General features: G+C 32.7%; 19 protein-coding genes and 1 long non-coding RNA gene across 30 annotated transcripts; 10 read left to right on the forward strand and 10 right to left on the reverse strand.

The window, feature by feature from the left end:
- The first annotated feature begins 4,858 nt into the window (after positions 1-4,858).
- Positions 4,859-7,441, forward strand: LOC101217374 (scarecrow-like protein 34). The gene has a single exon (XM_004145240.3). The coding sequence runs from the start codon at positions 5,128-5,130 to the stop codon at positions 7,222-7,224; it is 2,097 nt and encodes a 698-aa protein (XP_004145288.1). The 5' UTR covers positions 4,859-5,127; the 3' UTR covers positions 7,225-7,441.
- Positions 7,442-9,818: 2,377 nt separating this feature from the next.
- Positions 9,819-12,537, reverse strand: LOC101206098 (uncharacterized protein C24B11.05). Of its 2 annotated transcripts, none has more exons than XM_011659929.2 (9): positions 12,330-12,537; positions 11,900-11,995; positions 11,746-11,811; positions 11,391-11,485; positions 11,253-11,290; positions 11,084-11,171; positions 10,622-10,894; positions 10,216-10,281; positions 9,819-10,137 (listed from the first exon to the last, which is right to left on the reverse strand). In XM_011659929.2, exons 2-9 carry the CDS (start codon positions 11,958-11,960, stop codon positions 9,979-9,981), a joined length of 846 nt encoding a protein of 281 aa, XP_011658231.1. In that variant the 5' UTR covers positions 11,961-11,995; positions 12,330-12,537; the 3' UTR covers positions 9,819-9,978. The 2 variants fall into 2 exon arrangements, with proteins under 2 accessions (XP_011658231.1, XP_011658227.1); XM_011659925.2 differs by having other exon boundaries at positions 12,275-12,536.
- Positions 12,538-13,257: 720 nt separating this feature from the next.
- Positions 13,258-15,671, reverse strand: LOC116401814. Of its 2 annotated transcripts, none has more exons than XR_004214206.1 (2): positions 15,205-15,670; positions 13,258-13,828 (listed from the first exon to the last, which is right to left on the reverse strand). XR_004214206.1 is itself a non-coding variant. In XM_031880411.1 (2 exons), exons 1-2 carry the CDS (start codon positions 15,639-15,641, stop codon positions 13,677-13,679), a joined length of 510 nt encoding a protein of 169 aa, XP_031736271.1. In that variant the 5' UTR covers positions 15,642-15,671; the 3' UTR covers positions 13,258-13,676. The 2 variants fall into 2 exon arrangements, 1 of the variants encoding a protein (XP_031736271.1); XM_031880411.1 differs by having other exon boundaries at positions 15,284-15,671.
- Positions 15,672-17,553: 1,882 nt separating this feature from the next.
- Positions 17,554-20,005, reverse strand: LOC116402191. The gene is made up of 8 exons (XM_031881381.1): positions 19,837-20,005; positions 19,660-19,725; positions 19,436-19,533; positions 19,300-19,337; positions 18,796-18,883; positions 18,386-18,661; positions 18,220-18,285; positions 17,554-17,982 (listed from the first exon to the last, which is right to left on the reverse strand). Exons 1-8 carry the CDS (start codon positions 19,892-19,894, stop codon positions 17,824-17,826), a joined length of 849 nt encoding a protein of 282 aa, XP_031737241.1. The 5' UTR covers positions 19,895-20,005; the 3' UTR covers positions 17,554-17,823.
- Positions 20,006-23,840: 3,835 nt separating this feature from the next.
- On the forward strand, positions 23,841-26,325 carry LOC101222528 (suppressor of disruption of TFIIS). The gene is made up of 9 exons (XM_011659940.2): positions 23,841-23,986; positions 24,175-24,243; positions 24,352-24,417; positions 24,513-24,610; positions 24,707-24,744; positions 25,144-25,231; positions 25,324-25,599; positions 25,700-25,765; positions 26,015-26,325. Exons 2-9 carry the CDS (start codon positions 24,183-24,185, stop codon positions 26,171-26,173), a joined length of 852 nt encoding a protein of 283 aa, XP_011658242.1. The 5' UTR covers positions 23,841-23,986; positions 24,175-24,182; the 3' UTR covers positions 26,174-26,325.
- A 3,568-nt stretch (positions 26,326-29,893) lies between these two features.
- Positions 29,894-31,045, reverse strand: LOC101207628. The gene has a single exon (XM_004153434.3). The coding sequence runs from the start codon at positions 30,474-30,476 to the stop codon at positions 30,156-30,158; it is 321 nt and encodes a 106-aa protein (XP_004153482.1). The 5' UTR covers positions 30,477-31,045; the 3' UTR covers positions 29,894-30,155.
- Positions 31,046-43,450: 12,405 nt separating this feature from the next.
- LOC101216531 (abscisic acid 8'-hydroxylase 2) lies at positions 43,451-50,736 on the forward strand. Of its 2 annotated transcripts, none has more exons than XM_011659950.2 (8): positions 43,451-43,810; positions 43,976-44,294; positions 44,428-44,577; positions 44,744-45,001; positions 45,108-45,200; positions 45,293-45,478; positions 46,353-46,471; positions 50,089-50,736. In XM_011659950.2, the coding sequence occupies exons 1-8, from the start codon at positions 43,638-43,640 to the stop codon at positions 50,105-50,107; spliced, it is 1,317 nt and encodes a 438-aa protein (XP_011658252.1). In that variant the 5' UTR covers positions 43,451-43,637; the 3' UTR covers positions 50,108-50,736. The 2 variants fall into 2 exon arrangements, with proteins under 2 accessions (XP_011658252.1, XP_011658248.1); XM_011659946.2 differs by lacking the exon at positions 50,089-50,736 and adding an exon at positions 49,669-50,073 and having other exon boundaries at positions 43,453-43,810.
- Positions 50,737-51,868: 1,132 nt separating this feature from the next.
- On the reverse strand, positions 51,869-54,185 carry LOC116402478. The gene is made up of 2 exons (XR_004214869.1): positions 52,281-54,185; positions 51,869-52,180 (listed from the first exon to the last, which is right to left on the reverse strand). It is a non-coding gene; the product is annotated as an uncharacterized LOC116402478 (long non-coding RNA).
- A 6,379-nt stretch (positions 54,186-60,564) lies between these two features.
- LOC101205938 lies at positions 60,565-62,113 on the reverse strand. The gene has a single exon (XM_004153098.3). It carries the CDS (start codon positions 61,948-61,950, stop codon positions 60,724-60,726), a length of 1,227 nt encoding a protein of 408 aa, XP_004153146.1. The 5' UTR covers positions 61,951-62,113; the 3' UTR covers positions 60,565-60,723.
- A 4,852-nt stretch (positions 62,114-66,965) lies between these two features.
- Positions 66,966-70,787, forward strand: LOC101205712 (transcription factor PCL1). Of its 5 annotated transcripts, none has more exons than XR_004214159.1 (4): positions 66,966-68,269; positions 68,523-69,361; positions 69,979-70,165; positions 70,344-70,781. XR_004214159.1 is itself a non-coding variant. In XM_011659962.2 (2 exons), exon 1 carries the CDS (start codon positions 67,241-67,243, stop codon positions 68,249-68,251), a length of 1,011 nt encoding a protein of 336 aa, XP_011658264.1. In that variant the 5' UTR covers positions 66,967-67,240; the 3' UTR covers positions 68,252-68,269; positions 70,344-70,787. The 5 variants fall into 5 exon arrangements, 1 of the variants encoding a protein (XP_011658264.1); XR_004214158.1 differs by having other exon boundaries at positions 68,535-69,361; XR_004214160.1 differs by lacking the exon at positions 69,979-70,165 and having other exon boundaries at positions 68,535-69,361.
- Positions 70,788-73,152: 2,365 nt separating this feature from the next.
- Positions 73,153-77,822, reverse strand: LOC101208328 (protein TOC75-3, chloroplastic). The gene is made up of 7 exons (XM_004153102.3): positions 76,531-77,822; positions 75,561-75,782; positions 75,327-75,434; positions 75,034-75,225; positions 74,689-74,937; positions 73,799-74,053; positions 73,153-73,705 (listed from the first exon to the last, which is right to left on the reverse strand). Exons 1-7 carry the CDS (start codon positions 77,692-77,694, stop codon positions 73,466-73,468), a joined length of 2,430 nt encoding a protein of 809 aa, XP_004153150.1. The 5' UTR covers positions 77,695-77,822; the 3' UTR covers positions 73,153-73,465.
- Positions 77,823-80,955: 3,133 nt separating this feature from the next.
- Positions 80,956-83,713, forward strand: LOC101208083 (mucin-20). Its single transcript, XM_031888485.1, has 3 exons — positions 80,956-81,102; positions 81,615-81,875; positions 81,959-83,713. The coding sequence occupies exons 1-3, from the start codon at positions 81,033-81,035 to the stop codon at positions 83,311-83,313; spliced, it is 1,686 nt and encodes a 561-aa protein (XP_031744345.1). The 5' UTR covers positions 80,956-81,032; the 3' UTR covers positions 83,314-83,713.
- A 106-nt stretch (positions 83,714-83,819) lies between these two features.
- Positions 83,820-87,744, reverse strand: LOC101205476 (D-xylose-proton symporter-like 3, chloroplastic). Its single transcript, XM_004153096.3, has 14 exons — positions 87,415-87,744; positions 87,230-87,336; positions 86,651-86,729; positions 86,471-86,530; positions 86,315-86,381; positions 86,121-86,245; positions 85,920-86,021; positions 85,444-85,821; positions 85,268-85,315; positions 85,088-85,150; positions 84,907-84,987; positions 84,700-84,798; positions 84,362-84,499; positions 83,820-84,231 (listed from the first exon to the last, which is right to left on the reverse strand). Exons 1-14 carry the CDS (start codon positions 87,688-87,690, stop codon positions 84,097-84,099), a joined length of 1,758 nt encoding a protein of 585 aa, XP_004153144.1. The 5' UTR covers positions 87,691-87,744; the 3' UTR covers positions 83,820-84,096.
- Positions 87,745-90,363: 2,619 nt separating this feature from the next.
- On the forward strand, positions 90,364-97,178 carry LOC101207842 (serine/arginine repetitive matrix protein 1). 2 transcript variants are annotated; one of them, XM_004145282.3, is made up of 11 exons: positions 90,364-90,736; positions 91,046-91,135; positions 91,309-91,431; positions 91,842-92,009; positions 92,099-92,185; positions 92,323-92,456; positions 93,432-94,565; positions 95,293-95,472; positions 95,633-95,710; positions 96,083-96,166; positions 96,325-97,178. In XM_004145282.3, exons 1-11 carry the CDS (start codon positions 90,716-90,718, stop codon positions 96,941-96,943), a joined length of 2,718 nt encoding a protein of 905 aa, XP_004145330.2. In that variant the 5' UTR covers positions 90,364-90,715; the 3' UTR covers positions 96,944-97,178. The 2 variants fall into 2 exon arrangements, with proteins under 2 accessions (XP_004145330.2, XP_031740321.1); XM_031884461.1 differs by lacking the exons at positions 90,364-90,736; positions 91,046-91,135 and adding an exon at positions 91,642-91,753.
- Positions 97,179-100,746: 3,568 nt separating this feature from the next.
- Positions 100,747-101,322, reverse strand: LOC101207597 (transcriptional regulator TAC1). The gene has a single exon (XM_004145281.1). The coding sequence runs from the start codon at positions 101,320-101,322 to the stop codon at positions 100,747-100,749; it is 576 nt and encodes a 191-aa protein (XP_004145329.1).
- Positions 101,323-103,131: 1,809 nt separating this feature from the next.
- On the forward strand, positions 103,132-112,239 carry LOC101206180 (tropinone reductase homolog At5g06060). The gene is made up of 6 exons (XM_031885281.1): positions 103,132-103,610; positions 103,718-103,925; positions 105,842-106,058; positions 106,155-106,261; positions 106,348-106,377; positions 111,694-112,239. Exons 1-6 carry the CDS (start codon positions 103,327-103,329, stop codon positions 111,844-111,846), a joined length of 999 nt encoding a protein of 332 aa, XP_031741141.1. The 5' UTR covers positions 103,132-103,326; the 3' UTR covers positions 111,847-112,239.
- A 1,464-nt stretch (positions 112,240-113,703) lies between these two features.
- On the forward strand, positions 113,704-116,028 carry LOC116404365 (pentatricopeptide repeat-containing protein At3g46790, chloroplastic; the record flags this gene model as incomplete). The annotated part of the gene is made up of 1 exon (XM_031886637.1): positions 113,704-116,028. A coding segment is annotated over one exon (1,902 nt), but the record flags the coding sequence as incomplete, so codon positions are not given.
- Positions 116,029-119,232: 3,204 nt separating this feature from the next.
- On the forward strand, positions 119,233-123,096 carry LOC116403756 (methylsterol monooxygenase 2-2-like). Its single transcript, XM_031885306.1, is given in 8 exon segments — positions 119,233-119,498; positions 120,035-120,172; positions 120,844-120,989; positions 121,135-121,193; positions 121,196-121,253; positions 121,338-121,549; positions 121,642-121,723; positions 122,715-123,096. Coding segments are annotated over 6 exon segments (537 nt in total). The 5' UTR covers positions 119,233-119,498; positions 120,035-120,172; positions 120,844-120,924; the 3' UTR covers positions 122,776-123,096.
- A 3,695-nt stretch (positions 123,097-126,791) lies between these two features.
- Positions 126,792-128,957, reverse strand: LOC101206871 (probable protein phosphatase 2C 24). Its single transcript, XM_004145278.3, has 4 exons — positions 128,219-128,957; positions 127,684-128,037; positions 127,493-127,598; positions 126,792-127,410 (listed from the first exon to the last, which is right to left on the reverse strand). Exons 1-4 carry the CDS (start codon positions 128,687-128,689, stop codon positions 127,061-127,063), a joined length of 1,281 nt encoding a protein of 426 aa, XP_004145326.1. The 5' UTR covers positions 128,690-128,957; the 3' UTR covers positions 126,792-127,060.
- Positions 128,958-138,756: 9,799 nt separating this feature from the next.
- MTP4 (metal tolerance protein B) lies at positions 138,757-140,873 on the forward strand. 3 transcript variants are annotated; one of them, XM_004145233.3, is made up of 2 exons: positions 138,757-139,256; positions 139,337-140,873. In XM_004145233.3, the coding sequence occupies exon 2, from the start codon at positions 139,379-139,381 to the stop codon at positions 140,537-140,539; it is 1,161 nt and encodes a 386-aa protein (XP_004145281.2). In that variant the 5' UTR covers positions 138,757-139,256; positions 139,337-139,378; the 3' UTR covers positions 140,540-140,873. The 3 variants fall into 3 exon arrangements, with proteins under 3 accessions (XP_004145281.2, XP_011658317.2, NP_001295861.1); XM_011660015.2 differs by having other exon boundaries at positions 138,758-138,995; NM_001308932.1 differs by lacking the exon at positions 138,757-139,256 and having other exon boundaries at positions 139,379-140,539.
- The last annotated feature ends 742 nt before the right edge of the window (positions 140,874-141,615 follow it).

Raw genomic sequence — 141,615 nt, forward strand, 5'->3', positions numbered from 1 at the left:
GGGCTCAAGCCCCCTCTAATGAGCCCCTCAACTTTACTGTCTTTATATAATATATATATAAAAAATCAATTAATGTTTAATATTCGAAAACAATTTAGTGGTAACTATGCTTATCAGTTCTCCTTCCAACCAGAGTTCTAGTATTTATTACATATTAATTAACATACTGTTTGTTAGCTTTATATCTAGGAATATTACTAATTGAAACACTAAATCAATCTAAGCACGTTGCTAACTCTACATATTATTTATTTCTTCGTTTGTGAAATTTTGCTTATTGGTTTCATGTGCTCTCTTTTTTTCTTTGGCCATTTATTATGAGAATATTTCCTTGTTTGGTCGTTACCTTTTTAAACTCAAGGAGGTCTTTTTGCTAGGATTGTAGCATATGTTTTTTAGTTTTTCTTAAGTGGTTACATATTTAAGAGAATTAGTTTGTATTTCAAACGCTCAAGTGTCTGTGTTGCGGTTGTTGTTCTTATGGGTTGTTTGCTAAGATACATTGATTCTTTCATACAACACTGCTTTAGGAGGAGCTTAAAACCAACTCGTTATTAGGGAAGGAAGTTCTCATTAACTCGAGGGAACTTAAATTTCATATGTGAAGGGAGTTCACAAGAAAGATGGAAAATTATATACACCAAGATAGAAGAAGTTCTATTCACTTAGGGACAACTTAAGTGCATGCTCACTAATAACAACTACTTAGGGGGAACCTAAGTATCGAAGATCAGAAGAAGTTTCACATCTAAGGGGAGCTTAGGTGTCTAATGAGTTAGCTCTATGACTATTGTATAATCCTGAGAGTCTCTATAGATAAATACATCTTGTAATTGCTAAACTCATTGATATTAATGTATTATTTTATCTAGACACACTGCCTTCCGAACGTAGGTGTTGTTACCCCAAACTAGGTTACTAATTTATGTGTTCTTCTATTTTGTTATTGTCATTTTATTGTTGTTACTATATTCTTACTATGACATCCTACGTGACATCTTACACTGCACAAGAGAATTGTTATTATACAACATCAAATAAGATGTAGAGACTAAATTTACTCCTTTTTTTCGCACCTTCAAATATTTTTATTTTTCATATAAGTACACTAACAATTCCTTCCTATAATATTCGTGTATCATTTTTACTTGCAACAATAGTTTATTTGGTTAAATCAAGAAGTCATTAACTAAGTTTAAACCAAAATTTTATAGTTTAACTCACTATATAGTGTTAGTTTAACTCACTATATAGTGTTTATATTATCTTAACTCACTACATAGTGTTTGTATTACCCGTGGTGAAATTAAAAGTTCAATTGCTCTACCTTACTTACTATTAAAAAAGACATTAGGTTAAATTTGAATTATTTTAGTAATAAACAAACTATTTGTCAAATTTATTCCAAGTATCAAAACTTTTATGTATACACTACAAGAAATCAGAACAATTACGATGCCGGAAACAACGTCGGTGAAATGTGTATCGTTGTTGATCACCTTTCTGCGACGTAACATTCCGTGTGTCGAGAAAAGTTTAAGTATTGATTTTTAATTTAAACTTTTCCCAACGTCACCCTGTCAAACGTCGGGGAAAGTGGACGAATTAAATTTAATTTTAGACTTTCTGCGACGTCTTGTTCTTGTACGTCTCGAAAAGACGTCGCGAAAAGCCCCTTTTCGCGACGTAACATTGCGTGCGTTGCGAAAAGTTTAAATATTGATTTTTAATTTAAACTTTCTCTGATGTGCAACCTGCCACACGTAGCAGAAAGTGTCCGTATTGAAGTGACAGTGGTCACCTTTCCTCGATGTGTGTACTACGTACATCAGTGAAAGGTACCTTCCTCGACGTTTTTGAAAACGTCGTAGAAAGTCCACACTATTTATTCTCCCTTCAACAAAGAACATAATGCAAAACGAAAATAAACCCAAAATCGATCAAGAGAGAGGGAGAGGAGGAGAGTTTTGCTGACGTCGCTGTCCGTCTTCGCCGCCACACCGTTGGAAGTGTCCTCTTTTCTTCTCTTTTTCTTTTTCATTTCAATTTTTTCGCTTTATCGTACCCTTTCAAACCATAGCAAAGTCAGAATCCAGAGCTAAAATATGTGTTTATGAATCCACACTGAAACACAAAGTAAAAAAAAACCCATGAAGAAACTACAAGAATAATTGAAATATGCAATTGAAACAAAACTTAACAAGCTAGAAGAAGAAGAAGATGATTATGGCAAACAAAGAAAAGAAAACAAAATGTAAAAAGAAAAAAGAAAACAGAACGAAAAAGAAAAGAAAACAAAATGAAAAGAAAACAGAACGTAAATGGTTTCCTCAACGTTACGTCTGTGAAGGATTTTGTGACGTCACGTCGAGGAAACCCTTCCCCGACACGCCGATAATGTGCGTCGGTAAACATTTCCCTGTCGTCGACACGATCTGTATCAGAAAAAGTATCTCCGATGTACATGTTGACGTCGACCGAGACGTTAGGGTAATCTTTCCTGACGTGTTTTGAGGTTTTTGTCGACGTGGAGCTGCATTGGAAAAGATCCAATTTCTCGGAGTGATATACATACATACATGTATATATATTTTACCTATTTTTTTTGATTTTTTTTATATAAAAATATGTAAAAGAATAAATCTTTGACCCCATATATATATATATAAATAAAGAGTGGGATCCACATTAAAACATTAAAAAAAAAGAAGTATATGAAATATCACACCTTCATATGTCTATTTATTTGTTTTGTTTTTATTCTAAAAATCAAACCTTTCCAACCAACGTTCGTATATTTCAATTTGTTTGCATGCAGATGAAAATTAAGATAAAGCTAAGGTATATATCAACTTCATATTTACTTTCTTTTTTTTTAAATTCATGTAGAAATTTTTATTTAAATAAAAGCCACCAAACAAAACAAAAGTAGAAATCAATTAGATATTAAAAATAAAAATAAACGTGATTTAAACGTTTAACAAATAATTAATTCTTGAAATCATGAATAATAATTATTATTATCCAGTAAGAAAAAATTATGTACTATTAGTAAAATAATTAAACCACTAGGTAAGGGTGGTTGTTTTCTAATATAATAAAACAAATTAAAATACTTACTAATATAATAAAATTTTATGAAATAGACTAAATATCTTATTATATTTATAGATATTTTGAATCTTTTTTATCATTTAAAATATTTTTTTTTGAAAGGATTATGAATAATTAAATTTCATATACTTATTGTTGAAGTAACAATTTTCATCCTTATTAGATAGATTTGAATATTTAACTCCTTATCATAAAAAAAATGTTTAAAACAAGGGCACTAAAATAGTATATTAATCCAATTAATAAATGATAGTTTATCTAAGTAAGACTTACATATATAAATTAAATAATATTTGATTAGTCCTATATATATCTAATCCTTTTACTTGTTCACATGTTCTTACTTTGTCCAATTGACCTAAGTATTCAAGTCGTGACACCAAAAAGCCTATGAACCACAAAAGTGATATGTGGTCCAAACTTAGATCACAAAAGTTAATAATGAAATCCAAAAATGTAAGGATTTCTATTTTTCATTATAAATCTTCAAAAGATCCATCAACAAATCTTCGAGAATGTTTTATATTGCCTTTTTTTTCTTGGTGTGATAGTGAAAACTTTATTTTAATCTTGCAAAAAATAAACTAAGGTGATAAATACTGTAGTACTCACAAAAGTTCTCTCAAGGATTAAAATATTCATAGATATGTCGATATATGTATCAAGGATTAAAAAATAAACTTGTTTTCACCATAGCTATTGAACTTTCAATAAAAGAAATTAAAACGAGCATAATTCAATTAACGTACAATATGTATTAAGGATGGAGAGATTTATAGTATATGTTTGGAAGCTTCTATTAAAAGAAAAAGAATAGGTAAAAGAGAAAGAAGGTATGAAACATGGAGACGTGCAACCAATAAGATAATAATTAAACCATTTATTTGAATGCATGTGCATATACTCTCCTTCCAATGAAGAGTCAAACATTGAAAAAGAAACACAAGAAATAAAAAATAAAAAATGATTTTATTTTGGAAATCATATCAACATAGTGAGATGAGCTTTACTCAAAGATCTTATAATATTTGAAAGGATGTTTTGAGAATTAAAAAACAAAATGAACATAAAGGAAAACCATATAAATTAATAAAGAAGTAATAGTTAAGCATTTTGATATATTTATAAACAAGGTTTTAGAATTTTAATTAAGTAAAACATTACTATATCAAATTTACCTCTTTGAGTAAATATTGTTTAGTTTGTAAGTAAAATAAAGGAAGTTTGACTTTCTTGAATCCTAACTTCTTTTTCTTCTTTGTAAAACTAAGAAATGGGGGAATCCAAACAAAAAAAGATTCTTTGCTTTTATGACTTTTCTTCTATATAATTTTCTTTCTTTTTTCAGGTGGTCAACACAACTTGGTCATCAAGAAATTATTATAGACTACCCAACAAATATATATATATATATATATATATATAAAAGTACTATGTAGTTTTATTACTAACCACATACCTAAGATTTAACATTTTACTAGTTGCTTTAACATTTCACTAGTTGCTTTGACACCCAACTATTACATAACCATAAGGTTGATTGTGTTGTGAAGTGCATATAAATGGATAAGCATTGAAGAAGTAGAAAAAGGAAAGAAAGCGTAAGGGTGACAACAATAAAAAGTATGGTATATTGAGAAGGTCACAAAATTGAATATTTGATTAGGTAATTTAGAGATGAAAAATGTGAGAGTTGAATGAATACAAATGGTTTATATTTGTAAAATAAAAGAAGAGTGTGAATTGAAATGATTAAAAAAAAGGAAAAAAAAGGAAAAAAAGAAAAAAAGGAAGAAAAGAAATTTGTATGGCGAAGGGAAGGGATGATGGAAGAGAGGGTTCCTAGAACCATCGTCGCCGTCAGAAATGGCCCGACACTTGCCCTTCTGACTCTTAAATACCCTAAAATATTCCCAATCCGTGTTCATATTTCACCAAAATTTCCACCGATTTCTTTCAAATCTTTTCTGGGTTTTCCATTTCTCATCTTCCTCTTCCAACCCTTTCAATTTTATGGATAATCTCCTCGACGATTTTCCCAATTCTTGGAGTAATAATTATCCCTTCCATCCCTATCTTTCTAATTCTCTGTTTAAAGTCAATCGTGATGCCGTCGATCCCCTTCAGATTCCGGCTAAATCACATCAACACCAACTCCAACACCACCAACTTACTAACAATTCCTCCTCCTCCCCCTCTTCCTCTAGCTCCGAAGGAGATTCTCCCGATAGTCATGACACCTCTAACACCATGCTCAAATACATCACCGAGATGTTGATGGATGAAGCTGAAGATCTCAAAACACAGCCCTGTATGCTTCTTGACTGTTTGGCTCTTCAAGCTGCTGAGAAATCTTTTTATGATGTTCTTGGTCAGAAGTATCCCCCCTCTCCAACCGCTGATTCTTCTAGCTGTGATAGAGCTTTAGGAGGTGAAGATGAATCTGAATCTTTTAATGGTAACTCTAACTCCTCTCTTTTTCACCCTTTTCAAAACTCTGTTTTAAGTCAAGATTCGTTTCTTGGGATGCAATTTCTTGGCCATTTTAGACAAGGAGCTGAGGAAGCTAGTAAGTTTCTTCCTGTTAATGGAAGATTTGGAACCATTGCCTTGGATAATGATTCTTCTAGTTCTACCTCTTTTCCTTCTAGGCCAGTTGATTTTTCTTGGGTTGCTGCTGAGAATGATGGTAGATCCACCCTTGAAAATGGGTTGTTAAGAGAGAAGAAAAACCGTTTGAGGGAAGATAGTGATGAGGAGTTGAGAAGTAGTAAACAATCTGCTAATTTTGTTGATGATAATTCACTGTCTGACTTGTTTGATGAGGTTCTTCTTTGTCGTGGCGAGAGTCGGCAGTCTCCGCCGTCGTGTGGTTCCGATGAATCCTCCGAGAGCGAAGCCAATAAGAAATCGAGAGGGAGAGGGAAAAGGAAAGGGAAGAAAAGTAGTCGTTCTAGGAAGCAAGAGAACAGTGTGGAAGTTGTGGATTTGTGGACATTGTTAACTCAATGTGCTCAAGCTGTTTCAAATTATGATCAAAGAACTGCCAATGAACTGCTCAATCAAATCAGGCAGCATTCTAATCCATCTGGGGATGGTAATCAAAGATTAGCTCATTACTTTGCTAAGGGTCTCGAGACTCGTCTTGCCGCTGGTACGCCTCTATATTTGCCCTTTGCAAGTAATGAAACCTCTGCTGCTGAGATCTTGAAAGCTTATCAGATGTTCATCAAGGCGTGCCCGTTTCGGCGGATGTCATATTTCTATGGCAATAGAACAATTCTGAAGTTAGCCGAGAAAGTAACAACATTGCATATTGTTGATTTTGGGCTTTTGTATGGTCTCCAATGGCCCTGCTTGATTCAAAGGCTTTCGCGTAGACCTGGTGGACCTCCGAAGCTTCGGATAACAGGGATCGAGCTTCCCCAGCCAGGATTCCGCCCTGCTGAACGTGTTGAGCAGACGGGTCGTCGACTTGCACATTACTGCAAGAGATTCAATGTCCCATTTGAACACAAGGTCTTGGCACAAAAATGGGAAACGGTTCGATATGAGGATCTGAATGTTGATAGAGATGAACTGACTATTGTAACTTGTATGTTCCGAATGAAGAACGTACCGGACGAAACAGTAGTCGCAAACAGCCCGAGAGACAGGGTTCTAAAGTTGATCAGGAAAATCAATCCAGATCTCTTCATTCACGAAGTCACCAATGGTTCATTCAACACTCCATTTTTCAACACAAGGTTTAAAGAGGCACTCTTTTACTACTCGTCGTTGTTCGACATGTACGAAGCAACAGTGCCTCGAGACAATCCCCAGAGGTTTCTGTGTGAGAAGGAAATCCTAGGAAGAGACATCATGAATGTGATAGCGTGCGAGGGGCTTGAGAGAGTGGAAAGGCCAGAGACATACAAGCAATGGCAAGTGAGGAACACAAGGGCCGGGTTCAAGCAAGTACCACTAGACCAAGATTTGCTCAAGTGTGTGGAGAAGATAGTGAACACAGAATACCATCAGGACTTCAATATCGATCAAGACGGGTCGTGGATGTTGCAAGGGTGGAAAGGACGGATTATCGACGCATTATCATGTTGGGTTGTTGCCTAAGAAGCCAAGGGGGGGGGGGGGGGGGGGGGGGGGGGGGGGGGGGGGGAGGGGATTCTATAGCTAATAGAAAACTTAGGAAGGTCTTATTATATTTATTATCCATTTTGATAAAATCCTTTTTTGAAGTTTTTTGTTTGCTAGTTATGTATGTAGCTTGATTGTTGGAATTTTGTACATAAAATTTGGAAATTAAATCCTTTTATTTATTGTGTTTTGATTTTATCTGCTTCTTTCTTCCACATATAAATTCATAATTAAATTCTTAATAAACAATTAATTGAGATCTAAAATCTAATTAATCTTATGTTCAATGTAAACATATGGTCAGAGACTCAAAAGGTGAAAAAGTGTCCATTTGATCTATTTTTTTCCCTTCACACTTTTCATTTGAACAAACCTTTTCAGAAAAAGAAATATCTTTTTGAATTCTAAATTTTATTTTGTTTAATCACCATCATCCTGTCCAGCTTTTCATCTATATCTTTTTTTTTCATTACCAAAATATTTATAAAATATAATAAAATATCATAGTTTATATATGATGAACATTTGAACAGAAACCTGGCGATTATATTGAAACAAACTCAAAATTTAAGAAAATCGAAACAAACTCAAAATTTAAGAATAAAATGAAACTCAAAATTTAAGAAAATCGAAACAAACTCGAAATTTAAGAATAAAATGTATAACATTTAGAAATCTAAAGACTACGTGAAAACAAACTCAAAATTTGAAAACTAATTCCAAAACCAAACATGGAGAAATGAGTGTTTATTCTTTTTCCAAATTTAAGTTGGTCACATCACTATATAATTAAATTATTGAAGATTCCACCCAAAGATGAAGACATAATACAAATTACAAATGTTTGGGGAACCTTCCTATTATCAACCATTCCTAAAGGATATCCATCATTTTTACAATCAAATGAAAATTGCAAATTATTTTACCAATTAGAATTTTTACTTGAGTTTTATTTATTTTGTAAAAAAACTTACCCTTATACTTGACATAGTATATTTTTAAATATTTTGTCAGTTAGGTTTATTTTTTCTTTACGTTTTGGTTCATTTCTGGACTACATTTCAAAACTTATTACTAAAATCGAACAAATTTAAGAGTGAAAGTCACCCAAAACATATTTGGATCTAATAATAACGGTGAAGTACCAAAAATCTTTGTTCTTATCCTTTGCCTTCCTTGATTGGAACTTTTACCAAAAATGAGAATTGCTTTTAGGGAATAGAGGTAGAGGAAAAGGAAAGAACCCACGTCTCTCCATACTCTTTTGATTGGGAAATTTTACCCATAAACAACAAAATTTGTTAGCCAAAAGTTTTATAGTTTACTTATTTATCTCTTTTTCAGTTCAATAGGCAGAGTTAGGAATTCAAATAAATGACCCTTTTCTCAAATAGTATATGTTAAGTCAATTGAGCGTACGACATATTGGATTATCTTTTATATGAGATTCAATTTGTTTAGGCATATGTTTATATGGTACGAAAATTTTCTCATTCTACTCATTCATTATTTTAATGTAATAGATTGAGGCTATTTTCCATCCCCACAAACCAACACGTTCGTTTCACCATGTTTCATCATCATTCACATAATTCTTAGTAATTTTTTTACGAGGAGGGTCAATATAAATATAAAATTGTTTTAGGTTAACACTCTTTACCTTAAAATTTCTTTAGTTGAGTAATATAGGTAGTAACCTCAAAATTCTTCTCGTTTGGAAGTGATAACAACTCATTCATGTAACCTTCTTAAACACAGATGTAACACTAATACTCACGTGAAACTTTCATCTAAATACTATCGATCAATTTAATTTTTTTTTTTAAATTGAAATTATTTTGGTAGATGAATTTTTAAGTTGCAATCCCAAAATTTCAAAAGAAGGAATAGGATAGGGATAGGGATTTGATAAGGAGTGGATCCAAAGGCGGACTAAGTGTAGCATACCAAATTATGTAAGTAAAGTTGATATTAAAACCTAAGAAGATGCCATACAACCTTTTAAATTCACAACCCAACTATGCCTCTATTTTTATGTATAACTTTGGAGTTTCAATCTACAAATTCAAATGGTTTCCCAAATATCCATTTTTACCCATTTTTCCTTTTCAAAATTTTAATATATCCAAATTAAGAATGACATTTTTTATAAAAATACAGATCATGTTTAAATTAAAATTTTGGTTTTATCTACCACAATATTTAAATATATATATATATATATATATATATATATAGAATCACATTTTCAACGATAGTTTAAATTAAAATTAAAAATTAAAGTATGCTAAAGCAAGAAATACAACTTTGTTTTTCATCGAGTCATCTATAGTAATAAAGATTCCTTGATTAGTTTACCAAAATCAAAATTTAGGAGAAAAATTTGGGATCCTCTCAACATTAGACAGTGCATTTCCCCATTCAACCAAAAAAGTTTATATAAACATTTTTCATTTTTCAACTACTAACAGCTTAAAACCTTCAAAAATGAAAAATCCTTCATTCTACCTCATGTTGAACTCTTAAAAAGAAAATAAAGAAAGAAAAGAAAGAAAGAAAGAGAGAGTTTATGATCAACAGAAATCTAAAAGGAGACAAATTTTCACTCTTATCATGAGCCAATAATTATTGTTCTATTAACAAGTTCTCATATTTTGCATTCATTGCAGCAATTGCCAACAGTTTTTGCACTGTCCACTTGTAAGTAAGATCATAAATACTAATTAATAATTATGCTCTAACTGAAGTCTCGATAGCTACCTCCTTTCTGGAGTATGTGACGCTCTTGAGCTTCTCCATGTCTTCCCATAGCTCAGGCAATCCTTCCTTGATATTATGGATGCTCTCAAAAGCGTGATCCACCCCCTTGATTCGTTGCGAATTTCCAACCTGAATTCATGATTAGGTTAGAATGTAAGTGAATTCAGCAGCATACTTTAAAGAAATCCCAATGGTATTGCCACTTACAAGCACTGTGTGAAGGCCCACCAACTTCCCCGTTTGTAGATTTCGAACACTATCATCAAAGAACAACTGGAAACAAGAAAATAAGAAGAATGTAGTATTGTGAAATGAAAATGGAGTTAGATAACAGATCAGGCTAAGTATTAAACGATCAATGTTCTTGATGGTCAGATAGCAGGCTTTGCAAGTTAAAAGGCTAAAATTTATTCTTGTTAATGTATTAGGCACTTAAGAAGAATGGCTTTTGGCAGGCCCAGTAAGTTGTTAAGATCTTATATATTAAATGAATAATAAGTTTATTGATTCTAGTTTTAAATATTGGATGTTTTGTTTTCAACACAACAGAATTATAATCATCGAACTCTTGGAAAAGGTCACATAAAGTTACTCTGATCTGTTCTCAACTTACAGTTTTTTTCGGGTTGATATTGGCTATCTCGAAAACTTGCTTATATGCCTCTTCGAATGGTTTGCAGACAACCGGCGTCTTCGGTAGATCAAGATCAGAATTTGGATTGCTCATGTACTGATTGATGTCAAAAATTACAGACCCTTCTTCCTCATCAACCGTTCCCTTATCAGGATTCAAAGTCTCAAAGCATAAAATCCCTTCAAAGCAGTCCTCTAATCCTAGTCTCTTCAGCGCTCTGTTTGCATGGGCCATATCACCATTTGTGAATATCTGAGGTCAGAAATCAGAGAGAAACACAAAAAGAAAGGGTAAAAATCAAAACACTAGTTAAAACTAAAATAGACACCAAATAGTATAACTAAAGTCTGGTAAGGGAGGTTAAAATGTCTCTGTGTTGATTCACTATTGATTTATGTTTTCTGTTTTCTTCATTTGTCAATTCCATAACAAGCTACTTACAAATTTTCGAATTGGTAAGCTGTGAAGTAGGTTTCTCAATAACGGGTCAGGCTTGAGCATATCATATGGCAATCTTCCATGAACAAAACTGCAGAACAGGAAGAAAAAGAATTGTGAATACAACACAAAATTCTCAAACATAGAATAATGTAGATAAAAAGTTAGTTACCTATGGAAATCATCGTAATCGAAGTTATACCCAATAGCCTGCAACCAGGAAAAACGACCAGGACATAGTATCCAATAATTTACTGCAATGGTTGTTTTGAAGAAAGATCATGTAAAAGGCTATGATGTTTTAACTTACTCTAAGACCAGCCATTGTTGTCCCATAAATCTTGTACAAGGAAATGCACAATTCAGGCACGTTCTCTTCCATTCCTAACTTCTCAATCATATATTCTACAAGAGAAGTAACAAAAACTCATCCAATCAATAAAACAACAAAGAAACCTAACTTCTAACTCGTTATCAGTTGGAGATTTGAACATAATCCCATGTCAATTCACATAAGATAACATTTCAAAAAGATAAATCCATGCAAACTCAAGTTCAAAATGGACAATATCATAGAAATACGAAGAGCCTCATTTCTCTAAACACTATCAGCCCCAAATGTTTCTGAATCCAGAGGGGAAAGGGGAAAGGAAATTCCATCTAACCTTGAATGTTCTTGGTGATTTCCTTTGCCAAACCAGAGTTAAAAGGATAAAGAGTGTCATCTAGATCTGAAAGTAAACAAATAATTCTTTGTTATAAAAAACTCTCGAATCCAACTTTGAACTTGAAAAAGATAAGAAGTCCAAAATGTAATACCAAAGAGAAGACATTCATATTTAGCATCAGAAATCTGATTGAACTCATCACCATTCTCCATTTCCAGGTACCCACAAAACTCAAGAACACTTCAATCTGCAATGCCCAAAAACATTGATCAAACAGATCTCAAACTAAACAAAATCCCCCCAAAAATAACCACAAAAAAACAAAAAATGCATTTCATCTATCAACTGATTTAGATTCAACAAACTCAAACCCATGCAAATGAAACAAGAAAATGGTCATAACAAAATGTGGATTGACCCCAAAATCACTGGAAAAAAAAAATTCCAACGAAACAACCAAAACCCATGAAAGTATTCTCCAAATGGTGCTAAAAAATGAACTATCAGAATGGAAACCAATACTCACAAAAAATACAAATAGAACCGCCTAAGGAGAAATCCGCCTGAAGAAGAGAAATTACCAATGAGAATACACAAAAAGTTGTTGAAGAATGAAAAAGAAATGGGAGGATGCAATGCAATATCGTGGACTTATAAGATATAGACACGATCTCAGTTCTTTTCACGCCTTTTCATGAACAGTCATCGAGGGAGTGAGTGAAATCGAAGCCTTTTAAATTACAATAAAAAAAAGTTGGCAATTTCCTTTTTTGGTTGATTGAATTTTAAAATTGAAGAGTTGAGCGTGGAGTTAGAATGGAGATCGCTCCGCCGCAATGAATGCAGTACTCAGCGGTGGTCGGCGCCGCTGGGGGCGGAGAATTTCCTTGGGGAATTATCAAAAATAGGATAATTTGGAAGGATCTAAAGAGTTTTGAGATGAATTTTAAAAAAGATGACTTTTAGGACAAATTAGTTGGAAAAAGTCTATATTACCCTCAAGTTAAAAAATATCCTAAAATCAATTTATGAATCCTCTCTTCTCCTTCTCCTTCTCCCTCCGTTTTTTCACTTTCTAAAAATGTTTCATTTTTCTCTCATCCCTCCCTCTGGTGTTTCATTTTCACGAAATTTCCTTTTTCTTCCTTTTCCATTCTTTAATTCGTTTTCTTGAAATTTCTTTCTCAAGCTCTTCCCATGGTCTCCACCGGCCTTTGAAAACCATTTTCTCCATTTTCTCACTTCCAAAAAGAATATTTCATTTTTCTCTCATCTCTCTCCATTTTCATACATTGTGGGATAAATTGGCCTTCCTAATTCTAAGAGCATGAGAATGTTGCTCTCACCTGCATTGTTGTACATTATATAAAAGTTCTGCACACTTTACAATTTTCCAAGATAATGAAATAAAAATTGCATACCAAAAAACAAAAATGGTATTCATTCCATTATATAAAACTATTTATGTACATAGTTTGGAACATATACAATTCCTTCAAAAGTTGGAACTAAAAGTCAATACATGGGATTGTTGGTCCATAATTGAAATGCCAATTGTTTTCTAAAATATGACATGTTTTCTTGACATAATGTAGCTACATCTAAACCAGAAGCTTCATATTCGAAATACTTAATTGTAAATACACCACAATCACTATTGTTGCGTTGAAGTGGAATGGAGTCGACAATGACAAGTGGCCAAGGTTCCTTATGTGTTGATGATCCGCCTCTCCTAACAAAGAATCCAGTAGCATCGAGCAAATTTGGCACCATCTCTTGAATTGGCTCTAATATGCTTCTCATATCTTCGGCACTCGTCAGCGACGGAAGCGAATCCCATACCTTAACTTGACAACGTACCAAGTCCAAGCATAATAGAATCCAATGATTGCCATGGATATTGAATGGAGAGTAAATGTAATCAACATTCACCCAAGGATCTTGACAGTCTTGTTTTGATCCGACAACATAGTCAACCTGCTTTCTAAATGTGATAAACTACTTACTATAGACTGAAAATGATGAGCAGGGTCAATCTTGTACATGGGACCGTTAGTTGATGTCGAAGCCATACTGAAACCTGCATAAAAAAAAACTAATTAAATATAATTGCATAAGAGACTTACTAAACATGGATGCACTAGCATCTTGGGACTTCTACTCAAAATTTTGGAAGGTGAGAGATAGGTGCTGATAGGTGCGAGATGCTGGAAAACTGCAAGGCAAAGTTGCTAAGTCTAATAAAATTGCTAACCCTAAAGCCTTAACACCTAGTAGAGTAGCTAAACATGCATTCTAAACGGTTTAGGAAGTTAACACTCTTATATTGGGACTTCTACTCAAAATTTTGGAAGGTGAGTCTAATAAAATTGCTAATCCTAAAGCCTTAACACCAAGTAGACTAGCTAAACATGCATTCTAAACGGTTTAGGAAGTTTACACTCTTATATTGGGACTTCTACTCAAAATTTTGGAAGGTGAGAGATAGGTGCTGATAGGTGAGAGATGATGGAAAACTTCAAGGCAAAGTTGCTAAGTCTAATACAATTGCTAACCCTATAGCCTTAACACCTAGTAGACTAGCTAAACATGCATTCTAAACGGTTTAGGAAGTTAACACTCTTATATTGGGACTTCTACTCAAAATTTTGGAAGGTGAGAGATAGGTGTTGATAGGTGAGAGATGATGGAAAACTTCAAGGCAAAGTTGCTAAGTCTAATACAATTGCTAATCCTAAGGCCTTAACACCTAGTAGACTAGCTAAACATGCATTCTAAACGGTTTAGGAAGTTTACACTCTTATATTGGGACTTCTACTCAAAATTTTGGAAGGTGAGAGATAGGTGCTGATAGGTGCGAGATGATGGAAAACTTCAAGGCAAAGTTGCTAAGTCTAATACAATTGCTAACCCTAAAGCCTTAACACCTAGTAGACTAGCTAAACATGCATTCTAAACGGTTTAGGAAGTTAACACTCTTATATTGGGACTTCTACTCAAAATTTTGGAAGGTGAGAGATAGGTGCTGATAGGTGCGAGATGATGGAAAAATTCAAGGCAAAGGAAATGGTCTTTCAACAATGCAGCTTATGATAATGTCTTTAGAATACAATCTTTAGAATGCATGTTTAGCACATATCTATTGTACTGGTAACTTTGCAGAGTTTATATGGGATACCAAATATATGTTCGAATTCAAGTTCTAAACTCCAAGGTATGGTTTTTCTATTATTACAGTACATTGCAAAGGAAATGGTTTTTCTTCCTAAAAACAGAATGGCTCCCACGGTTCTCTATGTCTGTGTGCATATGACATGCATTTCTTCTCTAAAATGTGCCAAAAACAAAAAACTCACATCTCAACAGACAACTTAAACAAACAAGATGGAATACTGTAATAATAAATAAGCTACAACAGACTAACTCTAAAAAAAAAACTGAGATTTTATTACTCACTTGACTTCAAAGATGATGGATACGGCACTGCCAATGTAGAGGAGTGGATAAGAAATGGAGAGGTCCGGTGAAAACAAACCTGAAATCGAAATGGATGGAAGTGGAGAAGCGTCCGCCGGAGATGAAGTCGAAAGTAAAACAGAGACCCGTGCAGAAGAAATGGAGACGTTCCGTGAACAAGTTGAAATCGGAAAATATAGCGGAGAGTCGTGGAGAAGAAATGGATGGAAGTGGAGAAGAAATGGACGGAAGAGAAAAACGTTCACCAGAGGCGGGAGAGAGTTGAAGGGGGTAACTGCAGACGCGGGAGAGTTCAAATGCTCTGGTTTACGTTTTTCTTTTGAACGGCCTTCTGTCTTCGGGTTGAAGAAAAGGAAAAAGAAGAAAAGGAAAAAGAAGAAAAGAGGAAGGAAAATAAAAGAGGGTATTTTCGTCATTTCACCTCCAATTTATCCTAAATCTCAACTTTTTTACAATCAATCCTAAAACTCTATTTCTACCCCATTTTTGGCCTATTTTTGTCAATTCCCCAATTTCCTTCGATAATCAGTAACGTCTACGATGAATTTGAATTCGGGATTTGTAAAGAAATTGATTTAAATACTATTTTGTGTCAAATCCATTTTAGCCAACTCTATATTTATTTTGAAGGTCCAAATTTGATTTCTATTTTTCGTCAAATCTATAAACAATCCCTATCACAAAATTTGGGGTTAACTTAGGGATAAGTTTGGAGGATCTAAAACAAAATATTTCTACTTCTTACATTTCTTGTAATACATTTTAAATTCCTTCTACAAAATAAATGGTTAAATTTTAAAACCTTATAAAACAAGCAAACATACAAGGGTCAAAAACACTCAAACTTGACATACCACTTTTAAGTAAAAATCATGGAGTTGTTTGGAAGGTTGGAACGTAATCAATATTACTAGAAATCTAATGAGTGAGGAATCGAGGATGGAACGAAAATAGAATCGTACAACGCCAAAATATAGTAAAATCTATCGGTAATAATAAATTGTATTACTAATAACACCTATAAGTGATATGATCTATGATTGATAGACTCCTATAAACCAATATGGTTTAGGTCTATTACTCTTAGACTTCAACCAACCAACGATATGATTTATATTATTAATAAACTCACAAAATTGGATCTAAATTTACTATATTTGCAATCCTTTTGCATTGTACTTAATTTGGTAATAATTTAAACTTGATTGTTATATTTACAACTAGCCCTATAATTATGAGTTAAATATTTTGAACCCAATTTTGGAGTATAGTCTTCTTTAATTCATGTTGTTTTAGTGACCTTAGCAAATGTTCTGTGGTAGGTTTGGATTTGGTAAGTTTATATATTTCCAAATAAGTTGTACATTTGGGTGAACCCCAAAATATTTGTAGGAATTACCCATCAAACCATTCCAAAAGGAGAGACTTCAACCTTTCTTAGGTTAAAGAATCCCTGTAGAAAGATGCAAATCAATTTTCTTTGAGATTATAGGTACCTTTTTAAAAAGATTAATATTATCTATTTCTAAGAAGTGATGTGACCAATGTGACCTTATTTGGAGTTTAAATTTTTTCTTCTTTCTTTTTCATTTTGATTGAAAATTGAGTTTGATATTACATGCACCTCTCTAGAAATACAAATATCTATTTTTGAGAGTTGATGTGTGATCTTAGGTGGCCTCATTTGGAGGTTGAGAATTGAGATCCATTATTATAGATACATTTTTATCAGACAATTAATGGACACCTTTTCTAGAAAGATTAATTGAGGTTAGGTGGCCATAATGCGTGGTCATAGTATATGATTTGAAATTTGAGATTTTCTTCATCACTTATTTATCTTTATTATCTTTCGTACAAAAAGTTGAAAATTCGATCAAAATCCTTCTTTGAACGACGACACTAATGATGAGAGCATTTCAATTGGACTTCAACTTGATCGTTTTTCTCATTTAGAAAGAGGTGTCGGTCGCTATTCCTCACCGTGACGAATCTCCTTCATCTTAAAGGGAAATTGAAGTATAAAGGGTTTAACCAAATGAAATATGATAGTGATGATATAAACCAAATTTCATGTTTTGATTTAAGTTATAATACTTTTTAACTAGTTATCTTCAAGCTTTAGGGATTTTTGGAAGATTGAAAATTTTATTGTTAAATAAAGAGTGGTTACTACTCATCTCATAATTATTTGGGATTATGAATGAATCCAACTAGCTAAGCAAAAATATGACAAACTCTTGATATGAGAAGATTTTTTTAATTAGGCAAAGGATGGGAAAAAGTTGTCCACAAAATATGTAATATATATCACTATATATGTACAGGTTGAGCAAAAACTTGAATTGATTTGACAACAATTTTGTGAACTATACCCATAAGTTTTGCTTCACTTGCATTCAAATAAACTAACAATCATATTTTCATACCCCAATATCAAAAGCAAAGAAAGAGAGAGCTTTGCTTTATAATTCACATATTTAAAATATAGTTTGATTACAAATGGGGTGGATGATATAATGCATCCAAACTCCATGATTAATTAGGGGTAATAAAATAGATATGTTAATAATAACGAGGAGTTTAATATATATATATTTAGGCCATGACAGCTGATGTGTCCAATGCAATATTTGAAGAAAGCCTCTGGTTCTTCATCTTCTCATCAACTTCCCATAGTTCTGGCAAAGCTTCTCTAATGTTATGAATGCTTTCCAATGCATAATCAATTCCATTCCCTCTCTTGGATGATCCAACCTGCAGTATACATTTCACATTTCATTTATTAAAACCCATTTCTTCTATTCTTAATCATTCATTTATTTATGCTTTCTTGTTCGATTCTACGAAAACTTGTCTTACTTCACGTTTTTTAAAAGTCTAAAAACAATTGTTATTGATATTGCAAAAATGTCATCTATATATCATCATTTTTGTAATAGCTTTTCATGATGTTTTTCAAGAATAAATCAAGGATATTATATATGAGCTCACCAGAACTGTGCGGAGGCCACTTGATTTTCCCGTCTTTATGTTGCGGATGCTATCGTCAAAGAACAACTGCAAATCCAACAAAATTCAAATTTTATCATTTTATATCATCAAACTTTTTTAAAGTTTTGTAACTTTACGTTGAGAAGATGAGAACAAAATTTCTTACTGTTCTCTTAGGGTCAACATTGGCTATCTTGAGTGCAGACTCAAATGCTTGTGGAGACGGTTTGCAGAGAACTGGAGTGACGGGGAGCGGTGGAGGAGTGTCGTCTATATCACTGTTTGTCGAGGTTTTGGAATCCGATTCAGAGCCATCATCAGAAGAAGTGTCAAAATTAGAGGAGTTAAGACTTTCAAAGCATATGATGCTTTCAAAACAACCCTCCAAACCAAGCCTACTTAGAACTTTGGCAACATGGACTTCATCCGCGTTCGAGAAGATCTATTTCACCAAACCAAAAAGATATTGAAAATTCTTGCTTTGGTAACAAAACTCAATATACGTATTGTAAGTTGAAAGAAAAGTTATTACAACTTTATGAATTGATAAACTAAGAAAGAGATTAAAGTTCTTACAACTTTACGAATTGGCAAACTAAGTAAGAGATTTCTGAGAACAGGATCACGTTTAAGATTGTTGTATGGTAATCTTCCATGAACCAAGCTGAAAAACAAATAAACTGAGATTAATTTGGTGAAAGATTATATCGAGTATGTTTGAAAGTTATTTTGAAATTATACAAAATCGTTTTTGTCATACTCAAACATATTTAAAAGACTCTTTGAAACATATTTAATCACTCAAAATTATTATAAAACGTAGGTTTACACTTTTAAATGCAATTTTTATATTATCAAAATTTGATTTTGAACCATTAGAAACATATTTAAAAGACTCTTTTAAAAATAGTAACAAAAGTTATTTTAACTATTTACATGTTCATGATCACTTCAAAACATCGTTTCAAAATCTCTTACATCTTAAAACACACGTCCCAAAAGTGATTTTAATTAAAATTAACAAAATTGATTTGAACCAATTTGATATAAAAGGAGAAGAGAGAGAGACAGTGGCAATACCTGTGATAGTGATCATTATCAAATTCATAACCAATAGCCTACACATAAAGCCAAAAAGTTTGAAACTTTAACACCAATTTCAAATGGGTTTCATGTAAAATTTGCAAAAAAGAAAGAAAAGGTTCAAAGATTTGACCTTAAGACCAGCCATGGATGTCCCATAGTTCCTATACAGAAACTGATTCATCTCTACAACTCCATCTTTCTCAATCCCAAGTTCTTCAACCATGTACTCTATCATAAACAACAAAGGAAAAACAAGATCAATTCAAAGGCCAAAAACAATAAAAGGAAGAAAACCAAAAGATAAATATATATATATATATATATTGATATAAGATCAATATTATTGAACAATACCTTCAATGTTTTTAGTGCATTGTTTTGACAAACCAGAACTAAGAGGGTAAAGAGTATCATCAACATCTGCCCAAAATCAAAAACATAATCAACAAAACTATGTATATACGAAGTTTCAAATTTTTAGAATCATAACTAATTAGTTGAGTTCTTAAAACCAAAGAAATCAGCAATTACCAAAGAGAAGACACTCATATTTTGGTGATAACTGAGATTGCTGATTTTTGCATTCCATTATAGTTTATGCAAAAGATATGAAGGAAAGCTACAAAGTAAAGAGAGAGAGAGAGAGAGAGAGAGAGAGATAATGAAATAAATGGTTGAGAAAAAAATGAAAATGGATGAAAGAAAAGAGAGGAAATGGTTGAGTATAAATAGGGAAAATTTTGGTAAGAAAAGTCATTTGGAAAGACAAATTCTAAATATAATTTCTTAGTTTGATTATAAATATTCTAGAAAGTGAGGGTCCCAATTCCCACCCACCATTTGTTTTCTACACAACTAATTAAACATCAACATCTTCTTTTGACTCAGCCAATAACATCAGCTGATTCACACTTCCTTTTTATATATCTATATATATATTAAATTAATTATCTATAAAAAAACAACTAAAATTATTATAAATCACAAAATATTGCATGCCATAAATACTAGCTTATTACGATATATTTAGATCATATATTTTACTATATTTATAATCAATTTTGTCCATTTTTCTATATTTGAAAAGAAAAAAAATTATTAAGGGAAAGAACTAAAGTTTCTAATAAGTATTCATTTATCTAGATAAGAAAATGAGTCATCGCTTTAAATAGCAAAATTGTGAAGAATGTTTATAAATATGAAGAATTAATGTCACTAATAATAGACTGTGATTAAAGACTGATAGTAGATAATAGTAGTTTGTCCGTATTTATTATTAGTAGACAATATTATTTTAGTGTATGTTTGTAAATATTTTTATTCATTTTTCTATATTTGAAAATAGCTAGAGAAAATCTGCTGCATCTTAAAAATGGTTTTCATCGTAAGATTTAAATGGTTAATAAGTTAATAATAATAATCAGTTAATTAATTATTGAGTGGGTAGATTTTGAAAAGAGAAAAACAATATATAGAGAATAAAACAAACTAAATCAAACAAAACCAAATGACAATAATGAATAACGTCGAACTCAAAGGGTAAAGAAGCATCGAGTCATCATTAATTACATCCAACATTCAACTATAAAATTTATAAATCGAAAGAATAAAAAATCAACAAGGAGTTAGGACTACACAGTAAACAATCCTATTGCATGTACGAGGGTAATATGAAAAGAAAAGATCAAGACCTCTTCGAAACATGTCAACTCTCGAATTTCATCAACATGGAAGTAAGAGTTTAGTCTCGTTTTTAGACAGGAATATAGTGTATAGGTTGTGATAATGGAAAGGAATAGTATGGGGTTTTTTTTAATTAAACATCAACATTTTAGGACCTTGGATGCCTTTCACCATCAACTCTATAAATACAAAATGATACCATAGGAAAATTCATTATGTATATATATCTTATTATATGATAATGAAATGTGGGAATTTTTTAATACCAAATCCCTAACTTACAACAGAGAAAATATCCTTCAAGACAAAAAGATTAATCCAAGTGTTCAAGCAGGATGTTGGGCACTTAAAATTTTAAAATAATGTGTATTATTTCTTTTAAATTGTGTCATTATAAAGTAGTTTTTTTTAATAATCATATTTGGAGTAGATAGATAATATTTCTCTCATTTATATTTTTAATTCTTTCAATATATATTATAATAGATATGTCTTCTAATCTATTTAAAAATTCAAACTTGGTTGAGTGATTATTAAATTTTCATATAGAAAAAATTTAGTTTAACTTACATTTGCCATGTCAAATATGTAATAAAAAATATTTGATTTTTACTAATATGTGTTAAAATAAAAATAAATTTTAAAAAATAACTTTTAAAAACTTACAATTTGGCTAATAAGAATTTAAATCTTTTGCTTAAAAAATATGCAAATCATCACTAGCAAAAAAATAGAAAACTAAAATTAAAATAGTTACCAAACAACACATTCAATAGTATTAGTTATCTTTACTTAAAGTATACCAAAATATATTTTCAAGAAAATGTAGAGTTTAACAAAAATAGCATATGATGAGTATACAAAAAATCGAAAACAAATTCACCACGATGAAATTTTGTAGGATATACATGACTTTCAAAAACAAGTTTATGCATCATTATCCTCGACTTCAATTCAAACTTTATGATTCTTTGAAGCATGACGACTAAGAAAATTAGTACATATTAGTTATTCAATTCGTATAAAATATTTATTTAAAATTTGATCATATAATTCAATAAACAAATAGTATATATGTAATTCAATAATTGAGTTATTCTAATTTTAACGACGCTCTCGTAGTAGTGCATGCCATATATTTGAATTCCCACTATATATGTTTGTGATATAATATTCTTATAAAAATAAATAAATGTGACATGTCAAGCACTTTAGTCTAATTAAAATGAAATGCCACATCAATAACACTTTATATCTTTATTTTTTTCAAGAACAAATTGTTTAATTACACAATAAAAATATATCTCGCTAAATGTTAATTTACAGTGACGATTTTAGAAAACGTGTCACAAAATAACTACTATATAGGGCATGCTTATTTAAATCATCACTATATTTTTAAAGGGTTAGATGTTCGAATTTCAATCATATTTAATTTTAAATAGATATAAGATTTCAAACATATTGAATATTTTTTAAAAATAATTTTAGTCATATATATGTTATTTGAATAGTAATAAATTTATATTGTTTAAAGGGAGGATAAGTCATATTTTGTTAAAATAATTAGAAGGGTCGGTACAATAATTGAGATGATATGACGTGTCAATATATTAATGGATACTATCTTTATATATAATTGTTTTCATATTAATAAAGAATATATTCATACAATATGGGCAAATTTTGTTTGAATAATATATCGTTTCTACTTTATCAACAAACGTGTTTCTCTATGTTGTTTTATTAAATGAAGTTATTTTATAAAGATACTAAATTGTAGGGGAAAATATTTGTTTTATGAAAATTATTTTAAACGATAAAACTCCTAAGAATATTTATAAATATAGCAAAATATTATCGTCTATTTGTAATAGATGATCACGATAAATTACTATTTGTATCTATCTATATTATACATGTCCTCAAGTCATGATAATTATGTCTTTATAGTGAAATTCGGACTTAGCACGTCTATTTTATTAAGGCTTTCAAATCATATATAATGTTAATTGATGTGGAGCCAAATGAATCAAAGAATGCATTTAACATGTTCTGTTCATCAAATTTGAAAACTCAGTTTTATAGTCATCTTTGGCCGATATCGATGGTGAAGAATCTGGTTTGGGATGTTGACCCAAATTAGTATCTCTTCATTCATCATACGAAAACGGTTAGACTCGACCTCATCGATCCTTGATTGAGGTTGAGGTCGAGTAGAATAGTTAAGCCTTGACCCAAACTCCCTTTTTTCCATGCTTTAACCTTGTCTTAGGGCGTAGTTTACCATCCATAGTTTCAATATTTAATATTTTCTTTATCATCTTTAACTTGGTCGAATAAATATTAGTATTAGCACAAATTTAAAAAAAGAAATAATAATTGTTTAATGAAGTTTGAGGCGCTATCGAACGAATTACAATACTAATGTGTGTCTCTTTTTATTGCTTAATACAATTGCTTACATTTTAAAAATAGCGTGAAATTCACTAGTATTAAATAATATTTACAAAATTAAATTTCTATGGTCGTCGACAAGAGATAACAATATGGTATAGTTATGTAGGACTAGAAATTTGGTTGATATTACATTTATGTTTAGAAGACACATGGCTAAATATTTAAATGTCTGTTGTTTTAATAGCCTAAAATCCTATATCACATGTTTTTGTTGGAGAGGAATTGTTCTTCTTCTTTTTTTTTTTTGTTGATTTGAATCTCATGTGGTCAATTATTACTCTCTCCCAATACATTATTAAATATTAATTGAGGCCACATTTGATTCTTCATATGTATGTATGTATGTATATATATTATCTTTGTTTTCAAGTCAAAAAAGCAAATCTTTGCCCCTTCTTTCAAGCTCTCTTCTGTTTAATTCTTCATTATAATTCAACAATTCTCCTCTTGATCTTCTTCTTCTTTTTTGTGTGTTTATTTTACTTTCTAGAATTTTGACTTAACCAAAAGGAACCATTTGTCTTTTTGAATTTTCTTGGTACGTAGATTCTTGTTTTCATACTTTAAAAATCAAAACATTAGTTCCCTATTTATATCCCACCATTTCCTTTCCTTTAACTTTATCATTTCACAGTTCTCTTATTTTTCCATAACCCTTTCTTTCTCTTCATCTTCTCTCTTCATTCTCTTTTTCTCTCTAATTTGGTAGTGTTTAAATTTAATAAGGCGCAGAAATGGAGTTCAAAAACCAAGAACAGCAACCTCAACCATCAAAATATGAATGTCTTCTTTTTGGTAAAGTTGTCTAGCTAATTTTTCTTGTTTATCTAAGGTTTATTTAATTAGTAAAGTCGTACGTCGTCTTTGATTATAATGTACTGTTAAATTATGAACTTGTGACAGATGTGGATGACACACTTTACCCTCTGAGTTCTGGCTTGTCTAAACAATGCACCATTAACATTGAAGGTATATATATATACATATATTCTTCAATTTTTCAATTAAATTTGGAAATATCTATGACCTTTGAGTGTTCTCATTTAATTTCTTGTTTATAATAGAGTATATGGTTGAAGAACTTGGGATCGAGAAAGATAGAGTTGTAGAGATGAATCAGTTTTTGTATAGAAATTATGGGACATCCATGGCTGGTCTTAAGGTCAAATCTTTGAACTTTAATTTTGTTTTGCAAATTTTACATAAAACCCACTTTAAATTGGTGTTAATGTTTCCAACTTTTTGGCTTATTGTGTAGGCTGTAGGCTATGAGTTTGACAATGATCACTATCACAGGTACAACCACCTTATCTAACATTATTTTGTGTTTTATATTATTTATGATTTTGATTTTAGAGTTTTAGAAAATTACGATCATCCAAATCTAATTTGGTTTGCTTTTAATACAATGTTTCTCTCAAATGATAAAATTGTTCTCTTTTGTCTACCAATGGACGTAGATAGTGAGTAGCACAAGTTTTTATGTCGACTTTCTTATTGTTTTTCTTTTTCTTTGATTTCATAATACACTTTCTTTCCTTGAATTAATTAAAATTACTTTTTGTAAATTTCAAAATCACAAAAATGGTTATATAAATCTTTAAAAGAAATTTTCAAGTTGAAAAAGTGATCTAATTAACTATGTAGTAAAATCACTCACAAACAAAATTAATCTTTTGGTGGTGTGTTTTGTAGCTTTGTTCATGGAAGATTACCCTATAACAATCTAAAGTGTGATATGGTTCTTAGAAATATCCTACTTAGTTTGCCCATTCGCAAAGTGGTAAGAACCTTTTTTTTTATTAATATTTCTGTATTGAGTTTAACACATAGTTGAGCTAGAATTTTCAACGTCTTTTTGATTTGGTGAAATAGATCTTCTCGAACGCGGATGAAGTCCATGTTGCAAAAGTTCTAAGTAGGCTTGGTTTGGAGGGTTGTTTTGAAAGCATCATATGCTTTGAGAGTCTTAACTCCTCTAATTTAGACACTTCTTCTAATGATGGCTCTGAATCGGATTCCAAAACCTCGACGAACAGCGATACAGACGACACTCCTCCACCGCTCTCCATCACTCCAGTTCTCTGCAAACCGTCTCCACAAGCATTTGAGTCTGCACTCAAGATAGCCAACATTGACCCTAAGAAAACAGTAAGAAATTTTGTTCTCATCTTCTCAACGTAAAGTTACAAAACTTTAAAAAAGTTTGATGATATAAAATGATAAAACTTGAATTTTGTTGGATTTGCAGTTGTTCTTTGACGATAGCATCCGCAACATAAAGACGGGAAAATCAAGTGGCCTCCGCACAGTTCTGGTGAGCTCATATATAATATCCTTGATTTATTCTTGAAAAACATCATGAAAAACTATTACAAAAACGATGATATATAGATGACATTTTTGCAATATCAATAACGATTGTCTTTAGACTTTTAAAAAACGTGAAGTAAGACAAGTTTTCGTAGAATCGAACAAGAAAGCATAAATGAATGATTATATAAATGAATGATTAAGAACAGAAGAAATGGGTTTTAATGAATGAAATGTGAAATGTATACTGCAGGTTGGATCATCCAAGAGAGGGAATGGAATTGATTATGCATTGGAAAGCATTCATAACATTAGAGAAGCTTTGCCAGAACTATGGGAAGTTGATGAGAAGATGAAGAACCAGAGGCTTTCTTCAAATATTGCATTGGACACATCAGCTGTCATGGCCTAAATATATATATATATATATATATATTATATATTAAACTCCTCGTTATTATTAACATATCTATTTTATTACCCCTAATTAATCATGGAGTTTGGATGTTATATTATATAATCCACCCCATTTGTAATAAAACTATATTTTAAATATGTGAATTATAAAGAAAAAGTTACGAGTCTACTCATATACTAAAAGTTGTGTTAATTTTGATTCTTTTGAAAGTCTTTACTTCTAAGTTCTAACTAATTAATTCGTAAATTAATTGTGATTTATTATTGAATAGTGGTTTATTTTCTTGATGAATTTCAATAATACAAATGTAATTATATACAAAACAATGCAAAATAAGAAAAGTATAAATACAGTAATATTCTCCAAAACTATAGCTAAAATGTCTTAATTACGATAATACCCTCCCTCAAACTCAATGTGGTTTCTACTCTACCATCTTGAGATGAAGCAAGAAGAATGGAGAGCTTTGGTGAAGATGTCTCAATGGTTGAGATGGATTGGAGATGGAGAGGTTACTTTGAAGGTGATAGCGAACAAAATGACAATCATTCTCAATGTGCTTTGTTAGTTCATGAATTACATCCTTGTATGCAATCTGAATAGCATTGTGGTTATCACAATGAAGAATAGTGGGTGATGTCTGTGGGGCTCCTATATCGGTAAGAAGCCAACGAAGCCATAGTAATTTCAAAGTGGCATCAACCAGAGCACGATATTCAGACTCCGTGCTAGAACGGGAAACACCATATTGTTTCTTGTTGCGCCAGGAGATTAGAGCATTACCTAAATAGAAGCAATAACCAGTGGTGGACTTTCGCTATCAGTGGGATCACCTGCCCAATCAGCATCAAAGAATCCAGAGAGGACTGTGAGGAGAACTGTAGACCATGACCCAAAGTGTCTTTAATATAACGCAGAATATGGAAAACAACAGTAAAGTGAATAGTACAAGGAGGAGCCATGAATTGACTAACAATATGAACTGCAAATACAATATCAGACAGAAGTTGAGCGCGACTAGAGTCTAAAACGTGACAATGTTTGCGTTCAGCTCTTCCATTTTGTTGGGAGGTGTGGGGACAAGAGCGTTGAATCAGAGTGCCCTGGTGGGCTAGGAAGGAGAGAAGGCGAGTCCTTGTATTCCATCGCATTATCAGTACGAAGGATTTTAATTGTGCTAGAGAATTGTGTGTGGACCATATTTGCAAAATCAACATAGATTTGATATAAGGAAGAACGATGTTTAAGAAAGTAAATCCAAGCTTGTTGATTGCCCTACTCCAAATGTTAGAATGAATAAGGCCAAAAGATGTATCACATAATGAAGCAGAATTAGAAAATGACAAAGAAGGTTGTTTCGCAAGTTTGCAATTTAAACAATCAAAATGACTAAATTTTGAGATATTATTCAAAGTGCCAGTAGAAACTAAATTACGAAGTTTATCAGAGGATGCATGACTTAGACGAAGATGCCACTGTTATAAAGTGTTATATGTGACTTGTGTAGAGATAAGTGGAAATCCAGGAGGGTGCTGGAGAGATGTGAGCTCAAATAATCGTCCCACCTTCCATCCCGTACCAATAACTTGTCTTATTTGAGAGTCCTGAACCTGACACCCATGAGAAGAAAATATAATGGTTAGTTCGAGATCGCATATGATAGGCGTTTGACAAATTTATGGTGGGTGTATTAACAGTGCCAATGTGAGAGATTGACATATGATTACCATCAGCAGAATGAATTGGGGGAAGAGATTGAACAGGAATAGGGGAAGATAAAAATGAAATGTCAGAAGTCATATGGTTACAACAAGTCGAATCAAGGAGCCAAGACGTGCCTGGAGTGACAGCAAGAGCAGTAGAGTTGGAAGAGATCACCTATTTTAGTAATTCATGAAAATCATTTAACTGAAAATTATGAGGTGCAGTGATATCCGATGAGGTGGCAACAACAACAATAGGTTGAGAGCTAGTTTTTGAAGAAGACTTGGGTTTATGTGAGTGACCAGAAGGGCGGGGTGGACGAGTGGGACAATTGTCCAAGATGTGACCTCGTTTGAGACAATACATGCACTCAATAGTAGGGCAATCAACAAGCTTATGACCATAAAGCTTACAATATTTGCAGAAAGTGGACTCCTTAGCAGGGCATGGATGTGTGGTTGCAAGAGCAACATCAAAGGGCATAAAGGAGACAATGCCAAGTCGTTTTTCTTCAAATAAATTTTTTTTGGATGGCGACGTCAAGAGATGGCAAAGGGTTGGGATGTAACAGTGCAGCACGAACTGATTCATACTAGACGAAGACCCATAAAGGCTTTGATGAGGCAAATATGATCAGGACTAATTTTTGCCTGATCTAATTGAGTCCAAATTGGTTGAAGAGTGGCAAGATACTCATTCGCATATTATCCTCTCTCTTGGTTTAGACTAACAAGACGAGAATTTAATTGATAATAATGAGCAAACCCAATAGACTGAAACTATGTGGACAGAAAACCTTAAAGTTCTTTTGTCGTATTAAATGTATCGAATTGAGTATGAATTGTTGGAATTGATGTGTTACCCAACCAAGTGATGATTTGATGATTTTTGTTATCCAAGTCCTTAAGTTTTTCAATGTATTTGTCGGCTTTCTTCTGTGGTCTCTTGAACAGTGGCAACATCTTTATCAATAGTGTCCTTAATGTTTTTCACTAGAGAAGTAGGTTTGATTGGTTTGGTGACATTCGTCGATAACAACGTACCATAATTTTCTATGAATAATGATTTGTTTACTTGATGAATTCCAATAATACAAGTGTATTTATATACAAAACAATGCAAAGTAAGGAAAGTATAAATACAATAATATTCTCCAAAATTGTAGCTCAAATGTCTTATTTATGGTAATATTAATCATACCAAACTATAGTCTTTTTTTTAAAAAATAGTTTTAATTTCATACATTTAAAAGTTTACATTAAACACATTTTCTCATAACATCAAAACTTCCTATAAACATGGTTTTATTTTCGAATCTTAATATTAAGAAGATTGTAATTTTCAAACGAAAGTATTTCCCAAAAGAACAAAGTGCACCTATCAAAAAAAAAATTCACTTGACTCAAAGAAAAAAACAATTTTCACTATTTAGCAACTAAGTCATTTTACATCACTTATTATAATTTAAAAAAGAGGGTATTCAAATATTTTAACCAATTTTAAAAATTTAATAATACAATTGAATAAGGATATACAAATAAATGATATTTTGAAATTTGTACAAACGGTAAATAGTTTGGTTTTTTGAAGAAAAAAAACATTTTAAATATAATAAAATAAATTAAACCTAAACACAAATATTTAAAAGATATATCAAGATATATGAAAATAGAATATGGAATTCATCTATATTTTATAAATAGTTTAAAATAATTTATAATTTTTTTTAAAAAAATTCTAAAGTTAATATTTATTAATTTGAACAAACCAATCACTATTTTTTCACAATTATGATGTTTAGGTGCTAAATTTAAATTTGTGTATTACAAAGGAAAAGAAAACCCTAAATCATTCAAAACAAAAAGAAATAAAATCATTAGAAACAAAAGGAGAGATTTGGACTAAAAGAACATATTTTTAACATAGAAATTAGATCCAATCAATCTAATTCTTCTAATAGAACCGATTTGAAGTTTGAACAATTTAAAAGAAAAATCAACAATGGAAATCTGGTAATCAGAAATTTCAGGAAGAGGAGATCGATCTGATTGCACTTAAAAGTTCATCAACTCATCAATGTAATTACAATTTGAATCTAATTGAATCCAAGAAAACAGAGTTCCCCACCCCTTCTTCTCAATGGGGTTCCACAAAAAATTTACATCAATTTCTCAAAAGGATCTCAAGATCCAATTCGAATGAAGAAGGTTAAGAAATCACATCTCTGAATCGAACGAAAATGGGTTGAACCCGGATCGATTCTTTGTCTTCTTTACGAATCTCCATGTTTATGCCAACACACAAGCATCGCCACGCAGCGTCTCATGATGTAGAATCGAGCCTTCTGTTCCTTTGCCAAGCTGCTGTACTTTCTTCCAATGGAATTAGAAGAGCTTTTCTGTGAATAACTTCGAGGGAGATCGTGGGGGTTCTTGGAATTAGAAGATGGGATGCTTTTCTGTGAAGAACATCGCAGCAATGGCGATTTGGAGGTTGACCCGCTTCTCAGGAATGACGATTTCGCATTTGTGGATGAATGATGGTAACTACTTCCTGAACCTTCCTTCTTTGATAGATTCCATTTCTCGTCCATTTATTGTGAACTCAGATGGGGTTGCAGGCAAGGTGTTTGTGAAAATGCCTTTGAGAGTGATAGTTGGTTTAAGATGTGAGAAAGAGAAGTAGAAAGAGTGGGATTCTAGTGGGACATTATATGTATACTTAAATAACATATGATTGAGATTTGATGATGGGGAATGACCGAGAGTTATGATGCTTCATGCTTGTGTGTGGTAGAGACTGATCAGTCATATTCCTCTACTCCCAATAGCCCATTCTGGCCTTTTTATTTGTGGGTGTTAGAGGTTGAGAAATTATTTCGTGAGACCGCCACAATGCGACTGACAGGTATTTATGTCTAACCTGTCTAATGATGATGTATGAGAGAGAACTTACTCCAAATTGAATCTAGGTTGAGATAGTCACATTATAACAGCCTCCTCATGGATGCAGAGTTTGTGCCCATTTGGGGTTAATATGTGATTTTGATGATATGGGTATGTGTCAAAAATGCTGCTCTTTCTACTTCTCTGTTAAATTTAGTGATTTCTAGCCTTTACTACTGTGAAGATCTATCGTTTTCTTTGCATTGGACTCAGTTTTTTGTGTATTGTGCTGAATGCTGCCTCTGTTGTTGCTGCTCTATTATATATATATATATATATATTTATGATCTTCTCTTTTCTATGCGTTAGAGAGCAAACAGAGGGCATCCATTCAATTTGGGGAAGTGGAAGGGAAAATAATGGAAGCAGTGAGAAAGGAGACAATTTGCTAGCTGTTTATGACGTGTAAGGTATGTGTCTCATACTCTCACCTCAACTTCTACAAATAGATCGAATGCTTTTTTTCAAAATAAAAACAACACAAATTCTTTTTTCCTTTAAAATGATGAGTATCTGCAGAATAAGGACTTTAATTTGCTTTTATTTTTCCCCCTCCAGAGGGGGGAAACATGCAATTATTTGCCTATTTTTGTTCTTATTAGAAAAGAAGGGATCTATGACTCAACCTTTTCTTTCCTTCTGTCTTTTTGTTACACTTGCACCATTTTTTTCCCTTCTTCAAGAACTCTTCATAAAAAAAATTCACCCTACAAAGTTCTCTCTGTTTTAGTTTTTTCAAGAACTCATTGTACTTCACTGTAGTCCATATATCCCTAAAATAGCAAGAAGTTCAATAGAATAGACAGAAGAAGAAGAAATGAAACTTCATTCTTAAAGATATCTAGATAAATAGTTAGAAGGAACAATTATCTGGTGAGACCGCACACTGTTGTTGCTGTTAGTTTTTTACTCTGCTGGATGTAGAAAGAAGTATCTAAACTTTATAGACCATAGTTTAGGGACCATAAATCTACACTTTGAAGACATTTGGAGTGGACTATTATAACTTCCACTTTCTTACATTAAAATTATTTAAAAACTCTCCTCCACTATAATAATGTTTACTATTTTGTGTTATCCCTTCGTCCATTTGTAACCTAGATTAAACTATCGTTACATTATGACTATGAGTTGAGTGGGTTTGAAGAAAATGAGAGGATTAGGGGAGATATTATTAATTAGAGTTTGATTGAATGGTCAAGGAAAAGTAGTTGATGAGTCAAAGTAATGATCACATGGTATGTTGTGGTTTTAGAGTTAAAACCCAAAATGCATCTCTCTGTTTTTCTTCTCTTCCTTTCTATCTGGGGGTAGATTATTGTTAATCATTATTAATATGCTGCTTGAAATTTATTACATTATTAATTAATCATGTGGGACTGAGAAAGTGGGTATTTTGGGTGTCCCACATGCAATCATGTGAGGTTAATGTTTTGGAAGGGATAGAAAAAAAAATGAAGGGGTGGGATTTTATTTTCCCTGCTTTTTCTTTTGTACCTTCCTCTATATTTTATCTATTTCTTTATTTTCTAAGTTTGATACTGATTTCAATGCTGCCTTTTCTATTTATTTACTTCTTTTCTTTTCCCTTTCTTTTAATCAAAATCTTGACGAAAATATCAATGCTCTTCATTTTATGGAAATACCAATTATTAAAATATTATAAACTTTATGCTTATTGATATTTATTAAAACTTTGAAAATAAATAAACCTTTTATATATATTTTTTTTTTAATTTGAAAAAGGCTCCGATTTGAAAAGTGTCAAATTTAACCAAAATGTTTATAAAATATACAAAATTTTATTTCATGATCAAAGGAAAAAAAAACTACCGACATTTTAAAAGTTAGCCATTCAATTTTTTAAAAGAAAATCATCCCTACTTAAAATAGAAAAAAAAATTAACAAAAAAAAAAAAGAACATATGGAAATATTGACTTTAATAATGACCCTATATTTGGTTTTACGTATTTAATTGTATTTTTAAGAATTTCTTATAAAATAATCATTTTGATCAGTGTAAGTTCAAAGGTGATTGTTTTAGTTTATAATGGTTACGTTAAATTTGAACATAAAAGTCTCTTAAGAAATTTGATTATAAAAAAATATTTCATTCTGATCAATATTTTAGAAACACAGGGAACAAACTAAACAAAATTTATAAATGCATAGGCTAATTGAACCAAGACTTTGTAGTACCTAAATAGTATGAACTTATTAATTTGAATAAAGCTATCAAAGTTGTTTTTCTTTTCTTAAAAAATTTTGGGGTATTTTTTCTTTTAATAATTAGCATGATTATTTTATAAAGAAAGAAAATAATAAGACAATGTCCGCAGCTTTTGGGGAACCCATGATCAATGTATGAATTTCTTTCAAAAAGACAGATTTGTAAATCAACATTCTTCCCCTTTTTTTTATTTTTTTTATTTCATTTTGAAGGGGGGAAAAATACATCTAAAGAACCACATAAGAAATATTGATATCATAAAAAATAATGTTAATGTTGTAATAGATATCAACTAGAAATTTTAGAGATTGTAAATTTGATTCCATATCATGTAAGAGATATCCAAATCAAATGCAGCCAAAACTCATTTTGCTTAATCTCTAATTTGGATCTTGTAGCATTACAAAGATTATATTCCTTTTTCCTTTTTTTTTTTTAACAAAATTGTATTTTCAATTTTCATACATAAATTGAGTCGATAAAAAAATGGATAGAAATTGATTGTTTTTAAATATATAACGAATTGAACTAGAATTAACATAGAAAAAAGGAAGAGAGAGATATGACTTCTTAATGAAATCATGTTTATGGAAAAACATAGAAAAAAGGAAGAGATATGGAGTGGTAGCATATTCTCTAGTTCTTAGAAGGTTATTGTGATTGTAACAAGTAAGCATCTCACAAGAATATTCCTGTGATACACAACATAACAAATATGTACATTTCTCTTGTTTAATCCCATGAAACCAATACCTCTAAACTTTTGAGGTACCAAACTTTATATCTCTATTATTAACCCATAAAAGTTAGCCATTTTAGTAGACACTTCTCTATTCACACATTTTATCTTCCATAACTATTACTATTATAAAGTAAATGCCAACATTATTTCATTTCCCTAAACCTAATTCATACTTAATTATAATATAAACATTTAAGACAATTATCTTCAAAACCATATCCCTTTCCCACAATCAAATATTGATGTACTTACTTTTAATATTTTGAGAATATTTTAGCCTTTTCACGATGTCTTAAAAGTTTTTATTGAACGATCATTTAATAGTAAAGATTTTATTGAGTCACCATTTAGGTTTAGCATTAAATTTTAATAGTAAAGTTTTTGTTGAGTGGCCATTTAAGTTTAATATTAAATATTTGTTATTAGAACTTTTATTGATAGACTATATGAGTTGTTTTAATTAGACGACAGTCCTATATTGAATAAGCCTGTTTCAAATAGATATTTTTAAAAATTTTAAATAGACAAAAAGTTTTTTTAAAAAATTAAAATTGAATTTGTAAATAAACATTTTACCATTTTCTAATAAGTAAGTGTGTAGTCATTATTTATTTTGTTGTGTTTTTGAAAAGTTTTATCTGAGACTATGATATTATAAGAAAAAATATATGGATTGAACCTTCCTTTGAATATTGATTGATTGTATGGAAAACATGAAAATATATATAGACGTATGGATAGAAATTTAATAATATGATCATAGTCCTATATATATACATGAAATGATATGATTCAGGTGAAGCTTCCGTTAATCAACGAAAGGCTAGGGATGGGAACAACAGAGGAAGAATCGTTCAAGATCGTCAGCAGGTAGTTGAAAATAACCATTATTCTCTGGCACCTCACGCATCTTCTTCACTACCACAACAACCGGCTTCTTCCTAGGCGGTGGTGGCAACGATGCCGGTGGAATCTGAAACTCTGGTCGCTCCGGAGTACGAAAGCCATCCATGGGGTGAAATTAAAGTTTATGAAAAATTGAAAGAGAAAAAGTTGAAGAGATTTTTGTGAGTTTTAGAAGTAACAGGGAACGGCCTATATATGGTGTTGTATGTTTCAATCCACGTGTCGACTTTTGAAGAGGCTTTGATCTACGTGGCGCGTTCTTACAGTCCCACGTGGAATTTTGCGCTGTCAGTTGCGGGAAAAATGTAGACCGCCAAATTTGAAAAGAAATTATATGTCTTGTGGGCTTTTGGATTGGGCCGGGCCTTGTGGGTTAGGGAGAATCTTTTAGACCCATTTGAAAATTTGGATCGATGCTTTCGGTTACCCTATAGCCCAAATAACACAATGTAGTTAAAACCAAGAAAGATTTAGACAAAAGTCATTAGTTGAATAAGTAATTGAATAAGAAATTTGATAAATGTACTAATTTAAAAATTATTTTTTTAAAAAGAAAAGATAATATTTTATGAATAATTATTAATTAATTATTAGGATTATTAATTAGATATTTTATTTATAATATTATTTGAAATATTTTTTTATCCAAAATGATTTGAATTTAATATGAATTCCATCATTTTCAATTGGTAATAAATTTTAAGTGTCTTTTGAATTAACTATAAATCAAAATATATTATAATATAGGTAATTTTGTTCTAATTTGTAATAACTGTATGATATATTCTTTTCAAGATTATAATTTTACTTATTATTTTTTATCGCTGGCAGTTATTATTGTCCATCACTTGAAGCTTTACAAAATTCAATCATAAACACCAAAACTAAAAAATCTACACTAAATCATTTGTTCTTTTACCCGTTTAAAATTAAATAGTTAAACATCAAAACTACATGATTAGATTATTGAGAGTATATCATCTGCTATATTTTAACGATATATCCCTCATTTTAAAACTATATGATTAGATTATTGAGAGTATATCATATCCATATATATTGTATATTTTAAAGATATATCCCTCATTTTAATGGTTTTCTGATGTGATTTAGTAAATATATACTACGTATTATTTATAATTATACTAGTTTTATAATATTATTGCAATATATAATAGTTTGTATATGTGATTTATTATATATATTTTACATATTGTTTACATTTATATTAGTTTTATAAATTAGCTGTAAGATATAATACATTTTAGTTTATGTTTTATAATATATATATCATATATTATTTACCATTATACTAATTTTATAATATTATCGTAATATATAATATTTGTATAGGTGATTTATTATATATATACTACATTTTATTTACATTTATATTAGTTTTATATATTAGCTGTCGAGATATAGTACTTTTAGTTGATGTTTATAAAAGATATAATTCGAAAGGATTTGATTTTTTTTAATATGGAAAGTGAGAAAACTGTTTCATCACTTCCATTTAAATGATCCGATCTTCTCATTATAATTAATATTTCTATATGATTTAAAACAATAAAAAAATAACATATAGGCATATTGGTAATTTATGTCTATTTTTGTCTAATATTATGGCCCACTTTGTACATTTATATAAAATATTAGCAATTTTTATTTTTTTTGTAATATCCTATGGTAAATTAGACTATATGAGAAAGACCCTAAAACCAAACCCAAATATAACCCTAAACCCTATTAGTGATAAGTTAATTGATAGCAATGGTAGCAACTGATTGCTCATTTCTCAGATTAAAATCTATAGCAATGTATAGTCGTTATCAATTTCTATTACCTTTAGCTTCTATCAATAATAGTTTGTAATTTGAGAAAACCAAAAAAATCATTTGTAATGATTGTGAATAGAGTTATCGCTAATAGCAGCTATTGGTAATATATTTATCGTTGTCTTTTAATTTCTTTTAAACTCAATGGTATTTATGAAATATCCAAATACTAACAGTAAGAGTATTTTTTAACACTTTTTAAAACTTTAAGTTTATTTTTGAAACTTTTAAAAATTTAAAGATATTTTTTACACAAATTACACTTTTTTTTTTTAATTTAGACTTATAAATATTTAGACGAACAATAAAACTATTATACGTAGATCATTAAATTTCTTTTATTTTTCTAGTGGTAGATCATTAAATTATTATACGTATAAAGGTCTCTTTTTCACTATAAACATCATGATAACGACGAAGAAGATGAATGGTAAAAATACAAGAATACCCCTTTAAAACTTAAACACTTTACACACCCAACAATTTAAAACTTAAGATAAAGTTGTAATTTTCAACCATATCAACTCTACATAAACTTTAAACAAAAAGGAAAATTTTTATAGAAAGAAATATAAAAACCTCCAATTTACATCCAACATATACTATTTTTACATATGCTTCCATTTCATTCTTTTTTAAAAGTTAATTAAAATAAAAATATACATATATTTTACATTAGCAAATACTTTCTAACATCCATTTGGGTTATTGATTGTTATTATTTAAATCATATTGTTTGACAATTTTCTTCCTAGTTGATAGTACAAACATTATGTTAGTCGACTGCTCTCGTTTTCGTGTAGTTTCTCTTTTTCTATTATTTATTTATTTTTAATCACTTTTCGTGTTTAGTTCTTTGATGAGAATAAGAAATGGATGGGTTGATTTGGTGTGATTACCCGACTATAAAGGAAGACGTGGCATACTCCGATTTGTTGTTTTTTATTATTTAATTTTATTTAGATGCATGTGTCATTTTATAATAAAGAGAGTGTTACACTTAAATTTAATTTCCAATCAACTCGTTGATGAGAATATATGTCACTAAATAAATTTAGGTTGAGTGTATATATAATATCCAAACCCATTTTATTGCCAAATATATATATCAATCTACTATCATTCTTTCACACATATCAATGACACTTTGTGTCACAAGCTATATGCTACACTTTTATTATATACACATCTTTCTATATCATTTGTTTATTAATCTTTACACATGTCCTTTTGGCTTTAAGCTTTAGCCCATTAAAATCTAAGGTTTTATCATATAATATATGCTCTACTTATAACTTTCTCCTTCTTTACATTATTGTTATTATATATAACATATGCCCCAAAAAAGTTCCACAAGAAACTCATTTCCATTTGTATAACTTATATATATACATGTCAAGATCAATTTGGATACTCAAAGCAACCCACTATAAGATAATGAGAGGATGTGTACTTCCATTATGACCCACAAAAATATCTCTTCTTTTAACCTAATCTTTTATTCCATTATTTGTATCAATCTATTCAAATATAGAAATTTTGTAAACTTTTATAAATATAACAAAAGTTTTTAGTGGTGGATGATTGTGATAGACTTGGTTAAATATTTATCAATTTAGTGGTAAATAGATATAAATAGATGTTTATTTGGATCTAGTAGGGTTTATCATTAATAAAAAGTAATTTTTTTATTATATATACTTGTAAACATTTTCAACTGCTTTGTTATTAATAACAAATTTTCTATTTTTCTTTTTAATGTTTACAATATGAGGTTGAGAGAAGTGGGAAATCGAATTTCTAACATCAAACAGTACTTTAGTAAAGTTAAATTAACTTGAAACATGAGTTGAGATTTTTTGTATGGTGCATCTATTAGTCTTAAAAACTAAAAAGTCCCACTTGGTAGAATTTTAATTTTTGGTTTATTAGTTTTTGAAAATTAATTTTTTACCTTTTAACAATTTTTTTGTTTTAATATAGTTCTATTAATGTTTTCAAAAATCAAACTTAAGGGTTTAAAAACTAAGGAAAAAAAAAAGTTGAAAACCATAACAAGAAATTGAGAGAAAAAGAAGTGTGAATGTTTTAAAAACTAAAAATTAAAAGCTAATTATAAACCCACACAACCTCTATTATTATTATTATTATTATTTTATCTACTCTGTAGAATGTCTTTAAAAACCAACTCAAATATTTAAAACTAAAAAGAATAATTTTTTGAAACTTATTTTTGAAAGCTTTTCAAAATCCATTCAATAATTCAAATGATTATTTAGAAGAAAAAAAATAGTACATAGAAGTTCCAACAAACCTAACCCAACACTTAAAAGTTATAAAGATAAAAAGAAAAGAAAACCATATGATTATAAACCCAATTCTAATTTTGAAAAATTAAAAGCCTATAAAACTACACTGATATCAAACATTAAAACAACCTATTTTGTTTTTTGAAAAATGAAAAATGAAAAACCAAAAACTATATTATCCAAAAGCTAATTACCAAATATGTTAGAGTTGTATGTGCATATAACACCTATGTGCCATCTTTAAATAATTCTTATAGTAAGTTCTATGTTTAGGAAATAAAAAAATTTCTAATACTTATCGTACTACAAATAATAAGAATCATATCACGAGCATAAAATAAATTATTATATCATCGTCAAAATAGATATGAACATGAATTGTAGATATTGTGGTTATAATATATTTTTTCAAGGTAAAACCTAAAAATATCTCTCATACCCAACATATCGTAGATAAATAATTAAACAAACATAAGAGAAATGTTAACGAAGAATGGGTAAACCAATTGGATTTTTAAGCCTCACCTCTAAGGTCGAAGCTAACTTCAAGCATATTTTCAATATAGGACTCTCTTAGGCTGTATGACATTGATCTAGTTTCTAGAGTAAAAAAGGAGGAAGGAAATCCTAGGTTTAGTCCCACTATAGATCATGGCAGCTAGTACGTACATATAAATCAAATCGATCTTCTTCTTAGAAAGCTTGTTCTAACCCTTGTACTAAAAACGAGTTTAATTAAGCACTAACATGTATGTGGCAAGTGTGACATTGTTGTGTTAGTCAAACTGCTTTGTAGTGCTTAAAATACAATTTTACTATTCAGATTACATAAATGGTAAGATGAATTTTTCTTTGGTCATATTTTGTCTACCTTACAAATTATATTAGTCCAAACATGTATACTTATTAATAGTACGATATGATTAAATACTTTGATGTTGCATAAATTAGTCGAAATGGTTAATAACTGCATGGACATTTCTTGTTAATTGTTTCTACTATTTCTTTGGAAAATGTTAATAAAGTTTAGTTCAATTGTCATCAAGTACGTATCATAAACTTCAACATCAAAAGATCATAAACCAAAATTATCCACATATTAAACTAGTTTTATTACCCACGATCATATATCATTCACTCATTTTGGGTTTTGTTGAAGAAAATTTATTCTAACAAATAATAATACATGGAAGACAATAAATTGTATAATCACATATTGGAAAATTGATACACATTTTCTAGTTCCATTAATATACACACTATTCAAAGTCACTCAATTCATCTATCTAAACATTAATTGAAGCCAAATTAACATTTTTAGACAATAAAGGTTTGAAAATTTAAATTCAAAAACTAAAAAAAAAGAAGAAGAAAGAATCAATTAAATACACATTTCTTTTCTCTTTTTTTTCTTCTAATTATTGTTACTTTCCACTAGTGAAAAAGGGGACACATAATTAAGTTTGGTGATTGCATGTACTTAATGTTCTTTCTATAAAGTACTTTTGGGATGTGTCAACACTTGAAGCACTTCTTTCTTTTTTTGTATCAAAACTCAATATCATTTTGTCTTTTGCATTTAAATATCATTATCAACCTTACTTCTTTTGGCTATAAACCTTTTATTTTTTCCAAAAGATTTGTATTTTTTTTATTATTAATCTACAAAGACAACAATAATAAGTAACATGATAGCACAAAGAGATGGAAAAAGAAGAAAAAAAAAAGTAATTGACAACATTATGAAGCCTATATCATCAAAAGGCATTTCTAACTAATATTAAATTATTACTTTATTAACATCTTTTGAAAAATATAGACACGTTGGTGAGATGAATTTTTAGATTTGCCAACACATATTAAAAGTTCAAATATATCTAATACATGTATTCAAAAATTTAGAGTTTTGAATTTGTTATTAATTTCATTTTTAAGACTTAGAAACCAAACAAAAATTAAGATTTTTAAATGATAAATGTACCCATTCCTATTTATCAGTTCTTTTCGAATTCTCTTTTAAATTATTTATTCTTTACAAAAGAAAAATCTTTAAACCTTTTGAATTAAATTAAATTTGTTATATATTCATACTCAACCATTTAAAAATGATTCAAACATGTCAAATTATTCATATATTATCAATTTATCTGGATTAGAAGTCTAAAATATCTAAACATAGCCATATTTTTTAGGTTTATATATGTAAATATATATATATATTTGAAAATGTATTATTATTAAGTAGAAATGTTTAGAAGTTGAGATCTTCTCAAATTTACAATAACTATAATTATATTAGGATTTAGGATTATTAGATTCTAATAAATATAGTTTTATTTTATTTATAAAAGAAGTAAAGATGAAATTAGGAGAGTAATATGTTAAGTTCCCAAAGAAGGATGATGTGGAGAAAGACGTTCACGTCATCAAATTCTGTGAGATCAAAATTTGAAACCCAATCATATATGCCCACGTATACACTAAGTAGCACCGACCCATATGTAAAAAGTAGCGTGGAAGAATCTCAACTGTCCACGGTGTCCTATGTGATAATAAAAAGTAATGACGTGCACTTCTTAAATTTGTAACCGCCCGCACCAAATCACAACTCTCTAGAAAGAAAGAAAGCAAAAAACTCGGAAGCTACAGTATTTCGGAACACGTGCGCACGTGTGGTGTACAAGTGTGTTTTGTTCTCTCTTGCCAGCTGTCACCTATTTGGCACCTTTATTTATTCTCTACGTTATCCCATTAATACGTAATAACCTAAATGTTTTCACAAATCAAATCCCACCCGAATCGAAATTGAAGGCATCCAGTTCAATTTGATTTCCGTTAAATTGAAGTTTTTTCTTACGTGGTTTGATTCCATAACATATTGAACTGCAACATCTTAAATCTTATATGTTCACAAATTTTTAAAAGTATTAAAAAAAATTACAAAATTACTATAGTCTCGCTGTAATATAGATGCATCCAGAAATCTAAAGAAAACAACAAGTTAGAAATATCAAAAAATTTTAACAATATCTTCATAGTCAACCTTGTACAAGATGGACTTAGAAAAATTGTTTGATAAGACGAAAACTCAAACATTGTTAGTGTACGTTTTTTATAAATAAATATAAAATGAAACTTACTTTACACAATAGTATGAACAAAAAAAACTTTGAACAATATGTGCGTTTGTATCTTGCAAATTATATCTAGAGATTTTTACACAATATTTTTTATTTACTTTCTGTCAAGTTTGTTCTTATTAAGAAGATATATATTGTGTTGTTTATTTAGGTTGAGGGGCTAGTCCATTTGAAATAAAAGTTTGTGTACTAAAGGTGTCTATGAGATTGTTCATAATTAGTTGACTTCATATACTATAAAGTGGAGAGTGTATTACTAGCAATTGATTAATAGGTGTTTGTTTTGTTGAAAAAGTTTGAAAGGTAGGATTTCGAAAAGAGTAAAAATATTAATTATGTTGAAAGAATTCGAAAAGAGTAATGAACGTTATTATATTAAAAGATCTTAATTATTACTAAGGAGAATTTGAACTTAGAAAGAGTGGAAGAGCCTAATTAATTAAGTTTTTTTTGTTATAATTATTCAACTCTTTGTTTACTGAAGTTTTTTCATCAACCAAATTAGTGTTTTCAAAATAGATAATTTTGTTTTTGTGATACAAGCTATTTTCCTAATTTTGTATGAACATATATCTAAACAATAACCAATTAAATTAAGGGGTTACAATTTCATTATTGCATATATTTAAGGATTTTTTAAAAAAAATTGTAGAAGAATTAAAAGAAAAGTACAAAATGTCTACAAATGTGTGGTGCTACTAATTTCCTTTTTAAAAGAGGTGAATTTCATTTTGCCCTCATAAATTAATTGTCTAGCTATTTTGACTTTTCTCTTTTTGCAAATTATATTACTAATATAGTGATGGAATTATTTGAACTTATCCCAACCTTAATTGGAAAGACTTTAATGTGTGAAGTTCCTCTTTTTTTCATGATGAAAAATAAATGACTTGGAAGTCTCATTCCATATTACACATGAAAGATTTCTTTTAGAGCAAAAAGAAATTTCTTTTATAATTACATTTTCAAAAGATCTTACCCAGCATCATGTTGATGTATGTATAAGGAAATTGTTATTTTATCAAATCAAGAACCAAGAAATATATAGTGTTATTGAAATAAACTTTATATATATATATAAACCTTGTAATTAAATAAACCAAAGAGCAAGTAACTTGTAACTCTTTTTTTGTCCCAAAAGAAAATATTTAAAAAAACCATGTAATGATAAAATTGGATTAAAATTTTCTTATTGAGAATTGGCATATGATAGTAAAAAAAAAAAAAAAGTATTGAATAAAACTATATCACAATTGATATACAACTGTCTTACAATAATAGAGATCATACTAATTCAATTAGATATGAATTCAGAATATTTCTCTCGTATATAAACAGTGGATAATTGTCAGTCACATTATAACATAGATGTTGAATAATTTCTCCAGCATGTAAGGGACTAATTTTGTTTTTCTAAAAAGGGCCTGAGAAATAAATAGTAATAAAGTGTTATTGTGTAATATTGCTGACACTTGTCTTCAAACCAAACACTCTCCCCACTCTCTCTTCTTTCTTTCTTCTTCTTCTTCTTCATCTTCTTCATCTTCCACCTCTATAAAATCCCCATTTTTGCACACCCCTTTTGCTCTTCATAAACTTCCCATTTTCATACAAATAATAATAACAGTAACAATAATAATATAATGCTTCTTCTTCTTGGTTTATTTAGTCTCTTTATCCTCCTCCTTTGTCTCCAATGGAGCCACCCCAAACACAAACTCCTCCCACCCGGCTCCATGGGTTGGCCTTACATCGGCGAAACCTTCAAACTCTACACCCAAAACCCAAACTCCTTCTTTTCCATTAGACAAAAAAGGTATACACAAATAAATAAAACCCTTGTTCAGAGCTAAATTTTACCTTTCTAACTTTACGTGTATTTTATATATATATACTTTTCGAATTACGACTAAGACAGTATGTCTTTCGTTTTTCTGTTTGGAGTTTTGAATTGTTGTTGTTGTTGTTTGTTGTTGCATAGATATGGGGATGTTTTTAAGACACATATATTGGGTTGTCCTTGTGTGATGATTTCAAGTCCAAAGGCTGCAAGAGTAGTGCTTGTGAGTAAAGCTCATTTGTTCAAGCCAACTTATCCACCAAGTAAAGAGAGAATGATCGGTCCTCAAGCTTTGTTTTTTCATCAAGGTCCTTACCATTCTTATCTCAAGAAGTTGATTCAATCTTCCTTTTTGCCATCTGCCATTAAACACTCTATTTCTCAAATTGAGAACATTGTTCTTAACCTTCTCCCCTCTTGGAATAACTCCCAAATCAACACCTTGCAACAAATGAAAAAGGTAACTATAAGTTCATTTCCTTTTTTTTTTTTTTTTATATAGTTTGATTCACTTTCTAAGCATTTAAAAAATCATTTCCTACAACCATGAAATGTGAGTTTAATTTCTATGTATTTGGTTTTTTGGGTTTTAGTTTGCTTTCGATGTGGCGATGATATCAGCTTTCGGAGATCAACAAGATTTGGAAATTGAAAGAATCAAGCATCTGTACCAATGTCTTGAAAAAGGCTACAATTCTATGCCTCTCGATCTTCCCGGAACCCCTTTCCGTAAAGCAATGAAGGTGTCGGCAAAATCTTTATAAAATATATGAGCTCCATATTACTCTCATTCTCAATTAATTTTGAAACAAAACTGAAAATAATGAAAAAACCCGACCGAAAAAGTATGATTTAATTTATATGTGTTTTTATTAAAAGTTGAAATGGGGTTTGATTCGATTGAATTAGGCAAGGAAGGTGTTGAGTGAGACATTGGGGAAAATGATAGAGAAGAGACGGCGGAACAAAGAGCATGGAGGTGGGTTGTTGGCAGTGCTACTCAGCGGTGGTGGTGGGGAGGAAGAAGAGAAAAAGAAGCTAAGTGACTCACAAATAGCGGATAATATAATAGGAGTAATATTTGCAGCACAAGACACAACAGCAAGTGTATTAACATGGATTCTTAAATATTTACATGACAATCACCACCTTCTAGAAGCTGTTAAGGTAAAAAAAAAAAAAAAAAACTTTTTACTTTCTACTTTTTTGGGTAGATAAAATTAAAAAAAAAAAAAGAAGAGAGATAATTAATCAAATACTTAACTAATTTCAGAAGGAGCAAGATGCAATTTATGAAAGGAAACTGTGCGAAGGGAAGCGTGGGCTTTCATGGGATGATACTAGGCGCATGCCTTTCACTAGTCGGGTATATTTGATTATATATGTACACTCTTACCTTTTATTTTTGTGGTATATGATATAGTATTTTGATGTGTGTAATATATAAAAATATATTAGGTGATCTTAGAGACCCTAAGAAGAGCAAGTGTAGTGTCATTCACATTTAGAGAAGCAGTAGAAGAAGTTGAATTTGAAGGATATTTAATCCCAAAAGGATGGAAAGTTCTTCCACTCTTCAGAACCATTCATCACTCTCCTGATTTTTTCCCACATCCCCACAACTTCGATCCTTCAAGATTCGAGGTACCATACACACCGTCCCTTATATCTTTTTTCTTTATTGCATTGATAGTTCTCGAATTTTGAAATATAACTTTATTTGCTTCTTTACCTTTTTGTTTAGGTTTTTCTTTTCTTTTTAAGAATAGATGTGTTTGATTATCCTTTTTAATTCTTTGAGTTTTTAAGAATATATAAGGTGTGTTAATTTTCTAGTAATTTGAGCTTGATTGGAAGTATATTAGACCGAAATAGGATTTAAATCTAATTTTACTGTATATAATAATATTATAACAGTATTAAGTAGTTAAAATAAATGAAGAAATTATAAAAGGTGTATGAAGTGGGTCATCTAAATATAAGGTCATCAATGACTGTATTATCTAAACACATATCCACATGTCCTTTTCGATATGTGTAAGCAAATATATATGTTTATATCATTCATTCACTAGCAGCTCTTACTTCAAATCTTTCTTTTACTGTCATATCACGTGAGGTACTTCCCTTTGTAGGGTATCTCTACAAATTATTCGACCAGCCCATCCTCCCTTTTCTATCCTTTGATGTAACCATACGAATGAAAATCCTTAAAAGTACCTTAAATTTGCATATTATTACGTTATCCTCGATCGAAGACATAGATATATATATATATATATAGTTCAGTTTAGAATTAATCCACTGTCCAGAGTTATTATAAGACTACGTTGTCTATAACTTAAAAGTCTGGTTTGTTATCGAATTAATTAGATCTAAACAGTAGATTATGAAGGAATCAGAGTGTATCTGATAGAGTGGTGTGTGCTTTTGAAATCCAAATTTTCTAAAACATACCTTCCAAAGTGGATGTTTGTGAATTAATATATAACTTTTTGTTTTGTTATGGGGTTAAAAGGAGCCACCTAGACCGAACACGTACATGCCGTTTGGCAATGGAGTGCACTCGTGTCCAGGCAGTGAGATGGCTAAGCTTGAAATGCTTGTTCTTCTCCACCACCTCACCACCACTTACAGGTTCTTTCCTTTCTCTCTGATCTTTTCCCACATCATCTTTTTGTAAGGGTAAAATAACATTTTTCATCCTATCACACTTTTAGGTGCAAAGTTAAAAATTTTAATTTAGTCTTTAAACATCATAATATTATAATTTTTTATCCTTTATGATTTAAGTTTTGTTGCAATTTGGTAAGGATTCAATAATTTCACATTTTTAAACTTGTGATGAAATACAAACTTACCAACATTGATGCCAATGTTCATTAATTAATTTAAACTTAATAGACTAAAGATGGAAAATAAGAATATATTTAGTGAAAAGCTTAGGTTAAAAATGTAAATATTAAAATCTAGGGACCAAAAGTGAAGCATAGAGACTAAGTAGAAACTAGACCTAAAACTTAGGTTAAAAATAAAATAGAGTTTGTGATTATAATTATCTCTGTTAGTATGAATTCTTATATTAAAGAAAATAATATGGTGTTATGTTTGTTATTAGTCTTTTTAAAAAATGAAGGGGTTATGAAATGAGACATGGGTATTTGTTGAGTAGAAGGAGTGAAGAAATGATGTGTTTCCATTGGCTAGTGGTCCTTTCCTTTAGTGTTCCTTAAGCTGTGGAACTGTGGTCCTTTGAAAGGGCAGCTTACCCCTTGAAATACAAGCCAAAGCCAAAGGGCTCCCCCTCTCATTTTTCCCTTCCCTTATCTAAACTTAAATCTGCCCTATCCTCTCACCATAAAACACCTCTTTTGTTCCCCTCCTCCCCTCACAAGAAAATGAAATTTTCAAATAATTAGCAACATCTATCTACAGATAATTAATAATCAAAAGGCTCCTTTTTCTTCCTCCAAAAGGCCACCTTTTAAACGAAGGGTCCCTTTACCACCTCATATGGGTTTGCTACGTTTTGTTTGATCTCTTCCTTGAAGTTAACAAATTATATCAAATCTTAAAAAAGAAAAAAAAGAAAGAAAGAGTTAGTTTTTGATAGTTTGATCATGTACTCCTTCCAATTTGGTTTCTGTGATTTTTAATCAAAACTTAGAGTTCTTGTATAGTTTGATCATACCTTGTAATAATCATAGTTTATATAATTTGACAGTGCATGTTATAAACCATCTCAACGATTGTACAAACTATTTAAAAGAGACACTAAGAGTGTATTTAAATTATATTTATGAAAAAAGAAATGTATTTGAAGAATACATTCTTTTTAAACACGACTGAATTAATTAAAATACTTTTTCCATATTAAATTTCTTGGAGGAAACATATGGTAGGATTTATTTTTTGGTTGCATGCATCAGTACACGTGGCACGCATGCATCAAATCTTAGTATAGGAAAAGCACACACACATAATATTACATTTCCAATAACTTCTTTATTGCTCGTCACCTCCTACTATTACTTTTGCCTTTCCTCAATAACATTATTCAATTACATATTTCATTTTCTTCATATTCATACATGTATATATACATATATAGGCTGTGGATAACCATTTTAAAAATAATAATCATGTATATAATAACATTTAAAAAAATTATAAATATAACAAAACTATCATTTGTATCACTGATAGACTTGTATGATCTATTAATGATAGATCAATATTTACAACATGACTTATCGGTGATAGACTTTTATTATTGATAGAATTTAATAAATTTTGCTATATTTACATTTTTTTAAAAATGTTGCTATATACTTAATTATTTTATATCTACACTATTGAGTTTTTTCTTTGATAAACTATATTTACATTTTATTAAAATTAAAAACGGTTAAAAAATTAATTTTATTAGGTTTCTCTATCCTGTGTAAATATTTTATCTTTTTTATATAATTTTTCTATATTTAGTAATTGAGATATGTGTCTTGAATCCTTGTACCTTAATTATACTTTATTGTTTGGAATATTTTTAAATATAATAAAATAAATTAAAATATTACCGTATATATCAAAATTTTTAGATCTTTATAACTGTTTACGAATATGATCGATAGAAGCATGTTAATGTCTATTAATTATAGACATTAATAAAATCTGAAATTTTGATATTTTTTTGTCTAATTTGTTATTTTGGCAATTTTTGTTTTTTTTTTTTAAAAAACTACTATTTTAGTCAAGTGTGACCATTCAATAGTTGAAGTTAGTTTTTCAACCAAACCATCACTCGATTACTATGGTTGGTTTAGTAAAAGTTTAAACCGATCTCGACCTTTGAGTGAGGAGTAAAAGTTGGTTGGTTGGTCGATCATTCCTTAAATTTCTTTTGAAACCAACAATGGTTCATACAAATTTAGTCCCTAAACTTTGAGGGATATATTTTATAGTCCTTAAAGATGTTTTATATATATTTGTTTTAAAGTTCGAGTATCTCTCGGATATTTTTAAAAGTTTAATTAGCGAACCTATAACTTAATCTATTTTGTTTTATAAACCCGACATATTGGTCTACATAGAAAATGACAATAACCATTAAACTTGAAATAACGTGGATTCTAATTGTCCATGTATTAAGTTGGCTCGAATACTCACCAGAGGGATCGTGAGAGGTTGAGGTTGAGGTTGAGTTACATCCCTAAGATTCCATTTCCCAAAATTCCAATCATTTGGTCTGAAAATATCCTAAACCCTAATCCATTAATTTCATCCTATCTTTCATACTTTTCTCTGTCAAAAGAAGAGATACAAATGTATGAGAATTGGGCTGTGAAGGATTCAGCTCATGGCGACAAAACAAGCCGCTATAGCCAGCTGTAAGGAAACACAATCATAATTCTCTCTCTTATTTCTTCCATCTCCACGTTTGAACATTGTACACCTCATGTTTTTTCCCTTTTCCTGATCCACACCCAGTCCCTCAACACAGTGGTAGCAATTTTGATTCTTTTCATCTGGGTTTTACGTTAATTGATGATTTTGATGTTTCTTTGTATACATATCATACTGTTTGTGGAAATGTCACCAATTGAATTATGGGGTCTCTGTGTAATGCCTGTAAAGCGTTTGTGAAAATGTCACTGTTGTATTTATGATGTGGGCCTTAGAATATCTGACTGAATTATATTGGTGGATTAATTAGTTGTTTGGTTAATTTGAATACCAAATGAATTTTGATGTCTCTGGTAGTTCTTGTTAGGTGTTTGTAAAAATGTGTGAGTGGGATTAGCTAATTCTGGCTTTGTTTTTGTTTGGGGAATCAGATGGAAAGTAGTGGGAGAGGAATCTGAAATACAATACGGTCCATTTCCTGTACCAAAAGGTGGCTTACCTATTAAAGTATATCCAAGGAAGAAGAAGATTACTTCTTTGAATTGATGAACAATATTCAGAATTATCATTAGACAAGCTGAAAGCTGAAAAAAAAAAAAAAAAAAAAAAGAGTACAAGTAGTCCTTTGTTTTTTTTTTTTTTTTTCTCATCTTCAACACCATTTTCCAATTTCTCAATGGCAATTAATATCCTTGTGTATTATTATTAACTTTTTGTGTACTGAGTCTTTTTGTCTCGTTTTGCTATAATTGTCAAAGCAGTTATGTTCATTGAGCCTCAAACTTCAATATGATTTTATTCAATGAGAAAAAACAAAGGAAACCCCTCTTCTAATCTTTGTATGTGAAAAGAAAATTTCGAGGTCTTTGAGGATGAAATGTGAGTGGTCAAGAATCATGGATAAGGTTGGCTTTGCTTTGATTTTGGTTGATGGCTGTCTGTCTGAGCTGAGACCCCCCCACAAGGCAGGCCCTCCTCCCCCTCTTTGAAGTGTGAAAGGCCAAAGGACAAAGCTTGGCCTTGCTGTACGCAGACCCACGAGGAGGTAATAATAATAAGGTTTCAATACAACTTTTGGTTTGGGTACATTTTGCTCTACATATCTTCAAAATGTTCATTTTAATCTCTCTCTTTTCAACTTTCACTCATTTCGATCATCATACTTTAAAAGAAGACTGAAGTTTAATGATAAAAATGGATGAAATTTGATGAACACCAACATTTACAAAGTAAAAATAAGACTAACATAATCCAAAATATAAAAGCCTAAAGTAATATTTAAAGGGTGGTGTTTGGAGACATATAACATCATAGTACGGTGTGCTCCCTAGAATTCCACGTAGAGTGGTGTCAGGGCACCAAAATTGTAGGGCTTGCTTAGATGGTTACCATTCAGATTAAGGCATTTTTGGAACTTACAATCATTATTATTATGAATTGTATTTGAAGAGAGACAATATTTGTCAATCAACTTTGTTTGTTTTTAACATGCTGTTTAATTTTGGCCCTCCAATGGTTTCTTCTATTCTGATAAGGTTATGTTTCTTTTACCTCCATTCATTTTGTACCATTGTTTATTGTTTGTTTTTAGATATATAGGTCACGTTTACCTTAGTGGGAATGCAATAAATCTATGGGAATAAAAGAATATTATTTTTGGGATTGTTTACTTATGTCATGCCATCCTACATGAAGGATCCACCTCCAAATTTATAGTGTAATAATGCAAATCGATTGATAGGTCGAAGGCTCTCAATTCGATTATGTCTAAGAATTACGTCTTATATCTTTATTGTTAATGTATCACGGACAATTTTGATATTTTGATATTTTGACATTTTTATTTTTATCACTATTGATATTAATACCATTTGACTCTAACGATAACAGCAAAATTTTGATATTTTGACATTTTTATTATTTTTACCGTTATTGATATTGATACTATTTGACTCTAACAATAACAGTAAAATTCATAGCGTTAAGTATATGTAATAGAAAACAATCTAATTACGTTTGTAACGTTTGTGATTTTGTGTTCATCTTCATTGATTCGTTAGAGTTTTATAACGATTACAACTAATTTGAATTAAACGATTCTAATTTAGTTTTTTATTAAAATAACAAAACTTAAAAAAATATATTTATAAATATACAACGATATCACAATGTGATAAATTTTAATATACCAAAATATAAATTTTAATATACTAACATACATTATTATTTGTATTTATCTATTTATACGTAATTTATCTATTTATACGTTGAAATCACAATTAAGATATTTTACTATATTTTTTAATATTTAAAATATCTTTAAATATTCGGGTTATATTATCATATTTGAAAATGACCTTATTTGTTTTTTTAGTAGTTACTTGTTAAATGGTATTATTAGTTCGAGGAAGGTGATCTGAACATAGAAAACTCTGGACGAGCCAAAATCTCTCTTAAATGTTGCTTAAAGAAGTCTCCTCAATTAAACAAATAATGATGTAAAATTAAAATATGACAAAAAGAATTGGTGAAGTTTCAAGACAAACGGCACATAAATATGTTATTGAAGAGATTTGTAATTTATGGTTTAAATCTTACGAACATAAAAGATACTATTGAAGAGATTTAAAGTGATGTAAAAGAAAAAGATATATACTAACTTAAAACATTTGAAAGGTCTTATGTTGTTGGTGCAAACTCGAAATCGGTTGATTGATCTATGTCGAGCAGATTACAGAATGTACAATTTGGTGATATGTTAGACAACAGTACAATAATTTAATGTAGGGGTCATAAAGAAATGAAGGCTGAGTTGCAATGGCCCCTACAGAGAAATTATAACCTGAAGGAAAAAAAATTCCATGTGACTTAGTACATCAGTCATTCATTGAAAAAGCTAGCAGAGGCGGCAGCAACAAACTTTTGGATTTACCATAGCCATCCCTGAAATGATTCAACATTTGATGCTTGACAATACTGAATCTAACAATTGTACACAAAGATATGGTCATATCAAATGGAAATGAATAGATAAGGCTTGAACCTTTGTACGCTGAAGATTTGAAATCGCTGCAACAAAATCATTTCGATATCGGAAAGATGGAACCCCCCATATTGACATTTACTTTAGAAAGCATCTAAAGGCCTTTGTTTGGTTATAATTTTTCCTAAATGACAACAATAGGAAGCACAGAAACAAAATCTTTGATTTGATTTAATGCTAGAAACCAAAAGGGAGATCAGAAGGGGAAGATAATGAGATAATTGAGGATATACCACCTAACAATGAACAATAGCCAGAAAAATGTGTAACCAATCATCAATGTCGATATGCTATGAATTTGAACAAGGATTGAAATGACAATCGATGGTGATTTTGCTCGGTTGCAATTTGAACACCGAGTCGAGTACTGAATAGTATGAAATACTCAGCAATGACTTCCACAGTGCAAATATGTGGAGCAAATCAAAGATGGATTGATATTTTCCGTTACTCCCAAAAGGATTGGCCTCCAAAGGCAAAGTGAGGTGGATAAAAGTCAGGGGATTCAACAGCACATCTTTTCTTTACCACTATAGTGTTAGGGCCTACTCCACCAGAGTGCAGAACTTGAAAATCACACATGCTATATGTGCTTTGCAAAGCATTTTCGAAAATGGTAGGACATTGTCTTATGGGGAAAGTACAGAAAGTCATTCATGGAAAAATCAACCTCACCAAAGCAGTAAATCTAAGAGAATATTTTCTGCTTGTAATGGGGGTCGTTTGCAAGCACACTCCACTTATATATGGCGGCACAAACAGCTAGAACTTAAAATAATTTAGCAGCAAAATAGAATTGAATTAGAGTCGTTAAAGGATCCCTAGAACTGTTGATTAAACAACAGGCAAAAGGATGAGCAACTACTTAGCCAAAAATTGAAAGTTCATAACTAGCTGGCTCTTTCTATTCTCCTTAAGTAGACTTATTGAAGGATTCCAAGGCCTATTTGATTAAACAAAAGGCAAAAGTTGAAACTTCAAAACTAATGCCGTTGCCATAGTAAGATAGGATGACAAAATGCAGGATAAAGCAATTCATACCAAGGAGAGATAGTAAAGATGCATTTAGGAGTGCTGACATAAGCACTTAAATAAAAAGTATTCAATCTTTTAAAAAAAGAAAATGTATATTGGTATTTTTTGGGTAAGTGTTTGGGCCAAAAGCATCCCTAACGTGCTTTTTCTCCACTATCAAGTTACTTCCAAATACGACTCGTTTGGGTGGGATCTGGGAAGTGATTGCGACCGTGCGGAAAGCACTCCTATAAACAGCCTCGAAGCGAATCCTTGTAAAAGTATAGGCCAATGAGTTACTATCTATCTGTTAGCCATCATATAAGACTCGCCAATTTCTATTACATAAGCTCCTAAAGAAAATAAGTAGTCAATGTTTAGAATGATTTTCAAAGTGATTAAGAAGTCATTCCAAACAGTCCAGTATTCAAGTTAAGTTCAAACACACGCCTGCATCAAAACATGCGCATAAGGAACACAATGACAAATAAAAATGTAATGCACAGTCCACAGAATATATACTAGATTCTTTAGCAGAGGCAACAAAGAAAAGTCAATAGGAGTAATCAATTTTCCACATAAAAATGGTCAATATGAGATTCCTTAGCCCCCCCTGCATCAGAAGTTTTGCTAAAGCTTAGAGATGCATGTACATGTGTCTGTGCAAGTCGTCATACAACATACAATTATAAATCTAGAATTTAAAATTCATTGTACGAAACATGATGATTCAAAATCTAACATACACTTTGTACGACAGATTTCCAAGGAGAAAAACAATGCAAAGCAATATAGGATATGGAAATTTTAAAATGTTTCCAAATATCAAAATGTGTCCTCTTCTATTCAAATATAGTTATGGTTAAACTGGATGAAAGAGGGATTATTGATACCCACCCTTATATGTTCCTCTGGTATTCTGTTGATTATGGATTTGAAGAACCCTTTCGTAGTTAAACTTTAAAATCTGTAATCACTTTGAACCCTTTACTCTTGAAGTAAAATATATATACACACAGTATCAGCATAACAAGCTTCAATACCTTTGTCAATGGATCAACGAAGTATATTAGGTTAAATTATAAGTTTGAAGTCCTTGAACCATCAATTTTTTATAGGCTCTAGACTGTGTTTATCAAATTCTGTAATATAAAAAAGTCTATAATAGCTCTCCAAATTTGTTTCTGCAGTTTAATGTCAAATACCCTGTTGACACTATTATTCAATGAAAGAATGACACTGTTTCTTAAAATAAATAAATAGAAACAAACTAAAAACAAAAATTAAACTAAACCCAAAAAAAATTTAAACAGAAGTTCATTTATGCTATGGAACTAACTGAAATTCAGCATCCTGTACAAATGGGGAGACTGCAATGTTAGGGAGAAAATTCATCAATAGGCACAAAACAAACAAGCTTGAAGTGTTTCTCCTAACAGAGTAATTGTTTAAACAAAATGATGGTCGACCAAATTCTTGTACTTCGACTCAATTCCCATCTAATGAAACCGGTGCATCCATAATTGTGGTTCAAGAGTAATAGCTGTAGGTACAAGGTTCATCTAGTCAAGCCCAGATTCTAAAAGGTATCGCCTTACTACTAGTAATATTTAATAACAAGGAGGAGCCCTAAGGCTTTCCAACTCCAGCCTATTGCAGACAGTTGGTTCTCCCACACCAACTACTTTTCTATAGACAAAAAGCATACCCTCCCTAAACACTACGCATTATTTATATACTGATCACACTCAATCTAATACACTCACTATGCCCATCCCCCCCCCCCCCCCCCCCCCCCCAAATGCTAACTACTAACTATCAAACTGAGTTTCCCTTCTTGCCCCTGTGCGAGTATTTTAGCAATATTGGAGCCTGGAGGCTTAACAGATTCCAACTAATATTTCTCTCTATCCAAGAGAATGGTTGCCTGGAAGAGAATGAAAAAATAGGAAGAGATCTTTGCCAAGATGCAATGTTTGTCAATGCCAACTGTTGGCCATGCACCTGTGTATAGGTTTTGCATCCATCACCAATAGCCAAGTTTCCTTGGAACAAATTGTTTCTCAAAGGATGGTACAACTTGACGATGATGTTATGGATGGTTTCTTAAATCAAACAAAATGGACATAACACTGGTGGTGGTAAAGTTATAACTTACCTATGAGGTAGTTAATAAACATATTGAAACTCATGACATCTATGTTGTTTTGCATTAGATTAACCGAGGAAATAGGCAAAATGAGTGTCTTGGACAGATTAATGGTATAATACGGCAAGCCACCCCCAGCATTTAACAGTTATGAGCAACCCCACTTAACCGATCTCGTCAGTAGATCAACTCTTCCGATATAGGACTCTCATACAAAGTAGCCGATTACATGCATTACCCCCCACCCACCCCCAACAAATCAATTTAATTGCAAATTGATAAAAACTAAAAAGGTGGGACACAAGAATTAGGGAAGAAAACTGAAAAGTGAGCTGTGGGGGAATGAAAAGGAATATCAAACGTCATGAACGCTTGGTAGCTTGCAAATAGTATATTTGAGCAAAGCTTGATTTTCTTTTTCCCTTTGTTAAGAAAAATGAAAGAATGTACACGGGCATTTATATATTTATATATGGGCTATTTTCAAATATAGCAAAATCAAGAAAAATATTTACAAATTAGCAAAATATCTAAGTCTATCTACATAGACCGCTATAGACCAAGATAGACTATTATCTATGATAAACACCTATAGTAATTTATCTTGGTATATCGTGGTCTATCACATATAGATTGTGATATTTTGCTATATTTGTAAATATTTCAGAAGTTTTTGTCATTTAAAATTATTTTCCTATTTATATATATATATATATATATAGGAAAAACGAAGTTCAAACTCTAACTATAAAAAAGAACCTCAATTGGACCAAACCAAGCTTATAACTACAGAAAGGTCAAGTAACAGACACTGAAAAGGATGCATTAAACCAAGTGTTAAATCACCAACCGACCCAAAACCTATGGGTGAGGTACATTAAATCATCCAAAGCTCTCCTCACTCGTAGGCTTGAAATATGAAGAAGGACCAATGAGTGAAATTCAATATTAAATTAATCGGAAGAAAATAACATTGCAAGGGCTTGAACACATAATCTCCTAAACCATTTACTATGATACCATATCAAATCACGAATTGATCCAAAAATTTAAGTTTAAGGGTGAAGGTAAATTTAATATTATATCATCTAATGTCAAGCAACCCCCCAACCTCCTAAGATCTTTCTGCCTCCCAAAAAAACTTTGCTATTTCTCTCAAGCCAAATCCCTTAGAATACGACAAAGAGAAGACTGCCACAAAAGTCTTCCTTTATTTCAAAATAGGAAACTCAGGAGCATCTCCTAAATCATGGCATCGCAAGACCCAAGCAAAAGATGGACAAACTGAAGCATTTGCACCTTTGGGAATGAGTAAACAAGCACCCCCATAACAAATGGCCAAAATCCTGATATCCTCCTCATGCCTCCTATAGAATGCACCACTACGATCCCAAAACACAGGACTGTCTCTAAATTCGAACTAAAGTTTTAATTTCTTGTTGCAATATCTTAATCTGTCTAGTAACAATTGATAGAATTCCTTGGAAAGACCAATGGGAGTAACAATAAAAGCCATACGGAGCCAGCTCCTGCCACTGCCAGAGCTCAATTGTGTATTTGGATTGTTTGGGCCTGGTACATGGCCTACATGAAAGGACATGAAGTAAGGATCTCAAAAGGGAGTTACTATTGGCATGGGCAAGAATATGTTTCTCCAAGGGAGAAAATACATACAACTAGTCCAATTATGGCTATGAATATGAAAGAGCTTGACTGAAGAGAGTCTATGGTCAAGAGAAGGGGTAAGGCAGTAATGTGACCTGGGATTGAGTAGTTGCTATAGGGGTGAGTGATAGACGTTGTTACTTTCTGATAGACCCCCAATTATACACCAGTATAGTAGAAGGAAGAAGAAACAAGGATAACCGCACGTGCCATTGAGAATAGCTCTAATAGCTTTAATATTGTAGTAGATATTTTCGTAATAAAATAATAGAGTATAAATAGGAGTTTGTTATAGAGAGAAAGTTAGTTAGAATTTTGTGGGTGAACTCGGGCTTTTCCTAGAGAGAAAGGAAAGCAGAGGAGAGTCCATTGTTCACGAATTGAGGCACCTTCAATTCGTTTTACATTGTAATTTCGCTAGTCTTTTGGATTATTTTCTATCGTAACAAGGTTGATCCTACTTGATCGGGATTGATCAAGAGGAGTTTCATCACTTTCATTGAGAAAAAAATGAAAGAATACAAGGGCTGAGGGCATATGAAAAAACAAGCCCAATAAAAAAGAGCCCCACTAAAGGGAGGGGATCCAACTAAGATTAATGTTTCCTAGTGCATAGCTACAAAACAGCTTCGAAACTGAAACCAAAACCGAAGGGACACATGAAATCTGACTAGTGTACCTATCCTTCCCTCTAAAAACTCTATCATTTCTCTCCCCCCAAATACCCACATAATTGCACATACCCCGAAAAGCCATAAAAAGCGACCTTTCTCTCTGAAAGGCAGATGGAGGAGGAACTCCTTGATCATCGCACGCACATCTCTCTGACCAGCAATGCTAACATCTCCACATGGATCTCGCACACTAGCAGCCCCACAAGAGATGGTCCAAGTCTTCCTTCGTCTTCCGACACAAAATGGTTGGGCAAGGTTTTCCTCCTAGCAAGTCTATCAAAAGTGTTTACACGACCAAGTAAAACTTGCCAGCTAAAAATCTAGGAATCTTAAAGAGACGTTTCTTTTAAATGAGATCAAATTTTAGAGCCGGCACGCTTCTACCACGAGAGTAAGTGAATATGACAAGTGTGATTTCCATCACAACATGGCATGCCCTGCATGGGAAAGTGGAGTGGATTCTTGGTACAATTGTCTGAGAGAGTATCCCTTGAATGTGGAAAACCAAAAAGGTAGGCTTAGGAGGAATTAAGAATGAAATCCCTGAAGGAGCACAGCACAGACTTCTTGCACCCTAATGCTTGAAATTAAAAAACGTGTCAACGGAGGATCTAGTGTCTTTTCCATTTTATTTCTTGACTTCAACCATGGGCAAAAAATAAGTTGCAACATCAAGGTGCCCAAGATCTTGACTCGGCTAAAGTAACTACAAAGGAGATGATAGTTGTTTAGAGGAAACAAAATTTTCATTGAAACGATGAAATGAGGTTAATGCTAAAATAATTAGAAGTGTCCAGGAAAAGGGAAGGAAAACCAAAAAACATAAAAGCATAGAAAACAGAAGATCAGACTTGCAAAGGATAAATAAAAGCATTCCAACTGAGACAAAAGTCTTGAATAGAGAATCTGCACAATATTTAGAAAGAGAGCACCATGTGGAAACTTTTAGATGAGCTGAACTAAACTGGTCGAACAAAGAAAGAGATTTATTGTGAAAGATCTTATTCTTTTGGAACCAAAATTTTGATAGAATAAGCTTTTACCATGTTTGACCATATAAGCTTTGACACTAATGCCAAACAAGGGTCAACCAGGAAATGGAGAAAGTTATCCTTGAAAAAATTCGAAAATACCCACTGGATATAAAAATTGTCAACAAATTCTACTAGCATTGCCTTGAGAATGAGCAACCAAAGAATAAATTTTGCAAAGGATCACCACTGTTTGCCAACCAAAGAGGACAAGCTGATGGGAAAAATGCCATTAGAAGGCTTTTTCTTTGAAGGACTTCACAGCAATTTAAAGAGACAATTGATCATCACTCAAATAAGGAGGTTGATGCACATGACACTTAGACTTCCAAATGGCCGACTAAAACTCCTTATTCATAGGAGAGGATGCTAGCAAATACTTTGAGAGAGATTTCACAGTTGAAACTACCTAAAGAAATCCAAAAATGTAGCCACTTTCTTTGGTGTTAAAATTCCCAGCAAACTTCTAAAATTCAACAGCTCTTCATCCTTGAGTAAACAAGGGAACTTAATATTCCAAGAAATAGTATCACTATCCCACTAGTCAGAAGCCAAACCATGAGAAAGAAGGATAATCTGAACAACCAATGAAAGCAGGACTTAATAGAAGAAGCACAAAATGGATTGCTACAGCAATTCTAGGAAGAGAAAAGATAAGTTATCCAGGACAAATAGCTTTCGATCATGGAGCTTAAACAACTGGGTGTTCTGTATCTACATTTTATCCCAAAACAAGACTCATCTAAAATGAAGCCTAAATAAATTACCCTTTCAAGTCACAGAAGTAAAATTTGAATAGAAACTATTGCATTAGTGAGTCAACAAGATGCGAATCTGCAAAAGGACAGTTCATTGAACCAGATATTGTAATATCAGTTCCGAAGGGGGTTGCTGGAGATATCTTCCCAAGGACATATTTGATTTTTGATAACGTAGTCAAGAGGAGTCTACCGGTTCAAAATCAATCGGTTGTAATCACAGAAATGCTTCTCCATCATGCTTTCTATGTGACCACTGAATAGGAGTGCGTTTAGTGATGGTCTAATGGTTCCAATGTTTTTGGTTATCCAAATTTTCTTATTGCTTACTTGAAGGCTTTGGTTTATTTACGAGTTTAAGAATGCAACTTCAGTAATAAGTTCTAGTTGTTGTTCTTTGCTATATTTTCTCTGTTCTTTATTCGTGAACATACATTGCTCTAGTAAGTTCAACTCTGAGGATTAGAAGAACTAAGGAACATGTATAGCTTTTTAGGACTGGGAAGATTACCAAGTACATATATGCAACATATCTAATTGCATGATTACAAATATAGAGATAAATAGTACACTACTTTAGATATCTACAACTGCTAACAAGAAATACTTGCAAATAGGTCAACTGAACATTCATTTCTAGGTTACTAAAAATTGAACACGTTGAACTCTTCTCAACCAACTTCAAGTCAGATGCAGCACGTTCTTTCCCAAATGATATAAAATATTAATGAAGCCATTTTCAGATAAGCACTGCAGGAAGTAACTAATACCTTATATTGATGATAGGTAAACTAAACTAAGATGATACTAGCAGAAATAATCCTTGCACACAAGATTTTCAAAATTTTCAGCAAGAAAATAACTAACTCAACTTGATGAAGTTAGCTTTGAGATCTCAGCATGACAAATGCTGTGATGAAAGCCAATGTTCTTTTTGCAAGGGCATAATCGAACTATACTATTGTAAGTATAATTATTGAGGTAAGGGGAGGGGGAGGAACTAAGAGATGATTTATTCAAATTTGTAAGCCCGGCAGGGTAAACTACGATGAATTTCATTCATACAACGTTCTCTTTTCAAATTTAAATCAAGCTCAGGAGTAAAATTTGAAATTCAACTGTAACTACATAAAAGCCATGATGGCAAGTAAACTAATAAACAAACGGAATAAACTTGTACCTAACTTTGTTTGCATATTCCACATACCCCTCTCCAAAAGTTTCAACCATCAAAGCTTCCTCTGCTTTTGCTTTCTGACCATAATACAGTGAACAAACTGCCACGGTAAAAAGCAAGCTTACAGGCGCACGAAGGGCAGCACAGTAAGTGGCAAGAAGGAGCATTGTGGATGCATATATTGGATGGCGAACCCACCGATATGGTCCAAACTGCACAACAGCAGTAGGCACCACTACCTTCTCCGAGTAGTTTGCAAGATACAATGACGAATTGTAGTGAGTTAGAAGAGTTAACACTATCAAAATCCAAATGCCCACATTATTCCACCCGCCTGGAATTTGATGAAGTTCTGGTCCTTCAAACGCGGCAAACCAATGTCCAGCCATGACACCCACAAAGAACAGTAACCGAGACAAGTTTGGCATGTTAACATCCCACTTGGGGTCATGAGGACGAACAAAGTAATCTCCATATAACCTTTTTCTAATGCTAACATTGAAGAAAAAGAAGTAGTGGTATACAAAGAAGAACACAAGAGGCCATCCTTCAAGGAACCCATTAAAATGAGCAGGCGGGACAAGAGTGAGCCAAGTGAACAAGGAAGTAACAACAGCAAGTTGCTCGAATATGTTGGCTTCACCATTTAGGTGCTTTCTCAAGCAGTATAATCCATAAGCAGCCATTGTAATAGCCGCAACCCAAGGCCAGAACAACCAAGTCCAGCTGAAATACATCCAGAAAAATGGGTTGAAAAACAAATTCAAAGTCCATTTCGTGGCTGCAATTGAAATCGATAACACCCCAGACCACTTAACGACATCAAAAGGGGTTATTCGAGAAAGGGTACCTTGCAATGAATCAAAAGAGACAAATTCAAAGGGTTTAAGAAATGGGTTTTGGGATTCTGAGCTAACTCCATCAGAAGATGAGCATTTAAGCAGGGTTCTCGTCGTTCTTGAGAACAAGGAGGTTGAACGTGAATTAGTAAAACCATTTGGACGAGTTATTAAGGGAGTAAGCCTTAGATGAAAGGGAGAATTAAGAAGCATCAAAGGGGATTTCACCTGTTTGTCGAAATGCTTGAATGGAAGTTTGTGCTTGTCAACCAAAGATAGACCACGAACATTGGTTGAAGGGTGAAGGAAAACCGAAGAAGCAGCCATTGGTGAAGAGGGAAGAAGAAAAAACAGTTGGGTCATGGGAAATTAAGGAACATCATCACTGGCTATGGCGAACAACAAACATGAAGCGAAGGCAAGTGGTCTCCCTCTCAACTGATGGGGATAAAGTGACTTCAGCACTTGGGTTCGAATTCGAAGGAGTCCAACCCAAACCTAAATTCAGTGGAGCATTGTGTTCAACCCACCGTGGATTCTTAATAACAATTTAATCCAAGAGATCGATTATCCTCCTCTACCATATACTAATTTTATTTTCATGGGAAACTAAATGTGATGATTTCATAATCTAACGTTAAACCAATCCAAATAGTGATTCATTCCAATACATATTCTACCGTTTTAACTTTGTTAATGAATTCATAAATTAAGCTCGTTAAATTTTAAACAAATTAGTATCTATTACCTTCATCTACACGTTTAATATATCCAAATTTTCTCTCGAGAGCTCAACCTTTTCTTACCCCAAATCACTAACTCAACCTCTTAACATGATAAATGGACATTTTCAAATATTATAAAATAAATTAAAATATTTACAAATTATAGCAAAATTTTAATTTGATAACTTTCTATTAATATCACTGGTAGAAATATAGTAATGTTTATCAATATCAAATATTGATAGAATTTAAAATTTTGTTATATTTTGTAAATTTTTACACATTTCATATATATATCTTCATTTTTCATGTTCATAATAAATAAATAAATTTTCATCCCTACAAAGAGCCGAGAGAAAATAGATAAATATTATGAATATAGATTGAAATATAAGAGAAACGAGAGGAAATGAAAGATAGAGGTGAAAGGGTGTAGATGGACAATTTCAATGCTAAAGGCTTTTGTTAACATTATTTTTCATGTTAAGGATATTAACATAACTTTTGAAAGTCTATACTAACAATAAGGATATTATTTTTTAATTTAAAAGACATTGATAGGAGTATGAAAGTTTAAATATCCCTTTGAAACAAAGTACAAAAAGACCAAATGTGTGTTTTAACCCATCATTTACTACTTTTTTATATCATATTCATCTTTTGGAAGAATTTCTAACAAAGTATATGCTCAATTACAATTTTAAAAAACATTCTGTAAATATGTAACTTTATTATATCAATTTGGTGAATGCCAAATTTTGAGCATAGAAAAATGCATCTGAGTTTCACGCCAATGGTGATAATATACAAAACAAAAGAAAAGAATGCTATAAGTTAGAAGCCTAAGGTACCATATGATATGTTTATAGGAGATTCAAACTTAATCTTATTAGGATTGAGATACGAGATTTAAGCCTCCTATAGTTAGAAAATGGCTTTTTATAATTCAAAACGAGCTAGATTATATTTTATTATCTCATGTTGTCTTGATTTATAATAAATCATTCTGGAACAAATATCATATTAATCCAATGTAATTAAAAGTCAACTTGGTAGATGAAATATCAATTTGTTTTCCTCTTATTTTTCTTGATTAAATAAGCAAAGATTATACATCCATTTAAATATTTGTTTAGAGTTTGGGGAGTTTAGACCTAAACCCTAAATTTGATTCTAGCCCTAGTTGTATCACATGGGACATTAAAAAACAAAGGTCCAAATGACCTAATAATATCAATAAAAAAAACAAAAAACAGATGTATTATTATTAGATTAAGAAAAGAAGAGTAAATGTTTTGTCAAATGTTATATTTTTTACCATAATTAAGAAAACATATTATAATTTTAAGATGAATTGAAGTTAAAACCAATTTGAGAAATTTGAAAAATGTTCTCTAATATTGTGTTGATATGAGCACATTAAATGGATATATATATATATGGTTCAACCAAGAAGATAATAGGAATTGTGTGCAGATAAGATGTTAGGTTACTCACCTTGATACTTCATGTTAGAATTATGCGTTCGTGAGTAAACTAGACTTAAAAAAAATAATCTCATGTTTGAATTTATCTAATTTTATCGTTCATCACGACGAAGAAGTCATGGTTTAAAAAACTTGTTTCATTTTTTAAATTTAGCTAATAATTAACTCTTTATTTCAGAAAATATGCAGAGTCATAGCAAGAATTTTAGTGGAATGCTTAATTTTAAAAAAAATGATTATAAGATATAGTTTTGACGTGAAAACAAAGATATTAAAAAGTGACAACATTTTCAAAACGATTTTGAGTCAAAGTTCATCGTGTTAACAACCTAAGTCATATAAAACAATATATTGCTACATCAAATTTGAGATTTTATGACACGAATGTATAATAACCAAATTGAAGATGAAGATAGAAAAAAATGTCACAAAATCTATACAAGTCTCTTTTTTTAGAGTAGAATTTATGCATTATTGATGATTTATACTCACTTTAACGATTTTTTAGTCTAACAGTACATACAGTAACGTAGGAAATTTAAATCTTTAACTTATTGGCCGCATATACCTTATCTATTGAAAATTCATTTTTACTCTTCTAATACCATTATTTTTTATAATCACATTCAAAATTTAAAAATAAAAAATAAAACATATCAATCTCTACATACATAATTAAACTATATACTATGTTTAAGGGTAACTTATTATGATTTAACCTAAACTTGGTACACCCATCCATAAAATAGTAGGGTATATACATTATTTTAAAAATTAGAACCATAATATAGTAAAACAAGCTATGGGATGACAATATTTAATTACTTTATTAAAGCAAGGTCCAATATTTTTAAAATGTCACCTAATTTTAAATAACTTATTTGGATAAGACATCTTAAATTATTTAGTGACCCTTTTGAAAGTTCTCTATATCCATGTAATGATGTAAGTTTAAAAATTATATATAACTTTAAAGGGGAAAAAAGTTTTAAAAATTATATACCTACCCAAAATAATTGTATATAACAAGCAAAGTATACGTATGTTAATTTAAAGTATGGACTATGCGTGTGGATTAACATTTTCTGATTGAATTATTTTAATTAATTTGAGTTTTTGTTATGTTATTTATTTGATTAAAACCCTCAATTGTTAATCGAGTATGAACTAAATGGGTAGAAGATTATTTCTAGATCGATTAGAGTTTAATGAAACTCTTACTAAACTTGTCGTGGTTGTGTTGGCCTCAATATTTTTTCATCGCTTGTATTGGGTATGTCTTTGTTTTCAATGCCTCGATCTGGTTTATTTGATTTCTTATCTTGTTGGTGGTCTTCTTTTTTTTTTTTTTGGTGTTGTTGCCTTCTGGGGAATTTCTTTTTATGGAGAAGTTGGCATTTTTGTTGGTCAAGTCACTAGAATTTGTGTGGAATTCAAAAGGTAATATTTTCTCGAGACAATGTTGAAGACTTATTGTAATAGCGATCGTGAAAGCAACAATGACAATATTCTCGTTGTAAGCGTGTAACATCCCGATGGTGAAAAAATGTGAAGTTTGTGCAATAGATTGGATTTTTTTTTTTTAAAAAAAAGGACCATGTTATATAATTTAGTAGGGTTGTCCATCTAAATTTACTTCGTCAAACTAATTTGATTGACGATTTAGGACTATTTTTCAAACATCTAAGTCTAAAACGTAACTTTTTTAAATTTTAGAGACCAAACCACAAATCTGAAAGATAAAATCGTATTGAAAATTTATTTTTTGATTTCACATTTTTTAGTCTAATTTTCATTTAGTTTGTAAGCTTCAAAACGTTGCATTTTAGTCCTAAAATTTATATTTTTATTTCAAATTAGTCATTAGATTTCAAAATGTTACAATTTTACCCTTAGAGCTTTGAGTTTCTTCCCATCTACTTCCTAGGTTTTAAAACTTACTTACCCTTTTTAACCTTCATTTTCTTGACTCAATTTGTTGTTTGACGTTAATATCTATTAATTAATTTAAAATAATTATAAAATAAAATTTTAATATTAACTATAATAGTGATGAAAATAACTAAACATATTTCATTATAAATATTTTTAATTAATTAATCAACAATAACACTAAAAATTGAAAGTGTGCATCGATGGTGAACAAGAAGTTAACCCAATTGACATCTGACTATACTACTAACAAATTGAAGGTGTTCAGTTGGTGTTAGTTTACATTTTTTTTTCAAACATTTCAAATGCTTGTCGATCTAAATTAAGTAATCAACCGAATAATGACTAATATGTACTTATTCATAATCGATACCGATTTGGTGACTACAAAATTTTAACATCTCCTCCCTAAACGTATCAGCTAAATTAAAATCAAACACAACACATAAAATCTAAAAAATCAATATATCTAAATTAGAACTAAATCCAAAATACACAAACGTAAGAAAAATCTAAAAAATTGATTTGCTCAAATAAAAAACTAAATGAAAATGAAAAGGTAGTAAGTAAAAGAAAAAGAGAAAAGAAATAAAATTTCTTCATAAGCGTTAAGTACATTATCTCAAATCTTCCCGTACCGTAAGGCCAAAACTCGTGGCTGCCGTTTGTTCGACCGTCATCAATATTCCGTCCAAATTAACAGCTGTCACCCAATTTCCCTTCTTCCTATTGGTTAGTCCACTAATTCCCATTAAATTACTAAATTTAAAATTTTTTTAAAAAGAGGCTAAAGTTCAAAAGTCGGTGCAAAAAACAATAATAAATCCATGTAATGACTTAACTACCCTTTTTAAATAAAACCCTTTTTGCTTACATGTAGCCTTCCAGCGAATCAGACGCCGTATAAGGATTGTAAAACGAAGGACATTTCCGTGAATTCAATAAATCAAATGGAACTGGCTTTACCACGTCACAACTTCGAAGTCTAATGATGAGAGTGAGGGTATTATTGGTGGATGAGCTAAAGAAGGACACGTGGAGAGAAGATGAAGCGAGTAGTGGGAAAAGTATAGGTAAGAGCGAGTGGGAATTTGAAAGGAGATATTTAGCGGATCAAAAATATCTGGGTAAGTCGTCCACGTTGGCAAAGGGAATAGGCCGATCTGGAAACGGATATTGCACTTTTTATGGCCTTTCCAATAAATAAATAAGAAATATATTTCTTTTAATTATTATTTTCTTGAAATATCTTAAGAAGAAAAAAATAAAAATAAAAGAAAAAAAACGAATTGATTTTGGTTCTTCATTGCTTCCATTTCTTCATCGTTGTTGTTTGTTTCTTCAATTTTCTTTCGCCGGAATTTTCTCGGAGTCCGATCGTAACTGAATCAAATTCGAAGCCCTAAACCCTCGGAGGAATTAGGTTTTTATTGTTTTCGTTTTGATTGAATCTCGTTCTTGAGTTCAAAATTGAAACAGAGGAACGAGCCCTAGGTTTTGGAGTTGAGGATGGGTGAGGAGGTTAAGATGGCGGAATATGAAAGCGGAGGTGGTGTTGGTGGTGAAGATGAAAGCTGTGCTCATGAGGAGAGAGTATTTGAATGGGAAACGGGTTTGCCTGACGCCGACGATCTCACTCCTCTGTCTCAGACGTTGATTCCACCGGAGCTTGCGTCTGCATTCAGTATATCAACCGGACCATGTCGGACACTTATGGATGTTAATCGAGCGTCGCAGAATACGCTATCGAATCTTCGTGGATTTCAAGCACAAGCGTTTTCATCGAATAATTTCAAGTCGTTTAACGATGATCGAACTCAGGATCATGATGCGATGGTGGTTGAAGGAGATGAGGCAACGGAGAGGGATGCAGGGTCGGATTCTAGGAAATTAAGGAAGGTTGATTGTGCAGAAGAGGCTGATTCGGCTCTTCGGACGGATAATTCTATGGATGATCCATCGGCTCGGACTTTGAAGAGACCGAGACTTGTATGGACGCCACAATTACATAAGCGATTTGTGGACGTTGTCGCTCATCTTGGGATTAAGAACGCGGTTCCTAAAACTATTATGCAGTTAATGAACGTGGAGGGATTGACTCGGGAGAATGTTGCGAGTCATCTTCAGAAATATAGGCTTTACTTGAAGAGGATGCAGGGGTCTTCCAACGAGGGGCCATCGTCGCCGGACCGGATTTTTGCCTCCACGCCTGTACCGCCGACCTTGCACGAGTCAACCAACAGTGGGCAAGCAAATGGAAATGGGCATTTGCCAGTTCCGACTCCGATGCCGTATGGACCACCTATGATGCCGATGCCGGTGCTTGGCATGGCAGCGTCTGGTCATGCTCATAGTTATATGGGTATGCCTGTAGCTCATCCGGGAAGCGCACAGGGATACCCTGGCTTTGAAACGCATCCTTTCAATATGATGCATCAGAGAGATTGGTCGGGGAACAAATACAGCTCGATCGTGCCTTACCCTCATCCTCATGTACCTCCTAATACTAATGATAAGTGAATTACGGCTAACTTTCAGGTTGGATGCTTAATCTTGCTGAGTTTTTGCGTATACCTTATTATTGAGTGTTATATTAAGTTTTACTGGAGCGACAGTACAGCTTTGGTATCTGGGAATTTTGACATACTATCGATTTGATAGAATTCATTGTACTTCTGCGGCTTAGTTCGTAAACTATTTGAATTATATTTGTCCTAAATTATTTTTCCTTTGATTTTATTTATTTATTTTGTTTCTAAGACTGGGTTCTGCTTTCGTCTCTAATGAACAGTCTGTGTGTTAGGAATTGGTGGATTTCTCGAACTTAGCAACAAGTTCTGTATCAAACACGGGAAATGGTGAACCCCAGATAAAATTTAGCTTTGGAAAGCAGTATTATTGAGTTTCTTGAAATTTGAAAGCTTTCTTTTTTGTTTAAGTGTGTTTAGTAAGACAAGAATACACGGCTTGTTTGTTATTGGCTTTTGGGACTATTTTAAGACATCAGCTTTCTAATTTTGTTTTTTAAACTATTCCCAATAACTGTAGTTAGATGACTTGTATGAATTAAGAATAAGTTTAATTTGTATTTGTGATTTGGATAATTGCATCGGGCAGTAGTTTTAGGGTTAGTAGTTAAGTGTATGATAACAGTTTTAAAGATTGCTAATAGACTCTTGTTAATGATATACTCTACTTCTCTAAATTTGTTATATTTGTAAATTTTTTTAGTGTTATATAGTACTAATACTTTGAGATTAACAGTCACATTTGTAATTGTTCTTGGAAAGGAATAACATAATTTATTCTAAGAAATGGACATGTAGTGTGAAACTAAATTAAAAGGGAAAAAAACCCTAAAAATAGTTCACCAAAAATATGTAAACTGAAATTTTGTTCTGAATCTCTGATAAAGCAAAAAAGTCCTTTTTATCATAAATAGCTTTCAAACAACACCACGTTACTTTTTTCAGTTGAACCACTGAGTACTTAACTTTACTCTTCAGCTTATCATTCCTCACTACGCTACACTTCTCAGTTAGATCACTTCTTGAAAGTGTAATTAAAGTTGGTTAGATATGCTTGTTTTGATCTTTATTGTGTAGTCTCCACCATAGAACGATCATGCAGGTAAGGAAGTCCACTAATAAGCAATCTAAGATTTCCCTTCAGCATAGTGGGTTTATTACCTGTTTTCTTCTTGCGGAAATTACACTTCCACATGCAAGTTTTGCTCAATGAACTTTTTCTGCCACAATGACCATAATTCAATTTATGGCTTGATATTGTTACCAAAATTGTTAAGAAATTTATTGTTTGTTTTCATGCTTGCTTTCTTCTCATGTAATGGCTACGTGGATATTAATATTTGAACTGTTATTGTTATTTTGTCCTATGCCTATTCATATAATTTTCTCTTCTTTTAGCGCACGGATCCAGTAGAACCGCGGGAGTTGAACGTTTTAGGTCAAATCAGTCCCCTCTTTGGATGTTAAGAAAGTTTAAGATTAAGTTGTATGAATTTCGGTCAGATAATTGTGATAGTATATGTAAAACTAAACAATTTTGATCTAAGAAGATGCACTAAATTATAATCTGTTTGACCTTACACTGCAAAAGTTTTCCTTTTATAATCTGCTATGCTTTTAGACCAACTGCATCAAGTAGTAAGCATGTTATTTTTACGCCATGTTTTTAACCTTGGGAGTTCTATGACAACCTGAGTAAAAGTTACAAACATCATCCAGGTGTGATCTAAGATGCATGACACTGTAGTTACAGGAGGGAAGGGATGGTCTAATCTCATCACATTGAAAAACTTGCCCATCACCTCTGGTGAATTATAGAAGTATCAAAGGGCACACCAAATGATCCTTATCAGTGGAATGGATATGTGTGTTGTTGATTCTCTCCTTCTTAGGATGACGTTGAAAGGTTAATTTTCCTTTGATGAATGCCTGATTGGTTATCTTGAATATAGCCTTGGTACTTGGTTTTTGGTTTCAGTTTGATACGCAAATATCTTTTATAAGTTTTTCTACTTGGTTAAATTGGTCCGAACTTCTCTATTGGTTGACTACCTTAACTTATGATTAGCATGCCCCACTTGCAGATGTCACTCTGGAAGGAATTTGCTTTCGATATGGTCTCTGACATAGAGACAGCAGAGGACAGGACGTCCAGATTGATGATACGCAACATGTACTTAAACATTTCCTATCAATTATATTATTACGTTGTCTATCAGTAAGTCAACAATTGCCAATTATTGAATACCTTTGAGATATTGAAACTGTATCTCCAAGAAGATTGAGATTTTCATTTTCATTCTAGTTTGTGCAACTCATATGCACTTATGTCACAAGCTCTAGTGGATGTACTCTAGTGAAGCCTCTCGGTCTCTTGACTAATAATGACTGCTGTGAAACTTGATGATTATACAAGTTCACGGTCTCTCTCCACTGAAAATCTTTTCTTCATTCTTTCCTCTTCAGAATTTGGATTCAACTTCTCAACAAAGTCACATCATAATAGTAAATATTACTATTCATAGATATAAGTGAGGGCTATCTTACCCATCCCCATGTTTATGTTGATCTTTATTTGATTTACACATGGCTAATAATTGCTTATTTTGGGAAATCCAGCTTCTTGGTTTGTCCTTTGCCTAAACTAGACGTGCTCATGTCTAGAGATGTCACTCAGTTCCATGTGCAAACTAAATATTACAGTGAATTATCCTTCCCTCAGGTGTTCGGTGACTTTCAGCTCCATGGCTCCTTTATAATCAAGGGATGGATCTTCTGTTATCTCAAATTTCTTATCAAATTCAAAAGCTATTTCTTGTCAAGGTGTTTATTGACTAAAACTGTCCAATTTATGGGCATTGTTATCCCCCAAGTTTCCCAGGCCCGAGCAAGATGCCTTAATATTAGTAAGGAAACATAATTTAAAATATCTGACATTAATTAAATTTTCAAAATAGGGGTTCTCTCTATTTTTCTGTTTAGTAAATAGAAATAGAAGATTCAAACGATAGAGATGAAAAAAAAAGCATTTTTCTTTTGCTTTGGATCAAAATATTGCTTGCTTAGTAGAATTAATAGTGAAACTACACGTTAGCGTATCAACAAGTTCCACACTATATTTAAAAGAATGCTTACTCTCGAAATATTTGAAATTTACCCGTGTTGCTACATGAAAGAATTATTTTGTACCATTATCTTTTTTATATATATTTTCTTAAGAAGGGTCTATGTTTTACTTGTGTCTAATAACCCAAGGAAAAGTTATGGTTTAACTATACATTTATTCTCTTAAAAGTTTTTTAACTTTAAAAGATACTAAGATTGTTGAAATTTAAATTTTATGTCTAATGAGTTATTAAACGTTATAAAAAGAATACTTTTTTTAACTTGAAAGTTAAAATTTATACCAATTGGTTTTGGCTAAATTATATAAAAGGACTCTAAACTTTCCACTTTATACCAACAATATAAAGTCCACCAATTTTAATTTTGAAATTCTAAATATGTGACAAAACTCTAAGAAAATTAAATAGAATCAAAGTAACCAATTCAAGTTAATAGCATATTTCACAATAACGCAAACCAACAAAACAAACCTAACATGTTAATTTTAAAAAAATTTAAAGATAGACTATAAGTTAAAAAATAAAGTGAGCTTAAGAAGGAAAAAATAACATCAAACTTGGTTTCATTGTTTTATGAGTATAGATATTAAATATTTGGATTCTAAATTTGTAGGATAATTAATGTAACTAAACCACATAGATGAGTTCAATTTAACAAAAATAGTTTATGGTTATGTTAATTAGCTACTTAGTTAATAAACTAAAAAAATAAAAGAGTAATTTTTAACTAATTAAAAAGTATTAGTTGAAATTTACTAAGTTTATAAATTAATAAAAATTAATAGTATATTAATAGATAATTTATATTAATTTATAAATTAATTAAGCTATATTGTTAGTTTTCAAATACAAAAACCTCACATTTTTTCGGATGGATTTTAAAGTTCGCTTGATAATAATAGTTTCGGTTTTAAAAAAATGAAATTTTGTTAAACAAACTAGAATATTAAATGTCCGATGAAATAAACGGGACCTAAAAGTAGGTAAAATAACACTTCAACAAATTTTCAAATATTTGAGCACTTTGAATTATGCATCAATAGAGGAATAAGGTTGTTGGATTATTCCCTTTATTTTCCTTAAGAATGAGTTGGTAAGGAATAAGGAGGATGGGATGAAAGATATAACAAAAATGATTTAACCTTAACCATTGGATCTATATCTAGGGTAAAAGAATTGACTATTGAGATTAAATGAGGGAGAGAATAACATTTGGGATTGCAATTTCATGTGATCCCAACATTTTCTTCTTTTTCTTCCATCTCTTTTCAACAACCTATCTTTCTTGTTTTAACCGATAACACTTTTCATCCATCAATTCGTTTTAACCGATAACACTTTTCATCCATCAATCAATTTGTGTTTGTTGATTATAAATTTAAAAGTACGAATCTATTACGTTCTCACCGTTAAACATGACCTGAAATGTGTCGTCGTCATTAATTTCATTAGGATCACACTAGGAAACATTAAATGTGCCAAAGACCCTCTTAGTAGAAACCTAAACCTCCTAGAGGGTCTTCAATACGAGACTAAACAGTAAACATACAACTTTACCATTCAAATATTCTATTTGATTAAACAGACAATTATGATTGATTTTATTCACTTTCTGACTGAAATTGCTTTTATTATTTTTAAGATCACCTGAAAACATTTATTTGTTTTAAAATGAAATTTGACATATAGAAGTATACAATATGTTTCACAACTCCAAGTGATTCAGAGTGTCATTACAACAGAAGATGAATAAATAAATAAAGATCAATAAACAAAAGTAATTATTCATAAAGTTGAATTCCTGTTCAAGCAGAGCCATATAGTAATATATATAATCTTCTAGCATGGATGATTTTCTTGCACCCCTTGAACAAGATAAAAGAAAAAAAGAACAATTTTTAAAAGAAAAGGCAAGATATAAAAATGGAACAAAAATAAACAAAGGTTGAAAGACAAAAAATAACTCTTATCTAAATTGATTCTGCATATCATCTTAAGAATACAGCTCCAACATTCTCCAACCACACAACCTAAAGAGCCGCCTATACTAAACCAAAAATGGAATACAAATGTAAACTATCTCAAAACCTTTCTCCAAAACGGAAAAACAAAGCACCTGTGCCTGAGTTATTGTCCACAGCATACTCGGCCCGAACAAGCCCTAACTTCACACCAGCACCATATGACGAACCACGCCCCGTTCGCCTATATACCTCCGTTGGGTTTCCCTTCACATCTTTTGAACTTCCAAGATCGTTCCCATGTTCGGCAAATGCATATACATGTGTGCCTTTAACAGGGATTCGTAGCTCGGCTGCAAGCTGAAGAAAACCAATAGGCTAGAAATTAGAAGGCTGCTTTCTAAATTCATGTGAAGAGTTAAACATTTTCGAGCACGTTTAAGATGGATTTACCTCGAGGATGTTTCGTGCTGCACCCAACTCACCCATATTGTAACCTCTCACAGAATAGGGTCCTCCAAGGGTAAAAGCATCATAACTTGGAAGGTCTCCTACACAGCCACCATAATGGCCATGGAGGACAAGCACGGGAGGAGGTGGTTTGCCGGCACCTTCCTCGACCTCCTTCAGCTGCAAAAACCGCGTCAATGTAAGTTGGTGGCGGTTGAAGAACGGATAATTGCTGCCCACCCCAATGCCTTGGTCTACCTGTAAAATACAAGTGATATTAAAAAATCAACAACAGAGAAACTTTGTCTTGCTCCATTTCAAAAGTCGTAAAAACTTTTCATACTTTGATTGGAAGCACCTGAGCAGACGGCACTAACACCACCCATACACATTTCATTTCAGTTACAAGTTCTAAAATCTTAGTCACAATTTCAACTAAGAGGAAGAAATCGTAGGGAAAAACAAACATATGAAATGAAACAAACATACTCACATTTTAAATGTAAAAACAAGCAATCGAAACAGTAGATATCCACCATGGCACACAAACAGTCAAAAGATAGTTCTGTAGCATGAAGGAGCACAAAACCCTTTTAAATCTGTCTTCTTTCTAACCATGAGTTAGAACTAAAAATAGGTGAACAGTTGATTTATTAAAACAATAAAAGGGTCACAAACAGGTCAAGATGCAAATATAAAGACAGGCTCGCACCTGAAACACATTCCTCTTGCTAACTATAGTGCCACTAACGAATTAGTACTATCCATTATTTAGTGTGAAAAGGAAGGAAAACAGTTGCTTCGATGAAACAATGAAAAGGGTAATCACTACATGGCATCAAATTCATAAAATACAAACAGGTCACAATACAGATACTAAGACAGACTCGCACCTGAAATACATTCCTGTCGCCGACAATAGCACCATTAACAAATTTTGTATTATCCCGCGTTATATTTGCTTGTAAAAATGCCATCCTATCGGTACCAGTCCCACTTAGAGTTGTGGGTGGTCCATCAGCACTAATACCTCCACCAAGTAATGCCCTCTGGCCATTTGGACAGATATTACTACTTTCGTCCCTTGTGATTATCTCTTCCACAACAGCCCCATAAGTAAATTTGCTTTGGCGGGTGAAATTCTATTCAACAAATGGCCACAACATCAGAACACTGTTTCCAAAATATGCTACAAAAGGTGATAAATCTAGAAAATATAATCAGTCACTGATAAGCACCTCAGTAATGTTAGCTTTAACACCAGCTCGATCAACCCATATAGGTGGAACTTCATCTGCCCCTGGTCCGCCAGTGAAGACAGGACTCAGTTTTCGGCTGTTGAAGCAGCTAACTCGAAGAGTTCGGTTGCGTGGGCTATAGATACCATCCAAATATGGATGCACATACTCAAGCTTAAATGAAAGGTCATCCTGAATGAGGAAAATTGTTATTTTATCATTCAAAATTGTTTGGGATAAATAGCCTGAAGCAGTGAAAAAGAAAAACTATACCATGACTCTGATTGGACTACCTGAGGATTGAAGAAGTTACTAGTTGTTATAGTGCCAAGAATAGATCGATTTAATCCTTTGATATTTCGATGTTCAAAAGTAACCGTTCCACCAGGCTGCAGTGAAGCCTAAAAGCACAAAGCCCACAAAAAAGAAATATGGCCAATCATAATTCACATCTAAATGATGTCGTAAAAGTAATGGACATAAGCATAAGATAAAATAAATATACAAGAAACTCAGACATGACATACCAAAGTGGGACGTCCACCACGCCCAGGCACAATGCTCCATTCTGAACTGACTTCAGCAGTTTTCTGGTCCAGTTCTTTAAGTTTAATTTCAACAATAATCCCACCTTCATTCTTTTCGTCAGGTCGTGGATTCACTTCAATATTTGAGAACAAGGCAAGTGAGTTGATGTTCCTCAGAGCTTGCTTTCCTGCTTCTATGTTAAAAACATAGCCTGGGCGAAGCTGTAACACACAATTCAAAATTTTCAAAACATAGCCTGCTTCTATGTTAAGAATGCCTAGCCCCTCTACAAAGTTGCAAACTAATTTGTGCATTCAATGATCCAAGAAAACAATTATAACCAAAAATTCATTTGAGGTCATGTTAGCATTCAAAAGAACATTCTGGCCATAGTATGAATTTTAATTTTCAAGCACCAATAAGTGAATATTTGTTTCTCTTCTTTAAAATCAACACCAGATATACAATTTTGGTTTATAAAACAAAATTAGTTTGGACTTTGGAGCACTGCCATGTCTATTTAATCTCTAAACTTAAAAAAAATAATAATAACATTAAGATATCCATTATGTTTCTAGATTTTGAATTGTGAACTCCATAAGCCCCTCCTTTAAAAACCATTGCCTAAACAATGATGTTGACTCATTTGGAACAATGTGATGAAGAACAGTAGAAAGAAGTAAACATGAACAAAATATATAGAATGACAGTCCAAAAAAGGATTCCATATAAACGCCACATTATTAAAAAAATTCTACTTCCCTTCTATGTTGTGTCAGAGACTCAGACTTAACGTTTCTCCAATGACATGTAGGATAACAGCATTATCGCAGTTGTCTACATAATTGAAACTCTTTTAAGTTTTAAGAATGAAATAGCCACAACCATCAAGCTTCATGATCAGATTTTTAATTTAACTACAACTATTATTACAACCAAACACCAAGTGAAGAATTTAAAGGATTCTACCTGTTTGGGCAGTTCCCTCCTCACCACAGAGAGTTGAGTATTTCCCTCAACAACATTACCAAGTTTATCTTGGAACTGAATCACCAACTGAGTTATGTCCCCTTCCACAACCTCACAAACAACCTCCTTGGTATTCAAATTCCCAAAATTCACCACCTGAGCACAAGCGTACCCTTCATCATGGTACCATTTCTGAACCATATCCCGAATCTGCTGCAAACTCCTCGCACTGACCTTCCCCTGAGTTCTCAACATCAGAAGCACATCCCTATACACTGCCTCTGGCAACATACATGGTCTCGCCCTCTCAATTCTCCTCTTGTAATCCCTCTCTTGGCTCCTATAATACTCCATCTTCTCTTTGTCCGTCATATCAGCGTCCATTTCCATTGGCTTCGTCTGTTGCATAAGACCAACATTGATACATCTAAACCTCTCGGCAGATTGCCAAGTACTTTCAGTGAACAAAATTCTGACACCAATAGTACCATCAGCGTTAGTATTCGAATCCAAATCAACCCTCTCAAACATCCCACAAGTCGCAAGAGTTTCCAGCTCTTTCTGAAGCTGAGCCTTGGTGTATACCCCACCAGGTCTCAACGAAACCATCTCAAAGAACGAGTCCTCAGTACCAACGGTGATTCCTCTCCGACGATCAAAGAATAAAATATCAGAAACCTTATATTTCTTAAACCCACTAAGCTTATTGAGCTGGACAACAATGTTAGCAGGCAAACCATGAGAATCCCACTCCTGATTCTGACGCTCATCAGCCAGTGCAGCAGAGGAAAAGAATTTCCTCCAAAACCCACCACTATCCCCACCACCACCACCACCACCTCCACCACTCCCACCACCAAATCCACCACCCCCACCAAAGTTTCCATCCCCATTTCCAAGAAAAGAACAGAATTTGAGAACAAGGGTAACAGAGGAAGACAGAGCAAGGGCTTTAGCGATGGATTTGAGATGGGGTTTTGAAGAGGTGGATTGAATGGGTTCTGGGGTTTGAGAAGAGGAAGAAAGATGGCATTTGAAGGTGGGAAGATGGGGGTTGATAGAAGCAGCGGTTGGAGGCGGAATCCGGCAAGTGCGACGGGAAACCGGTGAGTTGGGGAAATTAGTGGAAGTGGGGAGATGGGTATGAGCGGCGAGGGCTGGCATTTTTGGGACGGAAGGGCAAAGAGAAAAAGAAAAAGAGGAGATAAGGGAAGAAGAAATGGGGATTTGGGTTTTGCGCTCTCTCTCTCTCTCTCTCTATCCCCCCCCTGTTTACTTCTTTTCTTTGCTTCCTTCACTTCTCTCTATTGGGGTTTTTCGAAAATCGATACTCTTTTTTCTTTTTCCTTTTCTTTATATTTTCCTGATGGCGACTTTTACAATGTTGATTTTTTTATTAATATTGTTATTACTTCCTAATTTCTATATTTGTCCCTTTTTTTTCTTAAGAAAATTATTTTAAACAAATCATAACTTCCCAATAATATTTACAAAATAAATAATATTTACGATAATATTTTCACATATTCATAAATATTTTAGTTTCTTTTAAAACGACATTTTTTATTATTATAATACTAATGATTTTTTAAAAAAAATTAATTTAATGACATTTTAATAATGAAGTCTTTTTGAATTCTCACCTAACAATTAGCTTTGAGGAATTTTTTTAAATGAGATTTTTTTTTTAATTTGAAATTTGTCTTTAATTCTATTTCACTCTCGTCCTAAAAAGAGTATGACAAGTTATGTTTGGTGAACCTTACAACTAAATGAGTGGAAGTTGAGCGTTGATATTTCGTAAAAAAAAAAAAAAGGAGTGTCGTAGTGGTTTGGCTAGGTGGTGTGTAACTCGCCTGGATCTTTGAAATGAGCAAGTTTTAAGGAATACTCTACATAGGTGGTCATACTAGGAGCTCGAGTGATGGTGAGTGGTCTAGCCTTGTTTCTCTCTTCTACTAGTTATCTCCCAATGTTCCTTGATTGTTGAATATGATGTGAGAGAGGTGGTGAATTTGATTTACAACGGCTCTCCAAATTTTAATGAGGTAACAAATGCAGTTGTTGAAAATTGAGATTTTTCAAATCAATATTTTTTTACATTCCACTAATTTTATTATCCCACCCTCTGAAATTTTTCTCTAAGTAGGGTTTATCGAGGAAAGCATCATCTAAGTAGTTCAACAAATATACAAAAGAACATTCGAGCGACCAAATATCAAACATATAGAGCATGAAAAATCACAAATCAGATGAAAGATCTTTATAACTTCTTATTTGAGAAAAAGTCTATTAGAAAAATGAACAGTATATTCTAAAAAACTCCTAAAAAAATATCTTATAAAATTATGTGACAAGATCGTAACAATATATTGGTGCTTTTTGAAATTATTAGACAAGAATTTAAAAGTGACGTATTTATTGATAATGAATGGAAAGTACATTTTCAAATTCTCACTTTATTGAATGGTACAAATGTTTTAGGTTCACAAGGCCTTTTCCAATAGTTTCTTGAACCTTTTCCAATAGTTTCTTCTTCCTTGGTGACTACACCTAAAGTCAAAAGAGAAATTGATTGGAAAAGGAGTGAGCATATATAATTGGAAAGAAACATGTACTTAACAAAAATATAACTATCAATCTTAAATGTGATAGTTTTTTTAACTTTTAAGGATGTGTGAAATAGATTTTCTTTAAGTTTTCTAAATTTTAAAAAACAACTAATCTATTGTATTTATTTGAAATTTATATATAATTTTGAATCATACATTTGAATTTTTGTACATGGTAAATTTATTAGGGGTGTAAGTTCAACCCGAAATAAATGTTGAGTTGGGTTGAAAATTTTAGTATTTTTTGGGTTGAGTTGGATTGGGTATCGAATGTTGAGGTTGAAAATTTCGGTTCAACCAAACCCAACCCAAATTAATAATATATATATGATTTTTATTTAATAAAAGTAAAGTTATGAGTATTTTATTAAACGATCGTTTGAAAGTAAAAACTAAACGATCACGGAGTAAACGATTGTTGGGTTGAGAATGACAAAAAAAAAAACAATACAACTCCACAAACCTAACCTATATTTTACAAGTTGGGTTGAGAAATTCGAGTTATTAGGGTTGCCAACCCAACCAACCTGAAAATAAGGGTTGGGTTGAGAAAGTCTCTAAATCCAACCCGTTGACCCCTAACATTTATGATTAAAAAAAATAGAATTATAAAAAATATGTCTGAACTATGAAGTTTGATTTCAATTACATTCCTCAACTACAAAAAGTTTTGTTTGAATTTTTGAAAATTAAAATTTGTGTGAAGACATCCAATTTTTTAGATTAATATTAGAAGAAGAATGTTTTCTTATGCTCTCAATCAAAAATCAAAGTTTTAAATTTATTTGCATATATAGGTATTGGCTTTGTCATTTTAGGTGCTTGATATGTGTATATACATATGCCATATCCTTTCTTTCATGATGTTCGATCTATATTTTATTTTTCATACCAAGTGACCAAATCAAACCTATGTAACTTTTTCCTAGTAGTGAATATATAGGAGGAGGTGGGGAAGAAAATGGCCATATATATTAAAGATTTAGGTTGAATAAACGTCCATAAGTTACGAAGCATGATATCATCTTTTGAAGAGATAAATTTATTTATGAATTACGTATATGAAACGATCGAAAATGATACATTATTTAAGTGAACGCATAAACCAATAATTTTCAAAATAAATGGTGGAAATGATACTTAAAAAAAAAAACTTACATGTTGTCTTATGTAGTCCAGACAATTACTCTGTAAAATATCGTCATGTAACATTTTTTTTAAGAAAGCTGAACTGTGTTTTTTTCTCTATACACTAAAGAGAGATGCACGAGATTGTGTTGTACCTAATCATCGTTATATATAGATATATATATTTATATATAGAAACACAAACTTAAATGATAAGTACTTTGTTGGCCAATAGCTATAAGAAAAAGTAGTAATAATAAAGAAACACATCATCCTAGAATTTTAATTCAAGTTTAAGCAATATTTCACTTTTTTAGTTTAGCTATATCCAAATAGGATCAAACATTTGACCTTTTGATTGATAGCATATGCCTCAACCAATTACGATACGTTTAGTTACTTGTTTTTATATACATAATAGTATCTTTTATTGCACACGTTTATATTCTTTTTTAAAAGGAGGGAGGGTTTTTTTTTTGAAGACATGGAGTTGATTTGTTTTGTGTGTATTGGTCAATTGCTAAGATGTAGGCTTATGTAAAGGAGAAAGAAAGGGTTTGATAATCACTCATGTTGGATCTTCCTTTTTGAAGAAATTTAGCCCACAAATATATTTAGTATATAACAAAGAAACTACATGTGGTTCTTGTTTAATTTCTCACCTCCCTTCAAATTCCTCTCATCTTCAACTCCATATATACACATGCTCTCATTGAGACATAATTAAATAGAAACAAAAGGAAAAAGACTCACCAAATCATCATGTCTCAATTCCATCACTTGCAAACACATGGTGGCATTGCTAGCCCAACCATGGAACAACTCCTCCGAGGTAGAGAGACTTCTCGTTTTTTCTCCTTCGAAATCATACGAAAGTGTTGTTCTTATATTGGTTGCTTGATCATATTTATGGAAACATCATCTTCTACTACTATTGTCTTGGAATTTTTAGTTGTGTTCTTGAATAAACATCTTTTGTTTGAGATGAAATTCATGTATATACTATTTGTTCAACTTGTAAAATTCCTTTGTTTTTGTTGGTCCACACGAATGGCCTATTAAACTTACTAATAACGTGAAAAATGATCTCGAGTGAGATGATGGCCTCAAACTTTTACCAAATCATCTCATTTAAAATTTAATTCACATATTTTGAAATTTGGCTAAACTTTATGAAAATTCTACAACCAAAACAAAGAATTATTAGTAAAATAGACTATTTCTTTTGCAATTGAAATCTCAAGCAATAGCACACAAGCTGAGAAAGTGTATTCTGTTCTAAACAAATCCATTGAAAAATATAGCTTTGCAGAATTAACATAGTTTAGCCACTTCCATGTGCAGACGGGGATGCTTCAAGATGGCCTCCAACACAAGCATCTCCAGTGCTCGGAAAGGACCATGACCTCGAAGATGATATTGATCACCATCAGAAGAAATCAGTTTTCACCAAGGTAAAGGAAAAAGCAAAGAAACTGAGAAATTCACTCAGCAACAAGAAGAGGCACGGTGAAGATGAGAACATTACACCGTCGTGGGGTTATAACTTGGATGAGGAGGAAGAAGAGGAGGAAGGCGTCGATGCTGAATATCTTGGAGCCCCAAGTAAAACTTCTTTCCATTTACACGCTCTAAATTCCACTTGTTGATTTGAACTTGAACATCATCCTTCTTCTTTTCAATTGTAGTGTATGAATCAGAGCTCGCACCAGAGGACTGCAAAGAGAATGCTAGGCAGCATCCTCGAGCAGATCCTGTGATTGCTGAGAGTCATACTTTAGCAAATACCATAAAACTTGCCTTTGGACATAACGAAAAACCTTCCAACTCTCCAGAGACATTGTCTCAAATGGATGTCGAGTCATCCATTGGTAATAGCAAGACATCGGATGAAACTACAACTGCAAATAGTGCCATGAAGAACATACAAGAAAAGGAGGTTGCTAAGCTTTCAAGTCCAACCAAGACACTAACTGAAACTGTGACTGAGAAGTTGGCACCAGTTTATTCCACTGTTACTGATGCTACTCATGCTATTGCTTCAAAGATCCAGAGCCTCACCATCTCTGCTCCGTCTGACTCATCAACTCCAAAAAAAGCTTCTTCCCCAACAATTCAAAGCTCTGACCCAATAGCTACGCAAGCACCAAGTTTGAATAAAGGAACTGAGCAGGTATGGGATAAAGGAGTTTCAGTAAAGGAGTACTTGATGCACAAGTTTGAGCCAGGTGAAGATGAAAGAGCACTTTCTCAGGTTTTGTCCGACGCACTGAGTCCGAGAGCAAAGCCTGGTGTAGGTGTGGTAGAGAAGGTGAGGGAAGCAGTAAATTCTATGTTGCGAGCTGGGGATGAACCACAGCCAAAGTCTACGCATTTGACTGCAAAATCTTCGTCACAGGTTGAAGTGGCACCACAACCAGTGGCTGCACACTCAGTTGCGAAATCTTCATCAAGGGCTGAGAAGGCACCAGAGCTAGTGGCTGCAAAATCAGTGCGAGCTGAATCGACACTGCAATCATTGGCTGCAAAACCTTCATCCTCAGTGAAGAAGACTCAACGGGCGGTGGCTGCAAAATCTTCATCACATGCCGAGGTGGCACCACAAGCAATTCTGGCAGTACATTTGACTCCAAAATCTTCACCACAGGCCAAGGCAGCACCACAGGCAATACTGGCTACAAATTTGGCTGCAAAACCTTCCCCACGGGCCAAGGCAGCGCCACAGGCAATACTGGCTACACGTTTGACTGCAAAACCTTCCTTACCAGCTGAAGCAACACCACATCCGATGGTTACACACTTAGCTGCAAAACCTTCCTTACCAGCGGAGGCAACACCACAACCAATCGTTACACATTTGGCTGCAAAACCTTCCTTGCCAGCGGAGGCAACACCACAACCAATAGTTACACATTTAGCTGCAAAATCTTCATCAAGCGCGCCGATCTTTACCACCACCCATAGAGGTGAGTTTCTGCAACTTCCTGTTTCTACTTTTACAGCCTGTGACATGCATGTGCACATAATACATAATATAACATAATAAAGAAATACTTCTCTCTAATGCAGTGGCTGAGGAAGAAAACCTCGAAAGAATACTCCAAGCAAATTAATGGATATATGCAGCACATCAGAAGTTCTAGACACAGACACCAAACAATAAAAATTTACAACTATATTTATCTTCATTTGTTTGATTTTGTTCAGTTGTATTGTACCAATAACAATAAAATACTTCTTCAGTATTTTTATTTCAGATTGATGTGAAGAATGCAAGGGATGCTTGTGTTTAAATTTTGATTTTCCTCATACGTTCAGAAATGTACTCTGATGGGTTTGTTTTGAACTTTTAATAAGGAATGTTTGTTTCTATAAATAAGGTAGTAAGGAAGGGCTTTTGTGAATTCATAGTTTCAAACTTCGAACTTTTTTATCGTTTTAAATAAATCTAGCCACGAACTCAACAGTCAAATCCTCAAACAGTTATATATCAGTTTCTTAATTAGTTTCAAATATTTATATGACTCTAGAAAAATTGGCGACATAATAATATACAAAACAAAGATGTGGATATCAACCATAATGGTAAGAACATTTAGAAATACATATTTCAAGAAGGGAGAAAAGCATGTGTACACTTATTCAATTTGAGACAGTTGTTTTGTAGCCACTTTATATTTACATATTCAACAGATCCCAGTCGTGTCAGCGTCTCCAAGCGAGAAATATGTTGCGGTGATTCTGTAAAAGTTAGGCAATTCAACTGCTGCAAACAAATGTTTATTACTGACATCTCATGAAAGGAAAATTGGTCATTGGGTTTATATCACTTCAAGATTTTGGATTCTATATCTTCCAAACTTAGACCTTTGGTCTCGGGAACTTTGAGAACTACAAAAAGAAGTGAAAGCAATGCAATGGCACCAAAAAGAAGGAAAAGGTTTTCTGCTCCAAGCAATTCCTGTAAAGTAGAAAGTTAAGCATTTATCGACCTCAATGACTCAAGAAATAGTGGGGAGAGAATGGTAAGAATAAGCAACTATTTTTAGAAGGGAATAAGTAGTAAGGCAAAAGTTCAACGAAATAACAACCTTTAGAGGTGAAAATGCAAATGTGACAATAGCATTTGAACCAAAGTTAGTAAGAACTGCAAGACTGATTCCTTTCCCTCTTGTTCGAAGTGGAAATATTTCAGACACCATAAGCCAACTGATTGGTCCAAAGGATATCTGTAATGGCATTTCAAAAAAATTTTTCACATCCTTTGACAAGAAGAACTAGCAAAACAAAGAATTAAAGAAATTCTAATTTCATGTTTAAGTTTGTTTATAATTCAGGAAGACTGATTATATATAAAATGTGAATACGTGGAAAGAAAGAGACTAATATATATGTGCCTCATGGCTAAAAAATCAAGAGAAAATTATACCTGGTAACATCCTACATACAAAAGCAGGGCACCTACAGCAACAATGGGGAACCCACCAAGAAATTTGTAGTAGGCCGAAAGAAGAAGCAAGGAAAGTGCCTGCAGTAAAATTAGATGGCAGAATTAGAAACCCAAGCAAGCCATTCTTCAAAGACTACAAGGCTATTGGAAATGCCGCCAAGAAATGGATATGATTAAAATGCTTACAATTCCACTAACACCTCCAATGAGCAAAGGCCTTCTTCCAAGATCATCAACTTTTAGCACAGCTACCCACGTCATTAGCAACTGGAGGAAGAATGATCAGAAACAAATTAAGAATTATGATCAAGAGCAAACATTCTTTCCTAGATTTAGATTGCATGTCATTTCAAATTGTCTCATTCACCTTAAACACCCCAATAACAACTGAGACTCTGGTGGCGTCAGTGGCAGCAGCAAATCCTGCATTCTTTAGTCATAATGATGTATCAAAATTACGGTTTATCAGAGATCAACAAAATTGCCTTCTAGAACTATAATGGAACAAAAGTTTTGTTTGAGTAGAGAGAGATGGGAGTCTCAAAACCTGAAGAATGGGACCTGCATAATATAGAACACTCGGCTGTCCAGTTATCTGTTACAGATGATAGAATAGAATTTGTAGACAGTTTGAGTTATTTGCTCTTCATGTTAAAATGCTATTCTTCAAAAAGAAAGGAAAGGACTAATAGGAAAAAACAAATTTTAGAGACGACTAAACACCTGCTGAAAAAGAACCAAACCTCCACCAATTATGAAAGCTTTCAAACTAGGGCCTTGAAGGACCTCCCAAATACTCCCTTCAGATTCCTGCTCTGAATAGGCAGATTTCAGGGAGAGAAACGTTTCTTCTATTTGCTTCTCAGATACTTTATCACCAGGAGGTCGTCCTCTAAGTTTACTCAAGGCCGCAATGGCTTCCTCTTTAGAATCCTGTGAAGGCGCTTTACCTTGAGCGGCCCTGAGGAGTAACCAACGAGGCGATGGTGGGAGAAGCCACATTCCTAATCCCATCATGAAAGCAACTGGTGCACTAAGTCCATACATATATCGCCATCCTCCAACCGCATTAATCTGAAGACTGCCAAATAAATACCCCATCTGGAGAAATCCAAATTCTTGGAAAGTTAGCTAATTTTCACACTGAATTCTCAAAATGGAAGTAGTGTAAACAACACGGAAAAGTTTATGATCAGTACCAAAATTCCTAGCACTATAAACAGCTCCTTCAGAGATACTAAAGTTCCTCGAATCTTGGATGGACATGTTTCGGCTATATAAAGTGGAGCTCCATGCATGGCCTGTTAAAATGAAAAAGGATCAAGACTAGTTAACTATATATATCAGAATGTTCTCGCAGCCTTAAGGGATTTGTATGGAGAGTAAAGCAAAAAAATTACCAGACCAATGCCAAGGCCATAGAGAAGTCTTCCTGCCAGAAGAAACCCCAGATCAGGGCTATAAGCAGTGGTAAGGCTACCAATTGCATATAGTCCAGCTGCTATAATTAATTCCCTCCTTCGTCCTTAATGACCAAAATAATAAAACCAGTCAAATAAATTTCATAAGAAGCTTCAAACCTGAAAGCACGTACCGAGAAAGTCTGCAATTGGGTACACAAGGAGGGAACCAAGAAGTGCTCCATACAGAGAGCCACTAACCTAAAATCGAGGGAATACACACGAGACAGATAAGTTTTGGAGATATTGACATTACAGTTTCAATTGTAAGTCCTATATAAGAAACTCACCACAAGACCAAGTTGAACGGCAGAGAGGTTAAACCAACTGGTACCACTAAGCTCTGGCGACTAACATTTTGAAAGCAAAAAACAAAACAGTCAAGAGCCATATATGGTATATCTTCTCAGCTAGAGAATACTTTCAGGGTGAAAAATGAAAATGATTGTATCAGAAAGTTATAGATCAACCTGCAATGAGAGAGTAGCTCCAGATGTGGCACCAATGTCATATCCAAACAACAAACCTCCCAAGGCAGGGAACAAGAACCTAGAAATGCAAAAAATCGATGATGCAGTTTGCCAATTCAAAAACCCTCAAAGTAAAGAAATGCTAACTAGCTCCAGACCAATTGATGAATTGACCTCACATGGTTCTTTATTCAATGAAGATCAAACCCCATAAACTCAAAAGAAATAGAATGCCAACTAGCTAAAACTAGACAAACTAGACCCAAATGATGAATCACATGGTTCTTAATTCAATGAAGAGAAAACCCCATAAACCTCAAAAGTAATAAAATATTGGCTAAAACCACACCCAATTGATAAATTTATCTCACATGGTTCTTAATTCAATGAAGTGCAAACCTCAAAAGTCCAAAGTATTAAACTGCTAACAAGCTAAAACCAGACCCAATTGATGAATTGACCTCACATGATTCTTAATTCAAAGAAGAGAAAACCCCATGAACCCATAAATTTAGTGAACGAGTAGCACAAACACACATCGGAAATGAGCACAAAGGAGATGTAAAACAAAAAACGTACGGCAAAATGACAGAAGACCAAGAAAACTCTTCTTCGTTGGCTGCTTCGGAATCAACCGACTTGGTTTCTTCCTCCCCAGATGAATAATCAGCCCGATCACCACCAACCTACAAAGCAAGCAAGAATTAAAGCAACAAATTCCAATCAACAGACCAAATTCGAATGGAGTTCCAAGATTTCTGGACCTTGGGAATGAGTCTGAGCTTAGAAACAGAGGAAGAAGAAATTGGGTTATGGAATGAGGCCTCTAAATTGGCAGTGAATGATGAAACTAGCAATGGGGTAGTGGGAGTAGAGGAGAAGAGAACTTGGGAAGCCTTCAAATGGGCTTTACGCGTGTATGAATGAGAGGGCTTAGGAGTGAAGAGAGGTCGAATGGGCAAAGAAAATGCCATGGAAATGGCAGAGCGATCGCAGAGAAAGAAAGATGAATTTGGACATGGCAAACTGCTGCATGTCATTGGATGTTTTATCTATTGAGTGTTGAGAATCTTGTGGACACCTTTGATTGCTCCTTTCCTTTGACTTATGATGCTTTGTAGTCTAACTTCTTTTCAAATCACTTATTTTCTTTTTTCTTTTTTGTTAACTTCTCTTTAACTTTCTTTAAAAAAGTTATACTAATTTTCCCAAAACTACAGCTACCACCTAATTTCTATTTTTTTGCAAATATATTGTAATAAATGCTAAATTCGAGTTGAGCTAAGCTCATGTTGGCAGCTCACGCCTAATTTGATATGATCTTTTCAAAGTTGTTACATTGAACAAAAGTTATATGAGTGCCAATAGGAAGGAAATGAATTAAGGAAAAAAAAATGAAAACCATATAATTAGAGAAGAATTAAGTGAGATGAATATTAATTATTACTTGAGAAGGATTAAGCCGAAGAATTAGAAGAATTATTATAATCTTGTTTGGACGAAGGATTATGACGAATAAAATTGTATTTTTTTTATTTGTGTAATTTTCTTTTTTGTACGTTAACACTTATAAGGTTTGTATTTTAAATTTGTACATTCAATTCTATATAATGAAAAAATTAAATTTTGTTATTTTATTTTATTTTTCATTTTCAAGATTTAAGAAATTTGTGTAGATGAAAATATTGTGAAGAATATGATGTTGAACGATGGAGAAAAACGATGTGAGTACCGAAGAAAGTAAAAAACGGTCAGATGTGGAGAAATATTTAGAGGCAATGAGTCAAACTTACTTTAGCAATAAATTATATTATTTGAAAATTATGTGATATCTAAAAACACCATTCACAAATATAACAATAATCATATGTGATTATCCACGAGTTTAGTGTAAGTTCATGAAACTCGGACCCTCTCCTCTCAACTTTATATATGTTATGTAATTTATATTATATTAATATTTTTAATTGGCGTAAGGGTCAATTAGTCTTTTAGCTCTCTCTAAACTCGTGTTCAACCATTACTCTTACTAGATAATAAAGTCCCTTACTAACAAAATTTTAGGTTATGTCATTTTATGTGCATATATTCCATGTTTCTTTATTTGAAAATTTAAAGGTAGAATCACATTAAACACGATAACAACTTTGACAAATAGGGTATTTAACTCTATAGACTCTCTTTAATCTAGTAATGCTCGACCCTTGTAATATTTGAATATCGACTAACTATTGTATTGTTTATCCAAAGTGCATGACTAAAATTACCTAAATGAAACCTACAAATATTTTTAGATGTTGTTGACTCTAACCATCAATGTTTAAATTAATAGATGAAAAAAAAAGGGTTAAATTATTAAATGTGACCAAATAAGGTGTTGAATAAAAGAATTAAATTGGCACTTCCAAGCTTTAGAAGTTTTTTTCTAAAACATTTGAAGTTTATTTAAAAATTAATAATTTGGTGATTGTCGTGCCTTGCCTCTACCGAGGGATCAATAGTGAGATTCTTCTTATTCATCTATTTATAGGTTAATTGTCGTTATCATTACAGGTTCTTCAATGGTTGGAGCGGAGCTCAAGGCTTTGTTCTTGGGTCTAATTTCATGGCTGATTATATGGTATCTTGGGCGTTCATTTCACTTAAAGATATTATTATTCCGTTGGTGTTGTTATCTCAAGATGATGCATTTTCTTTGACAATCTGTTGATTCTAAACTCTAGTGATCCTCCAATATTCCTTTAACTTATCAAAAGACTTATGGTACTCACTTTTGTGTATGAGTTTGGTAACTCCTTCTAGATCGAGATGTGAGCTTGTCGTTTGTTTTTTTAGTTATTTGTTTTGGTTTTGTTGGTTTTTTCATGAGTTTAACTGATGTATTTTGGTTTTGTTTTACAGCCTAACCTCAAATTAAACTGCTTTCTTTTTGCAATATAAACCAACTTTAAAGATGTGAAGACGCGTGACAAATATGCAAACCATAATTGTTATCGTTTTTTTTTCCTTTCAACCCTACACTCCCAACTTTTTTGTTTGTTAAGCAATATATAAGCACACACAATTGCTCTATTTATGAATTTACCGATAAGAAGCATTTGGAGAAATGTTAAAAAAAAAAAAACACTCCAATCTTCATCGTTAAAATGAAACCTTCTAAATTCTAATAGCACGTTTGAACTACATATTTAAATGTTTAGTTTTAAAAGTAAGTTGTTTTCGAAAAAAAAGTAAATGTTTGACAATAACTCAAAATAACTATTCACATGTATTTTAATAATTTCTATAAAAAAAACATCTAAAACAAATCATATACAAAATAATTTTCTCTTTGTCATTTAAAATATACTCCAAATTTGAATTTAACTATAATTCATTTGACAATATATATATAACAAACTAATAAAATATTTACGTCTCCAGTAACAAAATAAAAAATCATAAAACTATTTATTTTTTTTTTAAATATTTCAGATTTGCATTTATTTTCATCGTATTTTTCTTTCACGTTTGCGTTCATTTTGGTATTTACCATGGTGGGTGTGGGTTGTATTGTACGGTATTTTTATATTTTTTAAAAGACCCGTAGCATGTGTATATATATATTTTGATACTTTTAGCACAAGAAATTATAATTATGAATGACCAATATAATTAAATAAATGAAAGAGCCCTATTAAAGAAACAAAATGAAAAAGAAAAAAAAAGCTCGATATTGTTATGGAATACAAATAATTTTGCCCTAATTCCACGACGTTGAATGAGGAGGAGGATAAAAGGAGTACAAATTTCTCAATTGATGGCTCTCAATCCGTCGTTTCGAATCGTCTTTGCAGATTAATCGAGAGCTGAGTTCAGTCCAATTCCTTTCGGCTGTGACTCACTTGCAAGCTCTCGCCATAGCTGCCTCTCTCGGCGACTGTTCGGAGCTTATTCTCTTCCATAAAGCCATCTCTTACATTCACCACTTGCAGATGTTCTCCAACTAACCCTAATTCCTTCTCCACTGTCCTTCTCTCAGCCTTTCCAAAGACCCATCTTGGTTCCCACCAAAAACCCTAGAAAATGTCTGGCGGGTTTTTCCGGGTAATGATCGAAATGAACTTATTGCTTAGTTTTCAGCTTGTTTTTTTTGGGTTTTATATAAATCGAAGCTAATCAGCTTGTTTCTGAAGCTAAGCGTTTTAGTTTGGCTGGGGGAGTGTTTGGGATTTGGTTCTGTTTGATGGGATAGGTTCTTTTTTGCAATTTTTACTTTCATTGTCAAGTTGGAGGACTCCCCATCTTGTTTTTGTTTATAATTATGTTGTGTTATAGCTGCAAGAATTGTTCTTTTTCTTGTTAGATCAGAATAATCATTTTTTTGATTATTTTTGTTTCATTATCTTTGACTAGGGTACGTCTGCGGACCAAGACACTCGTTTTTCGAACAAGCAAGCAAAGCTGTTGAAGACACAGAAGTTCCCTGCTGAACTGGACCAATTGGTTTGTCTTTCGTCTTGGAATTGTTATCAAGCGTTGTTTGTTGTTCCATTGTCACAGATGTTTGTTTTATGTTGTTGCAATTGAGCTAGATGTTAATCCGTTTTGCTATGAATGTGTAATTATTTTGAGGGTTGGTTAATCAGTAATTATTAAGCACGAGCGATGTGTCTTAGGTGGATACGACAAAGGTGAAGATGGATGTTATCAGGCCGTGGATTGCTACGAGGGTGACCGAGCTTCTTGGGTTTGAAGATGAAGTTCTTATCAACTTCATATATGGTCTTTTGGATGGCAAGGTAATTGCAAGATTTTTACTGTAGAATTTAAGGCAATTTCGTGCTACCTCAATATTATATTCCACAATTTTCTTCTTCTTCTTCTTCTTCTTCTTCTTATTATTATTATTACTTTTTTGAGTTTACTAATTACTGGATGAGAGAACTAACATCAAATTTTGGGATGGTAATAAATGTCTCATCCATGGAGGTCTTCTTGTATCCTTCCAGATATTGTTATTACAGTTGCATCATGTGATATTTGATCGTTCCCTTTTGAGGCTACTTAATGGTGGCACTGCTCAAGCCATACTACACCAGTGGCATGCATCAGCTGAATTGAGTCTGTCTCAATTTACTAAAATATACATCCAATAGAAGTGGTTTAATATGTAATGTTCAATTTGCATCAATTAACTGCTTTGGTGCAGGAAGTAAATGGGAAGGAAGTTCAAATACAACTCACTGGGTTCATGGAAAAAAATACTGTGAAGTTTATGAAAGAGCTTTGGATACTACTTCTCAGTGCCCAGAAGAATGCCAGTGGTGTACCTCAACAATTTTTGGATGCCAAAGAAGAAGAAATTAGGAAGAAGAAGGTTTGTAGAATTTCAGATTTATTGTACTGCTAGTAACTATCTAGCTTGCTGTTGTCTTTCTATTAACTAGTCTCCTTCGATTATTATAGGCAGAGACAGATTTTCTTGCTAATGAAATTCAGAAAAAGAGAGAGAAGGAAAATCGAGAAATCGAGGAGCAGAGATCGAAGAATATGGTAAATTTTTTATTCATGTTGGAGTTATAATTGATTGAAATTGGTTTTTGGTCATAACTTTTCTCTGTATTTCCTCTGGCATTCAGCTAGCTTCTGCAATTATTTGGGTTCATGTCCTTTACCTCAAACTACTGTAGGACGATGGGGCTGAAAAGGTGTCCAATTCTGTTTTGGAGCATACGTCAAAGAATGTGCGCTCAAGGGCTATGCGAAATTATCCAGAGGACGAGGAAGTGGCTGAAAAGAGAAATGGTGTTAGGGGAAGAAGCAGGTAATGGATTAATAAACTGATTTTCAGCTTTGGTGCAATGGTTTATTTTGTACCTTTTAAGATACGACAAGAAGCTTCTTTTTACCTTTAAAATATGACCAAAAAATGAGACAAAGTTAACATTCTCACTTATCAAGTCTAATGGCATTACTTGAGAAAAAATAGTGTCTTGAGATATTCTCTAGCACAGGGACATGTTTTGTAGCTGTGGGGATTTTTAGATCTGATAATATTGAATTCATGATTGATAAAATTTCTGCCACTTTAAAATCATTGTCACTTTAGTTTGCAAGTGATAGAAAATCTTCCTGTATTATGTCTTCCTGAAAATTCCCAGGAATCTCCAACTAGATTCTTGACTAGAGTCTCTTCTTTGACAATGATATACATGTCTGGTGTTTATAATTTTACTGCCAAGCTTAACCTACAACTACGAGTGACCAAGGAACTTTCTGTAGAGAAGAAACTAGAAATTATATTGTTTCCTACGACCATCAAATTATGGAATGAGTATGAACTAATAATATATTTTAACAGGGTCTCTAGGTCTCATTTAGCTGTTTGATCTCCTACATATTCTGGGTTATTTTCAAATGTATGCATACTGTCCTTTTGGAAGTTATTATCATATTTCGTAGGTCACATTTGACAAATTTGTAAATATGTGGCTCTTGGGTCTTTCGCAAAAGCTCACCTACAAATTCTTTAAGCCAGCTGATTTATAATTCTAGAAGTTTCTCGAAGTATGTTTACTATTTTGATACAATTATAGCGAGCCAATGCAATTGATCAATTTATGTTAGTTAAAAGGGTGTGTCATCTTATTTTCTTGTCACTTCCAAATTTCAGTGATGCATTCGACTATCTGTACAATGACAGAAAAAATGTTTTCTTAAACAGAAATATGTGGTTACTGTGGAGCTTTTTTTAAAATCCCCTTATCTATACTAATGCTTTTTTCATAATTTTTTTTAGTGATAGACACAAGTCAAGGAGTATGTCTAGATCACCTCAACGAAGACGACGCTCTTTTTCACGAGGAAGGTCGTCTAGTAGTCCACGTCGAAGGGACCGTCGTGATTCATTCTCTCCTCGACATAGATCATCACATTTGATGAGAAGATCTGGATCTACTTCACATCGTAAGTCTCGATCTCCAGAAGTACGTCAATTGCGTTCTCCTTCTCAACATAGTTCACCATCTCCTGGTCGTAAATCACCATATCGATCATCTTCGCCTATGCAACGTCTATCATTATCACCTGCACATCGAAGGTCACCGGCACTTGATAAGCATAATAGATCACCATCACCCACGAGGCATCGTAGGTCACTATCACCAATTAGACGTCGTCGTTCACCTTCACCTGTTCGGCGTCGTAGATCACCATCACCTAAATGGCGTCGTAGATCACCATCACCTGAGTGGCGTCGTAGGTCACCTTCACCAGGACGACGTCGTAGGTCACCTTCACCAGGACGACGTCGTAGGTCACCATCACCAGGACGACGTCGTAGGTCACCATCACCAGGACGACATCGTAGGTCACCATCACCTATACGACGCTGGAGGTCACCATCTCCAATACGACGTAGAAGGTCACCATCTCCAATACGACGTCGAAGGTCACCATCCCCACCACGACGTCATAGGTCACCATCTCCATATCGTCGAAAATCACCTTCCTTTGTGCGTCGTCGTAGGTCACCATCTCCATCACATCGTCGTAGATCACCGTCTCCGGCGCATTACCGCAGATCACCATCACCTATTAAAAGCCATAAGTCTCGTTCTCCTGTGCGACGACCTATGTTACCTTCGCCCTCACCCACACGCAAATTGGATAGGTCATCCCCCCTTGATCATCGCAGAACACCCTCACCTCTGGAACGTAGATCTCCATCAACCTCTTTAAGCAAATCTCCTCCATTGCTGCAAAGGTCATCTCCAGGACTTCGCAAGAGATCAAGCCCTTCTCAACATGGTCGTAGATCCACATATGGTCGAAGTTATTCATCAGAGGAGCAGGAAAACCCATCCCCTGTCAAAGTAAAATCTGCCCAACATCGGAGGAGGTCTCTGTCTCAATCTCCCATGGACAGAAGCAGGTAATTCACTTTTCTTGTGTTAAGCTTGCACCCTGTATTGATTTTCTCTACCTACTTGACTGCATATGCGTTTAATGATTGTCGACAATAATGTACACACAATTTGGACTATGTCAGGAATCATACCTTACACAAGCTATGTTAGTAATTTGTTGATCAAAACTGCTAAATGTTTAGAGTACTAGCCATCTGCCGATGATTAAATTTTCAGGCTGTGGCTGAAACATTTTAGTGCTTGAATTTGTGAAGTATTTTAACTTAATATTTTATGTCGAGAGCATTACAATTTTTTTTGTGTTTAATGATTGTCGACAATAGGGTTGGATTGTTTTGTGTTTGGAATTCTTTTGACATTCTTTGGAGCATTTGGAAGATAATTAGGAGAACTTCTAGAGGATTCAGAGACGTTTAGGAGAGAGACTTGGTCCCTTGTCAAGTTTAATATCTCTTTTTGGGCTTTTGTTTCTAAGTCCTTTTTTTTGTGTGTATAATTTGCTTGTTTTGCCTCCTATTTACCTGTCTATTCGTGTAGCCTCTTTTGTAACCTTTTGATTTTTCTCCACATACACTTTCTGGATGGATGATAAGTTTATCTTGTAGTTTTCAGTGTTCTGAGATCGTATGATTGGTTTGTGGGATTAACATGCACAGAATTCTCCTTTATCTTGATGTCCTTTCAGATGATTAAGGTTCATGGTTTTGTTCACATCTTAAAATTGTGATACAGAAATGTTCAGACATCTCCAGCATCCCAACTACCTTCTAGATCTTTAAGATCACCAGAAAGGGATGCTAAGGAAAGGAATAATTCCAATAACAGAGCACGAGCGTCATCATCGTCTTTGGAGAAGTCTCCAGCACCAGCAAATTCTCCACCAGTTACAAGTAGTGCTAATGATGATAGGAGGTGGTTATTTTTTTACTTTATCATAATGCCTAGTGTATTTTTATTTAATGATCTTTCAAGGTCTTTTGGTTTATATGCCCATTTTATCTTTGGGAGATCATCTACATCTTGTCCTTAGTTTTCCAAGGAAGACAACGGAGTAATTTACTTATGATGGCAGGTTAAGTTCTCCACAATCACGGGCAAAGCAGCATCGTCGTGACACAAGGGGAGAGGAAGAAGTGGCCACCTACACTAGGTGAGTTTAATTGTTCGAGCTAATGAATTCACCTACACCATTTCAGTGAATGAACTGGTGTAGATTTCGAGATTTCAACTTTATGGATATATAGATAAAGTATTGATATTGATGGATACTTCTATAAATAAAGAAACTGATAAAATTATTTAAATTAAGAATTGATTTATTTTTATTTCCAAACTAAATTATACTTCCAAATTATTTGTTTTTACTTCGAAACTGAATATCAATGTTGAACACTCCAATTTATATGGATATATCGATGTAATGTTTCAATCCTGGATTTTGATCTATTTAACTATATTGTTACTTGTTGGGAGAAATTGGTTTTCCTGTTCTGGATTTTTTTTTTGATTATATTTTTTGTAGGGAGGGTGGGAATCTTGAATCTAGGTCTTCATTGAGGAAATCACTGAATTCTTCAATTGTTGGCAAAGTCCCTTCACCTGGAAGGTTAGTTTACGGCCTTGTTCCTGATGTTTTGCAATTTAGAAAGAAATATTAGGAACTAAAGACCTCATTCTCTATCTCTTTGGAAAATGTATTCAAATAATTTTATCCTCTATACGTTAAGTTGCATGCCTGTGGCTCTTGTTTTTGTTATTTTTCAGTGATAAGCATCCTCAAAGGGATGTGCCTGGAAGTCCCAATCATAAAAAATCTTCATCAGCACACAAAGAACCTTCACTTGTTGAGGAGCAGCAGCTGTCATATTCAAGAGAAGATATGAAACATGATGAAAAAAGCCACTCACGCCGAAGTAAGGCCAAGGAAGACACTGAACTTCCATCACTCGAAAATAATAATAACCGACGCGATGACTCAGATTCTGATTTGGAGGAAGGCTATAAGCGTAAAGCTGGAAGTAAGGAGAAGAAAAGACACAGAAAATCAGACAGGCGTGACACTTCTTCGGACTCTGAAGACAGCTATGATTCTGAATTGGAGAGGAAGGAGAGCAGGAGGAGGAAGAAGGAGGAGAGGAGGTTGCGGAAGGAGAAGAAGCGCCAAAAACGTGAAGAGCGTAGACGCAAAAAGGAAGAGCGCCGTGCAGGGAAGACAAAAGCTAAGAACCTCAGTGATAACTACTCGGATGATGATGATCAAGCTGCAAAGGAAGAGTCTTATCACAGCGATGATGCAGACGAGGCCGAGCAGAAAAGGCTAGAGATCGAATTGAGGAAGAAGGCACTGGAATCATTCAATGCAAGGAAAGGAACAAGGTCCTGAATTTTTTTGTGCGGTGCATTGTCATATGAATTATTTGGAAGTAACCTTAAATTTCAGATTAGTCTGTACCAAACACATCATCTCATCTCTCCACATAAGAGTTACTTTGTTCATCTGTAGCTTCCCTTAACGCCATGAGGCCGAATTGATAAATGATGAATTTCTTGGATGTTCCTAAACTCGAAACAGAATATTGCCTTCTAGAGTTAATGAGTAAAGTTTCCATCTGCAGATCTCTTGGGTTTCTTGAGCTTCTTTTGGAGTTCTTTTAGAAGGCGGCATTGGATTGATAAGGTAGATGATACCTACATTGTAGGGATCAAGGTCCTTTCATTTTGCTATTGAATGTTTTATGGCATTTGAGTATTTAGCCACTAGAGAAATTTTATTGAATGTTTTACATAATGTTCATCAGTTTTTTTTTTTTTTTTTTTTTTGCACATGACCCTTTGTGAAAAAGACCATTTCCATTACACAATGTTTTTTTTTTCAAACTGTTTATTTATTTATTTTTCATAATTTAGCATTGATTTTGGAAATACTCACAAAATGTAGACAACAAATAGAAATAGATGACAGTACTCTAAGTTTAATATTTTCTAGAAAACAAAGTTAAAAATTAACCTAAACTTGTTAACTATTTTGTTCTTATTTGAAGTTTTTGAAATTCGTGCTTGGTTTTACTTTCCTTGAAATAGATTTGAGTTTCTAGTTAAAATTTTACATCGATACTTTGAGCAATTTTGCCATTTATTGTGCTTTAAATGTTTTAGAAAAACCAAAATAAGCTTTGAAAACTAAAAAGTAATGACTTTGTGTTTAGTTTTGTCTTTTTTTTCCTTTTATTTTTTTGGTCCCATATTTCTCCAATTATCGGTAACATTTCATCAACTATATCAAAATGAATAAAAATATTCACAAATATAATTAAATATTACTATTTATCTATGATAGATTACAAAACTACTATCGCATAAATTGTGTTATTTTACCATTTGAAAACTACGTTTTAGTTTTGTTCACGGTGTTGAAAACCATTTAAAGGTGAAATTAGTATTTATAAAATCAAATAATATTGTTTTAAAATCGTTTTTATTTTTAAAATTTGATCAATAATCCAATTGTTCATTCAAAAAAGATTGTCATAATAAACAAGTTAAAAAAAGGAAAAAAATTTCTTTTTCTAAAAGTTAAAAATTAAAAACAAAAACACTACCAAAGAGAAGTTAAACACATACACGCACATACCAAAATGTGTAAAAATAAATTTAAAGGACATCAGAACAACCGAAAGAAAATTCAAAAACTAAAATAGACTAAAAAAAATAGAGGGATTATCTTCTAAGTTATGTTAAGTAACTATTCGTTTTAAGAGTTCTTTTTAAAATATAAATTTTATTTTCTTAATTAAACACTTAAATTCTTAATCACATAAAATAAAAAAGTGTCACCACGAACTACTTTGATAAAACCTAAATAAGGTTTAGAATGTTGATGTCGATGAAAATATCGATATTTAGTTTTTTAAAAATTTGGATGTTGAAGGATATTTCTAAAAAAAAGTTATATAAAAATGTTTCTAAAATAAATTTAAATTAATAAATGAATATTTTTATTATTTTCAAATAAGCAAACATGTGTATTATATATATATATATATGCATACATGCATCCATGTATGGAATGTATACGTTTATATATAGATATACGAATGCATGTGTGTATGTATGCATATTAGTGGAAATTTATTTTGTGTGTTTCCTAAGTTGTTTTACAATCTAATGAAAATATAAATTCATCTCTTATATTGGTATAAAACTCATAAAAACGTGAAAATATCGATATATCAGTAGAATTTTAATACTTTGAATAAAAGCATGTTAATTAAAATTTACTATTTTTCCTTAAATTCAAAAATATAACTATCCCATAATTCAACGAGTAAAATGAAAATTCTACAACTTTTTTTACACTGATATATTATTGTGGTATAAATTCGAATCAACTAAAAGACCTCGTAGAGTCTATTGACTTGTTTGTGCTTCTCTAATCGTGATGACATATATATATACACATACATATACATATGTACATATATATAAATATATTGTAATAGTCAGTAGCATTCAGATTATAACCTCAAACTTAGAAAAAAAAATAAATGTTAATTATGATTGATCAAATAACCAGGGACAATCATCTCTCAGTTGGGTTTTTTATTTTTTAAAATTTAGAAAATAATATATACTTAGTTTCACATAATTTTTTTTCCAATGATTTCATTTTTAATACTTTTTAGTTGATGAAAAATTACTAAAATCTAAAATAATGTATACTCATTTTCACATATTTATAGCCAATTTCAAAAGTGCTAATATTTTTTTAGTTAATGAAAAACTACTTTAATTTTTTTAGTTAAATTATGCAAAGATAGATGGCAATAACAAAGAAACATATTAATGAAAGTAATTTTTGTAAGCTTTATGTTAAATTTGATAACTATTTTATTGTTTTATTTTTTATTTTTGAAAATTAATAACATCTCTCCATATACATTTTTATTGTTTTGTTATTTACGTTTTAGTAATCTTTTAAAACATCTAACCAAGTTTAAAAAATCGAGTGTCTTTTTTGGAACGGCCTTCTTGTTTTTTAAAATTAAATCTATAAAAACTACTTTAATATATTGATTTGTAAGTTTGTTATCTATCGTTTTCTCAAAACTAAAAACTAAAATTTAAAAAGTAACTTTTACTATGAAAAAATAATAGGTTTTTCTAAAATCGGTTTATATTTTTAAACTTGGACTAAGAAACTCTAGTAGTTATGAAAATTATGATCAATGATGTATTTGAAATAAAAAATCACGAATTTAGAAAAACAAAAAATAAAAAGAATTTTTCTTTTCATAGAACAGAAAAATCATGATCAAGAATGATTAAAACCATGTTCAAAATAAAAAATAAAACCAAATGGTTTGCTAGCCAACTTTAATGAAGACTAAAATGTAACTTTTGAAAACTTTTTTTAAACTTATCTAGAAAGAGATAAATGCAAACATAAAATTTCAAAAATAGAAAAATAAGATCATAATCGGTTCAATCTTAATTATATTTTCGTAAATCAAAATCTAAATGGATGTATATATGATAAGCTAAAGTTTAAAAATTTGAGGGTGAAGTGCAAAGAATAATACAACTCTAACTCCATTATATATTTTGGAAGCTTATATAATATAGTGATAGTGTATCAAAACCCTAGAGGTTTCCACTTCCTAACACAATCCATCTTTCTATCCAAATCCACACCCAAAGCTAAAAACCCTAATTTTTCCTCTAATTTCTTTTTCAGTTTTCATTTTCCCATTTCCCTTTGCCACAAGTCTATAACCAAATAAATTAAACCCTTAATTTGTTTAATAAGTTTATAGATTGATACCAAAATATCTTTTTTCTTTTACATTTAATGATATTTATGAACCAAAATTATATATAAACAGTAAATATATATTGTATCTATTATTTTTACAAGAATAAGTTTCCATTGATAAAACATCACATAAAACACACATACAATATATTTTGGGGACCTTGTTGCTATAAAGGGATCCATATATATCATATATACTAATACATAGAATTACTATAATTTTGATTAAGTTTGGGATCCATATATTAGGATAAAAATGATGTAATAATATATACAATACCCAAAGAATATGTAATTGTTTTTTGGTAATTAAAGATGAATGAGTTAAATTCATTAATGTTCTCAATATATAATGTAACTTTCAATCAAATAATTCAAAAGAAATGTGTAGTCCTACCGGTAGGGAGTGATGATGACGAAGTGGAGTTTTGTGGTTCGGGTCCTAATCTAAGCTCAAGATCGAGCTCGGAAACGGACGAACCATGTCGAGATGGCGATCCTAGCTTTGAATCACAATCAACGTCGATCGGAAGAACTTGACGGATCTCCAAGTTTTGATCCATGTTTGAAGGATTATTTTCGACAAAAAGTGGGAGTTGTTGAAACTCTTCGGAGATTAGGGTTTCCTCTAAACCACCTTTGCTTCGTCCATGCTCTTTTCTAGTAGATGGTGAGATGACGACCCACGGCAACCTTGTTGGAGTACTCATCATCTTCGGAGTGTCTACAACCATCTTGTTTGGTGATGACGACAACGACGATGTCGTTATCGATTGCTTGAGCTTGGCCTTCTCTTTTCTATGTATGTTCATATGGCCTCCTAAAGCTTGTGCATTTGTGAAGCCTCTTTTACAAAAATTGCACTCATAAGACCTAACTGTTGATTGATTTACACCACTTTGTTCTTCTTGATACTCACAGCTTGCATCTTCTTGTTGATCAATTTCCATGGAAAAAACAGAAAGAGAGAAAAAGAGTCAAACTTAGGTTGGAAAAAGATAATATTTATGGCCAATTTCCCTTTGGGAATGAACTATAAATTAGAAAGGGAAAGAAATTGAATGTTTATAATAATTTTAGATTCAACCCAAAGGACAAACAACCATCCAAACTTGGTCATGTGTGTGGTGGAGTAATTTATGATTTCAAATATACAAATTAGAAAAATATAATTTGCTATAAACTTCCATTCCCAGTGTATTACAGCTTATGTATAATTAATATATTTTCATGGTCATGTGTGTGTCACTAATATATTTTCATGGTCATGTGTGTGTCACACCGCCCAAACGTTATAGGATTACACATGTTAATTATCTCACGAGATTAATCGATGTATACATTTTTTCATAATTAGTGGTTGTCATTTCTATTATTTTTCTCATTCTTAGGAGTATATATTATATTTTTACTATGTATACCAGAGGTAGTAATTTTTTTTTGATTTTGTAAAAAAATTGAAGTGGTAATGAGATGACCCAACATTATATTACTTATTTACTTGGTGATCAATTTCATCCATATCAACACCATATTTCAAGTTAGACAACACATTGTTTTCTTATACAAACTCTAAACAACTATATATATATATTTTTAAAAAAAGTGCAAATACGTACTACAATTACTTAAAAACTACCATAGTCCGGCCAAATAAAGCCATATACTTATGAGCTAATAGAGAGAGTATATTTCAAAAACAAAGAGATCTATTGTTCAAATCTTCCAACTACTGTTATACTCGAAAAGAACTCATGGTTATCTACCTTTGTCCTTCCCTAACCTCGTTAGTAAAAAATAACTATCTCTAATAACTTTGGGACATTAATCTTCATATATATATATATATATAAAATGTAATATAAAAACAAATATCTGCCTTTCTCCCTCTTACAAATTGATCTTATTATTATATTGGTCCAAGATGTCTTTTGCATTGGAATTATCCCCCAAAGTGTTTATATGCTATTTTACTTTTTTAAAAAAATGTTTATAAATCAATTTATGCTTTATAGAGAGAGAATTTGATTTTGCCATTTTGCAAAGAAAAGGAAAGCTGGTGGGAATTGAAGGATCCAACTTGGCTAATTAGCATCTAAAATTTGCATTTGATTTGCCACTTGGAGACCCTAAGTGAGCCAAATATTATATGCTTTACATTACAATGAAAATAGTTATAAATAAATACATGTTTTGATTGGTTCCATTTTTAGAGGTTTTGTTTAATAATAATAAAAAGAAACCTAATTATATTACATAATTTATAATTGGATGGATTGATTTAAAAATTAATTTTATTGGTTAAAACTTATTTTGATGTCAAATTTTGAACGATCTAAACATACACAATTTTCACTTTAACGTGGAATCAATCGTAAATTTGTAATTCTAACACGAATACTACGTCTACTACAAGAAAGATGCTTAAGTTAGCAAGAGATCTATGTAAAAAGTAGTAAATTTTAGTATAAGATTGGAGTCGCTATCTTTGAGTGCTAGAGCATGCAAGAGGTCCGATTTGTTTGGCCTTTGGTTAGGGTCGGTGTCAATCCAAGTCGAGATTGATCACTTTATTTTTGCTATATTTTGGGCCTATGTGATCACCTGGGCCGAGGCATATGCATGAGGCATGCCCCATTGGCTTGAACCAAGGCTTAAGTTAGCCTCTCTTTCTAGGTCCTCTTAATTCTAAGTTGCTACTTTCAGTGTAAATCATACTATCAATTTTGACACATTTGGTAGTGTGGTTATTAGATTAGTCTAACACTAAAATTTGATTGTCCACAAACTATTTTCCATTGTGAGTTGCTGTGATTTTATAAACTGAACTTCTTATTTGAGTGTTTTTTTTCCATTGTTAAGAAAAAGCTTGTATAATATTTAGCACAGCAAATCGCATGGTAGCAAAACCTGCAATCTGTTGAGGCCATCCCCCAAAGCGAGAGGGCAGAAGAATGTTATTGGTTCTTGTTTCTCCTTCATCCTTTCCATCATTCTCTTCTTCTACCTTCAACAAATCCCCTTTCTCAACATTCTCTTCATTTCCCATTTTGTGCTCATTCAACTCTTTTTGCCTTTTCCCATCACATTCTACTCACAAGCTCATCAAGCGCCTGAACCCCATTAGAAATCAAACTGAATCAGACTTCAATAGCAAATATGGTCGTACCCCAGTTGACGATCGGTGGTCTCTTCGCGGAAAGACGGCTCTCGTTACCGGTGGCACTCGTGGAATCGGGTAAATCAATATCTGTATCAACAAATAGAGATTTTCATTTTTCTTTGTTGCATTTACTGTTTCTTTCCTCTGTTTTATTGAGAATTTGGAATTGGGTTTTGGTCTAGGCGTGCGATTGTGGAGGAATTAGTCGGTTTTGGGGCGAGAGTGCATACTTGTTCTCGGAATGAAGGTGAGTTGAGACAGTGTTTGAGGCATTGGAAGGATTTGGAATTTGAGGTTTCTGGGTCAGTCTGTGATGTGTCTGTTCGAGCTCAGAGAGAGGAGTTAATGGAGAATGCGGGTAATACTTTTGATGGGAAGCTCAACATTCTTGTAAGGTGCACCCTTTCTTGCGTTTTTCTCTGCTTTAGATTAAGATGCCATTTTTCTTTGTTGGGCTACTTTCCTTTCAATCACTCATCTTACTGACCTTAAATTGATGAAATTATTGGAAGGAACCTTCTAGCTGCCACTCTCATTAGAAGTCTAATAAGAACATCAATTTTCTTTTCTCTATTGTGCTTGCAATTGTTATAAAGGTGACAACATTGATTGTTGTTCTCGATAAAAAATATTTGGCTAAGAATAAGACCTTTTTGCAACTATGAATCATTGCAATCAACGGTCAAGGAAGCTATATGAAGTTTTTTTTTTCTTTTGATATCCGTGAGTGTCCAGGATAGTATTGGGCACCGGGCACCTCAATTGGCGCTTAATCCCATTTGGATGTTAAGGAAACTCATAGGATATTAAATCTTAGGTAGATGGCCAACATTGATTGAACTCGTCCTTTCTTAGCCCTTTATCAAACTCAATTTACTAAGAACATGTGGCCTAGGTCCAAGTCATAGGATGAAGAAAGCTTTTAGTTGACAAGGAATTAAAGAAGTTTCCACATATAGGAGCACTTGAAGACAAGAGCAATTAGAGAAGGCCAAATTCTAGAGACAACAAGCCTTGGAAGCACATACGTGATACATCTTGCACTTTTTGAACTATGCATTGGGATTTACTTTGAGGCTTTATACTTTTAGCTAAACTCCTTGTTAGGATTCTTAATGTGTTTTTAAGTACGTTTACGTTAGTCACTCACCCTCAAAGGCGAAAGATGAAGATTTTAGGTTTTAGCTATTAAGCATCTTGTCATTTTCATTATTTTTCTTTATTCCCTCTACTATTTATGCAAGTTAATACTAAGGGTTTGCTTTTGAGAGTTTATCATGTCTCGTTGTCGTTCACTTAAGGCTTTGTAAGGCCTGATTCATACTTGTAAAATTGTTTGATACCTTGATGATGAATCTGAAAATTATCTTTTTTGCCCATTGTTGAGAGCATGCGTGTATGGGCAATTCTATACCTAGTTTTCAATTTTCATTTTCATTTAAAAACATAGTTCGACTACTTGGCCAATTTGTGGAGTGTTTCACACTTGAGAATAGGAACTTGTTTTCCTTGCTTCTTGGTATTGGACGTCTAAAGGCAACCCCATCCTAACTGGTCCTTTGAGCGCTTGTGAAGTATTTGTGTTACAAGGTCCACGCCAAAGGGTTTTAGATCAATTTATCACAGTCTCTCTTGTTGTTTGGTATCAAAGCTTTCGATTTGTATCAACTATTTAAAATGGGTAATGCCAATGTCTTCAAAGGCTACACCCTTTGTGGGATATTTTCTCAAGGAGAAATAAGGGTTAAGTCTTGAGACAGCATGACCCATAAGGTTCTTATATTAGATACATAAATCTGTTCTAGTCCAAAGAAGGGTAAATAAGATTAAAAGGTTAACAATTTTAGTCTCAGCCTTGAGATGAGCGAGCTTAAGGTGTAAGCCTCAAAATCCTTGCAAAACATTAGATGAGGATGAGTCAATAGAGTGGTAGCTTTATTCAGTAGATGCTGATCATTTAGCTAAAACAATTTTAGTTTACTATTTCTTAAATAAATGAATTTCGCCTTTAAATATTCTTCAATGAAATCCTTTGGTGGATCTTCACTTTTTAAATGTGTATGTTACTTGTATGTTATTTCCTACTGACATTTAATCCTTAGGATATTTGCTGCTTTTTGGCATATGGAATTTTTACTTCTCTTTTCATAATGTGAAGTTAACGCTGAGGTGATTTTAAATTAGTTACGAACTAATCTTCCAACATCTTATGGGAAAATCCAAAATTTAAGAATAAAAAAGAACATCGATTTTCATCATTCTTTTAATCCTTATGGACTATGAATACCATTTCTGCTATCATGTAGGTGAATAATGTGGGAAGAAATATACGAAAGCCAACAACAGAATTCACAGATGAAGAATTTTCTTTTCTTATGAAAACCAATGTTGAATCAGTTTTTCATTTATCACAACTTGCTTATCCTCTTCTAAAATCATCTGGCGAGGGAAGCATTGTATTCATGTCCTCGGTCTCAAGTTTTGTGTCTCTGAAGTCCATGTCTGTTCAGGGAGCGACCAAAGGTGATCAACTTTATCCGTTGTATTTAAATATTATAGATGCAAACATCAATTTCTTTCTTGGAATATTTCCTAGCAATTTGTGATGGTTCTTTTCAGGAGCTATCAATCAACTCACAAAATATTTAGCTTGTGAATGGGCAAAAGACAACATAAGGAGCAATGCAGTTGCCCCATGGTACATCAAAACATCAATGGTGGAACAGGTAAATCTCAACGCCATTATGTTTTAACCTGTGAAGAATCAATCATAATGTTCATCTTCTTGATCTTTCGCTATGTTTCCTTTTAGGTGCTGAGTAACAAAGCATATGAAGAAGAGGTTGTGAGACCCCCAATCATACATACGTATGTTAGGAAGGGTAAGAAGGGAAACTCACCAACATGTAAGGAGAGAGAATGAGTGGGAAATAAAAGAATGTGCAGGTGGGTCCCACTGGGTAGGAATTTGAGGGTGAGTATAAATAGAATGATTGAGAAATAGGGATAGGTAACTTTTTGGTTATCTTTTAGGAAAGGGAGGCGGCAGCAGCTGATAGGAGAGGGGTATCCTTCTTGTGAAGGGTGCAGGTTTGTTCTTGTTGTTCATTGTTCTTGTTTTCATTCCTTATTGTAGCTGTAACTTTGGGCTATATATATTCTGTCTCTGTTTAGCCCTAGTTGGGTATTTATTTAAAAAGGGTGTAGAATCCTAACATTTGGTATCAGAGCCCGACAAAAAGAAAAAAAAAAACTGGGGGTGGTGACGCGTCGCATGGCACAAAGACAAATGGAGGAACGAATGGAAGGAACCGAGAAGGAGTTGCTGAGCATGAAAGAAATGCTACTGGAAATGAAGAAATACTATGGAAAGACTGACAGAGGAACTAAGAGAGAATCATAGCTATAAGAAAAGAGATGAATCCGGAAACATCTGATGGATCCAGCATGAAGTTGAAAGGAAAAGTAGAAGAATCGGAAGTCTGTAATGAGGTAAATGGAAGCAATGTGGATCGAAGTAAGTACGCAAAGTTAGAAATGCCTATGTTCTTAGGTGAAAATCCAGAATCCTGGGTATATAGAGCAGAACATTTCTTTGAGATGAACAACCTGCCAGAAAACGAGAAGATCAGAGTGGCGGTGGTCAGTTTTGGGCAAGAGGAAGTGGACTGGTACAGGTGGACGCATAATAGGAAGAAAGTAGAGTCATGGGAAGATTTGAAAGGGAGGATGTTTGATTTCTTCAAGGACTCGGGACAAACAAGTCTAGTGGCACGCTTGATTAGGATTCAACAAGATGGATCCTACAGTGAGTATGTGAAGAAATTTGTCACATATTCAGCTCCCCTCCCTCACATGGAGGAAAGTGTGTTACGAGATGCTTTTCTGACCGGTCTGGAACCCAATCTTCAGGCAGAAGTCGTTAGTCGTTTCCCTCGAACATTGGAAGATTGTATGAGGGAGGCTAAACTAGTCAATGATCGGAATGTAGCAATGAAATTGACTAAGACCGAGGGCAGGACAGTGGAACCAAAGAAAAAAGAAGAGTATGCAGGAAAAATCCAAGATGGAACAGACAAAGGCTACATGAGGAGGACAGATTTCCCCATAAAACAAGTAACTATACCTATTAAGGGTAGTTATCAAAAAAGTGAACCTCCTATCAAACGACTTTCAGACGCAGAATTCAGGTCCAGATTGGATAAGGGCCTATGTTTTAAATGCAATGAGAAATATACACCAGGGCACAGATGTAGAGTGAAGGAAAAAAGGGAGCTGATGTTATTTATCATGAATGAAGAGGAGAGCAAGGAAGAGGAAGGCAAGATGGAAGAGGAACCAGGGGAAACAGTGGAATTAAACCATCTGGATTTTGCTGAAGGGGAGGAAATAGAATTGAAGACAATCCATGGGATGGCATCGAAGGGAACGATGAAGCTGAAGGGAAATATAAAGGGCAAAGGAGTGATAGTACTGATTGATAGTGGAGCAACCCATAATTTTATACATAACCGGACAGTAAAGGAAAAGAACTTATATCTGGAAAAAGGTAACCCGTTTGCAGTTACAATTGGAGATGGCACCAAGTGTACAGGCAAGGGTGTTTGCAAGAGAGTGGAATTGGAACTACAAGGGGTGGTGGTGGTGGCTGATTTTTTTGCTATTGAGTTGGGAAATGTGGATGTAATATTGGGTATGCAGTGGCTGGATACAACAGGCACCATGAAGATACATTGGCCATCTCTAACAATGTCTTTCTGGTTGGGCAAACAGAAAATTATCTTGAAAGGAGACCCATCCCTCATCCAAGCAGAATGTTCCCTGAAAACCATTGAGAAAACGTGGGAAAATGAAGATCAGGGTTTTCTGTTGGAATTCCAAAAGTATGAAGTAGACACGGAGGTGGAAGCGGAGCAGGAAATGAAAGGGGACGAGGAAGAGATTCCAATGATTAAAAATCTGTTACAACAGTATGCAGACATCTTTGAGGATCCAAAAAAACTACCTCCTAAGAGAGAAATAGATCACCGTATATTGGTTTTACCGAACCAAAGGCCCATCAATGTCAGACCATATAAATATGGTTATGTACAGAAGGAGGAAATTGAGAAATTGGTGGTGGAAATGCTGCAAGCAGGTGTGATACGTCCCAGTCATAGCCCTTACTCCAGCCCTGTTTTATTGGTCAAAAAGAAAGATGGAGGGTGGCGCTTTTGTGTAGATTACCGGAAACTCAACCAAGTAACCATATCAGACAAATTTCCTATCCCAGTGATAGAAGAACTGCTGGATGAATTACATGGAGCCACGGTTTTCTCAAAACTAGATCTGAAGTCCGGTTACCATCAAATAAGGATGCAGAAGGAAGATGTTGAGAAGACCGCGTTCAGAACACATGAGGGTCACTATGAATTTCTGGTAATGCCCTTCGGTCTTACAAACGCACCAGCCACCTTCCAGTCCTTGATGAATCAGGTATTCAAACCCTTTTTAAGAAGGTGTGTATTGGTATTCTTCGATGATATACTTGTATATAGCAAGGATATATCAGAACATGAGAAACATCTAGGGATGGTATTTGCAGTGTTGAGAGATAACCATCTATTTGCAAATAAGAAGAAGTGTGTCATAGCTCACTCCAAAATCCAATATTTGGGGCATATAATTTCGAGTAAAGGAGTACAGGCTGATGAGGAGAAGATCAAAGACATGGTGAAATGGCCTCAGCCGAAAGATGTCACGGGTCTGAGAGGATTTCTGGGATTATCGGGCTATTATCGTAGGTTTGTGAAAGGATACGGAGAAATTGCAGCCCCCTTGACCAGATTGTTGCAAAAGAATTCTTTTGCGTGGGATGAACAAGCAACCGAGGCCTTTGAAAAATTAAAGATGGCCATGACTACTATCCCGGTGCTAGCACTGCCGAATTGGGATCTACCTTTTTTAATCGAAACAGATGCTTCAGGGACAGGATTGGGAGCTGTACTTTCACAGAATGGTCACCCCATAGCCTTCTTCAGCCAGAAATTGTCGACACGAGCTCAGGCCAAGTCCATTTACGAAAGAGAACTGATGGCTGTAGTATTTATCAGTGCAGAAATGGCGTCATTATCTATTAGGAAGGAAGTTTACAATTATCTCAGATCAAAAGGCATTGAAATTTCTCCTTGAGCAGAGAGGGAAGTACAACCCCAATTTCAGAAATGGCTGACCAAACTGCTGGGATACGATTTTGAAATATTATACCAACCTGGATTACAAAACAAAGCAGCAGATGCCCTTTCTAGGATGGAATATCCGCTGGAAGTAAACTCCTTGACGACAACTGGCATTGTAGACATGGAAGTGATAGACAAGGAAGTCAACCAAGATGAGGAATTACAGAAAACCATTAAAGAATTGAAACAGAATCCAGAGGGAATTAGCAAATTTAGCTGGGAGAATGGGAAACTGTTCTACAAGAAGAGAGTGGTATTATCAAAGAAGTCGTCAGTGATTCCCACATTGCTGCATACATTCCATGACTCCATCTTAGGAGGACACTCGGGATTCTTGAGGACATATAAAAGGATGAGCGGAGAGCTGTACTGGGAGGGAATGAAGGCTGATATAAAGAAATATGTGGAACAGTGTGAGATTTGTCAAAGAAACAAATATGAGGCCACGAAACCAGCAGGGGTATTACATCCACTTCCTGCTCCGGAAGCCATACTAGAAGAATGGTCAATGGATTTCATAGAAGGGTTACCGAAGGCAGGGGGAATGAATGTGATAATGGTGGTGGTAGACAGATTGAGCAAGTATGCTTATTTCATCACTATGAAGCACCCTTTCACAGCTAAACAAGTGGCGACGACATTCATTGAAAAGATCATCAGCAAGCATGGGGTTCCAAAATCCATAGTATCCGACAGGGATAAAGTTTTCATTAGTCATTTTTGGAAGGAGTTATTTACAACTATGGGAACTAAACTGAAAAGAAGCACGGCATTCCACCCACAAACAGATGGACAAACGGAAAGGGTAAACCAATGTCTGGAGACATACTTGAGATGCTTTTGCAATGAGCAACCCCAAAGGTGGCATAAGTTCATTCCATGGGCTGAACTGTGGTATAACACTACTTTCCATTCATCCATACGTTCCAACCCTTTCAAGATTGTATATGGAAGGCAACCACCCCCGATTCTATCCTACGGAACCCGAAAAACTCAGAATGATGAGGTAGAAATAATGCTCAAGGAGAGAGATCTGGCATTGAACGCCTTGAAGGAGAACCTTCACTTAGCCCAAAACCGCATGAAGAAATGGGCAGACACCAAAAGAAGGGAATTGAAGTTCAAGGTGGGTGATGAAGTATACCTAAAGCTCAGACCTTATAGGCAGAGATCCTTAGCTCGGAAAAGGTGTGAAAAGCTGGCTCCAAAATTCTACGGGCCTTACACAATCATTGAAGAGATAGGAGAGGTGGCCTATAGATTGAAACTTCCACCAGAGGCGAGTATTCATGATGTGTTCCACATCTCACAGTTGAAGCTCAAGTTAGGTAAGCAGAAGGTTGTGCAGCAACAGCAACCTATGTTGACAACAGATTTCGAATTACAACTATGGCCAGAACAGGTATTGGGAATTCGCTGGAACAAAGAATTGGGAGCTAACGAATGGCTAGTCAAGTGGAAGAATTTACCAGAAACTGAAGCCACATGGGAAGCTGTCTATCAAATGAATCAACAGTTTCCCACATTCCACCTTGAGGACAAGGTGAATTTGGAACCGAGGGGTGTTGTGAGACCCCCAATCATACATACGTATGTTAGGAAGGGTAAGAAGGGAAACTCACCAACATGTAAGGAGAGAGAATGAGTGGGAAATAAAAGAATGTGCAGGTGGGTCCCACTGGGTAGGAATTTGAGGGTGAGTATAAATAGAATGATTGAGAAATAGGGATAGGTATCTTTTTGGTTATCTTTTAGGAAAGGGAGGCGGCAGCAGCCGATAGGAGAGGGGTATCCTTCTTGTGAAGGGTGCAGGTTTGTTCTTGTTGTTCATTGTTCTTGTTTTCATTCCTTATTGTAGCTGTAACTTTGGGCTATATATTCTGTCTCTGTTTAGCCCTAGTTGGGTATTTATTTAAAAAGGGTGTAGAATCCTAACAGAGGTATATTCCCGAACCCCGCTTCGACGCTTGGGCGAACCAAGTGAAGTATCATCCTTAGTTGCATTCCTTTGCCTACCTGCTTCATCTTATATTACTGGCCAAATCATTGGTGTTGATGGAGGGATGTCTGTTAATGGCTTTGACCCAAAATAACATTATAAATGAACATCTTCTATTTATCCCCACTCCCCTCTCGGATATGTCTAGTTCGAGTGTTGATTTTTCTTTCACTTGCAAGGATGACACTCGCAAACAATTGATTGAAGCTTTTCGTTTCTTTTTCTTCAAAATGTTATCATGCTGAATGGTTCATGATATTTGAAAGGAAAAACGAGTTCTATAGTTTGGGGAACATTGAGGTATGATAGGAACCATGACTACGGCTTGCTTTCGAATGTGATTGCTTTTGCAGAGATGTGTTTATGTTATAAACTATCATTGTAGATGAAGAATAATTTTTACTTAATTTTTTAGAAATTCATTTTGGTATAGATATCCGTGTGTATTTGAATGATTAAAACCCATTTAGCTTATGAATTATTTCAAGTTTCTTTGTTCTTATTTTTTATCATACTTTATACTGACACAAAAGTGGTTGCTAGTGAAATTTGGAGGGTCAGCCTTGATTTTCCACAACATTGATAGAGGAAAGGAAATCACTGAAATTATGTCCCAAAGGCTAAAACCATTTTTCTTTTATGTTATCTTGTATTGCTATTTTGATATCTGTTTTTCTTTACATACAACAATCTGACTTGAATGGATTTTTCTTTTAATATGATGAACAGAAAAAGGTAATCAAACAATCGTAAATTAAAATACATACCACAGTAAGAAAAGATATACAAACAAAGGTAGTTGAAGAAGGTTGGAGAAAGACAGTAAATACATCAGTAAGAAGAAAAAAGAAAGGTGGAAATGAGCAAACCAACGACCAAAATTACGAAAACTTGAATCTTTCGACATTTGTTGTTCAATTTAAAATCACTACGAGGGTTGCACAATAAGAATTGCGGTGATATACCTAACACGATGATACGTAAATTGTTCGTGTGACGTAAGTAAAATATTAATTTTCATGGAAAGAGGGTGATTCGTAAGGATGGGTTATGAAAAAAAGTGGGTGATTCCTAAGGATGGCCTCCGTTCAAATGAAAAATTGTCCCAACTTTAATATTTAAGAGGGAATGAAAAGTGGTCTCTTACTTACGTCTCATACCTTATGAATTTACTAATTTGTTCCTAAAACCATCAGTGCACTCGATCCTCGATACTTTATGTATTAGATGTTAGATACTTGATCTTTGATCTTAGCCACTTGGCGATCGATGATTGATGCGTGATGCTCTATGTTTTATTTATGTTGTATATGTTTACCACTTGATCCTCCATTCTTAAAGAAACAAGGAAAAATAAAGGAAAAAAAGAGAGAGTAGAAATGTAGAAAAGGAAAGAAGAAATTCAGAAAATAGACACAAAAGAAAGAAAAAGTATAAAAAAGAATATGTAGAATAAAAAGAAAAAAATGGAAAAAAATGTACATTCCTACTAAATTTGAGCATCAACAAAACATAAAAGTAAAAAACAAATGACAAAAAAAATGAAAATAAATATAATTTATATAGAAAAGAAAAAACAAAGCAAATATTTAAAATTAAAACATATAAATGCAATTTTCCTATTAATGATTTGGGGGTTAGTGTAAATTTGAAAGTTAAAAAGCGTTTTTGTTTAGGGCCAATTATGCAAATTTGCGAAATAGAAAAAAAAAAGAAATATCAGATCATCATGAAATTGAAATGATGAGATCTTTGATTTTATAATAAGGTCAGAGTGTGGAGAGAGAGTCATCTCAATCACTCTCAGATATTTCACTGATTCATCCATCAAAAATCACACAGCTTCTACTCAAATTCGCTCATGGGATGATTTGAACATAATTCACTTGAAATCCTTCTGTCATGTGGGCGCTTCGTACTCCCTATTCTACCCATTACCCACCTTCCTCTCCCCGCTATTCCACTTTCAAAACTCTCCGTTTCCTCCTTCTCCTTCAATCCTTCAACCCCCCCAAATTCAAATAATAATCACTTGATTCAATCTCTGTGTAAACAGGGCAATCTCAAACAAGCCCTTTACCTCCTCTCCCATGAATCCAATCCTACCCAGCAAACCTGCGAGCTTCTAATCCTCTCCGCCGCTCGCCGGAACTCTCTTTCCGATGCCCTTGACGTCCATCAGCTTCTCGTCGATGGGGGTTTTGACCAAGACCCTTTTTTGGCCACCAAGCTTATCAATATGTTTTCCGAATTGGACACTGTCGACAATGCGCGCAAGGTGTTTGACAAAACGCGTAAGAGAACTATATATGTTTGGAATGCGTTGTTTAGAGCTCTTGCGTTGGCGGGTCGTGGAAACGACGTATTGGAATTGTATCCCCGGATGAATATGATGGGAGTTTCTTCTGATAGGTTTACTTATACTTATTTGCTCAAAGCTTGTGTTGCTTCAGAGTGTTTGGTTTCGTTTCTCCAGAAGGGTAAAGAGATTCATGCGCATATTTTGAGACATGGGTATGGAGCTCATGTTCATGTTATGACTACTCTGATGGATATGTACGCAAGGTTTGGGTGTGTTTCTTATGCCAGTGCAGTGTTTGATGAAATGCCTGTGAAAAATGTGGTTTCTTGGAGTGCTATGATTGCATGCTATGCAAAGAATGGGAAGCCATACGAAGCTTTGGAACTCTTTCGTGAGATGATGCTCAATACCCACGATTCAGTGCCGAATTCTGTGACGATGGTCAGTGTACTCCAAGCTTGTGCTGCTTTTGCTGCTTTGGAGCAAGGGAAGCTTATCCACGCTTACATTCTTAGGAGGGGTCTGGATTCAATCTTGCCAGTTATAAGTGCTCTTATAACCATGTATGCAAGATGTGGTAAGCTTGAGTCAGGCCAACTAATTTTTGACCGTATGCATAAGAAAGATGTTGTCTTATGGAATTCATTGATTTCGAGTTATGGACTGCATGGATATGGAAGAAAAGCAATCAAAATTTTTGAAGAGATGATTGACCATGGATTCTCACCTAGTCACATATCATTTATAAGTGTTTTGGGTGCTTGCAGCCATACTGGGCTTGTTGAAGAGGGGAAGAAGTTGTTTGAATCCATGGTAAAAGAACATGGTATACAGCCTAGTGTAGAGCACTATGCTTGTATGGTTGATCTTCTTGGCCGTGCCAACCGGTTGGATGAAGCAGCCAAGATTATAGAAGATCTGCGTATCGAACCAGGGCCCAAAGTATGGGGTTCTCTTCTTGGTGCCTGTAGGATTCATTGCCATGTTGAGCTTGCTGAACGAGCAAGCAAACGGCTTTTCAAGCTTGAGCCTACAAATGCTGGGAATTATGTACTTCTGGCTGATATTTATGCAGAAGCTGAAATGTGGGATGAGGTAAAGAGAGTGAAAAAACTTCTTGATTCTCGTGAATTACAAAAGGTCCCTGGTAGAAGTTGGATTGAAGTACGAAGGAAAATCTATTCATTTACATCTGTTGATGAGTTCAACCCACAGGGAGAGCAACTTCATGCCCTGTTAGTGAATTTGTCAAATGAAATGAAGCAAAGAGGATATACCCCACAAACAAAACTGGTTCTGTATGACCTTGATCAGGAAGAAAAGGAAAGGATTGTGTTGGGTCATAGCGAAAAACTCGCAGTTGCTTTTGGACTAATCAATACAAGCAAGGGGGACACCATAAGAATAACTAAGAACTTGAGGCTATGTGAAGACTGCCATTCCGTCACAAAATTCATTTCCAAGTTTGCCGATCGAGAGATTATGGTTCGAGATTTGAATCGTTTCCACCATTTCAAAGATGGAGTTTGCTCTTGTGGAGATTATTGGTAGTATCTATACAAATCCTTATCTTGTTCCTTTTATTTTTCTAATACCTCTATGATAATAACAAGTGATCCAACGATTCTATTGGGCAGCTCAGCTACATAGTTGAACACTTCCACACACCTTGAAACTTGTTTTCTTTAGGCCTATAATTTTATTCAAATGTCTTCTAGAGAAAATGAGAAAGAAGAGGCGTCTATTGACGTCAAATTGAAAATTCCCTTCTGCTCTTATATGGGGGAAGATCAAAGCTAAGCTCCATTAAGGTATGACTTATTTAAGGTGTCCCAGTGTGGTAATTTAAAGCATCAAATAGCTTTTTAGTTGAATATTGAACTAAACCAAAAAGTCATTGTTCGACTCCTACGAATAGGAACGATCTTGTAATTTTCTGTTCTGGGTTTCTTAAGTATTTTAGCATTTGATGAATAGGATGGTAGCTTTACACTAATCTCCTTCTTATGAAAAGTACATAAATATTCGGTGGTGGGTAAGAAGAGCAAGATCATGTTTGAAATTACTTTCAAGGGCTTAAAATCACTTTTTAAGCACTTCAAATATCAGGTTTCTTTTCTAATGATCTTGAAAGCTCAAGATTTTTGTTAGTGAAACAGATGATTGTGTTAAAAAATTTGAACTTATGAGTGTTATTATTATTCTACAAACTATTCTATGATACTTTCAAGTAGTTTTAATAGGAAGGGCGAAACTCGAACTTGTCTAGATTTTGGTGCTTTGATGTCATTACGAAAAATAACAAGAAAAAAAAGATTACAAGTAATAAATTCGGTAAAGTAAAAATAAATAAATATCATAAATAATTGGACATGTTAGAATTTTTTAGAGACAAAATTAAAGGTTAATGTTCTTGATTTTTTAAAGATGATTTTGAAATTTAAAGACTAGTGCAAAATGGATAGTTGAGAGATCTAAAGTTTAATGAAATAGACTAAATTTAAGTTATGTTTAATTAGAGTTGCAAAATCTTAGAACCAATTTGAACTTAGCTAATTAAATTTATCCCACTAATTCTATAAATTTTACCTAAAATGTTCTCAAACTTTATACTAACATCAACAATCAACCGTTTCATTTGACCTCCAATACATGAGGCATCCTACAAATAAGTACACAAAAGTTAATAAAAGCAATCAAAATCTCTTAAAAAGTACGTCAATCTCAATGCGTAATCATTCAAAACTCGACTGAGATTTGAAACCTTACCATAATCTTATGGTTAATCTTAAGAAACCTGACCAAGAACTTTGACGAGGGAAGTCCATTCTCGTATTTGGTGGGAGGATTTTTCCCATTGGATCCTTTTCTTAGACAGATTTTTCTTGTTCTCTTCTTCCCTAATTACTTAAAGAAAAAGAAAGAAGAAGAAAAAAAAGATATATAAAGGGTATTTATTGTTCGAGAACCTAATGTATGTTGATTTGAGATTAAAAAAAGAAGTAATAATTAGGTACATCTCGACATATGTATACCATTTTTATCACACAAATAAAAAATAATAATGACTATATATTTCAAAAAAATGTAAGAAGGAAAAATGTGATTAGACAATTTACCTAGATGCACAAAAATAGATGGTGTCCAAGATGCACCTAAATACTTTTAGAAAATAACAAAAGTTCATGTGTTACCTCATATGAAATGTAATTTCATCAAGGAATATATGTAGAAAGTAGGTCTCATTGATTACATTTGTTGTTGCATGTTTACATGTGTTTCTTAATAATAGTAACTCGCTAGGTTGATCTTTAAATCTATAATCAAATCACACAATCTAATTAAAAAACGAAGGTGCTTATTGATTGTCGTACTTTGAAATTAGGTGAGACCGACTACCTTTACCATTACAAATATCGTTTGTGATTGCATGAGAATTATGAATTTGTCCTAGAATACTTACTATTTTCTTTATCTTTATCATTACCATTATCGCTTAGGGTCAAACAAGAAAGCAAAATTGTGACAAATTCGTAATTATAAATAAAAACGACCAATAACAATCCAATTAGCTAATCTATCAATAGAATTTGATTACATCTTGATAAACATTACCTAAATGCTCAATTATAGTTATTTACGAAAAGTTGTAAATATGTTAGTATGATAATTATAATATGTAGCACTTTTAGAAATAATAATTAAGTGTATAATAACATTTTTTTAAAAGAATGTTAATAGACTCGTAAACTATCAAACCAATATTTTCAATTTGGACTATCAATAAAAAAAATTTGTTACAGATAGACTTCGCTAGATTTTGTTATATTTACAAATTTTTTAAAAAAGTATTATTATACATATACTAATATTTTAAATTTGATTATTATATTTAAAACAAAATAGGTTATTTTTGTTTCTTTTTCTAAATTGCAAAACCAGATTGGTTGTGCATGTGGAGGAAATATAATAAAATCATAATCTAAGATTGTATATATATATATATGTGTGTCTCTTTCTTAAGTTTTCTAAATTTTAAATTAGAATACACTTGTACTACTCAACTTAGATTTTAAAGAAATTATGGAAATTAAAGTTTTTACCATATAAAATTTAATAACAATTTTTTTTAAAAAAAAGGGGTGGAATCCTAAAAAAATAACAAATTTGACAAAATATTTATCAATTGTAGCAAAATTTTAAATTTTATTATTAACAAATATCCTCAATACGTGTCATTGATAGTAATAGAAGTCTACCAGTTTTTATCATGGATAGAATAAAAAAAAATTGTTGTAACTTGTAAATATTTTAATTTACAAACTTAATTTTTATTCATATCAAAATTCAAAATCAAACAAAAGATTCGCATAGATGCTAACTTTAATGAACCAAACAAGGGTAGAGTACACTTTCCAACTCGTTGCCAAACAAGAAAACACAATGTGGTAGTTCAAGATCTATAAAATAAAATTACATTGTAAAATCTCAAATGTTAAAGGAAAATTGCATCAAATGACCAAAACATTTAGGAAAAACCAGCCCATGACACCAATTTTTTGCATATTGCGAATATAGATATCAGTCAGTTATCAGATGGTAATCATAAGTTATCAGAAAGTAATCATAGGACTATCAGATGGTCATCACTTAAATTTTTTTATTTTTTTTATTTACAAATAAATACAAAACAATCCCTCCAGGAAGAGACCAAATCCACTTCCACTAAAGGACATGCCCTTTGCCCATACCACAACGATCTCAGCTAGGTCATTTATAGTCGAGGTTCTCCAATGTGCCCCCTCTCTCCATTCAATAGATAAAGTCAAATTGTTTGAGTCCACGAAACTAACACCTATTCTATAGAAATTAAAAGAGGGCAATAAAATATACATTACTTCAAGCTTCTTCAAAAGCACGTTAGAAGTCAAGATTCATTCTATGAACATTTGCGACATTCTTAACCAAGTGTTATAATACAACTTGTTAGTAAACCAAAGATTTTATATCAATAGAAATAATTGTCTCACTTGTATATCTATTATGGTTCTCTTACCTAATTTGCATGAAACTTTGGTTATATTTTCAAGTACGAATACTTTTACTCAAATGTAAAAGACAAATGAAAAGTCTGAAAAAGAAAAAAAGAAGACCTTTGGCATCAAAGACATTTAATATCCAAAGCGTGCTTTTAAGAGGGGTGGTTTGTGAACATCCAACGTGCTCAACCATGAACGGAGAGAGATTTTTGAGAGAGTGAGAGCGATCCACCTGGAAATTGAAGAAAAAGGCAAGTTTAGAGAGATTATCATAAAACGTAAACCATAAACCCATAGATTCCTTTGTTCTTCTCTTCTCTCTCTTACCTGTATCATCTCCTTCTCCATTCTTCTTCTTTTTCTTCCCATCATTCATGGCTGGCGCTTCTTGAATCTGCCTGGCAGGTATTACCCTTTTCTTCCTTTTATCTTTTCTTATGCTTTCTTGTTCTTTTCCGCCTTAGATTTGATCTTGGTTTTCGACGCACCAACCCCATTATATATTTTAACTTCCTCCACTACTGTACTCTGGTTGCTGTTTACATCGTGCTGTGGATTGAGTTTTCAATTTCTTATGTTGAATGTCAAGTGGGTTTTCATTTGGGTGTCTTCCCCTTTTGTATTTTACTCTGAATCTTGCTAAATTGGGTTGTTGATTTGAGACTGACATTGGGGTTTTGATGTAATTTTGAGGTGAATTTCATTTCCTACTGTTGATTTGAAATAGGATCTATATTGTTGATAGCTAATTGCTTCTTCGTTTGAGGTCCTTTGATGTGAGCTATGAATACCCTTTTTCTTTTTTCAGATTTTTTTTCCAATTGGATGGTTTCCTTTAAATTTGTTGGCAGTATTGGCTTGCTGGATTATTGAATTACACTATGTTTCTTTATACATCTGGTACTTCTTTTTAAGGATTTTCTTTTTCCTACATTATGCAGTATCTAATCACAAATTTCAGTGATTTTCAACTCGCTTGTATTGGAAGCTTCATCATCCATGAAAGTGTTTTCTTCTTATCTGGACTACCATTTATACTTTTGGAAAGAGCAGGATGGCTGAGCAAGTACAAGATCCAGGTTTGCTTTTTTGCTTCTTTTAGTAAATCTTCACCATAAATTTTTCATAACTGCAAGTTCTTATGGATATTTAAGCAATGGTTGATATATGAATTAGATTTGATTTTGTTAGTGATTCTTAATATCTTATCCTAATTGATTATGAGCTAGATTAGAACTTAAACTAGCTTTGATTATCTTTTCTTTTTAATCTCAAACAAAGAAATAACAGGAAGTCAGAAAGTAATAAGGATTTCAAGCTTTACTTTAAATTGATTATTTTTTTTGTAAAAAAAGAATGTTAAATTGCAAATTTGGTCCTGATGGTTTGAAGAAAGTTAGAATTTAGTCCTTTGGTTTTATTGAACTCCCACAAATAGTTCCTATGATCATGACAATTTTTTGGGATTTTATCAAACTATAGAGACAAAAATTCTAACTTTCTCCAAACGAAAGGAACCATATTTGTAATTTTAGCAAAAAAAAGAACAAAAAGGAAGGAAAGAAACAAAATTGTTTCTCATTGATTACCATATTGACAATAGTACTGATACTTATGAATGCAGATAAAGTCCCTACCAACTAGGTTTTCCACCCAGTAATTACAGTTCAACTCAATAATTATGTAACTAACTTTAATTATGGATGCATTATTTTCAGTTGTGGTATAACTTTTTTTCTGCTTTTTTCAGGCGAAGAATAACAGTCCTGCTGCTCAAGGAAAATGTATTTCACGCCTACTACTTTATCATTTTGGTGTTAATCTTCCAGTTATGCTTGTTTCTTATCCTGTCTTCAAGCGTATGGGCATGAGAAGCACTCTTCCATTGCCATCCTGGTATCTTCAGGTTCTTTGTCATAAAGCATATAATTTAGGTTTTATTTATCTAGCTAGGCTTAGTTTACTTTCACTTTTTTCTTAGCTTGGACCATTCCACTATCTTCTCTAAATTTAATTTTGTTTTCTGTATCATTAAATGTAGGAAAGTAGTTTTCGGCCAGATAATATTCTACTTTATTATTGAGGATTTTGTTTTCTACTGGGGCATAGAATTTTGCACACCAAATGGCTGTACAAGAATGTCCACAGCGTCCATCACGAGTGAGATTTATAAATGAAAATTCATGTATATTCTGCTGTGCCCCATGATAAAATTGTCTTAGATTGTTTTATGGTTCTTTGCAGATATGCTACACCTTTCGGACTAACATCTGAATACGCTCACCCTGCCGAGATCCTGTTCCTTGGATTTGCTACAATCATCGGTCCTGCTCTTACTGGTCCCCATCTATTTACCCTGTGGTTATGGATGGTGGTTAGAGTCCTGGAGACAGTTGAGGCTCATTGTGGTTACGATTTTCCTTGGAGCCCTTCAAACTTCATACCTTTGTATGGGGGTGAGTCGATTAGAATTTGTAATGTTTTAAAAAGAATAAGTCATAATGTATGTATCTATTGTTCCTGAACTCAGCTTTGCTCTTTCTCTACAGTGCTTATTTTCATGATTATCATCACCGACTGCTTTATACGAAATCTGGCAACTACTCATCAACATTCACTTACATGGATTGGTAAGTTTTAGTCCATAAATGGTCCAACCATTTATTTTATATGTATACATTATTGATTTGAACTTCATAGCATTAAAACCAGTTTTGTGGGAAACTGATGTACTTCCATTCAATAGTTTTTCATGTCTATTTCCATGGATGCGAAATCTTTGTAGTACTTGTAGGACAAAAGGGGTGTTTGAATAATAATGAGATGATTACAGATGCACCCAACATTCCTTGGTCCCTTTCCTCTATCCATTTAAACCGATGGTTTCATTTCATCTTTTACATTGGTGGGTTAACATAACTAAGACATTTTGATATGTAGATTATGTGTGGAAAATGTTTACTCTCTTAGCTGCACTGTACTTTATTGTATTTTGGTGGAAAGGTATTAATCAGTGACTTGATGTGATGCCCTCACTTTGGGTTGTGATGGTCAGGAAGTATGCTTGGACAGAATAAATTCCACATCTTGAAGTCTTTTAACCCAATACGATCTTAAGGTGGATTATTGAGTGGTTAAGATGGGAGAGAAGGAAATTTTGATTTTGGAAATGAGAGTTGGAGAACCATCATTGCATACATGTCCAAGAATTCACTTCTTAATGCTATTTTTCCCCAATATTATCTGGAAGTTAACTTTTGAGTGGATCTGATGGAGAATAAAAGCAAAATTGATTGTGAAGATATGTTGAGTTCTTATTGAAAAAGAAATCAAGTGCTGTGAGAGACATAGTGGCCACTTCAAGTAGGGAGTTGGAGAGCTGTTGTATTCTATTTTTATCATGTTGAAAGATTCTAGTTTTATCTCGATAGAGTAAAAAGGACAATGGATTCTACAAGTTGTACAACTGTGTCTTTGTGTTCTAAAGAAAATCATACCTATATGCATTTTTCTTCTTTTACGTTCTTTTGCTTCTTCGTGTCCATTTATTATCGATAATTTCTATGCAATGGAACAAAAGACAAATACTGAAGTGGATATTTTGGCTTCTTTGATTGGCAGGATATTTGGAACTGACAAAGGCTTCAGAAACTTGGAAGCTATAAAAAAGGCAGAAAATTGATGATGAGATAATAGAGAGCTGTTGAAAAAGTCGGGTAAATTCAAGATAGGTTTCTAATCTATAGCAACATTTGAAAAGGTTTAGTTCTTCTGTATCCCCTTTTCTTGTGTGCCATTATGTGTTTTGCTGTCTTCTTCTTCTTTTTTTGTTGTTTAAATGTCAGTATTCTTTTCCTGAATCTAATGAAGTGCTGGCTGTGGAACTTGGCTTGTCATTTTCTTTTAGTTCAGTTTAACACATTTTGTGGTTCATGTTTCAGTTGGCTTATTTTAAGAAACTTAATTAGCATGAACCATGGAGCAGAACATGATTGTGTTTTAATCTCTTACGAACTTAATCATAGTTTTATGTTGGTTGTGGAAGAGGTTGATGTTCATGCCTTAATGCAACAAGTCATATTGAGAGAACTTTTTGGCACTTATGAAATTGAAAGATAACGGTTAAAATGTTGTTTTGGTACTCCACTTAGAGTTATTGACCAATTTTAGGATCTATATTTTAAATTTTTTTATCATGAAGGCAAGTTTATTAATTGAATCATGAAGGTATTTTTAATGATTAACAAATAGAGTTCCCTTCTTTTATTAAGTAATAATAATATAGTGCATTTGCTCATTGTTAACTTAGATTACTTTTAGAGAATGAAGTCTCAAGTATGTTTCAATCTTAAGTGATAAAAGAGGGTTGAGTGTGGTGAAAACTTGATCTCCGAATCAAAGGTGATTGGTTGGAGACAAAGAGGAGATCGGTCAGAGTTGGTTTAGGAAAAATTCAAATCGTAAAATCAATCTTCATTATGAGTTTGCATGATAGATATTTTCGATTTTGACACTAGATTACAATAAACAAATACATTGTCCCCGCATTCAAAGTATCATGTGGTGATTTTTGGTGCCATGGCTATTCATCTTTCATGGTTGAAGGAGGTCGGAGGTCAATGTTGGCTAGTCGTGGGAAGCTCGAAAACCTACTACCTACGACCTCCTTCAATCATCTTCAACCATGAAGGATAAATAGCCATTGCACCAAAAGCCACATGTCATTTTGAAAAATACCCACCTAACCGATGCAAATTATAAAATTTTTAATTAAAATTTACAATTATAAATAGCTACAACACAAGCGTACAATTTACAATTTAAAAGTAACTACTACTATTCGACACATCAAGTACTTAGCAGCGACCTCCCCTTGCCTTGCCTAATGGCACCTTTTCATTTAACCTATGGAAGGAAAATTTAAAATGTAAAGTAATAGCTAAGTGAGTGGCAAGAATTTAGAAATACGTTTGGAAAATACAATTACTTACAATAAAAGCTTTCTTACTTTTAGAAACGTCTTAACATCTCATTTCGCGTTAAATAACACAATATTCACATTAGCGTCTGCTTAGTCCTAATGCCTGGATATAACTTCCTCAATGCAAGGATCACTGTGAAGATTACTACTTCACCATCAACATCCCTACATACCCTCGTTTAATACCAATTGCTCTGGGATTGACTTGAACACGAACCACTCAACACGTTTAGTCATCCTTCTACAAGCGAATCAACCTCTACTTTTTATGTGTACATAATAGTTAGCTTTTGATTAGGAATAAGACTAATAGTTTTGTATACATACAAGCATCACAATAATATAACTTCACAAACATAGACATACTTCAAATTAGTCATGTTCTTTCATATGTATATATGAGATTACAGTATGAGCATATCTAACAACGTGACAATATAACAAAATAACTTTGGTGGTAAAAATTTTTTTCAAAAGTTTGCTTTTCTTTCGAAGAGTCGCTCACTCAGCTGAGGTTTCCTTTTTCCCTTTTTCTTCTTACCGTTTAGCTCTTCTTCCCTCTTGTTGTCGGGTCCTACAACGAACTTTCACCTTTTACTCCTCTTATCCAAACACTTGAATTAGTCCTTCTTCAAACCTATTTATACGTCCATCAAATTAGGTTAGTCAGCATTATATTTCTCCTAATCTCAACAGCTCCTACTTAGTGCGTTGCACGTGTTAGTTTAGTATTCTTCTTAAACCATGTTTAACTTAAAATTAACCTATATTTAGCATACTAATCATTTAGGTTAAACACTTAACCGATTTCTTCTCACCTAGCTCGTCACGTGATTATTAGTTAAGTGTTCGTTGTTGCCTTCCCTTTTAGCGTTATCTTGTAGTACTGCGTTGCCTTTCTTCACAATACGTTTGATTTCTTTGTATTTTGCCCATTTCCTCGTGTTATCTCAAGACGCCTACTCAAGCTTAATTCCGCTAACTTCAAAATATAATTTACAAGAAAGTCCTCTATTAAAACGTGGGTTTCACATTCGTAATTATATTAATTTACATTGTTTTTCCTATTTTGGTCGATATTTGGAATTTATAATTCAAGTCCATTAAGCCACTTAATACTTTCTCGTTTTTTTCGCAAATATTAAACCAGTTAAAAGGGGTTCAGTCTTTCGAACTTGAAAACTGATATCAAACTAGTAGATGGGGCTTGTTTGAGTCCCCTTTCTCCCTCAATTTCATCAACAAAGGCAAACATGATTACATAAAATGAGAATAGACTAATCACTTATTATGGTCATAATTATCCCATTAAATATGCATTTCCTTTCCTTTTTATATCACTTTAAAGTTTAATGTTTGACATTTGAATCACCCACTTCATATATTTGACTTTGAAATAGCCCATTGGCATCTTCATACATCATCAACCAATTCATAATGTAATTAAGGCTATTTAATTCTTTTAGCTACAGTTCCAAAGCCAAACACATAATAGAGTTTCTTCAGAATTCCCCTTTCATCCTTCAATTATATATGAATTCCAATAATGTAATGGTTTGGTGCTTAATTATACTTTAATACGTTATCATTTAGTTCCAATAATCGAAGTGTTTTTTTATTTAGTTTGCTTTCAAAATTTAACCCAAATATTGAAAGAAATAAATTTTGGAGCTTAATCTCAGCATCACAATTTGCAATATTTTTTTAATTGGACCATCAAACTTACAATTTGTCAGATACTGTAAGTTTAAAAGATCTAGTTTTAACATTTTTTTAATTTAGGGGTCCAATTGTTATGATTGAGAGTTTGGAGTGTAAATATAACTACAATTATAATTATATACTCTAGGGATGTTTTTTTTTTGCACTTTATCCTAAAATTTAATGTTGAATAATACATATCCTTTTTTTCTCGCTGTATTCCTTAATATTACTCACTTTTTTACACATATTCTCCAAACTTCTACAAATCATTTCATGATATAGATCTAAAAACCTAAAAAGTTCCGTGAGTAATGATCTGCCAATTACTTTCTCATTAACACAACACCTCGTTCACTATAATCAACAAGCTACAGGAACAAGAGAATGTGTATGAGAGAGAGAATCAGTATAAAGAAAAAAGTTCCCAAGAGAAATTTGAAGAGAAGAGGTAATTATAGACTATTTGTCCTAACAAATCTAAATGTGATCTCCTCATATTACCATAGCAAAAAAGAAATTGGTGCCTAAGCTGTTTTTTCTTTAATGTTTTTACCTTATATAAATATCTTACAAATCTTCTAAAATTTTAAGAGAAAATTAAATCCGTATATATTATTTATAAAAATTAAGCATTTTCTTCAAAGAAAAAAAAAACATTTGGTTACTTTAAATTATGAGGACGTCACTTAACAAATCTCAAAGACAAATCAGAGTCATTTCGACGTCACTCGAAAGAATATTAACCGTCCAAAAAGCCACCCTTTCAAACCTCAAATAAATTGACAATTAACTATAATTAATTTCAATTTCCATCTAAATTTGAATTAATGAAACCTCCTTCCCTTGAGAAGAAGGAGCATTCAATATAAGTTCAAATATAGTTTCATCCTATAAAATGCCATTCATCAATCCACAATACTAAACCAATCATCAAAATATAATTCTATAAAAAATAACCCTAGACAACAATAACGATAACGATAAGATATTTGATGTATAATTTTATATGAAAATTTTGAGAAATCCATGAGAATGCATTGACATTGATAATTGATAATTGATATTGATAACTTTTTAATTACACTTTTGTTTTGTTTGTTTTTTCTTTTCAAAAAGATAAAAAGATTCTCAAGAAGAGAAATTACCTAAAATAAAACTCCATTTTCCCTTTTCTAATTTCTAGAAGAAGAAAAAAAAAACTTCTTTTAATCTGAAATATTCAAATTAAATTCTTTGTACTAAATGGGGAAAAAAAGAAAAGAAAAGAAAAGAAAAAGAGATACTAAGGGTAAGCGTCCCTCTTAAGGTCCACCACAACAACGCTCACGTTGTCCGTACTGTGCCTAGCCAACGCCAGCTTCGTCAGCAGCATCGACGCATCGTTGCAGGCCTTGTCGGCGTTTCCTCTCTCTTCCCCTTCTGCTGCTGTCTCCGCCTCACTCGACGGCGACACCGGCGACCTCTCCTCCGCCTTCCCTCTCAAGCACATGCTTGCCACTCCACACGCCGTCTCATTCGGCACCACATCCCATAGTCCATCGCTCCCTAATATCAAACACTCATCCTCCGCCGTACGATTCGTTATCGTCACCTCTGGTTCCGATATCACATACGGTTTCAGATAATTATCGCCTGAAATAAATCAAATTCATCGTTAGAGTTTTGTTGTTCGGTGGGTTAAAGTCAGCGCCTCGTTGATTTGATTTTTGCTTACCTATGGCTCTTGACATGGCGAGAACTCCAAGGACTCTCGGTCCGTCCCAGTAAATCACTCGTCCGCCGGCTTCCTCGATCCGGCTAAGTTCATCGGGACGATCCGGCTGTAAGATTTTAAAACAGTTGATTATTGGAAATTGAAAATCGGAGGATTAATCAATTAATTAGCACTTAAATCTGAGTACTAACCTTGTGATCGGAGGAGAGAGGGATGGCCTTTCCGTTACGGCAGAGAACGGCTCTGGAATCGCCGCAGTTGGCCACGATGATCTTATCCGGCGTCACAATTGCGACAACGGCGGTAGATCCAACGGCATCGCAATCCGGCGACTGTAGTTCGCATCTACAGTTCGCAACCACTTCTTCATTGTTTCGCGCCACAACTTCGTTGTCCATTCTCCAGAAGATTCTCTTCATAGTACGGTCCCACCGCGACGCCGTCTCCGCCTCTGTCTCCGCCGCACCGGCGGCGTCTTCCTTCTCATCCTTATCTAGCTCATCTTTTACCAGTTCATGCAGCCGCTCCTTACACCTCATCGCCACCTAACACACCGGAAAAACCTCCCGTAAATATCCCCAAAAATTCGCCGTAAAAGAAGAAAGTCAATGACCTAATTATTTTACTACCAAGTTGCAATTCCTTTTGTTTCTTCTACTAATCAAACAGAAATTAAAGCTAATTAACTACAGTTCAAGAGAATAATTAAGTAATTAGAGATCTTACATGAGAACAGCCATGGCCGTCGTAAACACCGAAGAAGTGCAACATATCACTAGCTCTCTTCTCCGTATAACAGAGCGATGGATGAACCGCCACCGCATCCTCCATCTCTCTCCTCCTTCCACAAACAGAAGAGAATCCAAATTTCGGAACCACTACCCCACAAGAAGATTCCCTAGACAGAGGAATCGAAACCTCCTTGGTCGAAACCTCTCCAACCACAAATCTCCCAACGGTTTCTTCTTCTCCCGAATCACAATTCTGAACCGCGTTATCACAATCTCTAGAAATGGACGTAGCTCGATCCTCCAGCTTCTGCCGTTTCGAAACAGTCTCCGTCTCGGACGGATCAACCCTGGTAACAAATTTACATCTCCTGATCTCCATTCTCCGACGTCTAGCCACTCGCGAGCTCGGCTCACAAGAAGACGACGCCTCACTCTCACTCATAACTTTACAACAAATCTCCTCCATTACTAATTCAACAAATCTCCCCTCCCTTCCCTTGCCTAGCCTCAGCCGCAGTGCAATTGATTAAATTTAAAGCCGGCCACGGAATTGAAATTAAAAAAGAAAAAAAAAAAAAAACAACAACGAAGGGAAAGCAGATGAAAAGAGAAGAGTGGTTCCGGCGGAGGGAGGATGGTTTAAAAAGGAAGGTGAGATAGAAAAGAAGGGGAAATAGGAAAAATAGAGATTAGGGGAAGAGAGAGTGAGAAAGATGGAAGGAGGTGGTAAAGTGCGTGACGTAGTGGAAAGGGAAATGAGAGCCGTTGATTGAGAAAGAGTGGTTTGATCGGAAGAAGACACGTATGGAATTAGTTTGGGGAGGTGGTGGAAACGTGGCCCAATAATATTGGAGCAGCGCAACAAGAGAGAGACTTCCTTTTTGACACGCATGTGGTCCTTGGTGTACTCTGTGAGGCGTCCCTATTTTAAAATAACAATTTCCCAATTAAATATTAAGACGACATAGCTTACTGACACGTGTCGGAATCCTGGAATACGAGATTACAAAAATAATAAATAAATAAAATAGAGAGAATTTTCTTTTTCTTTTTTTGTTTATTCGGTTATAGCTTTTGATGGCCAATGAGAATTGAGTACGTGTTGGGGGAGTGGGACCCATGGGTGAAATTTTAAAAAATGAAAAGAAATATCTGAGAAAAGAGAAGGCGGAAGATGGAAACGTGGCGTTCTTAAAAGGACTCGACCCGACCCGGTTGGTACAAGGGACACGTTTCGACCATATGCCACTTTTAGCTTTCTAAATCTTCTTTTCATTCATTAATTCAACACATTCACAAATTTGTCACACCCCTATTTTTCAAATTCATACCTTTCAAATTCCTTTCTAGATTGATAGTTAATAAGATATCAATATTGATTACTTTATTTGATGTACACGCCTCGTGTTAATCTTCATTCAGATTTCATTTAACTTTAATGTTAGAATTAAAAAAAAAAAAGTATCGTTATTATACAGTATCATACATTAGACACAACAAAAAATTATAAGAAGCATATGTTAACTACAATTTTCATATTTTTTTCACAAATGTTAGGCCAATTAATTAACTCTACTTTCCACCTTGTTCTACAAAAATTAATTGCAAACTTCATGAACTATGAACTAAATTGAAGTCTCATTAACTTAAAAGTGTTTCTAGAAATTAAATTCAAATTACCTTTTTACCAAAAAAGTGTTGGTTTTAAAATTTTATACAACCCACTTAGTAGTAACAAAAAATTTAAATCAAATTTGACTTTCAAGCAAAAAAAAAAGAAAGGATTGTTCAAGGTTGAGTAATTAAAAAAGTTGATAAAAATTTCAACTTTTAAGAAAAACATAACTATCTCAAATTGTTTAAACTGTCTTCAATTGAAATATGAGTTATATAGATTAACTGTTATATAGTATCTGTTAACTACACATGGATAAAAGGATAAGAGTTTGATTAAAAAGAAAATTTATGTTTATGGTTGGATAATTTTCGTTTTTACTTTTTAAGATTAATTATCTACTTAATGTTTCCTTTAATAAATTTTACATTTTAAATATACAATTTAATATCATTTTGTATTTTCTAATTTTTCCGAATTGTTCAATCTTCATTCCTATTTCTTAAAATTTTCAATTTGTAGTTGAAATTATCTTAAATTAATTACTAGTTCAAAATTAATGTTTATTTTAACTGATTAAATAATTAATAATAGTAACGACTTTCATGCAAATATTTTAAGATTATTAAATTAATACAACTCAACTAATAATAATAGATAATAATAACAATAAATTGTAAAAAGAATATATATCTTTCAACGGTTTGGAAAAATAATAATAGCTAGATAATAATAACAACAATAATAGTAAGACTAAAAGTCAAGTAAAATGTATTAAAAGTGCAAAAATTCAAAAATACATAAATTAAAGTTAAACTTGTTAGTACGAATTCAGATTTTAACGTCGTTTTAATCAATATACAGTGTATTATTAAAAATACTTAACGTCGGTTGAATATGATATTCTAACTAACGAATCGTTTAAGTCTTTAGGAAGTCTAATTCTATTTATAAAAAATTAGATGAGTAATTAAATTTTTAGTAAACTATATAACTTATAAATAAACACAAAGTTATAAATGTGAGGTAGTTTTTCATGCTATCAAGAGGCGTAATTAATGTACCAAATGTTTAGGGTATAACGAGGGGTGGTAAAATCATTTCCAAAACTTTTGGAAATAATAATAATAATAAATTATCTAAAGGGTCAATAAATCATAAATTAATGTTAGGAGAATTGCTAATATACCTAACATGTTAAAAGCTTAGCATAATTAATTATATGATCAAAAGGTTTGAGTTTATCTAACCTTTTAAACAATTCAAAAATAAATGTTTCTTTCTTTGATTTTTAAACTTTTGATAACATTAAATAATTCATAGCCTTTAGCTCTGTTTTTATACATATATCAACTATTGATGTTAAAATATGAACGAAAAATGCACTTGATCTTTGTTTTAAACGAAAAACAATATGGTACGTAAAAGAACCAACATTGTTTGATGTATATACATTTTGATGAGGCCAGAGAAACAAAAAAGTTTTACGGTAAGGTTCAAGTTATCTCATATAAAGTTATAACTACGTATTTTATAAAAGTGATTGGCCTAGATTAATTATTTAACTATATTTATGTTTGACGTTTCAACATTTTTTCTAGAACGATGTTTTGAGTTTAGGAGCATGCATGAGATGTTTTCTATTTTGCTAAGGTCAATTGAGTACGTAAATTTGAATCGTATTAAAATTAAGAAATTACACTATAAAAGTGTATCGTTTTAAAAGTCTAGACCAGAATTTGAAGAAGGAAAAAGTATTTCTTTGAAAAATTCCCATCTTATAAGATCAATATTTTTGAGTTATTTGAGTTTGAGAATTCGAATAACTCGAATTTAGTTTATAACCCAACTCAACCTATAAATATGGATTGGGTTATAATTTTTTTTTCTATTTCTAATTTCTAATAATTATAAAAGTTTAAAATTATTGTGTTTAAATAATATATATATATTTTATATTAATTCGATTTGGTTTGAATTGAATCAAAATTTTCAACCTTTCAACGACATATGTAACCTAATTTAAAGAGATAAAAAATAAAATTAATTCAATCCAACCCATATTTTAAGCTAACCTAACCGCCCGACATCAACCATGAACGTTTTCGTAAGGTGTGAAATTTCAAAAGGAAGTTTCGATTTATATGGGTGGAAAAAGAAGTAATTTGGAAAATGTTAGAGAGAGATTGAGAGAGGGAATGGAAGACATCACAATCAAAATTAATAATTAGAAGGGAAAGACGAAAATACCCTGAAAGCGGTAGGCAAAAGAAATCATGGAAGGAGAGATTATGTTGGGGACGTGGCGGAGTATGATTTGAGAAGCGGTGGTGGGACCGGTTAGTTAAAAAAAAGTTTTCTTTTCTTTTCCTTTCTTTTTAAAAAGAAAAACGGAAGAAGGAATAAGGAGAAGGCTCCACGTGGAAAGTAGGATTTTTGGTTTCGGGTAGCGGACTTTGACGTGGACATGTCATTTGAAAAAATGCCACGTGATTAGTAAGACAAATATTTATTTAAACTCCCCATTTTCCTGACACGCACCCCCACACCCCTCTTTTTCCCTTTTCCAAACCTATTTATTATTCTTATTACTCTCTTCTACATTTTAAATTTTAACAAAATATTTCTTTTTAACCATTTCAAAAACTTTTAAATAAAATATCAAATGTTGTGTTATTAATTCATCATTTATATTTCATTCTCTACATTTCTTTTGGTTCCAAATATTTTTAACCAAATAAAAAGAAATAAAAGAGAATGAACAGAGTAAATCTGAAATATTAAAAACAACTAGTATGTTTTAGCCAAAATCTTTATCAACAGCTTAACTTTACATATTTAATTAATAATTATATCAATTTAAACCAGTTACATATTCTCATTTTAGATTTAATATAAAATTCACCTTTTTGTTTAATTGTCAATACATTGAATTATTATATGAAAATTGAAATAATAAAATCAAACAAAATGCATGCATCAATTGATGATAATTGAGTATTTGAATTAATTTTCTCACGAATGTTTGAGAGTTTCATTGACAAACAAAATGTAATAATAGAAAGAGTAAATTAATACACCGACTAATGTTTATTATTTCATTTTATAGCGTTATTAATTTTAACTTTAAATTCACTTTACTTTTTTTTTTTTTGCTTGAAAATAAACTCATGAAAATATTTATAAAAAATTAACAAAATTTAAGATTTACTAGTGATAAATCTAAATTATTTTTTTTTTATATTTTTGTTTGTTTTTCTATTTTTTTTAAATAACCCTAGTTAATAATTTTAAAAACCAAAAGCTACTTTCACATAATGATTTATTTATTTTGTTATACTATATGCATTTAAAAAAGCAAAAAAAAAAAACCTTTTTTCACCAACATTTTAGTTCTCAAAATCATATGGTTTAACTAAAATTTTGTTAGAATGAAATTTAGAAGTTTTGTAAAGAGAAAAAGTGAAATAGATTATAAATAATAAAAGCTATATTCTTAACTTGGTTCTTTTCTTAGAACATAATTATTCAAAAGACATAATAATATAAATCTTGAATATTTAATTTATAAGAAAAGACTAAATTTTGACATCAAACCCTTTTATTATCAATAATAAAAATTATTATGTATTGGTAAAGAGAAAATTAAAAGCACATGTGAAAGTGTCATCATCACATACCACATTTTCATTTTGACTCAATATATATACATATAATATATGATCATTTGATTTCTTGAGTTACACCCTTTTTAAGATTTTTATGTCAATAATTCAATTCTTATAATTAAGACATCTGATTTTTCACTCAAAGCCCCTAAGCCTCCCCACCTAATAACAATGTGAAAATTACAAAAATACCAATGACATTCTATTATTAATATATATATATAAGGAAGATATTTCAATATTTTAATATTTATCTCTTTGGTTTTCTTTGTTTTTTTTTGGAGAATTATCACTTTGGCTTATTAAGACCTCCAACTCATACCTATTCCAACTCTTCAATTCTCCCAACAAGTAAGGTGAGAGGCAGAGTTAGGATATTATTAGTTTGAGAAAGGGGTAGCTATAAAATGATATTTTCTTTTTCATGAAATAAATATCACTACAATCATTGCTATATATTTATTTATTACAAAGAGGATTAATTTTTTTTTTTTATGTAAAGTGTTGGAAAAAATTCAACTATAAAACTAAGTGATTTAATGAAAAAAACTTGCGTTTTGTATTCAAAAGTTGTGTTTGGAAGCAAATATTTAATATATAACTATAAAACTAGTAGAAATAATTATGAATTGTTCAACTTTTTCTTTTTATTTTTTATGCATATTATAGTTTATAACAGGGATATTTCTAAAAAGATGATATTGTTGATGCAAAATTGTATTTATAAATATATTAAAAAGGTTTAATATAATTTGGATTAGGAGAGTAAAGAGGGAGAGAATGATTAGATGTGGTGGATGGAAGTGGAAGGAAGGTTCCTAAAATCCGTTAAGAGTGGAAACGTGTAATTGGTGAGGGGATGAAGAAAAGAGGGTAGCCATTATCCATACGATCCGTTAAATTCCGACGAGGAGAAACCCAGGTGGCAGTAGGGTTCCGATACGGCGGCGACACGAGTCGCGGGGGAAAGGGGGGAGTTGGGGAAAAGGGGGATACGTGGAGAGGGGGAGCGGCGCATGGAAGGCAAATTGCGGGGCGGCGTAGGATTCAGTGCCGGCGGTGGGAAATGTGTAAGTGCAGGTGAAGAGAGAGATAGAGTTAGTGAGTGGGTGTGTGGCAGTACAGATTTGTTTTTGCTGATTTTATGGGCTTTTATCTTCTTTTTCTATTCTCCTAAAACACAACTGTACTCCACTATATCAATGCTACAATTGGAGTCAAGGATATCATGTTTTATATATATATATATATATCCCTCTCTCTTTCTCTATTACTTTCTGCCTATCAATATATCATTATCACACCTCACACTATGACCTCATTTACCACTTATATATCCATTGTTTAAAGACTTGGAAACACATTATTGAGAATATGAGCCCATAGTTGAGATGCATGTAAAGAAGAATCAATAAGGAAATGAAAATAGAATCCTGATAGGTACAAACGGTATGAAAATGGGCTACGATTCAAAACGGTGGGAACAAAGTTATATAATCGAGTCCAAAGTGCTTCATCGACCCAAACTCATCTCCTTAGTGTCATTAGTGTCATTCGAATAGTTCCAAAGAAAAATATTCGTGTGATTGTAAAAGAATTTTATCGGAGAATCGATTGTAACGAATCTCAAACACAAACGTAATTGGATTGCTTTTATGATCATGTTTACTTAGAATTATGGATCTTTGACATCCAATGTTAACGTTGCCGTTCGATCCGATTTACTTTACTCATTTTATGATATTTAGAGCAAAAAATAACACATAAAGTCATACTTTTACTCAAAACTGCACCAAAATATTAATACACTTTGCAACATGAATAATCAATAATAAACTAGCAATAATAATACATAGATTAGATTAATGATGTGTTTGGATTATATTTTCAAGTGTTTAATCTATAAAATAAGTTATTTTAAAGAAAAAAAAAAACTAGAGCGTTTGGAAGCCACTCAAAATAGATCCATAAATGGTTTAAACAAAAACGATTTCTTGAAAAACAATTTTTTCTTAATTCAATCCAAACGAATTCTAAAATGGTATTTAAGTGAATAGTTAAACTCACCATCTTTTACTTAAATGATATGAGATGTACATTTCTAGAAGGTTTAAACTTTAAATTAATATCTATACTTTTAGCTTTAGTTTATATCGGTCTCTATACTTTAAAACGTTCATTTTAAACTTTTGCACTTTAAAAACGTTCATTTCAATCCCTTCATTTTCATTTCATCTCATTTTTAAGAGAATCAAAATGATAACTTTTAAGAGTTCAACGATCAAAATATTACCCGAAAACTAAAATAGACATTTTAAAAATACATAAACTAGAATGAACAAAAGTTAAAAAGTATACCGAACAAAATATAGTTTAAAAAGAAAAAAGAAGAACCAAATGGTATATAAGAAAAAGTAGACGGAAAGAAACCAAATTTCCCTCTTCAACCAATTATATAAATTGGTTGATAGTATATATATATATAAATGATTAAAACTCTATCATACATATATATTAGATTCTTCAAATCAATAGGAAATTTGTAATTAGGTGAGTGATGACTATAATATATAGATTATTATTATTTTCATTTTATATATATACTAAGGTTTAGACATATGTTGATCCAATTTAATATATACATATATATATATATATAAAATTTGATCTAGTATGTGGTTAGAAATAATTGGGAAGCCACGAAATGGTTGTCATATTCAATTATTATTCCTAATGCCACATGGCAGTTTAGTGTGATATTTGGTATTACATACCTTTTCAAATAAAATACATCAACTCCATGAAAACATGTTTTTCCTTTTTCCTTTTTAAATATGTATGAATTTTAAAATATTTTTTCACTTCATTTAGGAAATGAATTGCCAATTAGTTGACAAACTTTAAATTGGGTTGTTTATGTAAATATAACCAAATTTCATATTCTAATAATAATAAACAACGTAGCGATTAGTAACATCGATAGTAGGGATGAACATGGTAGACCAAAAAATCGAGATTCGGTCGGTGTTGGTTTGGCAAAGATAAAATTCATAGGTTTAAACCGACTTAAATTGACTAACCAATAGTTGGTTTTGTACTTCTTCATAGTCGAGGTCAGTTTGAATATTTACTAAACTAATTATTGTTAGTTTGATGGGAAGATTTACTCGGATCAATTGATATTCAATAGAAGTTTATAAATGAAATATGAAAATTATAAATAGATTTTATTCCCACTTTTCAATTGTTCTATTTTTCTTTTGTCAAAACAATTATGTATATATATATATATATATAAAAAGGTAAGATGTATAGATTGCATTATTTATTAAAAGTCTTATCAACTGTATGTGTCTCTTCATGCTGACAAGGCACCAGCTGGTTGCTCTTTAAGTCTTTTTCTAAATTCCAAAGCTTTTTCCTTTTTCTAATTTTTAAAAACCATCACATTTTCTTTTACAAAATTAAATCCTCCAAACTATCTATTTTACTCATTCAATCATTTACAAATGAAATGAAAGAAGATGAAAATAAAAAGATCAAAATGATTATTTTTTTTTAAAAAAAAGTAATAGAGTTGTAATTGTGGATTAATTTTGATTTGGTTTGTCACACTTAAATATGTCATAGGGTGCCCACCTAATGGGCTTTGGTTTTGGTGGGCCCTCCACTTTGAGCCCAACCCAACACAAAAACTTTCTTCCACTTGACAAGAGACTTTTATGGCCAAAGTTGTTAGAGAATATCATCACATGACCTTCCAACATTAGGTTAATAATGCAACATATACTTATACAATTAACTTTTTTTCTTTTTCATTTTGAGAATAACATTCTCCTTTTTCCTTTACAATAAGTATCAAATGTTCCGGAGGTATTCATAAAAGATAGTATACAGTTTTAGTGATAACTGCTTAAAAAAATCGTTTGTGTTTTTCTTAAGATTTTCAATGTTTTTTTTTTTTTTTAAGTTTGTAAAAGTTATTGTAGTTGAGAAAGAATTTATGCGATTTTGGTGGACCATAATTACTATTATTATTATTATTTCGATTTTGAAATTTCTCAAGGCTATTCTAATTTCTAGATTATTTTGATTTTATTCGTGCAAGCAAAGTATGAGTTTTTTTTTTTTTTTTTTGCCCTAAAAGAATCATCAAACTTATTCTATAAGACAAATAATAGCATAATGTAAGTGTTTGTTTAAGCCCATTCCATACACTAATACAACTTTGGATGAAAGTGACACTATGATCAAAATCTAATGGTTAGATTTATGAGCATTTTCATCATAAAACCCATTTTGAATGAGGTAACCACTTCAAGCTTGAGCACCACACAAAATCATTATCTTTATGCACCCTTCCATTTTCCTTTTATGAAGGTAACACCATTAATAGTGATACCCAACAATTGCATTGTCAAATATTGCCCTTGCCAACAAAGAAACCACTTTCTCCAACTCTTCTTTTTCATATCTTTGACACCATACACATTCATATTTCCATTGCAATTAAAATTTGAACCATAATTTTTTTCTTTTAACCTCCATATCACTAATGATGAAAAGTTTATTATGAAAAAACTCCGACATGAAGTTTAAGTGTGGTCAAGTCAAAGAGTGAAAAAGAGTAGAGAAGTTCTAAGATATGTGAAAGAAAGTCAACTTATCTTTTCATAGCTATATTGATATATTTTTTTGTTTAACATAAAACGTTGTCAAATTAAGGTAAAACATAGCTAATTTAGAATGTTAACCTTAGGATGGGGTTTCGTCTACAGTGATTTCATCTTTGTTCCTAGTCTAACTACCTATGTAATTCACTAAATCTTTGTTACGACAATTAGTTCAAAAGAATTTAGAACTATATATTTACAGTTTTGATGGTTTGATACAATAGTTGAAGTTGAAAGCTTGGAAATTAAACTCATAATTTACTAAAATATATCATTTTCAATAGAAACTTAATCCCACTAACCGCCCCATGACATTAAATTTATTCTTATTCTTTATGGACCCAAAACGACGTGCAAATATCGTCAACTCCCTAATATTTTATGTCGTTTTGGCGTTGACGAAGGTTGAACGATACGTCGTTTTCCTTACCAATATTTCAATATCATGAAAAAGAAACTAAACGACAGGTCGTCAAAGTCACGCACCAATAATTGGAATGTAGGATTCATAATCGCTTGGAAAGTGCGTGAGAAAGGATTCCCTTTTCAGTAGTTGGCCGGCAACGAAACGCAACGATCAAAACAATTCAATTCTTTTATTACTATTCTTATAAATTTTTTTTTTTTTTTCTTTTTTTTTTTCTGTTTAGCCCTTCAGATCAACAACGAATCCTTCAAGGCAACAAAGATAAGGAAAAAAGTTCCCCATTTCCTACCATATTTGTAAATTCTTTCAAATTTTATCCCTTTTCGATCGCATTAAAACCCTTTCGTTTCGTTTCGTTTACCCTTTTTAGGAATTTGATCCTTTATTAGGTAATGAATTGTTTTGCTATATAGTTCTGTAACTTTCCTTTTTTATGAATTCGTCTGTTTCCTTTTCTCAGTGGCTCGCGCTTATTTTGTACAAATTGATATCCTGGACCTCTTTCTTATTGTTGATTATACGATTGAATTGTGCATTCTATCGATTCCTTGTTCATTTGTTCGTTTTGGGTGCTGATCGACCCAGAGTAGCGATTGTTGCATATTTTCCTGGAGGGGCTTGGTTTTTGAATCTTTGAGCATTTTTTAATTGTTAGTTCGTGTTTGTTTTTTCTTCTTGAGATATTCTTATGTAGGTTAATGAAGCTTACTTTTGATTCTTCTTTTTGCAGGTTTTTTCGTATTGATTTATATATATTGGATAGGTCAAGGAAATGGGGGAGGAGGAAGTGCTTATTTTGAAAACAGAACACTCGGATGAAATTAACATCCCAATAGTTGCTAAGAAGATGAATGATGTTATTCCCACTTCCACTTCCTCAGAAGTTAAATGTTGCAGTTCTGGCTGTGCTTTTTCCAGACTAGAACATAGTAATTTGGAGTCATTAAAACGTTCTAAATCAGCTATGAAGCTTGGTGGATTGATATTGTTTTATACTATAGCTATAGTAGTTGAGATTATTGGTGGTTTGAGAGCTAACAGTCTTTCGGTAATGACAGATGCAGCTCACTTGCTTAGTGATGTTGCTGGTTTCTCTGTTTCCCTCTTTGCAGTTTGGGTTTCGGGTTGGGAGGCGACACCGCAACACTCGTTCGGGTATAACCGTCTTGAAGTTTTAGGTGCCCTTGTGTCTGTACAACTTATATGGCTGATTTCTGGGATATTAATCTACGAGGCGATTGACCGGATTCTTGCACCAAAGACTAAGGTGGATGGTTTCCTTATGTTTGCCGTTGCAGCTTTTGGATTCCTTCTTAACTTGTTTATGGTTATTTGGCTTGGCCATAGCCACCACCACCACCACTCTCATTCATCTCATTGTTGCCATCATGATCATCACTCTCATTCTCATCAGAATCACTTGGAGCATGAGGAGGAGGAGGTTTACACATTAACCAAACAAGAAGGTGCTTCTTTGGGATCAAAGGACAATAGTTCAACGTTGAACATAAATCTCCAAGGCGCTTATCTTCATGTCATTACTGATATGATTCAATCTATTGGTGTGATGATTGCTGGATTGGTTCTTTGGTTTAAACCCGAGTGGATCGTCGTAGATTTAATCTGCACTCTTGTATTTTCTGTTCTTGCTTTAGCTACTACTTTCTCTATGCTTAGACATACAGCTGTTATATTAATGGAAGGAACACCTAGGGAGGTCCATATTGAGAGCTTAGAAAATGACATCAAGAACATGAAAGGAGTTTATGATTTGCATGACTTGCACATTTGGTCCATAACGGTTGGAAAAGTCGTGTTGTCATGCCACGTTGTTGCTGAAGCCGGAGTTTGTTCTAGGGAGCTAATTTTGAAGATTAAAAGCCATTGTGAAAAGAGATACAATATAGTCCATACCACCATACAAGTTGAGTAAGGAGAAATGGGGAAACAAGAGCAAAAGAAAGGGAATGTAACAAAGTGTACTTGTTGCCTTGGTATAATTGAGTTATCATTCAGGTGACACAACATCTACTCTTCTTCCAATTCAAGAGTTCAACAATATGCCATGTGAGGAGCTTTAACTTTTTATCTTTTGGCCGGGAGTAGATTATTCGTGTTCGTAACATCTTGTTACTTCTTGAGCATTAGAAAAGCTGACAGTTTGTACCAAGAGTTTTATACACAATGGACATTCATTTTATTTGTTCATTGTTCTTGAAGTTCCAATCACCAATAATTGTTCTATCAATGAATTCTCTGATCTCACATCTCCACAAATTTCTCAAGTTTGATAAAATTTCACAATGGGCTTATGATCTGATAAATGTGTCTCTGAAATATTGAGATTATCATTCAATTTCTATTTGGATTTTAGTTTGTTTGATTTATAAGTAGACCATAAACGTTTGAATTTGGTTTCAAAATTGTCTCTAGTAAAGTCGATGTTAGATGATAGATAACACGTGTTATATCAAAGTTTTAAATCGTTTTGAATTATATATACTTGAAATAGGAACTTTTTAAATAGTGAGGTAAACTTTTTTAAAACTCTCTTTAGAATATGTTTCTTTTAAAAATCAATTCGAACAAGTCCTCGACAATTATGATTGCATGTTATGTTTTTCCTTTTCCTTTCAATCACAAGAAAGAATATATTATTTTTCTTTTTGATTTATTACTGTCATTTAGGAATCAAAAGTGGAATAAAATCTCTGTGTTGATATTATCTCTTTTTTATGCATTCCAAAAGTGTAGAAGAAAAGACAAGGTAAAAGAATAAACATTATGGAGAAATAAAGGGAATATAGAACCAAAAAAAAAAGTGTGTGATACTCTTTGCCCTTTCAAAAGAAACCTCATTCCTCTCGATATCAAAATTCCATCTATATATGTATGCATATGTGTATATATATATATATATATGTTTGTGTATGTGTATATATTTGGGACAAAGATACTACAAATTCATTCTAGATTTTGAAATGGGTTTTTTCTTTTTAAAATAGTATT

This window comes from Cucumis sativus, chromosome 1 (genome assembly GCF_000004075.3).
Source record: "Cucumis sativus cultivar 9930 chromosome 1, Cucumber_9930_V3, whole genome shotgun sequence".
Classification (NCBI taxonomy): domain Eukaryota; kingdom Viridiplantae; phylum Streptophyta; class Magnoliopsida; order Cucurbitales; family Cucurbitaceae; genus Cucumis; species Cucumis sativus.

Bases quoted from the DNA above. Each gene is read 5' to 3' on its own strand.
- LOC101208083 (XM_031888485.1), top strand. From the start codon at position 81,033: ATGTCTCAATTCCATCACTTGCAAACACATGGTGGCATTGCTAGCCCA. The intron at 81,103-81,614 runs GTAGAGAGACTT...TTCCATGTGCAG, and splicing joins CATGGAACAACTCCTCCGAG to ACGGGGATGCTTCAAGATGG. The intron at 81,876-81,958 runs GTAAAACTTCTT...TTTCAATTGTAG, and splicing joins TGAATATCTTGGAGCCCCAA to TGTATGAATCAGAGCTCGCA.
- LOC116401814 (XM_031880411.1), bottom strand. From the start codon at position 15,641: ATGACGAAAATACCCTCTTTTATTTTCCTTCCTCTTTTCTTCTTTTTC. The intron at 13,829-15,283 runs GTTTGTTTTCAC...TTTTTTATGCAG, and splicing joins TCCATCCATTTCGATTTCAG to GTTTCAGTATGGCTTCGACA.
- LOC101208328 (XM_004153102.3), bottom strand. From the start codon at position 77,694: ATGCCAGCCCTCGCCGCTCATACCCATCTCCCCACTTCCACTAATTTC. The intron at 75,226-75,326 runs GTAGTCCAATCA...TTCCTCATTCAG, and splicing joins GTAACTTCTTCAATCCTCAG to GATGACCTTTCATTTAAGCT. The intron at 74,054-74,688 runs GTGCGAGTCTGT...TGTATTTTACAG, and splicing joins GCGACAGGAATGTATTTCAG to GTAGACCAAGGCATTGGGGT.
- LOC101207597 (XM_004145281.1), bottom strand. From the start codon at position 101,322: ATGGAAATTGATCAACAAGAAGATGCAAGCTGTGAGTATCAAGAAGAA.
- LOC101217374 (XM_004145240.3), top strand. From the start codon at position 5,128: ATGGATAATCTCCTCGACGATTTTCCCAATTCTTGGAGTAATAATTAT.
- LOC101206098 (XM_011659929.2), bottom strand. From the start codon at position 11,960: ATGGAGAATGGTGATGAGTTCAATCAGATTTCTGATGCTAAATATGAA. The intron at 10,282-10,621 runs GTAAGTTGAGAA...TCTTGTTTCCAG, and splicing joins ATATCAACCCGAAAAAAACT to TTGTTCTTTGATGATAGTGT. The intron at 10,138-10,215 runs GTAAGTGGCAAT...TCATGAATTCAG, and splicing joins TGGGCCTTCACACAGTGCTT to GTTGGAAATTCGCAACGAAT.
- MTP4 (XM_004145233.3), top strand. From the start codon at position 139,379: ATGGGGGAGGAGGAAGTGCTTATTTTGAAAACAGAACACTCGGATGAA.
- LOC101216531 (XM_011659946.2), top strand. From the start codon at position 43,638: ATGCTTCTTCTTCTTGGTTTATTTAGTCTCTTTATCCTCCTCCTTTGT. The intron at 45,479-46,352 runs GTACCATACACA...TGGGGTTAAAAG, and splicing joins TCGATCCTTCAAGATTCGAG to GAGCCACCTAGACCGAACAC. The intron at 46,472-49,668 runs GTTCTTTCCTTT...TTGGGGAATCAG, and splicing joins CACCTCACCACCACTTACAG to ATGGAAAGTAGTGGGAGAGG.
- LOC101206180 (XM_031885281.1), top strand. From the start codon at position 103,327: ATGTTATTGGTTCTTGTTTCTCCTTCATCCTTTCCATCATTCTCTTCT. The intron at 103,611-103,717 runs GTAAATCAATAT...GTTTTGGTCTAG, and splicing joins GGTGGCACTCGTGGAATCGG to GCGTGCGATTGTGGAGGAAT. The intron at 106,378-111,693 runs GTTGTGAGACCC...ATCCTAACAGAG, and splicing joins ACAAAGCATATGAAGAAGAG to GTATATTCCCGAACCCCGCT.
- LOC101205938 (XM_004153098.3), bottom strand. From the start codon at position 61,950: ATGACCCAACTGTTTTTTCTTCTTCCCTCTTCACCAATGGCTGCTTCT.
- LOC101207628 (XM_004153434.3), bottom strand. From the start codon at position 30,476: ATGGACGAGAAATGGAATCTATCAAAGAAGGAAGGTTCAGGAAGTAGT.
- LOC101205476 (XM_004153096.3), bottom strand. From the start codon at position 87,690: ATGACATGCAGCAGTTTGCCATGTCCAAATTCATCTTTCTTTCTCTGC. The intron at 86,531-86,650 runs GTTGATCTATAA...TCAAAATGTTAG, and splicing joins GAGCTACTCTCTCATTGCAG to TCGCCAGAGCTTAGTGGTAC. The intron at 86,382-86,470 runs GTGAGTTTCTTA...CCTCGATTTTAG, and splicing joins CCGTTCAACTTGGTCTTGTG to GTTAGTGGCTCTCTGTATGG.
- LOC101207842 (XM_004145282.3), top strand. From the start codon at position 90,716: ATGTCTGGCGGGTTTTTCCGG. The intron at 91,432-91,841 runs GTAATTGCAAGA...GCTTTGGTGCAG, and splicing joins ATGGTCTTTTGGATGGCAAG to GAAGTAAATGGGAAGGAAGT. The intron at 94,566-95,292 runs GTAATTCACTTT...ATTGTGATACAG, and splicing joins TCTCCCATGGACAGAAGCAG to AAATGTTCAGACATCTCCAG.
- LOC101206871 (XM_004145278.3), bottom strand. From the start codon at position 128,689: ATGGAGGAGATTTGTTGTAAAGTTATGAGTGAGAGTGAGGCGTCGTCT. The intron at 127,599-127,683 runs GTTAGTACTCAG...AAAATCTTACAG, and splicing joins CTCTCTCCTCCGATCACAAG to CCGGATCGTCCCGATGAACT. The intron at 127,411-127,492 runs GTAAGCAAAAAT...GATTTATTTCAG, and splicing joins CGCCATGTCAAGAGCCATAG to GCGATAATTATCTGAAACCG.
- LOC116402191 (XM_031881381.1), bottom strand. From the start codon at position 19,894: ATGGAATGCAAAAATCAGCAATCTCAGTTATCACCAAAATATGAGTGT. The intron at 19,726-19,836 runs GTAATTGCTGAT...GATTTTGGGCAG, and splicing joins ATATGAGTGTCTTCTCTTTG to ATGTTGATGATACTCTTTAC. The intron at 19,534-19,659 runs GTATTGTTCAAT...TGTTTATGATAG, and splicing joins ATGCACTAAAAACATTGAAG to AGTACATGGTTGAAGAACTT.
- LOC101205712 (XM_011659962.2), top strand. From the start codon at position 67,241: ATGGGTGAGGAGGTTAAGATGGCGGAATATGAAAGCGGAGGTGGTGTT.
- LOC101222528 (XM_011659940.2), top strand. From the start codon at position 24,183: ATGGAGTTCAAAAACCAAGAACAGCAACCTCAACCATCAAAATATGAA. The intron at 24,244-24,351 runs GTAAAGTTGTCT...AACTTGTGACAG, and splicing joins ATATGAATGTCTTCTTTTTG to ATGTGGATGACACACTTTAC. The intron at 24,611-24,706 runs GTCAAATCTTTG...CTTATTGTGTAG, and splicing joins CATCCATGGCTGGTCTTAAG to GCTGTAGGCTATGAGTTTGA.